The sequence below is a fragment of the Ambystoma mexicanum genome, chromosome 5p (assembly GCF_040938575.1).
Source record: "Ambystoma mexicanum isolate Mex_15411 chromosome 5p, UKY_AmexF1_1, whole genome shotgun sequence".
Lineage (NCBI taxonomy): Eukaryota > Metazoa > Chordata > Amphibia > Caudata > Ambystomatidae > Ambystoma > Ambystoma mexicanum.
Genome location: NC_090930.1, coordinates 1134581460 through 1134725638, shown reverse-complemented (window position 1 = coordinate 1134725638; position 144179 = coordinate 1134581460).

Here is a 144179-nt window from a genome sequence, read left to right as displayed (position 1 = left end):
TTGGGGGCCTGCTTGCAGGTGCCCCACAGTGCTGGGGGGTGGGGGTGGTGTGAGACATGGGTGGGGGCCTGGTGGAGGCTGCCCCTGCACTGCTGGGGGTTGGGGGTGGTGGGAGACATGGGTGGGGGCCTGGTGGTGGGTGCCCCTGGTGGCTGGGTGGTGGGGGTGGTGGGAGACATGGGTGGGGCCTGGTAGAGGCTGCCCCTGCACTGCTGGGGGGTGGGGGTGGTGGGAGACATGGGTGGGGGCCTGGTGGAGGCTGTCCCTGGTGGCTGGGGGGTGGGGGTGGTGGGAGACATGGGTGGGGCCTGGTGGAGGCTGCCCCTGGTGGCTGGGGGATGGGGTGGTGTGAGACATGGGTGGGGGCCTGGTGGAGGCTGCCCCTGGTGGCTGGGGGGTGGGGGTGGTGGGGAACATGAGTTGGACATGGGTTGGGGCCTGCTGGCAGGTGCCCCACAGTGCTGGGGGGTGGGGGTGCTGGGAGACATGGGTGGGGGCCTGGTGGAGGCTGCCCCTGCACTGCTGGGGGGTGGGGGTGCTGGGAGACATGGGTGGGGGCCTGGTGGAGGCTGCCCCTGCACTGCTGGGGGGTGGGGGTGCTGGGAGACATGGGTGGGGTCCTGGTGGAGGCTGCCCCTGGTGGCTGGGGGGTGGGGGTGGTGGGAGACATGGGTGGGGGGCCTGGTGGAGGCTGCCCCTGGTGACTTGGGGGTGGGGGTGGTGGGAGACAATGGTGGGGGCCTGGTGGAGGCTGCCCCTGGTGACCGGGGGTGTGGGTGATGGGAGACATGGGTGGGGGCCTGGTGGAGGCTGCCCCTGCACTGCTGGGGGGTGGGGGTGGTGGGAGACATGGGTGGGGGCCTGGTGGTGGGTGTCCCTGGTGGCTGGGGGGTGGGGGTGGTGGGAGACATGGGTGGGGGCCTGGTGGAGGCTGCCCCTGGTGACTGGGGGGTGGGGGTGGTGGGAGACATGGGTGGGGGCCTGGTGGAGGCTGCCCCTGGTGACTGGGGGGTGGGGGTGGTGGGAGACATGGGTGGGGGCCTGGTGGAGGCTGGCCCTTCACTGCTGGGGGGTGGGGGTGGTGGGAGACATGGGTGGGGGCCTGGTGGTGGCTGCCCCTGGTGGCCGGGGGGTGGGGGTGGTGGGAGACATGGGTGGGTGCCTGCTGGAGGCTGCCCCTGCACTGCTGGAGGGTGGGGGTGGTGGGAGACATGGGTGGGGGCCTGGTGGAGGGTGCCCCTGGTGGCTGGGGGTGCAGGGGGACATGCGTTGGTGGGCAGTAGTGCAAGTTGACATGTGGGTTGGCTGGTGGGCATGGCCATGGTGGATGGGGTGCCTGCATGACATGTGCTGGGTAGGCCCCTGTGGTGTGAACCACCTGCAGGGGCCGTGGAGGGTGTAGAGGGAACACCTGGGAGGACCCACACGTGCAATTCACGTGTGCTGCTCCCCGCGCACCCCTGTAATACACGTACCCTGATGATATCGTGTGTGGAACTTCCCGCGCACCCCTGTAATACACGTACCCTGATGGAATTGCGTGTGGAACTTCCCGCGCACCCCTGAAATACACGTACCCTGCTGATGTTGCGTGGGATACTTCCCCCGCACCCCGAAATACACGTACCCTGATGAGATTGCGTGTAACTTCCCGCGCACCCCCGAAATGCACGTACCCCGCTCAATCGCGTGTGTAACTTCCCGCGCACCCCCGAAATACACATACCCCGCTCAATCGCGTGTGTAACTTACCGCGCACCCTCGAAATACACGTACCCCGCTCAATCGCGTGTGTAACTTCTCGCGCACCCCCGAAATACACATACCTCGCTCAATCGCGTGTGTAACTTCCTGCGCACCTCCAAAATACACGTACCCCGCTCAATCGCGTATTTAACTTCCCGCGCACCCCCGATATACACGTACCCTGCTCAATCGCGTGTGTAACTTCCCGTGCACCCCCGAAATACACGTACCCCGCTCAATCGCGTGTGTAACTTCCCGCGCGCCCCCGAAATACACGTACCCCGCTCGATCGCGTGTGTTGCTTCCCGCGCACCCCCGCAATACACGTGCCCCACTCGCACAGGCCCAATTGCTGTATGTTGCCACTTTTGTGATGCGCTGGGACTCTACCGCCTGCCTTCGTGTGGCGGACGTGTTTCAGCTTGTGCGTGTCTTTGGCTGTGCGTGGCTTTGCCCTATTCGATTCCATGAATACGTGTGGTTCGAGTGCGTGTGGGCGTTCCGTCTGCTTCCCTGCAGTACATTCCCAGTTACGCCCTTATTTTCACGCGTTGTTCGCCATTCCGCGCGTTACGCCCCGTGTCCCGCCCACTTTCTGATGTATGCGCCGAGGTTGTGCGCTTTCACTGTGCGCGTCGCGCATGCCTTTCGGGATGTTGCAGTGACTTGTGCGCCATGCACGGGTTTGGCGCACATCCCGAGGTGAACACGCGCAGGGACTTCCATGAATCGCAAGCGTGCGCGTGCGCCTGTTTTTTTCCGCTTGCGCCTGCTTGCGCGAAGATTTTCGGCGCACGTTTGTTCCATGAATCGGACCCTTAACATCTTACCCTGCTATGAATATATGGGTGCATGGACTGGGGTAACCAGGGAAAAAAGAATGTGCAGGTTCTGTCAAATGGAGATTGAGACAATACGACATTTACTGACTGCCTGTGAACAATTGTCAGAATTGTATTATAAAGGTTATAAGGACCTGCTAAAAGATATATGAATGATTACATCAACCCAGTTTTGGTCCACCATCTATATGGCAGAGACTCTGGTTTACATAGGAGCTGCTTATTATATTTGGAAACGAAGTATAGGCAACAGGGAAAAACTGGATTTCAGAATTTAGGAGGTGAAGAAGCAGTCAGTTAGAAAAGGATGAAGGTAACATTTCTTTTTATGTGATCTAAGATGAATTGTTCTTATTCGATGTAAGATACATTCTATTAGGTATTGCATTGTAAATGGTTTTGCCTTTTAAATTAATTGTTTAATAATATGTGAGTGTCATGCATATTAATGGAGGGAATATTGTTGGAAAATAGTCTTTTAGAGAAGATGATAATAATGCTTATATTTTTATATGATTGTAACTGATTTTGTAAGATTATAATATTGAGAATTGTGATTGTAATATGTGTTGTCATTCTAATTTTGAAAAGTGTTTAAGGTTTTAATTAACCCATTACACTATAAATGCATTTAAAAAAATATGCAGCAAAGACGTACGACAAATTCAGGCACGCTGGATACATAGCGAGTCTCTAGCGCTCACACCATCTCCAGACTCCTCTCAGCACCCGTCCACATGCCTGACCTTATGGGTTGCTTTTTCTATCGGAGCCTGGCCGGCCTTGCTACAACTTATTTGGCCAAATTCACACATGCTTTCTAATCCTACTCCATGACCTCCAACACTCTGGACTTTGGTCTCCCTGAGAGCTCCCACCGCCTGTTTGCTCATTCAGAATATAATAATGTTAAAAGGCGCTATATAAATGACAACTACAATACAATACCATACAATGCAGAGGGGGACATTTCTAATCATGCACATTACTATTGCTATATTAGTGTTATCTAAGAGAATGGGTTGGCAGAACTACTACAGGAACTAAACAAAAACGAAACTAGGCACAGTTTTACACTTGAGCAGATCCAAAACCAATGCCATTAGACAGGATATTGTGGCAAATAGGGGAGCCATAAACACTTCTGCGACCTGATCAATAACGCACAGGCAAGAGTTGCTCCCATTAATCCAGGTAAAGATTCACAGCGTTTGGGGGTAGGAGTGTAGGGCAATGGGCTCCTTCGGCAGTGCCCATACAAATAGTGACTCCAACACCATTTGAGATATTTTGCTTTTGAGAACCAATGCACACAGCATTTCACTATTGACTGCAGCCTTTATGCTTTCCGACTTGGGAGGAAACAAGGAATCCTTGTCAATTTCATTACTACAAAAGATTCAAGGAATACATAGAAAACATTATTTGCCAAAAGCCTCATGGTAAGACTCTCAACAATGAGCTTTACGACTGAAGCAAGGGAGCCAGGACCTCCTAACTTATATCAGGACTTTCAACAGGTTAGTTGTGGCCAGATGAAAAGCTCACTTCCCTCTTTTATAAGGAATTACGACCTTAACTAAAGGATGTGCTAGAGCAGTTAACCCGCCCCATACTTGTAAGGAATTTAAACACTTAGTATTTCAGCTTGAACATCTTCTGTAGCGCAGTGCGGAACCATGAAGGTGAAACCCATCCTACCGCATTTCACCACAATTTACTAAGTCAAGCAATAGTGTCCAGGAAGTAGCCGCTGAAACCATGGAAATCAGTAGTGGCAGGGGGCCCTCTGATTCACAAACAAAAGGAGAAGAGAGATGATTGTGGCAACTGCATATCTACTATGGATGCCCAGGGCATTTCAATTAGGGCATGTCCAGCGTAACCAAAGGGACCCAGAAAGACCTTAGGAGCAACCAATGACCATACACACTTACCACAAACAGAAAGCTAGCCTACTCAGAGGTCTTGGAGGCCAACTCTACACAAGATGGTCCACAAGCCCCTCCTACTGAGAAATGCAATGTGCATATTCATTTGACCATGTTGCGTTTGATAACAGGATGTTGTGAAGGGGGGTCTGGCTTGCAAGTGTTTCAGAACAATGATGACCACACAGACAATGGTGACCACACAGCAAAAACAGCAGAACGAGTATGCAAACTGAAACCTACGCAATCAAGCTCTACTTAAACCCTTCTTTCGAAAGGCGTTAAAAATGACACCTTAAAGAGTGTAAATACTCGAGAGCCTCAGTAATAATTTCTGATCAAGCAAATGCCTATCAGAGAGTAGCACACCCTGCTAAATCTGCCTCCTTTAAATTGCATAGGATGAGGCCTCTTGGTGGACACAGATGGAGCAAATGCAGTGGGATCCTAGTTTGGCTTTTGTAGCTTTAAACTAAGCTGATTTATGTTTATGTAAGGAACCCCCACAGTCACTGGTGAAAGACTTTCTCCCAAATTGACAATATTTTACAAGATGGTCATGATCTCATACTTATTAATATTCCAAAACCAACAGCGTACGAAAATAGGGAAGTCTTACAACCAAATTATACCACTGGCTTTCCAAATGATTGCGCGAGGGTTTGGTGAGATGCTCTGACCTGAAGATAGTAAAAAGATTCCATTCTCCTATCAGCATAGACCGTCGACTTGGTATCATGATTGGTTGTGGCCAGTCCACCTTAATTCCTTTTTTACAGAAATATTACCCTTTGACAAGTCCATTTAATTTAGTGAGACTGATTCTTCCAAACAGGAGCAGTCTCAACAAATGGTCCCTTCTCGACCATCAAACATTCTTCTATCTTTCACAAATAAGGCTTGCTCATCCTGGCTTTGTCCCCTGCTCTGTCCCTTCTTTTGCTGCAGTACCTATTATTGATGGCAAGCTGTCTGCACTGCTGGTGAGCAAACTCATTTCCGATGGCTTCCTGGTAGATATTACCAACAAATCAATGCAGACCCAAGTTGCTGAGTATAAGAAGCATAGTCAACCCGTTATGGACACATTTTCACTAGACCAGGACATGTGGAGGAAAACATGCTATTAGTCCCCGTAGTGGGATCCTCAAAACATCTAAATTGGCCCATTGTTACACCAAGGATTACAACACATATATCTGCTTTATGACTACCAACGATAAATATTCAGCCTTGTGCGACAACAGAGAATGACAGATGGCTCCTGACACAAACGAAAATATTATCCAGGAATATTGTAAGTTTGACCAAAAAGAAAGGGGATCCAGACTTCATCATATGTTGTAATACTTTTGATTTGATTCTACTATAGGAAACATGGTGAAACTGACATATTTTCCAGGCTATATTAACTTTATTAAACCAGCCTTCAAAAACCCCAACGACAGGAATCTTGGGGGCATGCAAATCTTCTGCAGGTATGAGGTATGCCAAAAGGCCCATGAATGCTAAACGGCACTGGGCTCAGCAATGACTGTTGACATCTACCTTTTAAACAATTAGATTTTGAGAATTGTAAACATATATGCCAACCTCCAAAAGTGCAATGCCTTTTCTACATTTTTTAAAGCAATTAATTAAGATCTAATATCACCCCTGTTTAGCCACCGTAATCATTATTTTCTTATTTGCAGAAATGTTAATGCAAAAGTGGGTGAATGGGCATGTTGGAGGAAAAATACATAGTACCTCATTACGAGTATGATGGTGTGGGAAAAAATGCCCGCTATGTAGTGGTAACTCTGTTAACAGTGCATTGCCGCCACATTACTGCACCACTGTACTACAACTTTGGTGGGGAAGTGGAGGGAAAACCTTCAGCAAAATGCTAGAGATACTTCCTCCACCTTACTGCCCAAAAATTGCCAAATTGGCAGAATTATTGACAGTGGAATTACTGCCTGGGGTAATTCTGTGGAAATCACCATGGAGGTCTCCATAATTGGGGACCAACCATGCAATACCACCACTGGCAGTAAACCCGCCGGACCAAGTGGCATTAACAGTAATTGCATTTGGTGGCATTCCTGTGAAATGTCCACCAGTAATACCACCAAGATTGTAATGAGGCCCATAGTCAAGTAGCAGGAAATTAGATACCTATTTTGATGAGCACATTTCCAAAAAAAGATGGCAAAGTTCATGATTTGGCAAATTGTATTAATAACATGGACGTAGTGTCTGTGCAGACTAGCTTTTTACCAAACACCTGTCATTTAGCAACATATGAAGCAAGGGGGCTAATTCTATTATTGATTACATCCCCCATCCATATCTTGATTGGCACAAGTATGAAAACATTGACATCCTATCCTGGCTGCAGAGTGACCACAATGCATTGTGTATTGAGAGAAATGATAACTGTGAAAATGAATATGGTCAATAAACCGGTTTAGATTTACCATATGAACGTTCAAATAAACTAATGGTAAAATGGGGTCCCACCTTAGCAGATCATGCATCACGTTGGCTTTCTGATTCACAGACCCAGGACCATGCTTTTCAGATAATGGGATATGAAACATTTGATATCTTCACTACTTCCCATAGTCAGCAAAGAAATATGCAGCCCCAAATCAGGGATCGAAAAAACATAAGCACCCTATGCATTGGTTTGATCAGGACTGATCAATCATGAAAACTGCATTACACAATGCCATTAAATTGGGCGCCCTAAGGGAAAGTATTATATACCTACAGATGGGAAAAAAGAGTTCTGGAGGGGAATTGGGACTCAATTGAAAAAGCTGCTTATGAATTATGACTCTAAAGATATTTGGAGCTGCCAAAAACCTAAGTATCAGAGTATCTAGTTCATCAGTTCAAGCAAATTCAAGATTTGTTCAAGCGAACAAGATTGGGTGAATCATTAGTTAGGCATTTTTAAAGAAAAGGGGGCCTGTGAAAAACCGAATAAAGCAAAGAATGTGGAGTGTCGTTGGATCTGCTACACTTTCCAGATTCCCAAGCTCTTTATGTGCTTCTTGGTCAGTGGATTTATCATCAATTGAACTTGTATTCACTTTTAAATCAATAGAAGAATCAATCTTACACCAAATGAAAGTACATACTCCAAACGCAGATTTTTTGCTTGCAGGGATGTTTCAACATTCACTGACCTGGTGTGTTCCACTTTTAAGGACAGCCTTCTTATTCTTTGTGAATACTCCAAAATGCCCACGTTCCTGACTCAATATTGCTATTTTCCCCTTGACAAGAAGGGTTCTCCAAATATGGTCACGGCTTACAGGCCGATTTGCCTGTTTGACATTGACTGTAAAATCTTAAGTCATGTCATTGTCCAAGCAGTCAATCAATGGCTTAAAGAAAAATGTATTTTAAACCTACACAAGGTGTTTTTCAGGTATGGTAGATGACATCACAGACAATTATTGCAAAAACAATGTCATAAACGTTTTGGCTGAATGTCACTGAAAATATAGATGGTGGTTGGGTTTTGGTATTGATTAATGTGGGGGTGTAGGGGAGTGCGGTGGTCTCCCCTGCATCTATTTTCAGTGAAATGTGGTTAAAAAAATAAACATTCACTGAAATTGCAATCGCAGCAATGGATTCAATGAAATCACATAGATACAGGTTTAGACCCAGCCTATATACAAATGATGAAATTTGTATTCTGCATCATATCATCCACAAATATTCTACTGCTGCTAAAATGATGCCTTATATATATATATTTTTAGACTTTTCCTCAGCATTTGATCTTGTAGACAGAATAAAGCGTTGGGTCAAACTGAAAACCATTGGGTTAGACCATTGGGTTAGACCCAACATTTCTATGTATAGTCAATAGCCCGTATTCAGATACAACTCGGGTTAGATTCAGCTCTATTGGGAAAACCTCACCAAACTGTCCAACTACGTGGGAAGTTAAACAAGGCTGTCTTTTGGCCCCAATTCTATTCTGCCAGTAGACATGGCAGAAAGGGTCCTTTTGTCATCTAAAGGTAGCCCACAGGTGAAAGATGTACATGTACCATTACAACGTTATGCAGATGACTCTGTTTTCCTAGCATTAACACCTAAGGCCCTAAAGGCACAACTTGAGGCAACAGCGATCTGCTGTGAGGAAAACAAATTGGTGATCAACATCATCAAATCCAAAGTATGCATAAAACCATAAACTGTTTTCTGCATATCAAACATTTAGAGCAGGTGTCCAAATGTCCCTATTTAGACATAAGCCTGGCAAACAATTTAGCCTGGACGCCACACATTTCAAATGCTATATCTAAAGCAGAATTAGCTGTCCAAGCTATATCTAGTCTTGTCCTCAGGCATGACCACATAATCTTACCTCAAGTCAAAACTGCATTTTCTGCAAAATGTGGGGGTATTCTGTCATATGGTGCAGAGATTTGGGGAATGGACGCAGCATGCAAAATGGTTGTTCTGTTTGAAAGGACCTTTTGTTAAATCTACTACGATTACCATCAAGCTTTCCAAATATTAAATTGAAGGTCGATACAGGTACACGCACAGTCTCAGGCAGGGTACACGACAGACAGAGCACAATTGAAATACAGCAATTTGATCAATCTTGCTTGGAAGATATATCTTGTCAAGTCCACTGCTTCAAAATAGATGAGCACCCTGAAATCAGAACTGCAGACTTTAGGTCTAGAATTGCTGTAAAAACCATGTTGTTTGTCTGAAGAATCAGAGTTAATAAGTTGCCTCATCTCAAGCAGATACAGACACAGAAACAATTAAGAATTATGGCAATGACTTTGGAAACAATTTCACATCTTGCTTTGTCTGATGTTTTTAGTGTGGACTCCTTCCAACAGCCATGTCTAAGGATTTTAACTAAGCCCAAAAAAGATGCTTCTTTTTAATGGTTAGGTGTTCCAAACTGCCACTGCCCAGTAATCTGATAAAATTGAAACTGTCTGAGGATACAATCCTGCCCAGTTACCAGGAAGATCAGAAAGCTCTTTCCAATTTCATTTTGTCTTCCCCACAACATAGGAAACAGAGGCCATTGTCACTGGAACATCTTTTTTCTACTGAAGTACTGCTGGCAGACCCACACCCTCCGGCAGCCATCTCCTTTCTACTTGGCGATTGGGAAGCACATGGGACAAGGTTTTAGGGAAACTTTCAGCACCCCGTTGTTGAACAGAATGAATGCAGTAAAGAGTAGACAGTTTAACAGTCATTAGAAGTTTGGTGTATCGGAAAAGTGCCAGTAAAAGCAGTGGTAATTCTATTACCTCCAATTTACCTGGAACACTAAACAGTGTGGGTTGCCTGACTTTCCTCCAGCCATGAGCGTGAGGTAAATCGGACCCCCACCAGCAAGAAAAGCCGGTATTACCGGCACCAGTATCATCATGCCGGTATAACCGGTGCCAGTAATTCGGAAAATTCCCCACATGGAGTCCCAGAATGGGGAATAATAACTGCTGTTCCCTGCATCTGGAATATGCAGGTAATACCAGAATATCAGGGGCCAGTAATGGCATAGCTGTTTTCCGGTATCCCACCGGAATAACTGGTGGGATACCCGGCAAACCCAAAATGACCCCCTTTGTATTACTCTTGTAATGTATATTTTGTAGCTGATTCCTTATGGAAACCATTTCTCACATTTAGACCTCCTGTGCAAGAGTTTCTCATGGTTGTTTTAGTTATGTAACTTTTAGATTTTTAGATATTAAGCAATGCAATAGTCAGATTTGTTATTGCTGTGCATGACATTATGTGTTTTACCTCATTAGTTTTGTTTATGATGTAATTGAATTTTACTGTATATGTTATCTTATCTTTTTACATGCATGTATTCTCAATTGTACATTTTATACTGTTGAAAGTCTATTGAAGCAGAAAGTGCAAACTATATTTCAAACATCTTATGAAGTAAGGGTGGGTAATAGCCTGAATTCGTCAGAACATGACAGCCATATTCACAAGGTGTTTGTGGGTGATAGTGCAGGTGGTACCCCAAGAAATTTCCTTTGTGTGGAATTGTATGGCAGGAATGTGAATTTACCATGTTTACACATCCATCCCTGAAAAGTGTGCAACATAACTTCTTTTGTTGGTTTACTCATTTATATGATGGTTACAACATGAATTATATACTTGACAGTCCATAGGCTTGTGATTATGTTCAAAATGCTTGATAACAGACAGACTATCTTTGCTTCAGCAGTGGTCAGACATGTGTGACTTCAACAGTGTGATGGTGATCCTAGTCATAGTGAAACCATGCCCAACAATACACAGAGAGCAAACTCTTCCACTTCTGGGCCCTGAGCAGCCACGGACTGCCATTTTCTATCGCAGGAAAATCTCTATCGGCACATTTAACTGAGGGTAGGATGTTTACCACAGCTACCCTGGGACCCAAAGCATTTTTTTGTTTTTGTTAATTTGCATTTTTAGGGTGGGGTGGTTGCTAACTGCTGCCTAATGGATCCTTCAATCATCTTGAACATTAGACATTTAAAGTAAAATAACATATTGTAGCATCATATGACATGACCCGATAAGTTTGTAAAAAAGGAAACTCACACCAGCGACCCCTTCTAAAAATAGGGTGAAAAAATACTTAAACCTGAAAGTGGGAAAAATGCAAAAGTCAGGTTTATTCCAGTTAATTTGGATTTAGCTTTGTGAACAAGAACACATTGATCAAAATGGAAAAAGATCATTACAGAACAGGTTCTATCAGTTTCAAAACATGACGTGGTGTAGCATAACATAACACAGTGTAGCATACCAAACCTAAGCGATTTTGGTACTTCAAAGCAGGGACAAACATAGACAATGTAGTACAATGTAGACAGACAGAAAAACATGACATTGCTAGGCATCCCAAAGCATAATGATGCAACCGAAAAGAAACAGCACCACAAAGGTAGCCATTCCTTAGACATTAAAGATATTGGAGTGGTTGCATCCCCAAACACACAAACACAGACACACATGCACGCACACATGCCCACACACACGCTCCATCTGCTCCTGGTTCACCATTTCTAAATTTGAAGTCTGCAGCTTTTCCTAATAGGTGGACTGCTTTGAACATGTGAAGGAGATTCTCTTTTGTAGGACAAGGTGCTGGACTCCGCTCCTCATACCCTTCTTTCATTCTGCCCAGGACAAAATCAGAGTTTCCTTTCATTGGGAGGTGTGATTGCTCCTTTTATTAAGATGTGTTATCCATCCTGGCCAGAGGAAGGAGCATTTGGGTCTTTTGTGGTAAGAGATTCATGGTTTATTCTCTGGCACTCTGGTGGCTTTCATAAAAGGTGTTTATTTGTTTTCTTATATGTATAACAAGTATATGGCCCACTCTGAATTTTTTTGCCAAGTTTGGTGAGGTTTCCTCAAAGGTGTAAGGGGGGTCCCAAAAAAGATATTTTTTTTTCCATAGATATAATGGGAAAAAAGTTTGCTCACGCCTACAGCCCAAACCGCTGGACGGATTTTCACCAAATGTGAGGCAGGAGTGGCAGCTTGGTCCCGAAAGTGTGTTTTTGTTAATTTAGTGTAAATCCTTCCAGTAGTTGTTTTCTTATATGTATAACAAGTACATGGCCCACTCTGAATTATTTTGCCAAGTTTGGTGAGGTTTCCTCAAAGGTGTAAGGGGGGTCCAAAAAAGATATTTTTTTTCCATAGACATAATGGGAAAAAATTTTGCTCACGCCTACAGCCCAAACCGCTGGACGGATTTTCACCAAATGTGAGGCAGGAGTGGCAGCTTGGTCCCGAAAGTGTGTTTTTGTTAATTTAGTGTAATTTCCAGAAGTTTTTTTTTTTAAAAGTCCAACATGTTTGTCAAAAAAATGTGTGATATCTTTGTCCTGTCCGCGGACACATTTCTCTGTTCGGTCTAAGGCCAGGACTCTGATTGGCTTACAGAGCAATGTGGTGTCCGCGGACATTGGACACGCCCACTGATTGGATGGTGAAAAGCATGAAGTGCGTTAGATTTTTGTAAACACCCGCCATCTTGGATTTGCGAACAGTGGCCGGGGGTCCACGGACATCGCAGTAAAAACATATTAAAAAACACAACATGCACTGGTCTAACTTATCAAATAATCTCTGGGGAGGTGAGGGGTAATGAGGATGGGATGGGTTATGGCTGCAAAAAGCAAAAAGAAATTGTGTTTTTGCTACAAAAGTCCGTAAACAGTCCAGATGTGCGTGAACAGGCTTGTGAAGTTCGCAGACACATCTGTATTACAGGGTTGGTGAAAAGTAGTTATTGGATGGCTTCAAACTTTGGCACCATTTAATTAAACTGTATGACATTTTGCACTTATATTCGTGACCTGATTCCGGGGGCCCTATTCTCATGTACGTGTTAAATACCGAAAAGGACGTTAAAAGGCTTAACCACTTTTTCGGTACTTAAGACCTATTCTGAAGTTGGCGCATTCCTCCGAAGTCGGAAGGAATGCGCCAATTTCGGAATACATATGGCGGTTGCTGGGATGGGTTGGAAACCAAATTAGCAACCACCACATTCGGAAACTGGCTTTTTGGAAGCCTATTCTTGTGGCACTCCACCAGTTTAATATGTGTGCTAAACATGCACACAAATATGGTACTCTTTTGGTGCCGTTAAACTGGAGGAGTGCCACAAGAAGCCTTGTTTGGTGTAAATGAAAGTGTTCATATACACCTGTGTGTTGCATATAGACACTTTCATGTACACCAAAGCAAGCAGCTTCAACGTTACATTGAAGCTGCTTGCTTTGGTGTACATGAAAGTGTTCATATACAACTCACGGGTGTATTTGAACACTTCCATTTACACCAAACCTAGCAGCTTCAAGGTTGCACACTGCAACCTTGAAGCTGCTTGCTTTGGTGTAAATGAAAGTTTTCATATACACCGGACGGGTGTATATGAACACTTCAATTTACACCAAAGCGAGCAGCTTCAATATTGCAGCTTGCAACGTTGAAGCTTCTTGCTTTAAATGAAAGTTTTCATATACACCACATGGGTATATAAGAACACTTTCATTTAAAACAAAGAAAGCAGCTTCAACGTTGCATGCTGCAAAGTTGAAGCTGCTCGCTTTAAATGAAAGTGTTCATATATACCATAAAGGTGTATATGAACACTTTCCTATACACCACAGTAAGCAGCTTCAACGTCCTGCAATGTTGAAGCTGCTCACTTCGGTGCATAGGAACGTGTTAATCTGTGTTCTCTGTAGCATTTTCGTAAAATAACGAATCTGTCCTTATTTTACAAAAATGCTGCAGAGATTGGATTGCACCCGTAACAGCTTAAAACAGGTCAATCCTCACAGATCACTGTCGTGCTCTCTGAGGACGCCCAGGCCAACTTGAGAATAGCAGTGGAGCCTGGGCGTCCTCTTTTGGCGCAGTGAATCGTGCTGTTTAGCACCTTCACTGCGCCAAGATGAGAATATGGGCCTGAATGAGTCTGCAAAGTGGGTGGATTCTGCCAAAAGGGGGAGGAATTAGAGGGGTGTCCCACAATATTATAAAGGCTTATAAATGGGGTGCCATTTGACAAATCTATACCAAAATTGGGCAACTGATAATAGATCTAGGTATAAATGCTTTTACAAAATTTGGTGGGATTTTGTAAAGAGGGGGCAAAATTAGAGAGAGGGTCCCAAATTATTTTAAAGGCTTATTAATGGGGTGCCATTTGACGAAACTACACAAAGGTGTGCAAAAACATTATAGATCTAGGTATACATGTTTTTGCAATGTTTGGTGGGATTTTGTCAAGAGGTGGGCAAAATTAGAGGGGGGGTCCCAAAATATTGTAAAGGCTTATAAATGTGTTGCAATTTGACGAATCTACACAAAAGTTTGCAAAAAGATTTTAGATCTAGATATAAATGTTTTCGTAAAGTCTGAATGGATTTTGTCAAGCGGGGGCTAGGTTATATGACTATTGTATGTGCATACATTTGACACTTTTGAAAAAATAAAACATGGGTGGATTTCCAGCAAACCTGTGCAAGTGTCGCCAAGTGTGCTGTTTGGCGTTTGGACAGGACTCTGCAGCTACGACCGTCAACCTTCTGCTGTTAAAGGCTGTAAGGCTGTATGCGCAAGAGGAAGTTTCACCTTATCAAATGCGGCGAAACGCTGCCGGAATGGACACATAACGAAAGGACTTCAACTTCCACAGTAAACATTTGCATTTTTTTTTTTTTTTTTTTCTCTGTGTACTAAACGTGTCTATGGGCTGGGCTGGGCTGGGCTATTGAGTGCACCTGGGATTTGGGCTGGGTTGGGCTGGGTTGGGCTGGGCTAGTGTTGCCTCTTCCCTGACCGTACCTCCTTTCCCATTGGCTCTCTGGTCTTGGTGCCTGCCTCCTGACACGCCTGCCTCCTGACACGTTTCTATCCGTTTTGCTCTATAGATCCTCTGCAAGCCGTGCACACGCCCCCTCTTTGAACCCGCCCCGGATTCCTGGTTAAAAGCTTCACGCACGCGCATCCTGCGCGCGCATCCAAGTGTCGCCAAGTGTGCTGTTTGGCTGTTAGGCTGGGAGTATGGGGTAAGGCTACTTTCTAACCGCCAAAATCTATTTTCTAACTTATATGCTTAGGCTAAATGGTGGCAAGTTTGCGCAGTGGGCGGCAATTGGAATCAGGTTCCCTTAAAACAACGAAAAAAAATCATAAAATAAAAAAATGGCATTGCGAAATGAGAAGGTTAAGAGCAATGGTGCAGCGTCAGCTGCAAGCCCCGCTTTAGTTGCACATTGGGGGCCAGTCACTGATCAAGACTTAGTGAAACATGAAGTAGCGTTCGCATACGCGCGGGCTCAGGAACTTGAAAAAACATCACTCGGATCCTTGCCGGTAGAATCTAATATGCCCATTAGGAAACACTCTCCAAATGCATCTCGTAAAAGTTTCCTGAGTATGCGTATGGACACTGGTCCCACAGATCCTCGGAACCTGGGTGACGATATCTTTATTTCGCTCTCTGACAACTCGATTCTAGCGCCAGTAGTACTTGCTACACTGGAAAAACGGATAAGGTTGTCAGAAGGTCCCTCAACACCAGTCACGTTCCCTCATTTCAAACGGGCTGACGTACACATTCACTACAAAGAACCCACTCATATGGAGGACCTGAATGCCTCCCCAGTGCCCTCCATTAAGGTACCATCCTCCACCACTCATCCGGTGTCTAGTTCGTGGCCATCTTCCCCCAACCGGCCTTCTTATCCCCCAGTGCCTTTACCCAATATCAACCATCTGACAGCGGACCCTTACCACTCCCCTAACAAACAGTCTTCACAAAATCCGCTGGGTTTTGACATATTGGAACCAACTGGTGACATGCATTCTCTTGAAGCATCATATCCGGTGCTAACAAGAATATTAAACCTATTGGATCGTGGACATGAATATACACATTATGAACTGAGGGAATGCAAGACAGCACTCTCGGAAATCCTATTAAAAACTAACAAATTAGAAGGCTTTATCTTTGCCGATAGCCTTAGACAGGAACTGGGATGTCATAATTCTATACACAAAGAAATATTAGTAAGGAACACCATATCCACTCAAACAGATCCGGCTTATTTTCCAGAGAATGAACTTAAAACCATGATGCCCCCTCAGGTTACATATGCGTTTCCGCAATCTTTTGCACAAGCTGTAACCGCTCCGGCACCTGATACTACATGTTATATCCTTACGCATGCCCAATTATGTAAGACAGTTGCATCCCATGCTGAAAAACTAGAGCAGATCCTGTTTTTCCTACAACCCAATCAGGGGGACGAAAAAGCGGGGTTCTCCTCAACTAGTGTGGATAGGGGGCAGGAGCTTTATCCTGACAGCCCCTCGGCTCTAATCAAACTATTTGAGACCACAAACTCACTAGATGTTGCAGCTGCTAATGGTTCAGCTACACCTCCACGGAACCAACCTGTAGCTGGTAAAAACGCGCCTCCTCCAGTAGAGCGTTCATTCATATCACGGAAAGAAAAAAGGTTATTCTTTCGGGCTATGAAAAGAAAAGCGCAGTGTAAAAAGGTTGATAAAAATTACCAACAGGAACCGAACACCAAACCAAAACTAACTGGAGAAACAAATCCAAAAATTGAGATTAACACCGTAGCTAACGCAAAGAAAAAATCTGCTACGACGAAAATCTCCGGGAATGATATGGGTAGCCGAGATAAAATAATCAACAAAAAATGTAAGAATTCGTACTTCCAAATGCCAAAGACTACCACTGAAGAGGCTGCCCACTCTTCATCGCAGACGCAACTACCTAACTTCTTTAAACCTATTGAGAACAAAATATCAAATCCAGGAAAGGAAGTAGAAATTCATGCTGGCTCTGAGGACATAACGAACGACTTAGCGATTGCTGCTGGGCCTCGGGGGCCCAACGACATCCCTCTGCTGACACCACAGTCCGGTAACCCTGGTGAATTCGAAAAAAAAATCTTACCACACCAGAACATACCATGCATAGGGGGCAAGCATAATCCCCACGAGCCAATTTCGGAGGGACATATGCAGAATACTGAACCAGTGGGTGAATTAACCAAACATGCCTCTACTATCATAGGTTGGGAAATTATATCGTTTAGTAACGGCACCAAGCGACTTAATCGCTCAGCCCTAATGCAAGCCTTCAACCGCATCCCTGGCCTTCGTACCCTGCACACAAATGATATTGAATGGATAACATTGCCACCAATCCAAAACCATCGTATGGTGTGCAAGGTGCAATCATCCATCATAACTAATCTTCTTGTGCAATATATTAAAGAGTTACGTTCTATTGGATTAATGCTTTATCCGTTTGACTCAATCGATGATACGATTTCATTCAACGAAACGCCTCTTGCGCCCCCGCCATCTCACTTGCCAAATATGGCTTCTGGGGCTCTTTCGACTGGTGTAAATACTGATGTAATTGCACAACTAGTAAGTCTATCCAACTCCAGCAAAGACTGGTCATGGTTATCTGCCCTCCAAAACACTCAGAACTCAGCAATGAATAATATTCCTCATTAAGTAGCCTGCCGACCTATCTATTCTATCATGGAACTCATGTGGATTTAATAATCTGAAAAAATGGTTTGGTAATCCTCATGAAGGAATCAAATGTGATATTATGATATGTCAGGAGACTATGTGTATACACGAACTTTTGTTGCCCGGATTCACTGTTCTGCATACTAAGGCAAAACGGGGTACAAATGGGCGGCCGTATGGAGGATTGGCGATATGTATAAACACCAACTTGAATATATTAGTTTTGGATGTGTTTTATGCAACTGTAATGATGGCAGCTTTAATTATGTTCCGGGGCTTGCCACCAACACTAACCTTATTGATATCCTTATACCATAATCCAGTATCAACTAATCAATCTGAGGCCTTCCATGAACTTAGTACACTATTTGATGAGGTTTTGACACAACATCCCACATGCGAGATTATTCTGGGAGGAGACTTTAATGCCCACTGGATGGAAGCTAAATTACCACACACAAAGCCTGTGATATTTAGTCAAGCACACCACAGAGGCAGTTTATGGCAGGAATACCTGAACTCCTGGGGACTGGATATTCTCCCCTTCGATAACAGTGACTGTCGTAACACTTGGCGAAGAGGGCATAGAGCCACCTGTATAGACTATTTTGCCACCTCACGCGGTATTCAGGGAGGTGCCGACAACATCTCAATTTATGATCCAGGGGCGAGCGACCATCATATGATCCATCTAAAATTACACCTACACGTAGCTTGCCTCCCAATTGATCCGCAGCACGAGTTTTTAATGGGGGACCGCCCCGGATTGTCACTCCGATGGGACACCAAACTTTGTAATAGGGTAAATAATAGGATTGCCGCACGTTTACATTCATGCTACGGGCCTTGCTTCCTTCAGAACACATTGACTCAACAGGTTTACATTATAAATAATTTAATAACTGAGATAATGAAATCGCTGAAGACTATACCATCTTATCCACGTGGGTGCATGCCTGGGCAACAGTCAAGCTTTATTCTTGAAGCAAAAAGAGTTAAGAGGGTAGCTCTGCGGGAACTTCTTAAAACTTCTCCGACATGGGGGCAATATGTAATTGAGAAAAAAAATGTCTTGAACAATTATCGCAACAAATGCAGAGATCACAGGCATTTTCTCCATACTCAGGAGAACTTAAAGATGTTTAGTACATTATGTCATCGAGATAGACGTTCTACCTGGGGTCTGCTTAGAGCCGGAACCACTGTACTTTCCTCTATTCAGTCCTTGTCTATTTCGGCCCAGACCTGGCGGACCTACTTCGAACACAAATTTGCCCTCCCCATGAAATATAACGAAATCGAATTCAAATGGACCTGTCTGGCTCCCGCATCCTTCGCGCCTTGGGACGTTGCGCATATTGAGGCTACAATAGCTGCGCTTAAATTCTCGAAGGCAGCAGGCCCGGACGGGATTCCCCCGTGTGTTATCAAACAGCAGCCTTCTATGTGGGCTGGTTACTATGTAAAACTGTTTCATAACATGCTGACATCGTCATTTACTCCGCCGTCATGGTTAAACTCTATAGTTGTGCCAATATATAAAAAAGGATCAAGATCACACCCATGTAACTATCGTCCTATAGCATTAATTGATACCGCTGCCAAAGTGTTTGCCATCTTGTTGTTGGGAGAGTTACAAGAGTTAGTTAAAGAGCGGAACATTTTATCAAAATTTCAGATTGGGTTTCGTGCAAGGATGGGTACGCCACTAAATGCAACAATTATGGCGCATCTTATAGCAAAACACAAAATCAAGGACTCAGGACCGCTATACATGGCTTCTATAGATCTCACTTCTGCCTTCGATTCTGTTATTCGTGCATTATTGTGGAAAAAAATGATTGCAATGAATATTCCGCTGTATGTTATACAACTGTTAGCTAAGCTCCACACAAATACCACCTATCTAGTAAGAGTAAACAATGAAGGTGCAACGACCCACCCAATACAGATACATATTGGTGTTAAACAGGGATGTAATTTGGCTGCCACATTGTTTAATCTCTATCTATCGGGGATTAATGATATTTGGGAACAACAAATCTCTTATCCAGCAAGGCTCGGTCATCTCAAAATTCAATGGTTGGCATTTGCCGACGATATTGTAATATTTGACCGTACGCCAAAAGGCATGCAAATCAAATTAGACTTATTTTCAGCCTATTGTTACACTCATAATCTAAAATGTAACGTTGGTAAATCCAATATAGTAGTATTGAGAAATTTCAAGAGAAAGAATATCACTCGTAATTGGAGAATTGACAACTTCCCTCTAACTATAGTTCCCCAGATTCGCTATTTGGGCTACAATATAACAGACTCGCAGTCCTTAGCAATGTGGAGAGATGTACTTAAGGAAAAAGCTGCTCCACTTGCAACGCAAATGCGGATAGTCTACCTGAAGTTTTGCAAATTTTCTTTGCTTCCTTTGCTACAATTTTACATCCTGAAAGTAGAGTCGATCATTCTTTTTGCCTTAGATATGTGTTTAGTGAATATCAATTGCTACCTCGATCAACTCCAAGGGTGTATGTGGAAGGGGGCAATGAGGCTAGCCAAGTCCACACCTAATATTGTGATAAGACAGGAATTGGGTATCACTGCTTTGTCTGCACGTAGGAATTGGCGTATGCTGGCGAATTTTGCTAGGATGTTATATCCACCTGCTAATTGTCTTTATGAAGACTTGGGACAACTAATGATCATACCTGAAAGATCATCCCTTACAACGTACTATGCAAAAATGATTGCACTCCTCGCAGAAATTGCACTTGCACCAGCTGACTTAGAACATAGACCTAATTATGTGAAATATCGCATTATCGAGAATGATTGGTGTAAAACGGTAACTGGTATGGCGGAGCTTAAGGGCTACAAAGAGGCAGCTTGTTTTTGTTCACCTAGACGGCCGCACAAACCATACCTAATTCAATTCCCTTGTAGCAAGGCAAGGGACACCTACTTGCGCTTTAAAATGAATCAATTCCATACCTTAGAACGTACATATGCCTGGAGTCCGCTATGGAAAAAAATAGCAGCGCTAGGATGCAGATTGTGCAAGGATGGTTTGATCCAGGAAACCTTAAAACATATGGTTCTATTCTGTCCTTATTTTGAGGTAGAACGCATTTTAACAATCGCACCTTATTGTATGGAAACTGATACAACAAGGGAATGGTTATGGATGGCCTGCATGTGGGGGACTCGAACTAGTTTCATTTTAGCCCTTTGTCGTTTGTTAAACTCCATAAATACTGAATTAGAGAAACTGTTTAAATTGAAAAACGGATAGGCTACTCATTGATATGTCCCTAATACAATTACATAGCTCTTGAGCTCTGAAACCAAGCAATATGAAAAACTGTTGTAACACTTCTCGAATGTAAGCACCATGTAGGTCTTTATAATATAACAAACCTTGCAGTCTACAGAAGAGTTTATGTGGTCACATTACAATTGCTTATGATTTGACTTCCTGAAAGTATGAAGTTTGGAAACTGTTGTAATACTCCTCTAATGTAGGCACTGAATAGGGCTCTCTATGCATCAAAACTTAAAGCCTATGCATGAGTTGTTTTATTTTTCCATTTGTATTCCTGCTATGAATGATTGTATATCTGGGATTTTATGATATAATGATAACAGAAGGATGACAAACAAAATACAGTTTATGAATTGATGGTTACATGAGAAAGATATTAGACCAGGAATTAGGTTGATTAGTTTAGTTAAGTATTTTTAGATAAAATGAAATTTGGAATTCAGAAAATATTGTTTTTAAATATGCAAAAGGAAGAAAATGTATATATTATACAAGTTGTAAAAGTTTGTTGATCGAACTAATAAAACAACGGTTGGAAATAAAAAAAAACCTGTGCAAGGAGCATTGGAAAGGACCTGAAACCATGGTTTTGCAAATGTGCCGTGTTTTGTTTTTGAACAATTGTCATAATGTAGGTACAAAAAATAGGGATAGACCTTTTTGGGAACTGAGGTATAGCCGTTAGCCATGGGCAGTGGCCAGATTGTCCGGGTCATGGAATAAGGTCATGATCGAGACAATCTGGCTACTGGCCATGACCACGAGGGACAACACATAGGGCCTCATTACACGGAAGGCGGTAATCCAGGGTGCTATTAGCACCCTGGACCATGCCGGTAAATTACCGGCACCGCCTTGGTGGAAAGGGGAATTACCACCCTATTCCAAGGTTGGCGGGGCGGTAATTCCCCCTTCCACCATTGCCCTTCCCCATTCCCATTTTTTCCCCCATAGGGCATAATGGGAATGGGGAAGGAGCTAATTACGGCACCGCAATTTTGTGGTGCCGTAATTAGCACCAAGGTCCCTTAGCGGGTTGGTTTTTAATGCCTGCAAAAAGCAGGTGTTAAAGCACCAACCCGCTAAGGGACCTCGTAGTAAGGCGGTAATGGTTAACGGTCACCGTTACCATTAACGGTGGCCGTTAACCATTACCGCCTTCCGTGTAATGAGGCCCATAGTGTTTAAGTGGGCATGTCCACATGGGACCGGCTTTGTGGTAAAGTTGTTCAAAATTGGGATAGGCTTGAAAGGGAAGAAACATGTGCTCGTAGTAATATGGTCATGGGGTTCTCTCTTCGCCTTCTGCAGGCTGCCATGGAAAGCGAAGAAGGGCACTGTATGGAACCCCACCTTTGAAAAGGATTTTCCTTCCTACTGCGGGACGCCAGAGGCATTCTGGTATAGGAAGAAAAATCGTTTTTTAACACCCTGGGCTCCCAACAGTGGTAAAGAACTGCCACGCCCATGATTCTCTCAGGGTGCTGGAGGTAGGCACTTCCTCTACCGCATCTGCTTGGTCCTCTTCATTGTCTAGGAAGTACTGCACTTTTTTTTGTTTTGAAGGTCCTCCAGCTGATGGTGGTGGTGGCTCTTGGGGAGGAGGGATGGCATTAGCTGATGCCATTTTTAAGAAAAATAGCAGTTTTGTGAAACATTGTCCAAGTATGTACTGTGTACTAGAATGTTAATGGATAATGAGTAGGAATAGTTGCCGGAGCTATACAAGGGAAATTTTGAAGTTGAAAGTTCCTAGATCAGTAGAAAATGCAGTTCTGAACTGTCCACGAAGAACGGACCTTATCGCAAAGTGCAGACGGGTTCGCGGACACGTCATCAAGCCGCGCACCAGCGTATGGTCATGTGGCAATGTCCGGAAGGTCCGCAATGAAGTCAGATGTTCGTAGTCGTCTACGGATGGAAAATCAGTTGAAATAGTTACAAAAAGTATATAGAAGAGTTCAAAATGATGCTAGAAGGTAGCAAATTGAGTTTTAAGGTGACACTTTGAAAACTGAACACAAATATTGCTATATTGGGTAAGTATGATATTAATACGTTGTAGGAAAATAGCATGCACTGGTAAAAACCCATGAAATTCACTGGAAAAACATTGTTAAAGGGATGTTTTGGTTAAGTTGCACTAATAAAAACCCATGAAATTCAATGAAAAAACTTTGTTAAAGAGACGTTATAGTAAAGTTGCACTAATAAAAACCTATGAAATTCAATAAAAAAACTTTGTTAAGGGGACGTTATGGTTAAGTTGAACTAATAAAAACCTATGAAATTCAATGAAAAAACTTTGTTAAAGGGACGTTATGGTTACAAGTGAAGCAAAATACCCCAGAAGTGTGCCAGTTATGGTACGCTAAGCAACCAAAACTCACACCACCACCATGCACTGCTAAGACTAAAACCCAGGACATCAAAGATGACATCACAAATGTCATTGATGATATCACTGATGACATCACATGTGAAATTAATTTGATGAAATGTCCCTACAAGGGGTGTATTTTTATATTGTTGGTAACAAGATGTCAAGGGTGATCGGGAGAGCAATCATGAACTACTTAAACTATTAAAAATGTACTCATCTAAAATCATTGTAATGGAGTGTTGTTGTTAAAACAGAAACCTAATTATATAAAAATAGGCAATGACTGCAGCATGCACCATAGAAGTTCAATATTTATAATCTAGTAATTTCGGATATTACAATAATGAATGCTACATTATCAGAGCTTTGAGTAATGTTAAACATGTAATAACTAGATAACAATTCAAGACTTGCAACACTTATGCTAGTACACACAATACATCTAAAGAACCACAATGCATACTAATCAGCGGCACATACAGGGAAACTAAAGTACGGAAGAAAGAAACAGCATCATCAGAAAATGTTAACATAACATTTTATCTTCATGAATACAAATAAATTGTGTGTTTGAGGCTTTCTCATTTCCCCATGTATGCGCACCATGAGCTGAGACCAAACCCTAAGGAAAGTACTTTAAGAACATATGACAAGGTAAACGTCTAGATATATAGCACCTTTTCAGTTTTAATATTCTTACCTTTCAGTTAACAAAACCACCTGGCCTATATATGTTAGTGAACAAAAACAAGTGGCCCAGATATGTGATGTCATCAACTGGGTTAGTCTTAGCATTTCAAAGGTTTTTATTAGTTCAACTGAACCATAACGTCCCTTTAACAAAGTGTTTTCATTGATATATTACATGGCCACGTATGGTTAAGTTGCTGTTTCCATAGGAAGAACACTTTTTGGCAGCTTATAACTTCGCTCCCCCTGGACGAATCCTCACCAAACTTTGCAAAAAAAGTATATGGCCCACTCTGAATTTTGTTTGATGAGGTTTGGTCCGGGGGGGGCAAAGTTATAGGGGGGGTCCCAAAACATTTTTTTTTCCCATAGACATAATGGGAAAAAACTTTGCTCACACCTACAGCCCAAACCGCTGGACGGATTTACATCAAATTTGCAGCAGGAGCGGCGGCTTGGTCCCGAAAGCTTGCTTTTTTTCATTTGGTGTAAATCCGTCCAGTAGTATTTTGAAAAATGACAAAAATGTAAGTGAAAAAAAAAATGTGTGAAATCTGTGTCCGCTTCGCGGACACACTTCCCTGTTCGCTCCGCGGACAGGACGGGATTGGGCAAGCGGCTTGCGTGATGTCCGCGGACATCTGACGTGCTCTTCCATTGGCTGCGGTGAAGCGTGCAGTGCGTCTATTTTCAGAGACGCCCGCCATTTTAGTTTATCTTTGCATCAGGCCTGCAGAGGGCCGAAGAGCGGGATCTGCGGCCTGCACAGTAAGCCACCAGCAGCCTTGCATGTCTCCCTCCTGTCCCCCCACCCCCTGCTCATGCCCCGTTTGTGCTTGTGTCCCCCCCACCCCCGCTCATGCCCCGTGTTGTGCCCGTGTCCTCCCCCACCCCCGCTCATGCCCCGTTTTATGCTCCTGTCCCCCCCACCCCCGTTCATGCCCCTTGTTGTGCTCGTGTCCCCCCACCCACCGCTCATGCCCCGTGTTGTGCTTGTGTCCTCCCCCACCCTCCGCTCATGCCCCTTGTTGTGCTCGTGTCCTGCCCCACCCCCCGCTCATGCCCCGTTTTATGCTCGTGTCCCCCCACCCCCCGCTCATGCCCCGTGTTGTGCCAGTGTCCTCCCCTGCCCCCGCTCATGCCCCGTTTTATGCTCGTGTCCCCCCCACCCCCGCTCATGCCCCTTGTTGTGCTCGTGTCCCCCCACCCACCGCTCATGCCCCGTGTTGTGCTCGTGTCCTCCCCCACCCCCCGCTCATGCCCCGTTTTATGCTCGTGTCCCCCCACCCCGCGCTCATGCCCCGTGTTGTGCTTGTGTCCCTCAACCCCCCGTTCAAGCCCCTTGTTGTGCCCGTGTCCCCCCCACCCCCTGCTCTTGCCCCATGTTGTACTTGTGTCCCCCCACCCCCTGCTCATGCCCCTTGTTGTGCCTGTGTCCCCCCCACCCCCGCTCATGCCCCGTGTTGTGCTTGTGTCACCCGCACCCCCCACTCATGCCCCGTGTTGTGCTCATGTTGTCCCCCACCCCCCGCTCATGCCCCGTGTTGTGCCCGTGAACCCCCCACCCCCCTGCTCATGCCCCGTGTTGTGCCCATGTCCTCCCCCACCCCTGCTCATGCCCCTTGTTGTGCTCGTGTCCCCCCACCCCTCGCTCATGCCCCGTGTTGTGCCCGTGTCCTCCCCCACCCCCTGCTCTTGCCCCGTGTTGTGCTTGTGTCCCCCCACCCCCTGCTCATGCCCCTTGTTGTGCTTGTGTCCCCCCACACCCTGCTCATGCCCCGTGTTGTGCTTGTGTCCCCCGCACCCCCCGCTCATGCCCCGTGTTGTGCTTGTGTCCTCCCCCACCCCCGCTCATGCCCCTTGTTGTGCTCGTGACCCCCACAACCCTGCTCATGCCCCTTGTTGTGCCCATGTCACCCCAACCCCCGCTCATGCCCCGTGTTGTGCTTGTGTCCCCCGCACCCTCCGCTCATGCCCCGTGTTGTGCTCGTGTCCTCCCCCACCCCCGCTCATGCCCCTTGTTGTGCTCGTGACCCCACCACCCTGCTCATGCCCCTTTTTGTGCCTGTGTCCCCCCAACCCCCACTCATGCCCTGTGTTGTGCTTGTGTCCCCCGCACCCCCCCGCTGATGCCCCGTGTTGTGCTTGTGTCCTCCCCCACCCCCCGCTCATGCCCCGTGTTGTGCCCGTGTCCTCCCGCACCCCCGCTCATGCCCCTTGTTGTGCTTGTGTCCCCCCACCCCTCGCTCATGCCCCGTGTTGTGCCCGTGTCCTCCCCCACCCCCTGCTCTTGCCCCGTGTTGTGCTTGTGTCCCCCCACCCCCTGCTCATGTCCCTTGTTTTGCCCGTGTCCCCCCACACCCCGCTCATGCCCCGTGTTGTGCTTGTGTCCCCCGCACACCCCGCTCATGCCCCGTGTTGTGCTTGCATCCTCCCCCACCCCCGCTCATGCCCCTTGTTGTGACCCCCACCCCCCGCTCATGCCCCGTGTTGTGCCCGTTTCCTCCCCCACCCCCTACTCTTGCCCCGTGTTGTGCTTGTGTCCCCCCCACCCCCTGCTCATGCCCCTTGTTGTGCCCGTGTCCCCCAACCCCCGGTCATGCCCCGTGTTGTGCTTGTGTCCCCCGCACCCCCCGCTCATGCCCCGTGTTGTGCTCGTGTCCTCCCCCACCCCCCCGCTCATGCCCTGTGTTGTGCCTGTGTCCCCCTCCACCCCCCGCTCATGCCCCGTGTTGTGCCCGTGTCCTCCCCCACCCCCGCTCATGCCCCTTGTTGGCTCATGTCCTCACCCACCCCCCCGCTCATGCCCTGTGTTCTGCTTGTGTCCCCTTCACCCCCCTGCTCTTGACCCCTGTTGTGCTCATATCCTCCCCCACCCCCCGCTCATGCCCCGTGTTGTGCCTGTGTCCTCCCCCTCCCCCCGCTCATGCCCTATGTTGTGCCCATGTCCTCCCCCTCCCCCTGCTCTTGCCCCATTTTGTGCTCGTGTCCCCCCACCCCGCACTCATGCCCCTTGTTGTGCTCGTGTCCTCCCGCACCCCCCGCTCATGCCCTGTGTTCTGCTCGTGTCCCACTCACCCCCCTGCTCTTTCCCCGTGTTGTGCTCGTTTCCTCCCCCAGCCCCTGCTCATGCCCTGTGTTGTGCCCGTGTCCTCCCCCACCCCCCGCTCATGCCCCATGTTGTGTCTGTGTCCTCCCCCACCCCTGCTCTTGCCCCGTGTTGTGCTTGTGTCCCCACACCCCTCGCTCATGCCCCTTGTTGTGTCCGTGTCCTCCCCCACTCCCTGCTCTTGCCCCGTGTTGTGCTTGTGTCCCCTCACCCCCCGCTCATGCCCCTTGTTGTGCCTGTGTCCCCCCAACCCCTGCTCATGCTCTGTGTTGTGCTCGTGTCTCCCCCAACCCCTGCTCATGCCCCTTTTTGTGCCCCTGTCCTCCCCCATCCCCCGCTAAGGCCCTGTGTTGTGCACGTGTCCTCCCCCACCCCCAGCTCATGCCCCTTGTTGTGCTTGTGCCCCCCCACCCTCCGCTCATGCCCCGTGTTGTGGTCGTGTCCTCCCCCACCCCCCGCTTACGCCCCGTGTTGTGCCTGTGTCCCTCCCACCCCCCGCTCATGCCCCGTGTTTTGCTCATGTATCCCCCACCCCTCCTCATGCCCCGTGTTCTGCTCGTGTCCCCCCACTCTCCGCTCATGCCCCTTGTTGTGCTCGTGTCCCCCCACTCCCCGCTCATGCCCCGTGTTGTGCCTGTATCCTCCTCCACCCCCTGCTCTTGCCCCGTGTTGTACTTGTGTCCTCCCCACCCCCCGCACATGCCCCTTGTTGTGCCCGTGTCCCCCCACATCCCGCTCATGCCCCGTGTTGTGTTCGTGTCCGCCCACCCCCACTCATGCCCCTTCTTGTGCTCATGTCCTCCCCCACCCCCCGCTCATGCCCGGTGTTGTGCCCGTGTCCTCCCCACCCCCCTCTCATGCCACGTGTTGTGCTTGTGTCTCCCCCACCCCCTGCTCATGCCCCGTGTTGTGCTCGTGTCCCCCCCACCCCCGCTCATGCCCCTTGTTGTGCTCATGTCCTCCCCCAACCCCCGCTCATGCCCCGTGTTGTGCCCGTGTCTTCCCCACCCCCTCTCATGCCCCGTGATGTGCCTGTGTCCCCCTGTTCCCCGTTCATGCCCCGTGTCTTCCTGCCGTTCTCCCCCACCACCCGCTCATGCCCCGTGTCTCCCTCCTGTCCCTCCCACCCCCCGCTCATGCCATGTGTCTGCCTCCTGTCCCTCCCACCCCCGTTCATGCCCTGTGTATTTCTCCCATCCCTTCCACCCCCTGCTCATGCCCCGTGTCTCCCTCCTGTCCCTCCCAACCCCTGCTCATGCCCCGTGTCTTTCTTATGCCCCTCCCTACCCCCCGCTCATGCCCCGTGTCTCCCTCCTGTACCCCCCGCTCATGCCCTGTGTCTTCCTCCCGTCCCACACCCCGCTCATGCCCCGTGTCTTTCTCCCATCCCCCAACCCCAGCTCATGCCCCGTTTCTACCTCTTGTTCCCCCTACCCCCCGCTCATGCCCTGTGTTGTGCCCGTGTCCTCCCCCACCCCCCTCTCAGGCCCCGTGTTTTGCCCGTGTTCTCCCCTACCCCCCGCTCATTCCCCGTGTTGTGCCCATGTCCTCTGCCACCCCCGCTCATGCCCTGTTTGTGCTTGTGTCCCCCACCCCCGCTCATGCCCCTTGTTGTGCTTGTGCCCCCCCACCCTCTGCTCATGCCTTGTGTTGTGCTCGTGCCCTCCCCCACCCCCCGCTCACGCCCCGTGTTGTGTGTGTCTGTCCCTCCCACCCCCCGCTCATGCCCCTTGTTGTGTTGTGCTCATGCATCCCCCACCCACCCTCATGCCCCGTGTTCTGCTCGTGTCCCCCCCACTCCCTGCTCATGCCCCGTGTTGTGCCTGTGTCCTCCCCCACTCCCTGTCCTTGCCCCGTGTTGTGCTTGTGTCTCCCCCACCCCCCGCTCATGCCCCTTGTTGTGCCCGTGTCCCCCCACCCCCCGCTCATGCCCCATGTTGTGCTCGTGTCCCCTCCACCCCCGCTCATGCCCCTTTTTGTGCTCATGTCCTCCCCCACCCCCCACTCATGCCCCGTGTTGTGCCTGTGTCCTCCCTATCCCCCTCTCATGCCCGGTGTTGTGCCCGTGTCCCCCATTCCCCGCTCATGCCCCGTGTTGTGCCCTTGTCCCCCCCCGCTCATGCCCCGTGTTGTGTCTCCCCCACCCCCGCTCATGCCCCTTGTCTTCCTGCCATTCCCCCACCCCCCACCCCCCGCTCATGCCCCGTGTCTCCCTCCTGTCCCTCCCACCCCCCACACATGCCCCGTGTCTCCCTCCTGTCCCTCCCACCCCCGCTCATGCCCTGTGTATTTATCCCGTCTCCCCCACCCCCCACTCATGCCCCGTGTCTCCCTCCTGTCCCTCCCAACCCCTGCTCATTCCCCGTGTCTTTCTTACAGCCCCCCCACTGCCCGCTCATGTCCTGTGTCTCCCTCCTGTACACCCCGCTCATGCCCTGTGTCTTCCTCCCATCCTCCCCACCCCCCGCTCATGCCCCGTGTCTGCCTTCTGCTCTCCCCCAGCGCCCGCTCATGCCCTGTTTCTTTCTCCCATCCCCCCAACCCCTGCTCATGCCCTGTGTCTACCTCTTGTTCCCCCCACCCCCTGCTCATGCCCCGTGTCTCCCTCCTGTCGCCCCACCCCCGCATCTCCCTCCTGTTCCCCCCACCCCCCGCTCATGCCCCGTGTCTCCCTCCTGTCCCCCCACCCCCCGCTCATGCCCCGCGTTGTGCCTGTGTCCTCCCCCACCCCCCGCTCAGGCCCCGTGTTGTGCCCGTGTCCTCCCCTACCCCCCGCTCATGCCCCGTGTTGTGCCTGTGTACTCTGCCACCCCCACTCATGCCCTGTTTGTGCTCGTGTCCCCCATCCCCGCTCATGCCCCTTTTTGTGCTTGTGCCCCCCCACCCTCCGCTCATGCCCTGTGTTGTGCTTGTGTCCTCCCCCACCCCCGCTCACACCCCGTGTTGTGCCCGTGTCCCTCCCAACCCCGCTCATGCCCCATGTTGTGCTCATGTATCCCCCGCCCTCCCTCATGCCCCGTGTTCTGCTCGTGTCCCCCCACTCTCCGCTCATGCCCCTTGGTGTGCTCGTGTCCCCCCCACTCCCCGCTCATGCCCCGTGTTGTGCTGGTATTTTCCCCCACCCCCTGCCCTTGCCCCGTGTTGTGCTTGTGTCTCCCCCACCCCCCGCTCATGCCCCTTGTTGTGCCTGTGCCCCCCCACCCCCTGCTCATGCCCCGTGTTGTGCTTGTGTCCCCCAACCCCCGCTCATGCCCCGTGTTGTGCCCGTGTCCTCCCCACTCCCCTCTCATGTCCCGTGTTGTGCCCGTGTCCCCCATCCCCCGCTCATGCCCCGTGTTGTGCCCGTGTCCCCCCACCCCCGCTCATGCCCCGTGTTGTGCTTGTGTCTCCCCTACCCCCCGCTCATGCCCCGTGTCTTCCTGCCATTCCGCCCACCCCCCCGCTCATGCCCCGTGTCTCCCTCCTGTCCCTCCCACCCCCCGCTCATGCCCCGTGTCTCCCTCCTGTCCCTCCCAACCCCCGCTCATGCCCTGTGTATTTCTCCCATCTCCCCCACCTCCCGCTCATGCCCCGTGTCTCCCTCCCAACCCCTGCTCATTCCCTGTGTCTTTCTTACAGCCCCCCCACTGCCCGCTCATGCCCTGTGTCTCCCTCCTGTACCCCCGCTCATGCCCTGTGTCTTCCTCCCGTCCCCCCCACCCCCCGCTCATGCCCCGTGTCTGCCTCCTGCACTCCCCCACCCCCCGCTCATGCCATGAGTCTTTCTCCCATCCCCCCAACCCCTGCTCATGCCCCGTGTCTACCTCTTGTTCCCTCCACCCCCTACTCATGCCCTGTTTCTCCCTCCTGTCTCCACACCCCCGCATCTCCCTCCTGTCCCCCGCACCCCCCGCTCATGCCCCGTGTCTGCCTCCTGTCCCTGCACCCCCCGCTCATACCCTGTGTCTCCCTCCTGACCCCCACCCCTGCTCATGCCCCGTGTCTCCCTCCTGTCCCCCCACCCCCTTGCTCATGCCCTGTGTCTCCCTCCTGTCAATCCCACCCCCCGCTCATGCCCCGTGTCTCCCCTGTTCCCCCACCCCCCGCTAATGCCCTGTGTCTTTCTCCCGTCCCTCCAACCCCCACTCATGCCCCGTGTCTTCCTCCCGTTCCCCCCACCCCCTACTCATGCCCGGTGTCTCTCTCCTGTTGCCCCCACCCCCGCTCATGCCCCGTGTCTCTCTCCTGTGGCCCCACACCCCCTGCTCATGCCCTGTGTCTTTCTCCCATCCCACCACCCCCTGCTCATGCCCCGTGTCTTCCTCCCGTTCCCCCCGCTCATGCCTCGTGTCTTCCTCCCCTTCCCCCCAACCCCTGCTCATGCCCCGTGTTTCTCTCCTGTTCCCCCCAGCCCCCCGCTCATGCCCCGTGTCTCCCTCCTGTACCCCCCCACTCCCGCTTATGCCCTGTGTCTTCCTCGTGTTCCCCCCACCCCCTGCTCATGTCCCGTGTCTCTCTCCTGTTCCCCCCATCCCCCCGCTCATGCCCCATGTCTCTCCCCTGGTCACTCCCACCCCCCGCCGATGCCCAGCTGTGTTCTCTTTATACACCCCGCATTTCCTTTCCATGGTGTCCATCTTGGTAAAAGATTTTCCTTCCTACACCAGTACGCCACAGGCGTGTTGCCGTTTGGGAAGAAAAATCTTTTTTTACCACCCCAGGTTCCCACTTTGAGAACCTAGGATGCTAGTGGTCTTCATCCTTTGAAAAAGACGTTATGGTTATGTTGCACTAATAAAAGCCTATGAAATTCAGTAAAAAACAAATGTGTTAAGGGGACGTTATGGTTGTGTCCTGAGGACGTATGCCTGTCCGTTTTGTTCGCAGGCAAGTTGAAGCTGTTCTAAGAACACATCATGTGTCCTGGGAAGTTCGTCAATAAACAAAATGGGGGTGTCCTGAGGACGGTGGATGTTCGTCAATAAACTAAATGGGATTGTCCTGAGGACGGTATGCCTGTCCGTACTGTTCGCAGGCAAGTTGAAACTGTTCTAAGAACACACGCGGTGTCCTGAAATGTTCGAAAATAAACGAAATGGGGGTGTCCTGAGGATGGTATGCCTGTCCGTACTGTTCGCAAGCAAGTTGAAATTGTTCTAAGAACACATAAAGTGTCCGGGGATGTTTGTAAATAAACAAAATAGGGGTGTTCTGAGGACGCTAGACCTGTTCGAATTGTTCACAAGTAAGCTGAAACTGTCCTAAGAACACACGCAGTTTCCTGAAATGTTGGAAAATAAACTAAACGGGTGTGTCCTGAGGACGGTATGCCTGTCCGTTTTGTTCGCAGGTAAGTAGAAAGTGTTCTAAGAACACATCATGTGTTCTGGGATGCTTGTAAATAAACAAAATGGGGGTGTCCTGAGGACGCTATGCTTGTCCGTACTGTTCGTAAGTAAGTTGAAACTTTTCTAAGAACACTCAGCGGACATTAAAAGTGCTCATATGCTTAGTTAAAATGTTTGACTCTATGGGCGTGATATGCTGCGGTGGTTGTGGCCAGGGCATAGAGTCTTGGGAGCATGGCCATATACACCCATAGTGGCTTATAACTTTGGGATCCAAGAACAAATTTATAAGCAACAAAAAACTTTTTTAAGAAGACGTTATGGTTAAGTTGCACTAATAAAAACCTATGAAATTCAAAGAAAAAACTTTGTTAAAGGGACGTTATGGTTAAGTTGCACTAATAAAAACCTATGAAATTCAATGAAAAAACTTTGTTAAGGGGACGTTATGGTTAAGTTGCACTAATAAAAACCTATGAAATTCAATGAAAAAACTTTGTTAAAGGGACGTATGATTAAGTTGCGCTACTAAAAACCTATGAAATTCAGTGAAAAAACTTTGTTACAGGGACTTTATGGTTCCATTTGTGATTTCATCTTTGATGTCCTGGGTGTTAGTCTTAGCATTGCACCATGGTAGCGCGAGTTATGGTTACTAAGCTAACCATAACTGGCAAATTTCAGGGGTTTTTCAGTTTTACTTGGAACCATAACATCCCTTTAACAATGTTTTTTCACTGAATTTCATAGGTTTTTAGTAGCGCAACTTAACCATAACGTCCCTTAAACAAAGTTTTTTCATTGAATTTCATAGGTTTTTATTAGTGCAAATTAACCATAACGTCCCCATTGAAAAAGTTTTTTCATTGAATTTCATAGGTTTTTATTAGTGCAACTTAACCATAACGTCCCCTTAACAAAGTTTTTTCATTGAATTTCATAGGTTTTTATTAGTGCAACTTAACCATAACGTCCCTTTAACAAAGTTTTTTCTTTGACTATATAAGCCCGGAAGGGTGAAACGCGTAATTGTTTGTTCTCTCCTGAAACTGCTTGTCCACCGTGTTTTCTTGCAAAATAAAGGACGTGTGATGGAAATCCTTCTTTGCATCTGGTGCATTTTTACTTGGGAGAAGAGTGCCGCCTAAAAAGCTTTGATTAGCTTTTTACCCTGTTCTTCTTTTTTTCGATATATGTATATATATATATATTCAGTAAAAAAACTTTGTTAAAGGGACGTTATGGTTAAGTTGCGCTACTAAAAACCTATGAAATTCAGTAAAAAAACTTTGTTAAAGGGACGTTATGGTTCAAAGTAAAAACGAAAAACCCCTGAAATTCGGCAGTTATGGTAAGATAAGCAACCATAACTCGCACCACCGTGCACTGCTAACACTAACACCCAGGACATCAAAGATGACATCACAAATGTCATTGATGACATCACTGATGACATCACATGGCTGGCTCTTCCTTTTTTTCCTTTACTGACATATCTAAGCCACATAGTTTTCTTCAGTAACAGTCAGGAAGTAAAAATTGAAAAGGTACTATATTTGTAGACTTAGGGTCAAGTCAAATCATATGAAACATATACATAGCGGAAGACACAGGCTTGAAAGAGAACAATGCTTTCTGTGCATGAAGATAATCATTAGGGTTATCAGCACTTTCTCATAGTTTTATTTTTATTACTCTACCTTCCCTGTATATGCTCATATTTGTATACATTATACTCACTCTCCTTTCCTTTGGGTGCAGTCACATCATGTGATACACATACATATGGTAAGTAGCAGCTTTGAAACAGAGCAATAGTTTCTCTGCATAAAGACAATCAGTTAGGTTATGAACTCTTTCTGCTACTACTTCTGCTTTTTTGTTTACTTCACTGTCCCTGTATATACTCATATTTGTATGTGTTGTTGTCTCTGTGTTTTGTCTGTAATAATTATGTATTAAGTGGGTTTTATTATCTACTTATTACATGCTTCACAGTACGCAAAACTCTAATAAGAAAGCAGTTATCATTTCACTATTCAACATGGCAAGATTATGAATATGGCACCTTCATCATATATGCTGCACACACTGCCTATGTTTCTGCATGAGTAGCTTAGTATACTGGATAGAACTTCACAATAGAATGCTATTTATATCAATGCATTGCTTAATGCACTAATTAGCTCATGATATTTATCCCAATGATCCTTGACAGTTTTTGGTCAGCATTATAAGAATCCCTTGTACAGAGTTTTTATGAAAAGTAAATGCACATGTGATGTCATCAGTGATGTCATCAATGACATTTGTGATGTCATCTTTGATGTCCTGGGTGTTAGTGTTAGCAGTGCACGGTGGCGCGAGTTATGGTTGCTTATCTTACCATAACTGCCGAATTTCAGGGGTTTTTCATTTTTACTTTGAACCATAACGTCCCTTTAACAAAGTTTTTTTACTGAATTTCATAGGTTTTTAGTAGCGCAACTTAACCATAACGTCCCTTTAACAAAGTTTTTTTAATGAATTTCATAGGTTTTTAGTAGCGCAACTTATCCATAACGTCCCTTTAACAAAGTTTTTTTACTGAATTTCATAGGTTTTTAGTAGCGCAACTTAACCATAACGTCCCTTTAACAAAGTTTTTTTACTGAATTTCATAGGTTTTTAGTAGCGCAACTTAACCATAACGTCCCTTTAACAAAGTTTTTTTAATGAATTTCATAGGTTTTTAGTAGCGCAACTAATCCATAACGTCCCTTTAACAAAGTTTTTTTACTGAATTTCATAGTTTTTTAGTAGTGCATCGTAACCATAACGTCCTTTTCAATGGAGGAAGACCACTAGCATCCTAGGTTCTCAAAGTGGGAACCCGGGGTGGTAAAAAAAAGTTTTTTCTTCCCAAACCGGGACGCCGCAGGCAGGCGTCCCGGTGCAGGAAGGAAAATCTTTTACCAAGATGGACACCAGGGAAAGGGGAGGCAGGGTGTATAAAGAGAACACAACAGGCCATTGGCGGGGGATCGGGAAGACCAGGAGAGAGACACGGGGCAGGGGGTGGAAAGAAGGGAGACACTGGGCATGAGCGGGAAAGAAGGGAGACAGGGGGCATGAGCGGGGGGTGGAGGGGAAGTAGGGAGAGACGTGGCATGAGCGGGAAAGAAGGGAGACACGGGGCATGAGTGGGAGGTGGGGGGGAAGAAGGGAGACACGGGGCATGAGCGGGGGTGAACAGGGGAGACACGGGCCATGAGCGGGGGGAAAAGGAGGGAGACAGACACGGAGCATGAGTGGGGGTGGGGGTTAACAGGAGAGACACGGGGCATGAGCGGGGGTAGGGCAAGGTGGGGCCCCCACCCCTGCTCATGCCCCGTGACTGCCCTGTTCCAACAGTGCAGACACGGGGCATGAGCGGGGGTTGGGGGGAGAAAGAAGGGAGACACGGGGCATAAGCGGGGAGTGGGGGGGGGAAGGAAGACACGGGGCATGAGCGCGGGGTGGGTAGAACAAGAGGTCAACAAGGGGCATCTTAGGAGGGGGGTACAAGAGGAAGACACAGGGCATGAGCGAGGGGTGGGGGGCAACAAGAGAGAGACACGGGGCATGTGCGGGTGGGGGGCACAGGAGACAGACACAGGGCATGAGCAGGGGGTGGGGATGAACAGGGGAGACACGAGCCATGAGCGGGGGGAAAAGGAGGGAAACAGACACGGAACATGAGCGGGGGTGAACAGGAGAGACACGGGGCATGAGCGGGGGTAGGGCAAGGTAGGGCCCCCACCCCCGCTCATGCCCCGTGTCTGCCCTGTTCCAACAGTGCAGACACGGGGCATGAGCGGGGGGTGCGGGGGATAAGAGAGAAAGAAGGGATACACGGGGCACGAGCGGGGAAGGAAGACACGGGGCATGAGCGGGGGGTGGGGGGGAAGAAGGGAGACACGGGGCATGAGCGGGGGGTGGGGGGGAAGAAGGGAGACACGGGGCATGGGCAGGGGGTGGGTGGAACAAGAGGTCAACAAGGGGCATCATAGGAGGGGGGACAAGAGGAAGACACGGGGCATCAGCGAGGAGAGGGGGGACAAGAGGAAGACACGGGGCATGAGCGGTGGTGAGGGGGCAACAGGAGAGAGACACGGGGCATGAGCGGGGGTGGGGGGTACAGGAGACAGACATGGGGCATGAGCGGGGGGTGGGGGGCAACAGGAGAGAGACACGGGGCATGAGCGGGGGGGTGCGGCCAACAGGAGACAGACACGGGGCATGAGCGGGGGGGTGGGGAGAACAGGAGACAGACACGGGGCATGAGCGGGGGGATGGGGAGAACAGGAGACAGACACGGGGCATGAGCGGGGGGCAACAGGAGAGAGACACTGGGCATGAGCGGGTGGGGGGAACAGGAGACAGACACGGGGCATGAGCGGGGGGGCAACAGGAGAGAGACACGGGGCATGAGTGGGTGGGGGAACAGGAGACAGACACGGGGCATGAGCGGGGGTGGGGGGTACAGGAGACAGACACGGGGCATGAGCGGGGGGTGGGGGCAACAGGACAGAGACACAGGGGTGGGGGCAACAGGAGACATACACAGGGCATGAGCTGGGGGTGGGGAGAACAGGTGACAGACACGGGGCATGAGCAGGGGGTGAGGGGCAACAGGAAACAGACACGGGCATGAGCGGGGGGTGGGGAGCAACAGGAGACAGACACGGGGCATGAGCGGGGGCAGCAGGAGACAGACACGGGGCATGAGCGGGGGGTGGGGGGCAACAGGAGACAGACACGGGGCATGAGTGGGGGGTGGGGGGAACAGGAGACAGACACGGAGCATGGGCGGGGGGTGGGGAGAACAGGAGACAGACACGGGGCATGAGCGGGGGGTGGGGGGCAACAGGAGACAGACACGGGGCATGAGCGGGGGGGGTGGGGGCAACAGGAGAGACATGGGGCATGAGCCGGGGGTGGGGGGCAACAGGAGAGACACGGGGCATGAGCGGGGGGTGGGGGGAACAGGAGACAGACACGGGGCATGAGCGAAGGGTGGGGGAAACAGGAGACAGACATGGGGCATGAGCGGGGGGTGGGGGGTACAGGAGAGAGAGACGGGGCATGAGCGGGTGGGGGGAACAGGAGAGAGACACTGGGCATGAGCGGGTGGGGGGAACAGGAGAGAGACACGGGGCATGAGCTGGGGGTGGGGGGGTACAGGAGACAGACACGGGGCATGAGCGGGAGGTGGGGGGCAATAGGGGAGACACGGGACATGAGCGGGGGGTGGGGGGAACAGGAGACAGACACGGGGCATGAGCGGGGGTGGGGGTAACAGGAGACAGACACGGGGCATCAGCGAGGGGTGGGGAGAACAGGAGACAGACACGGGGCATGAGCGGGGGGTGGGGGGAACAACAGACACGGGCATGAGCGGGGGTGGGGAGAACAGACACAGGGCATGAGCGGGGCGGTGGGGGGCAACAGGAGACAGACACGGGGCATGAGCGGGGGTGGGAGGAACAGGAAAAAGACACGGGGCATGAGCAGAGGGTGGGGAGAACAGGAGACAAACACGGGGCATGAGCGGGGGTGGGGAGAACAGACACGGGGCATGAGCGGGGCGGTGGGGGGCAACAAGAGAGAGACACGGGGCATGAGCGTGTGGGGGGAACAGGAGACAGACACGGGGCATGAGCGGGTGGGGGAACAGGAGACAGACACGGGGCATGAGCGGGAGGGGTGGGGGGCAACAGGAGACAGACACGGGGCATGAGCGGGGGGTGGGGGGAACAGGACACAGACATGGGGCATGAGCCGGGTGTGGAGATAACAGGAGACAGACACGGGGCATGAGTGGGGGGAACAGAAGACAGACACGGGGCATGAGCGGGGGGTGGGGGGGAAGAAGGGAGACACGGGGCATGAGCAGGGGGTGGGTGGAACAAGAGGTCAACAAGGGGCATCATAGGAGGGGGGACAAGAGGAAGACACGGGGCATCAGCGAGGAGAGGGGGGACAAGAGGAAGACATGGGGCATGAGCGGTGGTGGGGGGCAACAGGAGAGAGACACGGGGCATGAGCGGGGGGTGGGGGGTACAGGAGACAGGCATGGGGCATGAGCGGGGGGTGGGGGGCAACAGGAGAGAGACACGGGGCATGAGCAGGGGGCAACAGGAGACAGACACGGGGCATGAGCGGGGGGGTGCGGCCAACAGGAGACAGACACGGGGCATGAGCGGGGGGGTGGGGAGAACAGGAGACAGACACGGGGCATGAGCGGGGGGGTGGGGAGAACAGGAGACAGACACGGGGCATGAGCGGGGGGCAACAGGAGAGAGACACTGGGCATGAGCGGGTGGGGGGAACAGGAGACAGACACGGGGCATGAGCGGGGGGCAACAGGAGAGAGACACGGGGCATGAGCGGGTGGGGGAACAGGAGACAGACACGGGGCATGAGCGGGGGTGGGGGGTACAGGAGACAGACACGGGGCATGAGCGGGGGGTGGGGGCAACAGGACAGAGACACAGGGGTGGGGGCAACAGGAGACAGACACAGGGCATGAGCTGGGGGTGGGGAGAACAGGTGACAGACACGGGGCATGAGCAGGGGGTGAGGGGCAACAGGAAACAGACATGGGCATGAGCGGGGGTGGGGAGCAACAGGAGACGGACACGGGACATGAGTGGGGGGCAGCAGGAGACAGACACGGGGCATGAGCGGGGGGTGGGGGGCAACAGGAGACAGACACGGGGCATGAGTGGGGGGTGGGGGGAACAGGAGACAGACACGGAGCATGGGCGGGGGGTGGGGAGAACAGGAGACAGACACGGGGCATGAGCGGGGGGTGGGGGGCAACAGGAGACAGACACGGGACATGAGTGGGGGTGGGGGCAACAGGAGAGACACGGGGCATGAGCGGGGGGTGAGGGGCAACAGGAGAGACACGGGGCATGAGCGGGGGGTGGGGGGAACAGGAGACAGACACGGGGCATGAGCGAAGGGTGGGGGAAACAGGAGACAGACATGGGGCATGAGCGGGGGTGGGGGGTACAGGAGAGAGACACGGGGCATGAGCGGGTGGGGGGAACAGGAGAGAGACACTGGGCATGAGCTGGTGGGGGGAACAGGAGAGAGACACGGGGCATGAGCTGGGGGTGGGGGGGTACAGGAGACAGACACGGGGCATGAGCGGGAGGTGGGGGGCAACAGGGGAGACACGGGACATGAGCGGGGGGTGGGGGGAACAGGAGACAGACACGGGGCATGAACGGGGGTGGGGGAACAGGAGACAGACATGGGCATGAGCGAGGGGTGGGGGGAACAGGAGACAGACACGGGGCATGAGTGGGGGGTGGGGGGAACAACAGACACGGGCATGAGCGGGGGTGGGGAGAACAGACACAGGGCATGAGCGGGGTGGTGGGGGGCAACAGGAGACAGACACGGGGCATGAGCGGGGGTGGGAGGAACAGGAAAAAGACACGGGGCATGAGCAGGGGGTGGGGAGAACAGGAGACAAACACGGGGCATGAGCGGGGGTGGGGAGAACAGACACGGGGCATGAGCGGGGCGGTGGGGGGCAACAAGAGAGAGACACGGGGCATGAGCGTGTGGGGGGAACAGGAGACAGACACGGGGCATGAGCGGGTAGGGGAACAGGAGACAGACAAGGGGCATGAGTGGGAGGGGTGGGGGGCAACAGGAGACAGACACGGGACATGAGCTGGAGGGGTGGGGGGCAACAGGAGACAGACACAGGGCATGAGCAGGGGGTGGGGGTGAACAGGGGAGACACGAGCCATGAGCGGGAGGAAAAGGAGGGAAACAGACACGGAACATGAGCGGGGGTGAACAGGAGAGACACGGGGCATGAGCGGGGGTAGGGCAAGGTAGGGCCCCCACCCCCGCTCATGCCCCGTGTCTGCCCTGTTCCAACAGTGAAGACACGGGGCATGAGCGGGGGGTGCGGGGGATAAGAGGGAAAGAAGGGATACACGGGGCACGAGCGGGGAAGGAAGACACGGGGCATGAGCGGGGGGTGGGGGGGAAGAAGGGAGACACAGGACATGAGTGGGGGGTGGGGGGGAAGAAGGGAGACACGGGGCATGGGCAGAGGGTGGGTGGAACAAGAGGTCAACAAGGGGCATCATAGGAGGGGGGACAAGAGGAAGACACGGGGCATCAGCGAGGAGAGGGGGGACAAGAGGAAGACACGGGGCATGAGCGGTGGTGGGGGGCAACAGGAGAGAGACACGGGGCATGAGCGGGGGTGGGGGGTACAGGAGACAGACATGGGGCATGAGCGGGGGGTGGGGGGCAACAGGAGAGAGACACGGGGCATGAGCGGGGGGCAACAGGAGACAGACACGGGGCATGAGCGGGGGGGTGCGGCCAACAGGAGACAGACACGGGGCATGAGCGGGGGGGTGGGGAGAACAGGAGACAGACACGGGGCATGAGCGGGGGGATGGGGAGAACAGGAGACAGACACGGGGCATGAGCGGGGGGCAACAGGAGAGAGACACTGGGCATGAGCGGGTGGGGGGAACAGGAGACAGACAAGGGGCATGAGCGGGGGGGCAACAGGAGAGAGACACGGGGCATGAGCGGGTGGGGGAACAGGAGACAGACACTGGGCATGAGCGGGGGTGGGGGGTACAGGAGACAGACACGGGGCATGAGCAGGGGGTGGGGGCAACAGGACAGAGACACAGGGGTGGGGGCAACAGGAGACAGACACAGGGCATGAGCTGGGGGTGGGGAGAACAGGTGACAGACACGGGGCATGAGCAGGGGGTGAGGGGCAACAGGAAACAGACACGGGCATGAGCGGGGGTTGGGGAGCAACAGGAGACAGACACGGGGCATGAGCGGGGGGCAGCAGGAGACAGACACGGGGCATGAGCGGGGGGTGGGGGGCAACAGGAGACAGACACGGGGCATGAGTGGGGGGTGGGGGGAACAGGAGACAGACACGGAGCATGGGCGGGGGGTGGGGAGAACAGGAGACAGACACGGGGCATGAGCGGGGGGTGGGGGGCAACAGGAGACAGACACGGGGCATGAGCGGGGGGTGGGGGCAACAGGAGAGACACGGGGCATGAGCGGGGGGTGGTGGCCAACAGGAGAGACACGGGGCATGAGCGGGGGGTGGGGGGAACAGGAGACGGGGCATGAGCGAAGGGTGGGGGAAACAGGAGACAGACATGGGGCATGAGCGGGGGGTGGGGGGTACAGGAGAGAGACACGGGGCATGAGCGGGTGGGGGGAACAGGAGAGAGACACTGGGCATGAGCGGGTGGGGGGAACAGGAGAGAGACACGGGGCATGTGCTGGGGGTTGGGGGGTACAGGAGACATACACGGGGCATGAGCGGGAGGTGGGCGGCAACAGGGGAGACACGGGACATGAGCGGGGGGTGGGGGGAACAGGAGACAGACACGGGGCATGAGTGGGGGTGGGGGGAACAGGAGACAGACACGGGGCATGAGCGAGGGGTGGGGGGAACAGGAGACAGACACGGGGCATGAGCGGGGGGTGGGGGGAACAACAGACACGGGCATGAGCGGGGGTGGGGAGAACAGACACAGGGCATGAGCGGGGCGGTGGGGGGCAACAGGAGACAGACACGGGTCATGAGCGGGGTGGGAGGAACAGGAAAAAGACACGGGGCATGAGCAGGGGATGGGGAGAACAGGAGACAAACACGGGGCATGAGCGGGGGTGGGGAGAACAGACACAGGGCATGAGCGGGGCGGTGGGGGGCAACAAGAGAGAGACACGGGGCATGAGCGTGTGGGGGGAACAGGAGACAGACACTGGGCATGAGCGGGTGGGGGAACAGGAGACAGACACGGGGCATGAGCGGGAGGGGTGGGGGGCAACAGGAGACAGACACGGGGCATGAGCGGGGGGTGGGGGGAACAGGACACAGACATGGGGCATGAGCCGGGTGTGGAGATAACAGGAGACAGACACAGGGCATGAGCGGGGGGAACAGAAGACAGACACGGGGCATGAGCGGGGGGTTGGGGGAAGAAGGGAGACACGGGGCATGAGCAGGGGGTGGGTGGAACAAGAGGTCAACAAGGGGCATCATAGGAGGGGGGACAAGAGGAAGACACGGGGCATCAGCGAGGAGAGGGGGGACAAGAGGAAGACACGGGGCATGAGCGGTGGTGGGGGGCAACAGGAGAGAGACACGGGGCATGAGCGGGGGGTGGGGGGTACAGGAGACAGACATGGGGCATGAGCGGGGGGTGGGGGCAACAGGAGAGAGACACGGGGCATGAGCGGGGGGCAACAGGAGAGAGACACTGGGCATGAGCGGGTGGGGGGAACAGGAGACAGACACGGGGCATGAGCGGGGGGGCAACAGGAAAGAGACACGGGGCATGAGCGGGTGGGGGAACAGGAGACAGACACGGGGCATGAGCGGGGGTGGGGGGTACAGGAGACAGACACGGGGCATGAGCGGGGGGTGGGGGCAACAGGACAGAGACACAGGGGTGGGGGCAACAGGAGACAGACACAGGGCATGAGCTGGGGGTGGGGAGAACAGGTGACAGACACGGGGCATGAGCAGGGGGTGAGGGGCAACAGGAAACAGACACGGGCATGAGCGGGGGGTGGGGAGCAACAGGAGACAGACACGGGGCATGAGCGGGGGGCAGCAGGAGACAGACACGGGGCATGAGCAGGGGGTGGGGGCAACAGGAGACAGACACGGGGCATGAGTGGGGGGTGGGGGGAACAGGAGACAGACACGGAGCATGGGCGGGGGGTGGGGAGAACAGGAGACAGACACGGGGCATGAGCGGTGGGTGGGGGGCAACAGGAGACAGACACGGGGCATGAGCGGGGGGTGGGGGCAACAGGAGAGACACGGGGCATGAGCGGGGGGTGAGGGACAACAGGAGAGACACGGGGCATGAGCGGAGGGTGGGGGGAACAGGAGACAGACACGGGGCATGAGCGAAGGGTGGGGGAAACAGGAGACAGACATGGGGCATGAGCGGGGGGTGGGGGGTACAGGAGAGAGACACGGGGTATGAGCGGGTGGGGGGAACAGGAGAGAGACACTGGGCATGAGCGGGTGGGGGGAACAGGAGAGAGACACGGGGCATGAGCTGGGGGTGGGGGGGTACAGGAGACAGACACGGGGCATGAGCGGGAGGTGGGGGGCAACAGGGGAGACACGGGACATGAGCGGGGGGTGGGGGGAACAACAGACACGGGCATGAGCGGGGGTGGGGAGAACAGACACAGGGCATGAGCGGGGCGGTGGGGGGCAACAGGAGACAGACACGGGGCAAGAGCGGGGGTGGGAGGAACAGGAAAAAGACACGGGGCATGAGCAGGGGGTGGGGAGAACAGGAGACAAACACGGGGCATGAGCGGGGGTGGGGAGAACAGACACGGGGCATGAGCGGGGCGGTGGGGGGCAACAAGAGAGAGACACGGGGCATGAGCGTTTGGGGGGAACAGGAGACAGACACGGGGCATGAGCCGGGTGTGGAGATAACAGGAGACAGACACGGGGCATGAGCGGGGGGAACAGAAGACAGACACGGGGCATGAGCGGGGGGTGGGGGAAGGGGAGAGAGAGACACACGGGGCATGAGCGGGGGTGGGGGGAGGGAGAGAGACACACGGGGCATGAGCGGGGGGTGGGCGGGAGGGAGAGAGACACATGGGGCATGGGCGGGGGGTGGGCGGGAGGGAGAGAGACACACGGCATGAGCGGGGGTGGGCGGGAGGGAGAGAGACACACGGGGCATGAGCGGGGGTGGGCGGGAGGGAGAGAGACACACGGGGCATGAGCGGGGTTGGAGGGAGGGAGAGAGACACACAGGGCATGAGCAGGGGGTGGGGGAGAGGGAGAGAGACGCACGGGGCATGATCGGGGGTGGGCGGGAGGGGGAGAGACACAAGGGGCATGAGCGGGGGTGGGCGGGAGGGTGATAGACACGGGGCAAGAGCGGGGGTGGGCGGGAGGGTGATAGACACGGGGCAAGAGCGGGGGTGGGCGGGAGGGTGAAAGACACGGGGCAAGAACGGGTGTGGGCGGGAGTTCGAAAGACACCGGGCAAGAGCAGGGGTGGGCGGGAGGGTGAAAGACACAGGGCAAGAGCAGGGGGGGGCGGGAGGGAGAAAGACACGGGGCAAGAGCGGGGGTGGGCGGGAGGGAGAAAGACACGGGGCAAGAGCGGGGGTGGGCGGGTGGGAGAAAGACACAGGGCAAGAGCGGGGGTGGGCGGGAGGGAGAAAGACACGGGGCAAGAGCGGGGGTGGGCAGGAGGGAGAAAGACACGGGGCAAGAGCGGGGGTGGGCGGCAGGGGGAAGATACGGGGCAAGAGCGGGGGTGGGCAGGAGGGAGAAAGACACGGGGCAAGAGCGGGGGTGGGTGGCAGGGGGAAGACACGGGGCAAGAGCGGGGGTGGGCGGGAGGGGGAAGACACGGGGCAAGAGCAGGGGTGGGCGGGAGGGGGAAAGAGACACGGGGCAAGAGCGGGGGTGGCCGGGAGGGGGAAAGAGACACGGGGCAAGAGCGGGGGTGGGCGGGAGGGGGAAAGAGACACAAGCAAGAGCGGGGGTGAGCGGGAGGGGGAAAGAGACACGGGGCAAGAGCGGGGGTGGGCGGGAGGGGGAAAGAGACACGGGGCAAGAGCGGGGGTGGGCGGGAGGGGGAAAGAGACACGGGGCAAGAGCGGGGGTGGGCGGGAGGGGGAAAGAGACACGGGGCAAGAGCGGGGGTGAGCGGGAGGGGGAAAGAGACACAGGGCAAGAGCGGGAGTGGGCGGGAGGGGGAAAGAGACACGGGGCAAGAGCGGGGGTGGGCGGGAGGGGGAATGAGACACGGGGAAAGAGAGGGGGTGGGCGGGAGGGGGAAAGAGACACGGGGCAAGAGCGGGGGTGGGCGGGAGGGGGAAAGAGACACGGGGCAAGAGCAGGGGTGGGCGGGAGGGGGAAAGAGACACAGGGCAAGAGCGGGTGTGGGCGGGTGGGGGAAAGAGACACGGGGCAAGAGCGGGGGTGGGCGGGATGGGGAAAGAGACACGGGGCAAGAATGGGGGTGGGCGGGAGGGGGAAAGAGACACGGGGCAAGAGCGGGGGTGGGCGGGAGGGGGAAAGAGACACGGGGCAAGAGCGGGGGTGGGCGGGAGGGAGAGAGACACACAGGGCATGAGCGGGAGTGGGCGGGAGGGAGAGAGACACACGGGGCATAAGCGGGGTTGGAGGGAGGGAGAGAGACACACAGGGCATGAGCGGGGGGAGGGGGTGAGGGAGAGAGACGCACAGGGCATGATCGGGGGTGAGACACGGGGCAAGAGACACGGGGCAAGAGCGGGGGTGGGCGGGAGGGGGAAAGAGACACGGGGCAAGAGCGGGGATGGGCGGGAGGGGGAAAGAGCACGGGGCAAGAGCGGGAGTGGGCGGGAGGGGGAAAGAGACACGGGCAAGAGCGGGGGTGGGCGGGAGGGGGAATGAGACACGGGGAAAGAGCGGGGGTGGGCGGGAGGGGGAAAGAGACATGGGGCAAGAGCGGGGTGGGCAGGAGGGGGAAAGAGACATGGGGCAAGAGAAGGGGTGGGCGGGAGGGGGAAAGAGACACAGGGTAAGAGCGGGGGTGGGCAGGAGGGGGAAAGAGACACGGGGCAAGAGCGGGGGTGGGCGGGAGTGGGAAAGAGACACGGAGCAAGAGCGGGGGTGGGCGGGAGGGGGAAAGAGACACAGGGTAAGAGCGGGGGTGGGCAGGAGGGGGAAAGAGACACGGGGCAAGAGCGGGGGTGGGCGGGAGTGGGAAAGAGACACGGAGCAAGAGCGGGGGTGGGCGGGAGGGGGAAAGAGACACGGGGCAAGAGCGGGGGTGGGCGGGAGGGGGAAAGAGACACGGGGCAAGAGCGGGGATGGGCGGGAGGGGGAAAGAGACACGGGGCAAGAGCGGGGGTGGGCGGGAGGGGGAAAGAGACACGGGGCAAGAGCGGGGGTGGGCGGGAGGGGGAAAGAGACACGGGGCAAGAGCGGGGGTGGGCAGGAGGGGGAAAGAGACACGGGGCAAGAGTGGGGGTGGGCGGGAGGGGGAAAGAGACACGGGCCAAGATCGGGGGTGGGCGGGAGGGGGAAGAGACACGGGGCAAGAGCAGAAGTGGGCAGGAGGGGGAAAGACACACGGGGCAAGAGCGGGGGTGGGGGGGAGGGAGACAGACACACGGGGCATGAGCGGGGGTGGGGGGTAGGGAGACAGACACACGAGGCATGAGCAGGGGGTGGGGGAAGGGGAGAGACACGCGGGGCATGAGCGGGGGGTGGGCGGGAGGGGGAGAGAAACGCGGGGCATGAGCGGGGATGTGCGGGAGGGGGAGAGACACACGGGGCATGAGCGGGGGATGGGCGGGAGGGGGAGAGACACACGGGGCAAGAGCAGGGGTGGGGGGTAGGGAGACAGACACACGAGGCATGAGCGGGGGGTGGGGGAAGCGGAGAGACACGCGGGGCATGAGCGGGGGTGAGCGGGAGGGGGAGAGACACACAGGGCATGAGCGGGGGGTGGGCGGAAGGGGGAGAGACACACGGGGCATGGGTGGGGGGGAGGGAGAGAGTCACACGGGGCATGAGTGGGGGGTGGGGGAAGGAGAGAGAGACACATGGGGCATGAGCAGAGGGTGGGCGGCAGGGGGAGAGACACACGGGGCATGAGCGGGGGTGGGGGGGAGGGAGAGAGACACACGGGACATGAGTGGGGGGTGGGCGGCGGATGGGGAGAGACACACGGACATGAGCGGGGGTGGGCGGGAGGGGGAGAGACATACGCGGCATGAGCGGGGGGTGGGCGGCGGGTGGGGGGAGACACACGGACATGAGCGGGGGGTGGGCGGCAGGTGGGGAGAGACACACGGACATGAGCGGGGGGTGGGCGGCAGGTGGTGAGAGACATATGGACATGAGCGGGGGTGGGTGGCAGGTGGGGAGAGACACACGGACATGAGCGGGGGGTGGGCGGCGGGTGGGGAGAGACACACGGACATGAGCGGGCGGCAGGTGGGGGAAACACACAGACATGAGCAGCAGGTGGTAGAGACACACGGGGGTGGGAGAGACACACGGGGCAAGAGCGGGGGGTGGGCGGTTGGGAGAGACGAGCGGGGCATGAGCGGGGGGTGGGCGGGAGGGAGAAAGACACACGGACATGAGCCGGCGGTGGGCGGGAGGGAGAAAGACACACGGACATGCGCGGGGGGGTGGGAGGAACAGGAGGCAGACAAGGGCATGAGCGGGGGTGGGGGACTTACTGTGCAGGCGGGATACAAAGCCTCTCATGCGAGGAACAAAGATGGCGGGCGTCTCTGAAGCCAGACGCACTGCACGCTTTCACGCATCCAATGAGAGAGCACGTCAGATGTCCGCGGACATCACTCAAGCTGCTTGCCCAATCACCGTCCTGTCCGTGGAGCGAACAGGGAAGTGTGTCCGCGAAGCGAACACAGATATCACTAATTTTTTTCACTTACATTTTTGTTATTTTTTTTAAAACTACTGGACGGATTTACACCAAATGAAGCAAAGCACGCTTTCGGGACCAAGTCGCCGCTCCTGCTGCTAATTTGGTGTAAATCCATCCAGCGGTTTGGGCTGTAGGCGTGAGCAAAGTTTTTTCCCATTATGTCTATGGGAAAAAAAAAAGTTTTGGGCCCCCTTCTATAACTTTGCCCCCCCTGGACGAATCCTCACCAAACTTTGCAAAACATTTCAGAGTAACCCAAATACTTTTTTTGCAAAGTTTGGTGAGGATCCGTCCAGGGAGAGCGAAGTTATAAGCCACCCAAAAAGTGCTCTTCCTATGGAAACAGCAACTTAACCATAACTACATGGCCACTACCGTGGCCATGTAATATATATATATATATATATATATATATATATATATATATTTAGTGAAAAAAATGTTGTTAAAGTTGTTAAAGCGACGTGATGGGTAAGTTGCACTACTAAAGCCTATCAAATTGAGTGAAAAAACATTGTTAAAGGGATGTTATGGTTTAGTTGCCCGACTAAAAAGCTATCAAATTCAGTGCAAAATCTTTTTTAACGGGACATTATACTTACTTTGAACTAATAACAACCTATTCATTTTATGGTTACTAGTAAAACCGAAAAACTCCAGAAATTCGATAGTTATGGTAAGCTAAGCAACCGTAACCGGCGCCACCACAGTGCACTGCAAGGACTAACACCAATGACATGACAAATGTCATTGATAACATCACTGATGACATCACATGTGCATTTACTTTGCATGAACAGTCTGTAGAATGGATTCTTATTATAATGTTGTCACAAAACTGTCAGGGGTCATTGGGAGAAATGATGAAGCTCATGTAGCAATCCATTGTTATACACAGCATTGTATTATGGAATGGGAATACAAAGAAAAGCAGGGGTTCTCTTACATAGTGTATCATTCAGCAAACACAAGGAACATGTACAAACAGCACCATGTACGTGAATTGCAAGGGAAAATAGAGTAGGTCTGCAAACTGTGTACTTATGAGCAAATAGAACAAAGGCATATGGAGTACACCACAATGGAATGCACCAACAAGAGAAGTGACGTCTGCCTTCAATAATCTTACCTCACTGTTGCTTTACATAGGAACAAAGAACAGTAAGTAAGTAAGTAAGTAAGTAAGAGTAAGGACTGGAAAGTGCTAAGACCAGAACGCCACGATAACGTAGTGAGCACACTAAAGTGTGTCTGATAATTGCATAGGTGGTGCAGTATACAATAGTAGATAAGCATAACGTTTCTTTTTTTATGCAGCAATGGCAAGCACCTGAGAGTGGCTGGAAGAGAATTTCCCTCATGACGAAATGACATACGATAGTAACCCCATTGGCATGCACTGCAGTCCGAAACGTAAAATATTTAATACCTATTGCTTCATGTATACCTAACAGATTTTCTTTTCTTTAAGAGAACATATTGGAAAGGAAAGCAATGTACCACAACAGCATACGGGCACAGGAAAGAAAATCTGTAAATAGCAAACTGCACAGCCTGGAAGCCAAAATGGAGGAATCAGTGAACAATGGTGCCACACAAGGACATATTATGGACAAAATGAAATACCACTGCCCAACCTGCACATGTACCCCTTCCCATTTCAAAGCCCACCATCCCCTCAAATTCTGTGTGATTAGAGAAGTTACGATTATACCTCAATCCCTTCCTCCCCTCATGACCAACTTGTACAAATCCGCAATTCCCCACTATATGTATCACTTCTGCTACCTTTTCCCTTTCCTAATAGTATCTATCAATGTGTGGAAATAAAGGTTGATATGTAAATTGTAACTAAGTGTATATTTGGCTTTTCCTTTGTTTTTTAAATCCTGTTATGACTCAGTGGCGCACAGTACTGGTGGGAATGACTGCAATTAAGCAAAAGGGAGGTGTCCTATGGACACCGCACCTGCCCAGCCTATCCGCAATCACAATGGAGCCATCTGTATGACACCAGTACGAACTGCATGTCTGCATCTTGTGAACCACCTATTATTTGTTGTGTGAGTGTACGTTTGTCCGTTGCAAAAGTACACGCATGTTTATCTCTTCCTCTGTCTCCTGGCAACACCGTCCCTGTTCAGCATATGCAAAGAAACTTGTGACAAACTTTAAGTAGGTTGGAAAGCTCACCCTCATCCTACAGATAGCTGTATACATAAACATCCCAGCTGCTATACCCTACAAACATCCAGCTTGTCCCAAAATGGTCGGCGCATGTGTGTCACACTATTAATCAGTCCAGAGATCCCAACGGTGTGAATAGGACTCCTATGAACATGCACACAAAGCATTCCGCCCAAAACGCATCCTGTGGACAGCCGTCCCAATCGAGAACATTCGCAATGTCACAATGCGACCTCACACATGCTGAGCATGGGCACTTATTTTGCCGATATAATCTGGACCATTGGACATAGGAAAAGGACAGTGTGCTGCAATCTACGGAGTGATATTGTGAACGTACATGCTTACAAACACCCCACAATGTGCCATTGCACATGTATGTTTTTGTTTGAATGATGTTGGCCTCTTTTACAGTTGCAAGGTCTCCACAGCAGCCCTACAAAAGGTCACACCCCACAGCTGCTCCACATTCTGTTTGTAGCTTTTCAGAACAGAGTAGCGGGCCACATTGCTTTGAGCTGTAATTGATTATGGACCAATTCTACATTTACATTTATTTTTTTTAAAGCGCTCACACAGCCCGCAGGCATCGAGGCACTGTTACAGGAATTGTTTTTTTTGTAGTTGAGTAATTGTTTTTCTCTTAGTTGCGTATTTATAATGTACTTAAACACCCAGAGGTTTCTAAGCGCGGACCCGGGGATCGAACCTGTCTTGCTTTGTGTCATCTTGCTTCCAAGGCACGCATGTTGCCACTGTGCTATCCTCCCGGGACAATTCTGCTATGCTACATTACCTTTGCAAATAATGGCAACCATGTGAGCCCGGCTGACTACGCGCAGTAATGGAAAAAGGGATTAACGCCCCTTCCTGTGAACCACACCCTCAGTAGCGATAATCATCACAGTCCCATTCCCATGGCCAGCATGCTGTAAATGGTAGTATGTGGCAAGTGTGCTTCCCCAAATACAGCCACCCCAATAAAGCAGGAACAGTCCTTCTTCCCTTTCTATTATCTTCTTTGCAGCATGCCCTTATTGGGTACTGTTAAATAGTCACACATACATCCACCAATCCCATTGAAGACCTCTACATGTAACACTATCAGTTCTGTGCAACACTCCTCTGCGTAGACACCACACCCAGAATCATTATTGTGCAATCCCTTAGCCTACACAGTCCCATTTCCATGCCCCCATACTCAAAAGCCCTGTATTTGTGGCTTCCGTGCTGGGTGCGGGAGTGGGGGAATAAATTGCAACCAGTGTAGGGGATTTTGTCTTTTGTGGTGGCTCTGAAGAGAGCCTTTTTTTGGTGCTTGTAGAGAAACACCTGAACACATCCTGTAGATTGGCAAACAAAATAGCATCACCAGTGGCCAAAAAGAAATTCCATTTACATTGAAAAACTCAGCATTTCAAGAATTAATTAGGTAATTGTTACAGAAGAACATCCCACCAGCGGACAAAAAAGTACACATGCTTCTTTTGATGAGACACCTTCTAACCACTGGCTGGGGACAACGTACATTAGGATAGTCCCATTCTGTTCTTGGTGGTATGGAAGAGAAAAGCATCTGGGAAGTGGGAAAAAACCTCTTCACTGCATTCATCAAACTCTTCAGTTGATGGCACAAACATGAACAAGCCATGTAACCCAAATGCATGCCGCCATACTGCACGACAACAACATGAACGGTGCCGAAACTGGCCACTTCTCTGCAAAATGCAAGCACAATGCCGAAACTGTGGACATCAACAGCGTACCACAATGCCTACCACTCCTTCCAAACCGAAATCACCATCAAAGTCTCCTTCCTGGGCATACCTGTGCAGATCTAGCAAAAAAATGGAATCACACAAAATCAACACAGTGCGTCTCCCCATGTCAGCCCGCTTCACTACACAGACTAATAAAAAACAGTATTACCACCCCTTCCTGGGAACTACACCCTCAGTACCTGATTGGATAATCCCCACAGTCCCATTCCCATTGCCCAGCATGTGACACGTGCGCTTCCCCAAGAACCGCGAGGTCCGCACCCCAGTAAAGCAGGAGCAGTCCTTCTGCCCTTTCCAAAAGTTTCTTTGCAGCACTCCCTCATTGGTTACTGTTAAATAGTCACACGTGCATCCACCAACTACATTGAAGACCTCTCCATGTAACACTATTAGTTCTGTACAACACTCCATGTATGGCATTACCCATTCAGAGGCCAAGTCTTGGGCAATCCCAATACACAGTTCTGTGAAACTGTTCAATATTTGTGCATCCAGAATCATCCACATCGGCAGCCAGAAATGGTGCATTGTAAATGGCACTAAGTGTTTAAAGCATGTATTGAAACGGCTCACAACAGTTGTGTTTACAAATAATAGGGTGTTAGGGAGAGTTCTCAAAATGTGCTTATTTCCCTTACCTTTTGAGACCCCCAGCAACTTTGCTGGATTTCTAGGATTTGATATTTCTACCTGGGAATTGTGAAAGCCTTTTTTCCCACTCTACCATGTATTTTGATGTGTGTTTTACTTTTGTGTTCTTTAGTTATGGAGTTTTAAAACAACTCCATAGGCATCATCTTTTTCTGTATGGCACACAGCACCTTCAGTGCAGTGATACAGGGATGTCTTTTAGACTTCCCCAGGTTTAAATACCTTCTCTGGGACTGACTACCGTCTCCCAGAGCATGTAAAGTTACATTGACTTTACCAGTCTTTTTAAATGTACTGACCCAGCACCCACTATTTTACTATCGAGTGTTGGAGGGGTTGGATAGCTTCCCCTGAGTCAAAACAATCATTTGACAGTCAAATGTTACCCTTTACTACTTTAAATGGCTGCTGGCAGTGGTTTAGATCAACTACCGTTATTTTTCCCGACCGCTAACAACGGTAGCTAAAAACCAGGTCAGCCATGTTTTTCAATATAGTGCCCCAGTCCTATCTGTAAAAATAGACTCTGATCACCTTTTTCACCATTTCTTTTAGGAAAGATCCTTCTTGTGTTTGTCTCTGCGCGACAAACCAGGTTTGGTCCCTTTGTTTATTGGCCTTTGGCGGGCTTCAGTGCTGAAGCCCTCCTCTGGTGCCTGAGTGTCTGGGGTGGACAGGATGTGATGAAGTGCCAAAACTCCCTGTGCTTAGTCTCCTAGGAGACCTGAATGCTCTCTGGCATGATTGGCCGGCTGGCTGTCCAGCAAGGACAGCCAACCTGCTGTGTGAGTGACAGCCAGGCTGGAATGAATGGGGCAAACTATTTAAAAGCAGGTCTCTGGGACTTGGAAAGCAGAGTCGACCACTGGAACGAAAGAGCCGAAGATGAGCTAAAGGAAGAGGACTGCTGCAACTCCTGGATGACCGGTGAAGCCCTGCTGTAGGTCCGAATTGCCTGAAACTCCATCGACAGAGAAGCCCTTCAAGGTTAACTTCTTCCCTTGAGTTTGGTGGAACAACCAACTTGCAAGCCACCTGGACACTGTCCCCATCTGGTCGAATTTTCGGCAGACTGCTGTTAAAAACCGGATAGCCAGAGGGAAGGAAACCAGTTTATGGACTTTAAGGACTCACACCTTAAACCAATGTCCTGCTAAGCTTTTGTCCTCATCCCTGTGCAGTGCAGGCACCTCCAGACGTCCTCCTTCTTGTCCCCACGACTGAAGCTCAGGAACAGCGATATGTCCTCGAACTGTCAGGAATAACTGCCTCAGTTACAACTCTTCTTCATTAACAAGGTACTGTGCAAACGCGGTCCGGAAATCTTTTCAGCCATCGAGAAAGGACGTGAATCTTTCCTCAACTTTGAGGGCTTGTCCTTCCCTAAACATTCGTCAAACTTTTTGCCTAGCCAAATTCTTCTAAACTCTGTGGCAAAGATTTTACAGTTACTACCAGAACTGTGCTATCCAATACAAAGACTCTGATCCATGGACTTTGGCCCAGGCTTATGTGATGTGTTGGGTATTTTGTGGATATTTGGGGCTTTGCAGTATTTTCTTACCGCTAAAATACTTTTAGCAATAATCACTCTCTGTATTCATATTGGGTCACACATAACAATAATACATTGCATTATTTCAGAATTCAGACCTATTTAGATGATGTGCGCGGTAATTTGCGTGGTTGGTTTATTTGTGGCCCCAATATCCAACATCCCTTGTTTTTTATCTAAATTGTTCTTGATCACTAGAGAGACCTCAGGCCTACATTTTAGGGATGCCACATTTTCAGTGTTAGTGTTGTGTGCCAACATGGGCTATTGTGGTATTTTTGTGGTAATTTCCACTACCTTATATACGGTATGGAACTATGTCCAGAGAGTCTCTCTTCCCGTTGGCTCATGTACCTCCAACAAGCTATGCTACAAACAGTCACTCACAACTGTCCATACTGAATATAATCATGCACACATCTGTTTTAAAATGACAATTGCACTGTTTAAAAATCTACCCACGTTTAAACCTTTTCCCATGCAAAATGAAAGAGAGAAATAATACACACTAGCTATCTGTTTTCAGATATTTTTGTATTATAGAAATTTCTTTTAAACACATTTTAACTTTTTTTTACAGAAATAAATGAAATGGTACAACATTATTTGTGATAAAATGAACAGAGAGCTGCGAGAATATATTCAATTGGTAACATTAAATATGCTGATAAGGGACTGGGACTCCCTCGAATACACTGACTGAACAGTTTTGCACACTTTCGCACAGCTCCCACACGCTTCTGTAATTACCTTATCTGTTCAGCATGAGTTTACTCAGGCTATTCTCTTTTGAATTTGGCTCCCTTGAAGATTAACCCCAGTGAAAACAAGCGTCTGCCGTTCTCAAACCGGGGTTATTGCCTGGAATTCTCAGCTTTTGCAGCAGGAATGCCTCAGCCAGGAAACAGGTCCTTCTCCCAGCTCTGCAAGATCTCGATTGATTTCCCCCTCTCCTCAAGCTTCCCCAGCAAAACTATAATCACAGCCTCTAGCATGATACTTGCTATGACGCTGCTCCAATCAGAATCAATCATGTCATCTCCTCCCTCACTACACAATGGCTCATTTCTACAGTAAAAATGGTAACAAACTGATTTCCTGTTACTTCAAGCTCTTTGCTTCCTGTAGTTATGTGGACAGGGCAGCAGAGAAAAAAAAATGAATGTGCGTTTAAAAGTTCACTTTCAGAGTAGGCCTAATTCTGCAGTGGAGACACATTTTTATTAGTGGGTTATGTTAAATGAAGTTGTATTAGTCAGGTTAGTTATTAATAAGGTTAGTTATTAATTTTCAAATGTGTCTCTTGCAACATAGGCATTTCAGGTGAAAAATAGTGTGCATTTTGAATGTGCACATGTGTGCTTTTAACTGTAAAAATAGATTTGCATCTCATATGTAAAAATTGTTTTTGACTGAATAGCCTGTCTTTACTTATATGTCCATGTTACTCTGGCAACACATATAGCAATGCACCACACCCATGTGGTGGTGCTGCATCAAAATAAAATGCTACCTGTGCAGTAGTGCTGTACTCTGTGCTGTAACACGCCAAATATCCTTACAGATGAATTGCTGGTTGTAGTTACTGAAACCCTTTGCTCTGCCTATGAATGCATTTGTGCTGTTGATTCTTATAACCTTGTCTTTTTACCCCTTTATTAAGTATATGAAGTGTCATTTTCCTCCCACTTCAGGAGAGCTAAACTTGTTCATTTACTTACTGGTTGTGTATTTGTGGTGTATTAGTGTGTGATATTGAGCTGCTCTTGCTAGAGTAATGTTTTCAAACTGACTGAGTACATAAATGTATATTCTTTTACCAAGAAACCTTGAGTAAGTGTTTTTTTTAATCACTGTATTGGTTGGTCCTTTATGTAACTTGTTCTACTGCTCACTTAAACTCTTGAGATTAGTCTGGCTGCTCAGCCATCGCTACCACTTTACTGTGTATTACAGGCTTGAACCAAAGGTGAAACTGTGCTTACACGTGTTGTCCTAATTGGATGTAGTGTTCCCAAAGGGTACTGCATGTGATTCTGCCTAACATAGGGCTGGACAAAAATGTTACAGGGGCTCAGAAATAAGGTCGGAATTGGAGTACTGTGCTGCAGTAGAAAATGCATGTTACATAGACAAGTAAATCCACAGGAAGTGGTAATGTACTTACTGCAGGTATTGGAAAGCAAAAACATACCCATAAATGAAATCTTTCCAATTTCCTACATGTGGAAACATACATGCACTCTCTGCAATCATGTCATTACGGAAGAAGTCCCTAACTGTGATTCCATTCCATTTGAACAGCTGGTACAAAATGCAAACCAGAGAATAGTGTACAGGCCTTCCAATTCCGATAATCATTCCACCTTAAATATGAAATATCATAGGCAACACATAACATGAATGCTTTCAACGTACAATGCGGAAGCGAAAAAAAAGTAACTGCAACCTTACTACCTTCACACACATACATGTGTCGTATGGCAACAAAATGTTCACACCAATAGCCGTAATGTACCACACAGGCGACACAGCCAGGTCCGGTCAGTACACTTCACACATTAGAAAGCACATACAATCTTTGAAACCATTCTAAAGAAATGTGTTTCCTTTCATGAAGCACAGGCCCAAAAATCTCCTTACCCAAAGGCACTTAAGTCTATAAAATGGCCCTGACACCCACATACGCGCACCCATTGCACACAAAATCTGCCAACATAACCGTTGCTTCATAACTCACTGCACATATAAATTGTAGATAGGGACCATAAATGTACATGTATATATTGTGCCAGCTGTACATGCAGTGCCCCATGTACATTGTACCAATAGGTATCCATGTATGTAAAGAGTAGTTCTACATAAGTGGAGTACTTAGCATTGGAAATGCACAATCAAATAGTAACACATTGCCGCCTTAATTTTGTCTTTATAACTGCATGGTGGCGGGAAATGGAAACCTGTCATACATCTCTATCAACAGGGGAAAAGCACAGTGTAAAATAGGGTACAGTGCTAAGCATGAATTGTGCCAAATGTACAGGGGCTATACAATTCAAAAACAAAATCCATATACCAGTGTCAAACTGTTGGCATGCATAGCTGCATAATGTTGCGGTGGAAGTGGCCAAGGCCTACCATCTTCAGTGCCTGACCTACAGATTTTGCCCATGCACCGAAGAGCCTAGGCCTTGGGCACACCCACCGCAATGTTATGCAGCCATGCACGTTAACATGTGGCCAGGTACCAGCACCCACAAACGTTATACAGCCACCAGCACTGCTAGGGCCTACAGCCTTTGGCCATGCACCCAAGTGCCTACGCCTTGGCCACACCCACGGCAACGTTATGCATCCAGTATGTGAACATGTGACCAGGTACCACAACCCACAAGCCTAACACAGCCACCGGCACTGCTACCCAACCCCCGCATCATAATACTGCCATACATTGAAACATGTAGGTAGTTAGCTAAATCCACACACCTAACAAAGCCTCCAGCACCTCTACCCACTTCCACTCAGATAGTATTTTGTATTCTACTGCCAACGAAACCACACAATTTTCAGAACATTGCCCCTGCTCCAAGCAGTCTATTAAGTACACAGAACCAATACATCATAGCATAATACAGTAATCAGTAATATGCGCAATGGCCACAATATCGAAATGCACAATAACATGTCCAGGCAAACATCGCAGGTGCTAGGGGCTTACCACACACAAGCCTAGTATACCTGATGCCAAAATGCTCATGTCAATTATAATCCACTCTGCATCTTCAATTGAGCCTGTCAGCACTGACCAGACAAACAGGTTGCCTCAAAACATATGGTGCCATAAGGAAGGCTGCCTGTAGTCACCATACAAGCTAATTGCCTGCGGAGGCCCCCACAAATTGGCACAGTATGCATGGATACACTCCCCCTCCCTTTTCATCCCCTCTTCCCACCACCATATCCCAGAACACATGTTTTCTTAGCCACTTTAAATCCTCTGCTACAACACGGTGGCATTACCCAAACTTATGACGCACATCACGCTTCCCTCTAGCCAACCACTGAGTGCATCCAATGTCTGCCAACATCACACCACACTCCAGCCCAATCAGATTTTTGACCGCTGAGCACACAGGGAAATGGTACTGCGGCGTAGAGACAGATATCACTATTTACATGCCCATTTTACCTGCTTTTCAAAGAAGTACAGGACTAATTATCACCAAATTCACAAAAGAACACTTTCTGGACAAAGGCACCGCTCCTGTCGCAAATTTGGTGAAAATCCGTCCAGCTGTTTGGGCTATAGGCCAGCACAACATTTTTCTCCATTCAGTGTATGGAGAAAAAAAATATTTGGGACCCTCCCCTATAACTTTTACCCCCTCTCCACGAAACGTAACTCAACTTCCCCCAAAAATTCAGAGTGTGCCATGTAGTTTTTTTGCTAAATTTTATACAAATTCATCCAGGGAGACCGAAGTTATTAGCCACCCAAAAAGTGGTCTTCCTATGAGATGAGCAACTTAACCATAACTACACGGCCCCTACTGCATGCCGTGTAATGTGGAGAAAATCAATAAAAACATATACAATTAATCTGCTGGGCCCTTGTCCGCTTTCAACCCAGAAAGTAGTTCAGCCCTAAATAGCTGTTCCGAGCTCTAATGGAACCTCAAAGCGCCCAAAATTTGACAGTTCCACTACTGACACAATGCACTGCTCTACCAAAGCACCTCACCTAGCTGCTTCTGATCTGCAAAACCCCCTGCTAGGTGAGCATCACATTTGAACTGGTCCATAAAATTGTCTCAGGAACCAATGAAAAAGTGGCCCACAGTTGCAATGGCTCTTCCATATTTTGTGTGCCAGACCTTTTCAATATTACACAAGTGCCAGTTGTTGATAAATTGTGATGCAACTTGTGCAGTTTGCACAGTATTTACTCAGAAACAATGGGAAACTACTGGCTACATGACTACCAAAAAATCGAGCTACTTTTTTGTATGGGTTTGCAAACGAATTGAAAAAATAGTACGTTTCCAAAGCAATGGCAGAAAGTATGTACATTTGTCGGTAGCCGCTTTTACAGTGCAAAGTCGCTAGGGGGCCGTAATGTCTCCTAAATGAAGGGAGAACGTCCCCAAGTTTGCAACACTGCCCACCACACCCATATACCTGACTGACCAATCCGTTAGCCTCCACAGTCCCATTGCCATGCCTACCATCCTGAAAAACCCCGGCTGAGCCATGTGAGTTCCTGCAAATACAGCGCTATCCACAGACATATCGTTCTGTATACGAGCGTGGGGGAACACATTTCAACCAGTGCAGATTTCATCTGTAGTGGTGTCTCTGAAAAGAGCTTTTTTTTAATATATAAGTTACTTGAAAGCAAACACCTTCTTTTTTTGTTTTTTTGGGGGATTTTCCTTTTCTTCTCCTCAGTACATTCACATTCTTACAGGAACCTCTTCAAAGATTCCTGTAGATTGTAAAACAAAATTCAATTTCCAATGTTGGTGAAAAAAATGCCATTAGCATGGAAAAAGTACACATTTCTAGGATTAAGAAAGTCATTGTCACAGTAGAACATCCCAGCTGCACACAAAAATTCAAACATGCTTCTGTTAATTAGACACCTTCCAAAATCTGGCTGCGGGCAAATTACATTCGGATAATTCCATACTCTTCTTGGTGGTATACATGAAAAAATGAACGTGTCAGTGGGGAAAATCTGCTACAATGCTTTGAGCAATGTCTTGAGTTGACACAGCAACCGTGCACAAGGTATGTAACCCAAATGCAATGGCCCATAGTGCACGATGACAATGTGAACAGTAACAAAAGTGGGTATATGTTTGCAGACACCACACCACAAAGCACCCAACTCCTTCCATTTTGACATTTTCAGCAATGCCTCTTTCCAAGGCATACCTGTGCTAATCTTGCACAAAGGCATCACCCACGAGCAACACAGTGCATCTTGCGATCTCTGCCATCCTCACTACACAGAGCAATAAAAAAAAGTGTTACTGCCCTTCCAGTGACGCACACCCTCACCACCTGAATGGATACTCCCCACATTCCCATTTGCACGCCCAGCATGCTGACAAATGCAGGCTGTGGCATGTGCGCTTCCCCAACTATTGCGAGGGCCATGCCTTAGTGAAGCAGGGGCAATGCTTCTTCTCTTTCCACTACTACTACTCTACTCTACTCTACTTTCCACTACTCTATTGCCAGCAATCCCTCATAGGGTACTGTTAAATAGTTACACACGCATCCACCATTCACATCCAAGACCTCGGCAGCTAACAATATCATATCTATGCAACACGCCATATGTACCGTAAACCACTCACAGAACAAGTCTAGTGTAATCGTAAAGCACCTGCAGTAGAAACTTCTGTAAAAGTATGCAAAATGGATGTATCCAGATTAATGACCATCACCACCAATCAGCAGAAAGGACAGGTATCAATATAGTGTATACAGTACCTTTGCACATCTGGTATAAGAGCCAGCTACTCAGGAAACAGACGCTAATTTCTCCCATCACCTACCATCAAATACCACTTGCAATGGTATGGCCTTTCAAATGTTTAATTTACCCATATCAACCATTGCAATCTACAAATAGTTCATCTCTTCTTTTCTTCTGGCAATTTTACAAGTGTTGTCCGCACTAATTTATCTTGTTTAACATTCGTAAAATAGTTGCAGCAAAGAAGCACCTAATGCACCCTACCGATACAAACCAACTACATATATTGCATGCATGAAAACAGGGTGCCTGCCACTTAGCCTGCGCACTGCACAGAGTATGACATTACATATAAAAGCAGAAAAAATGATCTGTGCATTCACAACAATAGCAATCCTAAATGTGGATAAATGAAACCAACAAGTGAAATAATTGCTCTAATCATGTGGAAAGCATATATACGCAGAAAAGGTAATGAGAGTTCACACACAAAAACATTTTCCTTTCCAACCTGAATACCTTTCCAAAACTTTTTCTCACCCTTCTACAAGTACAAGTAACCTATTTTCAAAGTAAATACTCGTACAGCAATGCACACATATGCTAAACTGCACATCGTACAACACACTCACAAGTGAAGCTTTTGCCCCCTCACTAACAGTACTAATGCTGCCAAGTTCCTTTTCATATACAAAGCCATCCTATAACACATTCATACGGCATCACACGATGTGACCGCTCCACCGCCTCTTCCAAAGGCGGCGGTGTGGCCTTCATCCATAAAAATACTCTTGACCTAAGAGTGTTACCTGATTCCAAACTCACATCAGCCGAATTGCTGTCTGTCAAACTAGCACTCACACCTAACCAAACAGCCACCATGCACCTAATCTATAGACCTCCAGGACCCGCACCTACCTTTGTCAGTGAAATCTCCACTCTCCTCCTCAACAATACAAAGAACAATTCGCAAACAATCATCCTAGGCGACCTTAACTTAGGTCTTGGTGACTTAAAAGACCCTGTGGCCTCTGACCTGGAGATCGCACTATCTGACCTCGGCCTTACCTTATACATCCAAGAGCCTACCCATATTAAAGGTAGAACACTTGACTGGGTAGCTGGCTCCAATTGCAATATCAAGGTCCTTAACAATACCCCCTGTCTATGGTCCGACCATCACATTATAACTTTCAACATTGAAGCCACACCACGAATCCCGTCAACATTAGCCCCAGCACTCCCAACTAGAAGCAAAAAAGATATAACCAAGGAGAAACTCCTCCCATTGTTACTCCCGTCCCTTAACACAGCCACCAACTCTTACTCTGATCCAACCTCACTAGCACACACCTACAACCAAACAATGCGAACTGCCATTGATTGTATAGCACCTCTCAAACTTAGAAAGGCTAAACCTCAAGCTTATCTTAATTCATGGTTCACACCACAGTTAAGATTGCTCCGCAAAGCTAAACGCTGTGCCGAAAATCGATGGAAAAGCCACCCCTCAGACGAGCATAAAGACAGTTTCCTTCTAGCCTCACTCTCCTACAAAGATGCCATCATCACGGCAAAAAAGGAATCTTTCAACAACCGCATTATTCAAGCCGACTCGAACACCAAGGAACTCTTTAAAATCCTAAGAGAGCTTGAAACTCCAGTCGCCCCCCCTAACACATGCGTGAAAGATAGTAAATGGTGTGCCAACATCCAAGCAGCCTTACTAAATAAAATCTCCACACTACAAGACAAAATCAAAGATAAACAGGACAGCCTGAAGCGCGACAACCACGCTCCTTCCCTCACTAAGGCCCCCTTGCCAGACTCTACCAACATCACACCATTCGCATTCTCTCCGCTTACCGTGGCAGAGGTAGAAAATATAATTCTTAGAATTAAGCCAACTAACTGCCAAGGTGACCCGTGCCCAGCCCCTACTATCAAGGACTCAGCGCATGAGTTGGCCCCATTCATCACGGCCTTCATCAACTCTTCCTTTCAAACAGGTATTGTCCCGGACAATCTGAAGGACGCTTGGGTTATCCCACTGCTTAAAAAACCTTCCCTAGACCCTAACATTCCCACTAACTTCCGACCTATCACCACTGTACCATTTCTGCTCAAGATCCTAGTCCGTGCCGCATACTTTCAGATCCAAAATTACTTGGAAACTAATAACTTGCTAGGTCTACGACAATCTGGTTTCCGCCCCAGACACGGGACAGAGACCGCATTATTAGACCTTAAAACTCAAATCGAGGATCTTAAGGATCAAGGCAAACTAGCAATGCTACTACTTCTCGACCTTTCAGCCGCATTCGATCTGGTCAACCATCAGATCCTGTGCGAGCACCTCCATTCAGCTGCCAACTTCTCTTCCTCGGCTGCGGCTTGGATCAAATCTTTCCTGAGCAACAGATCCATGAGAGTCTTTGCCCCATCCGCAGCCGCGGACCCTTCCCCGATTCACTGTGGCGTTCCTCAGGGATCTTGTGTGTCACCTACACTCTATAACATTTTCACGAAACCACTCTTTGATGTGCTTGACTATCTGGGTGTCTCCTATACTAACTATGCGGACGACACCCAGATACTCATCCCCATCACTGGTGATTATCTAGGCGACACCAAGGCCCTTAACGACGTCTACTTGGTCATCCAAGCCTGGATGGCCCAACATCAGTTGTGCTTGAATGATGACAAGACGGAGCTCCTGATCTTGGGCACTGCACAACGCCTGAGCAGACTAGAGCCGTCCTATCAGTCATTCAACATAGATGGTAATATCATTCGTGTCTCAAAAGATACCAAAACGTTAGGTTTCTTCCTTGATGCCACGCTCTCATTAACCCGACAAACTAATGCTGTCAGATCTGCGTCTGCATACACATGCAAACTTATCGCAGCTTGCAGACCATTCCTCACTACGTCTAACAGCGTTACGCTAGCGAGAACCCTTATTATGGCTAAAATTGATTATTGCAGTGCTCTTTATCTTGGCACCAGCCAAGAGAACCTGAACAGACTTCAAATGACACAAAACAACGCCATTCGTGCCGCTTTAAACATTCCCCGACACCACCACATCACAGAAACCAGAAGTAAGTTAAATTGGCTACCTGTCAAACAGAGAATTTCACTCAAAACACTCGCCCTTACGCACAAATGCCTAGCCAACAAAGCCCCGATCTATCTTGGTAGTCGACTGTCGCGCCACTCTACCTCCCGACCTCTAAGAACAGCCCAATCCCACTGTCTAGCGATCCCCAGATTTAAATTGCAAAAAGCAGGGGGCTCAAGTTTCCCCGTCTTAGCTTCCAAGTTATGGAACTCCCTCCCTGTTTCAATTAGAGCGGAAGACTCTTTCAATACCTTCAAAGCCAATACTAGATCTTGGCTTTTCAACCAGCTTTAAGGCCGGCTTCGCGTTTCTTCCTGACCTACCCTGACTTGCCGACCGCTACTATCACCTATCGGCACTGAAACTACTGTACATATGTATATAAGATCCTCTTGTAAATGTATATAATGATTCTTTGTTATACCTGCATATCGGATCCCATGTGTAAATGTTTATGATTCTCTGTTATACCTGCATATCTGTAACCTTTTACAAATTGCGCCCTGATGCCTCCGGGCCTGCTGGTTTGCGCGTTATAAATAAATAAATACAAATACAAATACAAATACTAAGTCCTCCTGCCAACACCCCCCCAACTCTTTTAAGTACTGTAGTCTCCAAATGCACTCAGTATGCCATTAACAAACATATGTTCCTACTATATTCTTTATTCTTTCACAGTTGCCGTAAGCACCTCTGTTCTGAAAGGCAGTGGCGTTTCACCATGAAAATGCAACCCAGAGTAAACATCAATGTGTAACAGGCGGCAAATATCTATCAAGTAACTGCAGCAGTTCCTCAACCACCATATGAAAGGGAACGAGAAACAACAAATTAATATACTACAAACTCTTAACTCCTATCCAGAGAAGAAATACACAGGAGTACCAGTACACTTGGTAAGATACATTTCTGAACCAGCTTGCAAAAGTACCTTCCGCCATGTGAAATTGTTAGCAATACACCATTGTAAAGTCTACTAAGGAAACAGTACTCAAACACAAAACTACCTGGTCCATTCAAATTTTGCAATACAAGTGGTGTACATTACTATGCAAATGTAGCAATCAATGATGTATTACACATGCAAGCCATGTTTGAAAACAGTTCTGTAAACGGCTCTCACCACTTGTGCTTACAAATGGTACTCCTGCACAGAAGTGCTGCAAACAATCCTACAAACAGTTGTAGAATCTCAGGATTAAGACAGGAATTAGACTACTGTGCTAGAATGGTAAGGCCACGTTAAACAGAGAAGGAGATGCACAGAACGTTCTCATTTATTTAGTACAAATATCGGGAAACAAAAACATACCCATACATGAAATCTTTGAGACTTCCTACATGTGGCAACATACGCTTTCTATATATCTATGCCTAACTGAGATTCCATGACATTTTAGCAAGTGGCATAACATGCAAATCAACCATATTGTGTAGGCCTTGCAATTCTGGTATTCGTTCCACGTATATACAATAACATAGGCAATACATAATAAAAATGCTTTCTACATGTAATGGAGATGGAAACAAAAATAACTGCACGATTACAACATTCACACACTGACAGGTACTACTTGCCAGCAAAACCTTCTCACCAATGGCCATAATCTACCACACAGGCAACACAATCACTTTAGTTCACTGTAAAGAAGACATTGGAAATCAAGTACAATCAGTAAAGGAGTTGTAAAGTAATGTGTTTCCTTTCGTGAACAAGAGGGCGTGAAATGTCCTTGCCTGAAAGGCACTACAGTGTTAAGATGGCCATACCACCCACGTATCCAACCAACACCGTTCAGTCGTAAGACTCTACACATAGAGATAGCAGATAGGGCTCATAAATGTACATTCATATACTGTAGCAGCTGTAAATTCATTGCATCATGTGGAAGGTAGTAGCTTCTCTCCTCGTAGGTAAAAGTAAGTTCTACATAACTGCATCTATATGTGGGTGGATGTGTACATTTTGCATATTTTAAATGTGTGATGCAGAGCAACTCCTTACATGTCGAAATAGCTTACTGCACTGCCTAACTAAGGGTCTCTTCTGGGGCTAACCACAGCAAACGCAAGTAGTGGCATATTGCTCCCTAATGTGGAACATGTACTGTAACCTAAACCATATAGAAGTGTACGCTTAACAGCTCACTTCTACTGCTTTGGTAGGTCTAAAATGTCCTTCACAACCATTCTGTAAAGGTGACCCCCCCCCTCGGAGAGATGCACAGTTGTAACTGTGTACGAAGCAGCAAAGTATCGTTATAACAAGTTACCCAAAGGAGCGAAGGTGAAAAATTAGGTTGTGGTGGGTGTGGCCAAGGACTACCATCTTCCTGCATGACCTACAGCCTACAGCCTTTGGCCATGCACCCAAGAGCCTAGGCCCTGACCACACCCACCGCAGCATAATGCAGCTATGCATGCCAGCATATGATTTGATATGATATGATATGATATGATATGGCATTTATAATGTGCCTATACACAAGTGTTTCAAGGCGTGACAAGGCAAGGTAGGGGAAACAGAAGGGAAGACAGACAATGATCTTACTAGGCCAGGTGTCATTCAAATTGTGCAAGTGCAGGGGAAGGGGGGAAAAGGAAAGTGCAGGGGGAAAGTGCAGCACATGGGAAAATAAAGTAACAAGATAAATAAAAGAACGGCAAGCTGGTGGCAAGTGTAGGGTGAGTGTGTACATAAGTGCTGGTGGGGGGACTGTAGGGATACAGAAAACAGTCCCCAGGTGTAGGGGTTGCCAGGGAGGCAGTGCAGGTGTGCAACTGGCAGGGCTGGGGCCCGAGATCAGATGGGTAGCCAGGTAGCCAGTGCAGTCTCAGTATCAGCCAGGACTTCAACAGGGAAGAGGGGGAGAGAAAGCAGGAGCAAAGAGGAATGTTTTAAGGTGCTTCCGGTTCCGAAGATGGTTCTCCACAAGTTTAAGGGAGGCAGGGAGGTTGTTCCAGAGGGAGGCCCAAGCCGAAGAGAGAGATCTACCGCCAACTTGTTGCTTAGAGAAGCGACTCACCCTGAAGGAGTAGGAAGCGGATGAGGGAAGAGCTCAGGAGGGAAGATATTTAGGAAGAGAATTGAAGGTATTGAGGCCCCAGGCCCCAGAAGGCCTTGTGGACGATGCATAGGGTGTTGAACTTAATCCTTGCAGCCACTGGCAGTCAGTGCAGAGATTTCAGTCCTGTCGAGATACGATCCCTGGGCTTGAGGCCAAGGACAAGTCTCACGGTCCTGTTCTTGATCAGTTGCGCAGGGCGGAGAGTAGAACAGGCAGATTTAGAAACAGGCTGTTGCAGTAGTCCAGCCTAGAGAGAACCAGAGCTTTGGAGACAGTGGGCTTCTGGGGGAAGGAGAGGAAATGAAGAATACCTCTGAGGAGGTGCAGCTTGTAGTGTGACTTCTTAGAGATGTCAGAGATGTGAGGAGAGAAGGAGAGTGTGGAGTCAAAGATGACCCAGAGGTTTTTAGCCTTGCAGGTGGGAGCAGAAAGAGGGCTAAGGGAGGCCGGCCAGAGAGCTGCAGGAAAGGAAGGAGTGGGTGTGCCAATGAGGAGAATCTCAGTCTTACTGGCATTAAGGCAGAGATCATTGGTGGCACACCACTCCTGGATAGCAGACAGACAGTCAGAGATGAGGGACAGAGAAGAGGTGGCTGAAGGTAGCCTGAAAATGAGCTGAGTGTCATCTGCATAGCACTGAACGTTGGGGCAGAGAGCGGCAATGCGGTGGGCAAGGAGTGCCAGGTATTGGTTGAACAGCCAGGGAGAGAGGATAGACCCCTGGGGAACTCCAAAGGTAGAGTAAAAGATAGCAGAGACGAAGGACCCAAGTTGGACCTGGGAGGGTCAGTCAGAGAGCAAGTAAGTCAGCCACACCAGGGCCTGACCGGTGATACCTAGGTTATCACAGAGACAATTAAGCAGGATGGCATGGTTGACAATGTCAAAGGCAGAAGAGAGATCAAGCAAGATGAGGACACAGGGTGTTAGAGTCAGGGTTGGAGAGCAGGTCTTCACGGATGTTCAGGAGAGCAGTTTCTGTGCTTCTGGCAGCTCTGAAGCCAGACTGATGGTCATGAAGACAACCAACAGATTTAGAGTGAAGATTAAGCTGGGAGATGGGCAGTTTCTCCAGGAGCTTGCTCAGGAAGGGAGTGATGGAGATTGGGCGATAGTTAGCCAGGCAGGCGGGATCGGCAGAGGGTTTCTTAAGTAGAGGGTGCACAAGGGAGTGCATCAGGGGGGATGGGAAGACTCCAGTGGCAAAGGAGTGGTTGCAGAAGTCTTCCAGGGCAGGAGCCAGAGTGTCAATGTGGTGATTCATGGTTTTGGAGGAACAGGAGTGAGCCAGTTTTGACAAGACTTTCATAGATCAGACTTGTCTGGAAACCTTGTCAGCGGAGAACAGGGGAAAGGCAGAGAAAGAGGGGGGAGAGATGGCTGCAGAAGGTTCAGTGGAAGAGCAGGGAGTATAGGGAGGGAGGGGAGTGGAGGAGAGTGAGGACAGGATGTCCTGGGTTTCAGAGATGAAGTGAGAAGCCAGTGCCGTGCAGAGGGCCTGGGAAGGGACAGGAGAGGTAGAGACTGTGGCAGGATTGGCCAGTTCCTTGCAGTTCAGCCAAGTTTTTAGATGTCGCTGAGACGCAGGCTTGGATATGAGCTCTCTTCTTGGTGATGACATAGAGCCAGTATTGCCTTTAGAGCAGGCAGCAGGCCAGTTTGCCAGAGGATGTACAGGAAGCATGCCATTTCCTCTTGGCTAACCGGCACTTGCGTTTTAGAGTGACGGAGTCTGAGTCGTACCAGGACTTGCACTTTGCTTTGGGCTTCAGGCAGATCCTCATGACAGGGGCAAGGACATCAAGAGTATCAGATATAGCAGAGTGGAGTACGGAGAGGGCTGTGTCAGGGTGAGAGTCAGCCAAAGGGGGAAGAGGGGGTGAGAAAGTGGCAGCAAAAGCCTCAACTGATACGCGCTTCATGGGTCGGATGACCGAGAAGGTGGTTGGCAGTGATGGAATTGGCTTAGCCTGAGGGGTAGACAGGGTGACCTGGGAGGAAAGGAGAAAGTGATTACTCCAGGAGAGAGGAGTGATGAGAGGGACAGAAAGGGGAATTTCTGAGGAGATCAAAAAATCAAGAGTGTACCCTGCAGAGTAAGTTGGACCAGAGGGGTGAATAGTGAGTGAGAGAGAGATGCAGAGGTTGCGAAAGAGTCCAGAGGGAGGACAGGAAGCATCCAGGTGGATGTTGAAGTCTCCAAGGAGGAGGAGTTGAGTGGTTGAAGCCAGGAGTGAGGAGGAGAGGTCCGCCCATTCAGAGAGACAGGAGGAAATCTGAGCAGGTGGCCAATAGATATGACCAGGTACCACAACCCAAAAACATAACACAAACACTGGCAGTCCTACTCAACCCGCACAACATAATGCAGCAATGCATGCCAACATGCAACCAGGTACCAGAACCCACAAACATAACACAGCCTCTGGCACCCCTGCCGACTTCCATTCACATAGCATTTTACTACTTCCAACCAAACCACAAAATCTTCACAACATTGCCCCCGGCCTCAACACTCTATTGACTACAAACAAACACTACAGCATTGTACAGTTCAGTACTGAGTAATCTGCACAATGGTGACAACACAACCACACACCATCCACTGGAACCCTATACACTTCTATACACAGTATTTCAACACTTTGCCCAGTGGACACACTGCAGGACTGTTCACTCCACCATCTCCAGTCATGTACCCAAAACTGGAGATTGTGCTAACAATCACCACAACCATGCAACCAACAATGACAAACCACACGCCCAAGGCAACAATGTGAAACGTACTTGCAACCAATGGACATACTTTTCGGTGCAAGGCCTGCAGCCATGCATCCAAGGCCTGCCGCGATGCATCCAAGGCACTAGGAGCTTAGCACACACAACAAAGCATACTACACCCTATGTTAAAATGCTCATGCCATGTGCTATGCAATCGCCATCTGCAATTGAGCCTGCCAGTACCAACCAACAATGTGTACAATGCTGCCAAACCACACACCCAAGGCAACAATGTGAAACATACTTGCTACCAATGGACAAACTTTTTGCTTCAAGGCCTGCAGCCATGCATCCAAAGGCTTCCGCCATGCATCCATGGCACTATAGGAGCTTATCACACACAACAAAGCATACTACACCCTATGTAAAAATGCTCATCTCATGTGCTATGCACTCGCCATCTGCAATGGAGCCTGCCAGTAGTAACAACAGAAAAAGGTTTCCTCAGCACCTATGCAGCCATATCAAAGGCTACCCCCATTCACCACACAAGATACTCATCTAAGGACGTACATGTGAATTGCCGCAGTACGCACTGACACCGTTGCCACACCATCATCTTCTTACACCTAATGAAATACATCAGAAGATTCACTTCTCACTCCCCCACCCTTTCCATCCCTTCTTCCCACCACCACATGCTGCAAAGCATCTATTGCAGCCCCGTTCAGCGATGCACTGTCCTCAGATACAACATGACAGCGTAACCGAAAATTATGACGTACATCACGCTTCTCTCCAGCCAACCACCGGGCGCGTCCAATGTCTGCAGACATCACGCCACTTTCAAGCCCAATGAGACTTGTGACCAGGGAGCGAACAGGGAAACGGGGCCGAGGAGCGGAGCCAGATATCACAAATTTTTTCAGAGGTACATTTGTCGAAATGTTTTTGTAAAGTACAGGACTGATTATCACAACATTTTAAAAGGTACGCTTTTACGACTAAGGTGCCGCTCCTGCCGCAAATTTCATGAAAATCCGTCCAACGGTTTGACCTGTACGCATGCGCAAAGTTTTTTTCCATTCAGTCTATGGAAAAAAAAATCATTTGGTACACCCCCCTATATCTCTGGCCCCTTGGACAAAATCTCACCAAACTTCCCAAAATTCAGAGCAACCCATATACTTTTTCTACAAAGTTTGGTAAGATTTCGTCCATAGGGAGCAGAGTTATAGACCGCCCATAAAGTGCTCTTCCTATGAGTTGAGCAACTTAACCATAACTACACGCCCGCTACCGCGGGCCGTGTAATATTTATATATAGATATATTGACCATGGGGTGGTAGAAGGCAACTTTTCTATCTGATTTAATTTTGTTGAGTTTTCCTATGCAGATTATTTCTTGGTGGCGGTATATTGATGACATTTTATAATTTTAAAGGGTACCGAAATTGAGTGGTTGTTCTTTATTGAAAGCATCAATATCAATACTATGAACTTGAGATTCATTGAATGTCACAGCTATACAGAAATAGTATATTTGGATGTTGCTGTGTAGCTTGACACTCTGGGTGTCCACACGTCATTATACAAAAAAATGTCTAATACAGGCCTTCCCTTGCATGCTACGAGTTGCCATCCGCTCTCTTGCAAGAACAGCATTTCGTATGGCAAATGTATTCGCTTTTGTCATAACGGCGCAGACATTGTTGAGTATGATCGGTGTTGCATTGTGGCTGCTGCCGATTCCTTGCAACAAGGCTACGCTAAAAGAACTATTGAAATGGCTTTTTTAAAGGCACATGCATTTTCAAGGGAAACACTCTTGCATGGGATGAGGAGGAAGAAAAATATCAACCTTGACAATCCTCGATTGATTGTTACATTTGATAATGCCTCACATGATGTTCAGAAAATCATTTTGAGACAATGGCGTATTTTTACGCTTGATAAAGTTCTTGACCCAGTCCAGCCTAAACATCCTATCCTAACTTACAAGCAACCACCTTCATTAAGGGATAAACTGGTTTCTATTTACTTGCCTCCCATAGAGAAGAGCTCTTCTATGACCAATTGGCTATCAGGCTCAGTGATTGGCTTTACCAAGTGTCTAAAATGTAAGGCCTGTCCTCATGCTATGGTACAGAAATCATTTATACATCCAATCACGGGTCTTAAATTTGAGATCAGACAATCCATGAATTGTGACACTGCATTTGTTGTGTATGTCCTCTCATGTCCTTTTCATGAAGTTGTACGTTGGTTGTGGTACATGTAAATTAAAGCTCAGAATTCTTCAGCATCTGAGAGCCATTAAAAATTCCACGTACCCGATGGCCAAACATTTCAAGCAAGAACATGAAAATGATTTCCATTTGCTAACATTTTTTGCTGTGGCTCATGTCCCGATTCATCAAAGAGGAGGAGATCGAACCTTGAGATTGAGACAATTGAAAACAAGGTTTATTTTAGACTTCAATACCAAACATCCCAGTGGTCACAATGTTGATGAGGAGTTGTACACGTTTATGGGAATATTGTTGTCTCCTCCCCATTGTTATTTTCCTGCATCTAAACACGCATTTGTTTCTGCCTGTATGTGGCATCTTTCTTCGGCCTGGTAATGCCTTTTAACTTTTGTTGACTTTTAGAATAGATCCCATTTGTTGGTTCTATGGGTATCTCTTTGTTTTTTTAACATCTGGGGAATGCCATTTCATGACTTTTCCAGGGCATCTTTTAATTTGGTTTGTCCTGCATAGTCCCTTAACCTTTATTGCCGATTTTCCAGTTTTTTAACATTTGGGCCCTTTCTGTCAATAGTGTCTGTCTTGTTGCAACTGTCACTGTATTTTAAAAGGAAAAATGGTTATGCTATTGTATGTACATTATTGGTTGCAGATTATTGTATACATATGCACTTGCACTTTATTCCAAAGGCCTATACACTGTAGATTGGAAGATATTTGTCTATGAATACACCCACACTCCATTATGTATAATGGTTGTGTGTGTATCTATATCGCTGTTATATTAACATGTTTGCATTTGCACTTTATATTTATGTGCCTACATTCATATTATGACTGCATTGATTCATTTGCACTAGCACTTTATGCTTAATACCATTGTATGTCTCCATTTTTTTGCCGATTGGGAGATATTTGTTTATGAATGCATTTGCACTTTATTTTCAATGATGGCTGTATGTGTATCTGTATTGAAGCTATATTAACATGTTTGCATTTGCACTTCATGCCAATTTGCCTATATTTATATTATGATTGCACTGATATATCTGCACCAGCACTTTATGTTCAGTGACATTGAAAGTCTTTATCTCCTTGTATGCTGCAGCTACATTTGTATTTTACTCAATTTCTGCTTTAGCGCTGGATTTTAGCGTTTTGTGTTTGCATTAACCGTACCATCCTTTTTGTTTCCTTATGTTTTTGTTTATGAATTGACCCAGTGCTATCAATGGATTACATTGTGGGTCCTTTATTTCATTAAGGGTCTTTTGATCAATAACATTCTTATTTGTTTTTTCCTGTGATTAGCCGTGGCAGGAGATAGTTGATAGAATTTCAAGTAATATTTATCCTGGTTTTGTTTACGTTCCCACTTTGGGTTCATTACATCTTTTATGTGTATATATTTATATATACATATCTCGCCGTATTTCGTTATTTATTTATTTTTTATCTATGACCAGTGTGATATCTAGTGATAGTATCAGTGCTTGATTCATTCAAATATGGCTGCCACAGTCACCACATATGGAACAACCTTCTGGAAATAGGTGAAATAGCAAAGGGACTATACCTGTTTACTTATTGGGACTGCAGTCTGTGTTCTCCTTACGTGACCAAGCGATCAGGGAAGTGCAAAACGCAACGTGTTACAGGATATCCCTATGGCGTCCTGCCACTGTCTGCTTTTTGTCTGCTGATATGTCATAATTGAATACATTTGTGTCTATTTGTGGACACAAGTTTTTGATTTTTGTCTTGGGAGCATGGGAGATGTTGTATGCCTCAATCAGAGTGCAGTTCCTATATATATATATATATATATATATATATATATATAAAACTTTGCCCAACCCTTGGTGAATCCTTAGCAAACTTTGCAAAATATGAATATGGTCCCATCAGAATTTATCTGGGAAGTTTGGTGAGGATTTGTCAAGGGGGTAGCAAGTTGTATGGTGGGGCGAAAACATCTTTTTTTTCCATAGATGCAATGGAAAAATATTGCTCATGTCTACAGCCCAAACCGCTGGATGGATTTTCACCAGATTTGCAGCAGGAGCGGCGGCTTGGTCCCAAACGCATGCGTTTGTACATTTGGTGTAAATCCGTCCAGCAGTTCTTTTTAAAATGGCCAAAAAGTAGGTTAACCTTTTTTGTGATATCTGGGTTCAGTCCGCGGACTCACTTCCCTGTTTGGTCCGATTGGCCTAGAGGGAGACGTGATGTCCACCGATATGGCACACACCCACTGATTGGATGGTGAAAAGCGTGAAGTGCGGCCGATTTTTGGAAACACTGCCAAGTTGGATTTGAAGACATCCGCTGGTGTCCACGAACATTGCAGTAAAAACATATTAAAAACACAACATTGCACTTGTCAAACTTATCAAACAATCTCTGGGGAGGTGAGGGGTGATGAGGATTGGGTGGGATATGGCCATAAGAAGCCAAAAAACAGGTGGTTTCATCACAGTCCGCAAACAGTCCGGTTGTTCGTGTACAGTTTGTGTACAGTCCTGTGATGTTTGCGAACACTTCAAATGTTCGGGGACATCTATGCCTATTTCTGCATTACAGGGTTGGTGAAAAACAGTTTTTGCTTGGCTTATAAGTTTGGCCCCACTCAATGAAATTGTATGAAATTCTGGAATACTATTGTAGACCTGATTCTGAATGGGTTTGGAAAAGAGGGAACACAATTAGAAGAGGGTCCCAAAACATTGTAAAGGCTTATACATGTAGTTGCCATTTCACAAATCTACACAAAGGTTTTCAAAACGATTTTAAATCTAGATATAAAAGTTTTGTCATGTTTGGTGGCATTCTGTCTAGACAGGGCAACATTAGAGGGGGGGTCCCAAAATATTGTAAAGGCTTATACATGTGGTGCCATTTGTCAAATCTACACAAAAGTTTGCGAAATCATTTTGGATCTAGATATACATGATTTTTGAAATGTTTGGCTGGGTTTTGTCAAGAGGGGATTAAATTAGAGGCGGGTCTTAACATTTTTAGATGTCGTATAACTTTGTTGCCATTTGACGAATGTGGACCAATGTTTTCAGAACGATTATAGACAAAGCTCGAATGTTTGTGGAAAGTCTGAATGGATTTTGTTAAATGGGGGCTAAGTTATATGACTTGTGTATGTACATACATTTTGAAAGTTTTGAAAAAATAAAACATGGGCGGATTTCCAGAAAACTTGTGTAAGGAGCATTGGCAAAGACCCTAAAGCATGGTTTTGCAAATGTGTTGTGTTTTATTTTTTGACAAGTGTCATAATGTAGGTACAAATAATAGTGATATATCTTTGGTGACTGAGGTATAGCCTGTGGCCATGGGCAGTGTCCAAATTGTCCGGGTCTTGGCATAAGGTCTAGACCGGGACAATAGTGCTACTGGCCATGACCACGACCACGAGGGATGACAAATGGGGTTAAAGTGGCCATGTCCACCTGGCACTGGCTTTGTGGTAAAGTTATTAAGTGGGATAGGTTTGAAAGTTCAAAATAAATGTGCTTGTGGTAATATGGTCATAGGGTTCTCTCTTCACCTTCTGCAGGCTGCCATGGAAAGGGAATAGGGGCTCTGTATTGAGCCCCGCCTTCCCTTTCCATGGTGGCCATCTTGGAAAAGGATTTTCCTTCCTACAGCGGCAGGCGTCCCGGTGTAGGAAGAAAAATCCTTTTTTTTTTAGCATCCTGCTTTGGGAACCCGGGGTGCTAATGAACTTAATCCCCCATTGCATGGGCTGGAACGGGGATAACGGTCCCGAGCCTTCGTTATCCAACCTTGCTTCGCTTGGGCTGATAACTTGGGCTGCCAGGCCATTATTCCCTGTTCCAGTACCTGGAATGGGGGATGAACGTCACATTATTTCCATTAGCGTAACACAAAATGCTAATGCAAATGTTGGAAAATTTTACTGATTCTATGCACTTTACTGATAAATGTAAAGTATATGGAGTCTATAAGATTATTTGTTTTAGTTCTGTTTTTGAACTGTGAAAGGTGGTTCCTAAAGGAACCTTTCTTTTGTTGTTTTTTGATGTATTTTTAGTTTTTGCAGGAGAGATTAGAACGTAAGGTGGGGAGGGAAATGAGGGAAGAGGCACCAAGCACTAATATGGAGGGGCAAGTGGACAAGGGAAGATGATGCACGTGTGTTACTTTTAAGGTAGGGAGCATTGATTCTCTTGCTCTTTGATTACAGCTTCAAAATCACTTTGAAATTGCTTCCCCCTGCAGAGGGGTGTGTTGCACTATATACAGAGGACTGTTGTCTTTGAAAGGTATGGATCGACAGCCTCTTTTATTGCTTGCAAAGTAGCTAAGTGCACTTTGGTAGCTTTAGCCTTTGGTACATTCCCCACAGTGGTAAAGAACTGCCACACCCAGGATTCTCTCTGGGTGCTTAGGCACTTCCTCTACCTCATCTTCTTGGTCTTCTTCATTGTCTCTGGAAGTACTCTACTTTTTTTGTTCTGTAGGTCCTCCAGCGGCTGATGGTGGTGGTTGCTCTTTGGGAGAAGGGATGGCAATAGCTGATGCTATTTTTAAGATAAAAAGATAAATAGCAGTTTTGCTAATATTCTTCCAAGTATGTGCTTTGTACTAGATTTTTAATGGATAATGAGTAAGAATAGATGAAGGAACTGTGCAAGGGTACATTTTGAGCTTGAAAAATCCTAGATCAGTAGAAAATGCAGTTCCGAACTGTCCTCAAAGCGAGGACCCGATTGCAAAGTGCGGACGCGTTCATGGCCACATCATCATGCTGCGTGCAAGCGCATGATCACGTGACACTGTCTGGAAGGTCTGTCTGGAACGTCTGCAATGATGTCAGACGTTCGTGGACGGACACAAAAACAGTGGAAAAAGTGGAAAAAGTGCAAATAGTGTATAGAAGTTTTAAACATGATGCTAGAAGGTTGGAAATGGCAGGATATTAAGGTGACACTTTGTAAATTGAACACAAATGTTTCTATATTGGGGTAAGTATGATATATTAAGTTGTAGGAAAAGAGCATGCGCTGGTAAAAACCCATGAAATTCACTGAAACACTTTGTTAAAGGGAAGTTATGGTTAAGGTTCACTAATAAAAAACGATGAAATTTAATGAAAACATGTTGTTAAAGGGACTTTATGGTTTCAAGTAATATGTTTTCCCCTTCTTCAGGAGCTAAACTGTGGATATAAACATAAAAAGACAGAATGTCATCATCCTGCTTTACATGTTACTAATGTTTCAAATCATGTTATGAAGTTCAACATACAGTTAACTCTAGTGATCTTCCTGCCATACATATAAATACTAGTTTTTCACTATAAAGTGATCCAGGACTCCAATGCAAAGTGCGTCTCAAAGTGTACAAGAATCAAAAACACTGCCTATCTATTGTGTTATGAGACTCCAAAGGGACAGTCCACCGCCTATACCGAGTGCCTAGAATGCCGGAATCGATGAGAGCCAACATGTGTGGACCACATGAACCAGCTCTAAAAGCCTTATAGCATAAACCGTAAAACTCATACTTATATACCTGACCCTATTTCCTTAGTGACAACCAAATATTCCCTATGGTGTAAGGTCTGTTGACATACTGCTTGCAGCCAGTATAGGACTCTGCTGTTAAGAATGAACAATAAACAGCTGAAATTGAAGCTTTCAAAACAACCTCATTTAATAATAAATTAAACGAAACATGGACGTTGTGGTCTGCCCCACAGCTTCAGCAAGATTCCCATATTATATAGGGATAACTCTTCATATTCGAAGCGCACACCTTGTTGCCTTCAATCAACATGTGTCATTGAAAGCCAGAATGAGGAATCTGCAAAAAGCAGAAATCGCCCTCATTATTAAAGGAACTTTTTTATTGTGGCTATCTGACTATTAGGAGTATATGTCCACGGGAGCAAAGCTCCATTTCAACTGATAACTAGCATACCAAACCACTAATGTCCTTACTTCATCTCTGGTCTATCCACTAGAGTGCCAGAGTCCCTGATACTGATACTTCTGGACGCACTTGTCACGTGGATTCCATGTGATGTCCAGCTGTATCAACTCACGTACATCTAACTCTGCAATGCCCATGGCAGCCATCTTATAATAATGTTCTTCTACTCCAAAGACAATGCTGAATTTAGCCAGCCCTTCTAGTGTGTGTAATAGCCAACTGACGGTGTGCCGACATAATAGAGTAAATACACACAAACCAACTTATATATAGGTAACACAGAAAAAAGAACCATGATAGCAGGATTGTGAAACAATGCATACTAGATGCAGCAGACCGGCATAGTTATGGAATGGCCAGCTAGCAATATGGCTAGTTAGCAAATAGCCAACAGCCTGTGTGCAAAAATAAAGGATACATAAACACAAACTAACATATATACTAGTAACACAAATCATAACCATGATAAGGCCATTGTGTAAAATGAATATAAGATGCACCAGACCTGCTTAATATACGTAATGGCAAACAAATAATATGACGGCATTGCAAATCAAATTATGGAGATTGTCTCACATGTTCGTTGCACCAAACATATTTCCATTATAAAGACATAATGCGGTGATAGCACACTAAAGATTCTACCACTCGTCAGTGTCGTGATGTGCCTAGCTGATGTAAAAACATATTATACAGAGAACAATTCCAAATGACACCACGTGTAAAAATCGAGTTCTCCTCACATTGTAGCATATTTTAACTAAGGTTACTTATTGTAACCCAGTGGTTTATTAAAATTGCATACTCTTCCACCTCTCCCACATGCAGTATCTAGTTATGACCAAAGGAATGGTATATAAATATGCTCCATATGCACACAATTATATCACATATACCGTGAGGTAGGTAGTAGTTCATATTGGTATAACAAAGGTATACCTCAACCATGTGTTTAGTAATGAAACAATTAAATTCCAACAATTGTATCCAGAACGTTTCCCTCTGTAGAAGGTGTAGAAGGTGTGTGTTAATGTTGCCTCCTCTACTTAGGGGTTTCACCACCTCCAGTACCATGAACTGAATGTGTTCTTGTTCTTTTATGATTTATGCATATACTATGATTGTTATGTCTTATGTCTTCTCTTTTTTCAACTTTGTTATTGAATTCATGAATTTAAAAAGATTTGTAATCTCAAAGAATTCAAACAAAAACACATTTTTCTTGTATTAAATTAAACTTGCACTTTACAGACGTCCTTGCTTGGTTGTATGTCTCTCTTGAAGCACATTTTTATTTCCCTTCGAAAATAATCAAAATGAATGGCAAGAGTAAGGTTTGTCACTAACGTGGGTACTTTTCTGTTTAGAAGATGTATTAAGGGGCAATTTGAAACTGCCCTGGGCATTTTGAAACTGTCAGTAGACGAGCTTCATAAACTGATATGCTGAATTATAAAATGGTTGTGCATTCACTGTTTTTCCACGAGACCCATAAACTCTGCCTTCTGACCTCGAAAGTACCAAAGACTGTTCTCTTCCTACCGTACGATACTGGGAATGTGTAATTTGCAATGTTTTGCCAGTTTCTGTGGCTACTAAACAAGTTAATAAAATGCGAACATGTTTCTAAAAAGCATGCTTTGAGGCCTGTTCACAGCGTCTCAGTCTCAAGTTAAACCTTGTATACGTACCTGTGACTCAACTTTGTTGTTATTAGTTTAAAACAATTATTAAGGGCATTCTCCAGCCTAGGGCATATAACAGTGTGGTTGTCAATGCAGCCTGCTCCCCTTTTAGTGGTCTAATCCTGCAGCTGGTAAGTGTGTGCCCTTTTACTGTGCTGAACTTGCATTTTTACCACAATTCCATGATTTTTTTTTTATTGTTATTTTTGATGAAGACATCTTTACAACATTTACTTTACAAAATTAGCAAAAGTTCTTAAAATCTCATTTCTTAAAATATCAATTCATCTTTAAAAGAAAAGGACAGTCCATTTGCCAATAACAACACTCAATTATCAGTTGATTCTAAACAAACAAATTCAAGGCAACAACCACAATATCAAACAGTACAATACAACTGAGCTCCCATTGCCTGCCTCAAGTGGCTGGGGTATTTACACTTCCTTAGGGCTTGGATCTTTATTGCTACATCCTAATCATGATTATTTTCACATTCTCCGGTAATGTCACAAACAAGCTGAATTCTATAAAACCATACTAGGAATTCATATAGTGCATATCCTCATACCGTCTGGTAATTACATGCGTTGACTGATGCCAAACAACAACACCCCCCAATCATCATTTTCACGCGTTTTACAATTATCAAACACGTGGCTTCATTCCTCTAATCAGAGCATTCAAGAACTTCATTTTTTCCCAAATTCAAATCTATAATTAACACAAGGTTGTACAATGCGATAATCAAAGGTTGCCTATACCCCACATGCATTGTATCCATAACAATTCTAGCTCATGGTCAACAGCAAGATTCACGTACATTCCCATGTTTTTTAGCCTATCCTTTGCAAAGAAGGCGCAGTGTAGCACAAGGTGTTTCAGGGTTTCATTTACAGATTCTTTACAAAATCTACAACTGTCCTCTATTGTCACTGATGGTTTTTGCCAATGTTTCGCATGGGCTAAGGTTGCCAGGAGATTAAATTGTAAGCGCATATATATTGTGCGCACCTTCTGGCATGGAACCTGCCTGATGTATGGCAGAAGAGGTTTCTGTTTATGACGAAACTTTGCATATTCAGTGTATGCTGAATAGTTCCCAATCGTATCTGCCTTGTTTGCCCAATCAAGTTGAAATAATTTCAGTTTCACAATTTGGGGCCGCTTGCTCAAATCATCTGTCTCCATTACAATCATTCCAAGACTCCGTTTACACAATTGTCCGGCAGAAACCAGAGATTTTGGGCAGCCATTCTTTAACATGATGGCCAGATCTTCATATAAAGAATTGGGAATTGGATTTATCATTTTTGCATAACTGGCCAATCTATGCCATAAACATTTTGAAGCGAGTGAAAAAATCCCTAATTCATGAATGATGACAGAGTTCAACAAAGAGGATGGTAGATGCAGAACCTTTTTCAATATTTTACCTTGGATTCTATTCAAAACTGAACCAAACCCCATTGTACATAAATCTAGGCCATAGAGAATGGTTGCTTCCACCTTGAGAATATAGAACTCAATAAGTGGGATTCATGAGAATTGACAGACCTTCAAATGTATTAACTTCATTTGGGTGATCAATGGAGTAGCTTTGATGGACATTTCTGAGTGCCATTTTGCTACTGAATCAGTGTTAATCAAATTGTTTCCTAGGTATAACAGACCCAATGCACGAGGACTAGCCAACCCCTTAATGTGCCATTGACAAGGGATGAACTTTCTTTGATTAGTGAACACCAAAATATTCGATTTTGTTGGATTTAACTTCAGATTATGTTTGTCACAAAATTCAACAAGGCATTCCAATTTGTTTTGGAGTCCAAACTGAGTCCGGTCAAATAGGATCAAATCATCCACAAACGCTAACCAATTGATGGGTGAGACTCCTAATTTGACCAGAAAGGAATTACAATTGGGCCATAAGGTGTCAATCTCAGTCAAATACAGATTAAATAAAATGGCCGCTAGCTTGCATCCTTGTTTGACTCCTATATTTGTGGCAATGGGAGGTGTTAATAGTCTATTTTTGTCTATTCTTACCCTGTAGTTTGTGTTAGTATGCAGCAGGGTTATCATGGCTATGAGATGAGCTGGTATACAAAGAGATTGCATTTTACGCCATAGAATTTCTCTTAATAACTCTGTCAAAGGCACCAGAGATATCTAAGAGGGCCATGTAAATTGGCCCATGCTCCTTCTGCCGCGAAAGTTTTAAAAGATGTGCTAGAATGGTGGCATTCAGTTGAGTGCCCATTCCTTTCCGGAATCCTGTTTGGAACTGTGAAAGGATGTGCTGTACTGCAATAAATTCATTTAATTTTCTTAAAATAAAAAGCAGCAAAGAGCTTTACAGACACATCTATTAGTGCAATGGGTCTAAAGTTACCTGGATCACTAAGTGAGCCTTTTTTATGCAAGGGAATCACAATTGCAGATAGCCAGGAAGGTGGTAACATTTTTGTTTGAAACACGCACTCAAAACGACCCAACAGACAGACTGCCCATAACTTTGGATCATCTTTTATGACGCAGGGGGGAATGCCATCTGGCCCGGCAGCTTTCGGGGCTTTCAAGTTCCTTATTATCAGTTCAATGTCCTCCACTCCCCAGGGGTAACAAGGTGGAAGATATGTCATTGTAACTTGGGTTTGATCGAACGTGAATTTCTGTGGTAATGCATATTTATTGCGGTAGACTTCTACCCAGACATCCCCACTCACTGCAGAGCACATTGGCGGGGGTGCTTTCATTAAGGGATGTCTTAATGTTAACCAGACTTCCCGTGTGTTTTTGTAAAGTAAGTCAGTGATCATTTTTTGGTTGGTTTTGATATAATTACCAAACTTCAAAGTTTTAATGTCGTTTTTGTACTTCGTCAATATTGCCTTTGACATTTGCACTTCTATCTTTAGAGGACTTTAACATGTTGCAAATTGCAATGTTTTTCTGCTTTTTTCTAGTTGCAATTGCAGCATTGTATATTCCATGATAGTGAATGTATTTCTCATAAATCTTTTGGGCTGCAAGCAGTTCAATATACCTATGTATCATAATATAATTCTTCAGGTCACATATCTTGCATTCACTTATTGACATCAGAGAAGAATTAATTTGAACAATATCTCTATTAACTAAAAAGTTCAATTGTCTACAGAAGCCTGGGTTCTACCTGATAGATAAAACATGCCGATCCATTTCCAATAAAGTCAAAGTAGTTATAGAATTGTACACAGGGCAAATGATCTCAATTCGACACTCCAATATGCAATGATCACTCAGGTTGGAATTCGAGATACTACACTAAGATGTCATATTAGCAAAATTCCCTGATAGTACAATGTAATCAATCGTCGAGGCTTTAGAGCCATGGGACCAAGTAAACAATGGAGCTTTGGCAACAAATGGTACTGTATACATATCCCATTGTTCAAAAAAATTGGCCCATAATTGACCTTTTTCGTAAGAGGAAGATTACGTGCCATTAGATAGTAGTTAAAATCCCCACCTAGGATGATTTGCACATTTGGACTTTCGACAACAGCCTTCATCAACAAGTTGTTTAGTTTGTCAATTATACCATCAATGTGAATCGCAGCAGGATTCCAATATAAGGAAATGAGAAAATGTGAGAGCTCACAAGTGTACCTGGCGCCATTTCAATCGCAAGCATTTTGGGTGATGAAAAAACTTGCCGTACTTTAACACAATATAAGTTCTTTACAAAAATGGCAAGACCCCCCAAAGGACGCCCAAGTACACCTCTCACAGCATGTGAACAAAAGGAACAATACCCTTCAAAGTGAATATTCTGTGTTGACATGGTTTCTTGTACCAAGATTATCGTGGGCTTCTTATCAAAGTGCAGCTTCTCAAATCATACACCAAGATTTTTAAACCCACAGCAATTCCATGAGTTTACCACTAATACATTGTTTTATAAGTTTTCCTTGACCGGTAACTCACTAATTAGAGATTTCATCAAAGGTTCAAGCCATGCAAGACTTGTTACAATTTGTGCTACTGACTCCGACTGAACTCTTATTTTTTTACTCATACTTGCAATCTGGAAGTCTCTTGAGTCAACATGCAAATCATTTGACAGCACTGGGGCCTGATATTCAACACATCTTGTGGCATCTTCCATTGAGTAACACACAGCCAAGCTATAACCTAACATCTCGAAAATCTTTCTGGTGATTCCAGATTAGTGAGGCAATCTTTGTGGTTTGATATTTACAAATCATCCGAAAATTGGGTACATGGGGGAGTCTGATCCAATCAATGTCATCAGACAGCCATCCGCCCCATCACCAATTTCATCTCAGGTGGCACTTCCTTCTGAGTTATTGGTAAATCTACACCATGCACCTCATATTCAGATCTATCATTAGAGGGTTGTTCATTCTTTAGAGGGACAGGGCAAGGTGGAACCATCTTTGTGTTTAAACCCAAAAGCACCTGGGGAAGCCCATTTACTTTGCCCGCCATTATTTCTTGGTTTGATTTGTTATGCATGACTGGGTACATCAAGTTAGGGTCACCACCATTAGATTCAATAGCATTGTTGGCAATTCCCTCAGCATTGGCTACAACGCTTGGGGTGGGTTGAGTCACAGATGTTATTTTCTTGTCCATTTTCTCAAAGAATCGTTGGAGCTGTGTTTGAATTAAATATGGCGCTGTTAGGGCAACTGCCTCCTTCACGGGATCCAGAGCCACGACCGCCCCCTCTAGTGCTTGCATGTTTGTCAACTTATTAGGTGACAGTAAAAGTAAGCCTTCCTTATGCTGACTCTTGTTGACCCCCAAATGTACCTGACTTTCTATGTTGAGTTGTGTAACATCAATGATTGTTTCGTCCTTAGGTCTTAAAACTTTATCTTGTCACTCAAATTCGTATCAGGTACTTTCTCAGGCTGAGGTGCATTTTTTTTTATCATTTTTTTAATGTTTTTTGTAGAGACACCCAATTGTGTGCTCGCATTTTTTGCACCTGTCTGAGCCTGTCTTTTCATTGCTCTAGCATGGAGTTTTTTGGCTTTGCGTGACCTGAAAAACGTGGAATGTTTTAACTCACAATTTTCCACCATATCTTCGTTGACGGGATGAACACCCATAGTCGGATCCCCCATTCAGGTCAATCAAGTCGGTGAGAGGAGTGGGGCTGTCCGGCATGCCGTTAGATGAGAGCAACTTTGATTCGCCGCTCCCAGACTGTTCACTACACAATACTTTGGTGGGCACTAGATTGGCGGCCTACAGAATCTTTTCAAGTACTAAAATTCTCTCATATTGCAGTTTAGCAATTTCTGCATGGGGGGTTCTGGTTTATGCTCTGTACTTCAATTGACTGGCCCTGTAGCTGCAAGGGATACGCACCTGTATTTAGTGCTAAGCTCTCTGGTACACAGGTTGGAGCAGTTTGTGTGGCTTGTGCCCTTGTCATACCTACAGGGGCCGACTGTTGACTCTGTGTATTGAGTTTCCCGATAAGTACTTGGTCTGCCCAAAATGTGTGGCATTTCTCTTGAGCCATCAAGAATCCTTCAATTCTGCATAGTCAAGATGAAATTTCCGAAGTTGCAGAACTTAGAGCACCAATAGCACCATGGGTGAATGTGTGCCCTTTATCCAGCAAATTCAATATCCTTGTCAGTACAGGGAAATTTTGGAGCTTTTGTTGGTTAAGATCCACTAATTTATCCTCAAGGGGATAAAGTGGTAGAGATGAATTAGGCAAATGAGGATGTTCAGCGATACCTTTGGTTTGGAGTGCTTCAACTCCTAAAACAGGAGAATGTGGATATGTTATATTGCTCAGATTACCCACAAGCTTGTGTGCTGGGGAGCTAGCTTTTTGTTTTATTTCTTTTGCTGCCCAATTCATATAAATTTTCCTTATTTCTTTCAACTGGTTCAGGTTATCTGCAATTGCAGCGTGGAAATGGACCTGATCCCTATACCCGCAAGAACTTCCTGCATGGGTAGAGGGGATATTTGAGAGTCGTGTTCTACTGTGTAGTGCAGCTAACACAACCGGAGCCACTAATGATGTATCAGAGGGCAGAAGGATAGAAACATCACCTACAGCACCCAGGAGGGAGTTGTCGGTAATGGGTATATTACAGATAGGGTGCGACGAATAAAGAAGACCATCCTTACCCTCTATGTTGTTAATCTTTAGGTTGCCTGTTAAGGTCCTGTTTATGTCTTCATCCTGAGTCTCCGCCAAGGCAGTGGTTAAAGGCACCGCCATGACTGGAGTCATGGAAACAGGGTCCAGGGGTTCAATGCCGCCTGTTGGCTTGCGCGCACACCTCCCCTTTTTTTTCGTCTGATGTATAGATTCTTGATATATGTCATATTCTGACATGTTCCCCTCACTCATAGCGGAGGGTGACCCTTTCAGGCACCTTTACCCACTCCTCAAGTTCTTAACCATACTGTAATATGCAATTAACTTTCCCCCTCACACTATAGATTGCTCACAGGCCAAGCAAACAGAGCTTCAATAGCAGTTACCTGGGCAAGTCTAGAGAGCCAGTGCCTAACACGCCCAGCCGAACAGCCAAACAGCCACACTTGTGAGCACTTTGGATGCGCGCGCGAGTTGCGCGTGCACCGGGGCTAATATGGCGTTGGGCTGGTGATGGCAGGAATGGGCGGCAACGTGGGAGGAGCTGAAAACAAAAAAGTAGGTATTTTAGGCAATGAAGTGAGTCCAACACAATAGCAGCTAACGCGGGAAACCCGCGAACTCTGAGCTCAGAGCACAGCTCAGAGCTCAGTGCTTAATGAACTAAGGAGTTCACAATGAAAATAGTCATTAATCACTTGGGAGAGCACGTTCTTCTGTGCGATCCAGGTCGCTGCACGGATGCGGCAAGCACAAACTTCAGCTCGCCGCCGGCGATGGCACAGCACAAGAGGGCAGGATTGCAGCATTTCTTCCTTACAGCCGGACAGCCACACTTGCGAGCACTTTGGATGCGCCACAATGCAATGCAAATTAACACAATGCAGAAAATTAATGCCTGGAAGAGGTAAATTGACCAATTGACCAATAGGCTAATACGTCACCTCTGCTAGAGTTCTTTGCTCACTTTGTCAGGCTGGATAGCAAGGTGATAAATCCTAAATCCCAAATATATCTTATGTAGTAGCATATTGAATTGACTGAAGGTTGTTTTTTCTCACTCAAATAAATAACATAGATGCCCTTGGAGTTATGAACAACAGCATAGTTTATTTAAGCCTATATACAAAGATAGTATGACTCCTTGAATATGGACCCAACACCTTTATCTAACTGTCTACTCCACTTGGCATTGCTTCCTGTGACCTAATGACCGATGATGACATGGCACCATGAACCGTTGCACCTAGGATCCTCTTGTGAAGAAATTATTTAGGCACTGGCCTCCTAGCTTTAGGCTTCATGGAGCAGCCATTATACCCCCATCCCAACCCTGAGTTCAAAGTACACGACAAAAGGTGGCTCATGAACAGTGAGTTAGAAAAAGTGGCCCCTTGCAGTGAGTAATGCGTTAGTAAATTTGGACTTGCTATTGAAGTTATCCAATTGATCTTGCCTAAGGTTTGTTGCCAATACAATTCTACACCAGTTTGACCATAACTTCCTATCCACAGGCAATGCAGTTTGGATGAAAAGCTAGTGGGATATAAAAAGAATACACAGAGGTCACAATATTCTTGGCTGGAATTAGCATTGTCCTGTCAGTGTCCTTCCATTTCATGGGTCTAAAGGCATGGGCTTTTTTCCCCGGGTGGGGGTATTAATGCATGCCAGAGACTGCACCTCAAAATGATGGGTGGTAGTTGCAATCAATGAGGTTCTGGATACCTTCTTCCACAAACCTAGGTCCCCAAGTAACCTTGGCCTAAGTTCACTGCATTGTCACAAAGAAATCAAAATACATGTGTGCCTTATTTTAGGTTATGCGTTGCTGGGATAAAAACTGGGGTGAACGCTAACACCAATGTAGAGGGCTTAATAGTAGAGTGCTTAGTCTGTCTTAACTCATATAACCTCCCTGCTTTGCCAAGATGGCACTGCAAATCACTACTTCACACCCCCGGTTGCATAAGGCATCTTTTGGACTGGCTTATGCTAGAAACAGGTGCTTGATTTTAAGGCATCATTATATTTAGTAATATATTTATACCCTCTCTTCCTTTGTTAGCTGTATAGTGAACGTTTTCTGCAGTTGTCCGAAAAGCCTACCGTATGTGTGGTCCAAACTTGGCATTCCTTGAATGCTTTTGGAAGTGTATTCTGGTTATTCACTGAGGTGTTTTGATTAGTAAACATTATCACTGCCTGCCAGAAGGCAATTGTGAGGTAGACATGACAAGGACCAAGATGTCGAGATGTTCATCAAGCTTCTTTATCGCAGGTCCAACATTAGGAACCCCCTCTTTCCCCCCCAACCACACCACAGCACCTTCCTCTAAAAAGTAAGCTCTGCAACTACCTTAACATCCACAGACTTCCCATGTACTCAGGGCTGAGAGGCTTGGCAGATGGAACACCAGCTCGCTCCAACAACTATGTACATAAACACACATGGAATGGATAACCTGCCTGTGCACACGCACGCCAGGATAAAGATAGAAATACGTAGATACCTCTAAAGTATAACTGCAATCCTTATTAAGACCATTTATCAAAGGTCTAATGGAAATTTGGTGAGAACACAAACCTGCTGTGTGTTGGGTACTGCCCTTGCACCTGTCTTGAGTTTATGTTGTTGAAATGAAGTGTTCCTCAAAGCAAGCACTCATAGTATGTATAGGAAATGCCATACAAAATAATAATAATTGTACATTGATCAGTTACATGGAGGGAGAAGGTTGTCAATGTAAAAATTATATTTTTTCGTATTTACTTTGTCATGCTTATTTTTTGTATGCAAAACAGCATGTCATGATAAAAGAGAAATAAAGAACTTCATATCTAATAGAGTACCCCAAAACGCCAAGAGGCAATTCAATTCTCAATGCGTGTTAAACGGCCTCACTCACTCACTCACTCACTCAATCACTCACAATACCAAACAACTTCTATACATTATCTGGTTCATACAACAATATAAAATATCAACAGATATATGCATGATCTAACTGAACATAGCATAGACCTTTTATTTGAATTCGGCTTGGACAAACACCAAATCTTCAACACCATTCTTATTATGTGAGTTAGTCGTGTTCTACATCACTGGCCAGGAATGCATGCTGAAAGAATTTTGGTATATGTATGATAGACAGCTCAGGAGAACGTTGAGCGGGTGTGTGTGTGTGAATGTTCCATGAATGTCAGTGAGGTGCCTGAGCTGGATGTGAGAGGATGGCCAATGGGTGTCTATTGTGCCACTTCATATATACTTGTATCTATGATATGATATGATATGATATGGCATTTGTAACGCGCCTATACACAAGTGTTTCAAGGAACGACGAGGCAGGGGGGGGGTGGACAAGGGGAGACAGACAACGATCCTACTAGGCCAGGAGTCAGTTCAGATTGCGCAAGTGCAAGGGTAAGGGGACTGGGAAAAGTGCAGGGGGAAGGGGAGAGGGGGGAAAGGTGCTGTACATCTATCTGTCCACACATTATGTAATATGCCTGCTAGTAACTGGATCTGTACAAATGTGCCTATGTATACTAAAGAACCCTGGATATGCTGCTTTGGCTCCAGAGCCGGTCTGTGTGTGGACATTGAGCCTTTATGCTTTGTATTTATAATATGAAATTGGACTTCCAATCTCAACACACGATTGAGACATTCATGCTATCAGTTGTCTCAAGTGGAAATGCCCTATTAGTTCCACACTCTTGATCATCAGATTCACCTCTTTGACTTGCTTACCTTGACTCACACCTCTCCTGTCTCCTTCTGCTGGTTTAGTTGTGATAGAAAAGACCTATTCTCAGCTAAGCCATCTGTCCCCACCTGAGGAGATCCTGACATATTCAGTCTGTACCCCAACATTCTTGTTTGTCATAAATGTTAACTCGTTGTGCGACCTCCTTAAGTCGTCAGAAGTTGGATTTCATATTTACACTGATGTAATGTTTACATCAAAAACATTTTTTAAATGCATGAATGGTATTAAATCCAATGGCCCATTATATTTCTGCAGCAAATATCCAGCCTGAAGTTTAATTTCTCAGAATTGTGAAACCCTTTTGTGGCATGATTAGTCAGTATAACAAGAGGGCTCCATTGTCCATTTTCCATAACTGGTCATCTGGCTGTCTTTATTGCCTTAACTGATTAAAAAAGGTGACACTGAGCTATTTTATGTTGGGTATGGCTTCCACAGCCCAGATTTTTATCAACTCAGGACACTGTGAATTCAGCCTTTAAAAATGTATTTATTAAGAATAGCCTCTTAAAATGAGCTTACAAGGGTGGTGGCCTTTTTTATGTGTAGATTCCGATAATATGCATTGTTTAGTGCAGCAAAGGCAGAGTTTTTCATGAGTGCAAAAACTTCCATCCTCCTCAGCCCCATATTCCATTAACAGGAATGTCATCAACATTTCTGTGTGACTAACAAACTCACTAGGCTTTACAAAGATTCTTGGTCAAAGATGGCAGGATCCAGATGCCTGAACATGTCCACACCCTTCACAGGTATGGAGGAATGAAGCCACCCATGAGCCAGGACAGCTGATAGGAATGTCCTGGATCCGGGAGGGGCGGAAGGGGCTTCATTACCCAAATGTCATTCATCTGGAAGAATGAGTATGCTAGGGGATGAGTTTTTTAGTGGGGCTATGAATATAAGAAGTAAGCAATGTTTACATGTGTCCAGTAAAATGCCAATTTCTCACTCCATCACATGCCCCTGGGAGTTTCAGTTACCTAGTGGGGAGATCTGTCAGGCAACAATACGTATTCACTAAGGACAGTAGGATGAAAGACAGGCTAATAGAGTCACATAGGAGACGGCTGGATTTAAAAGAGTCAGCGATAGAAAAATGGCCAGTATGTAATTGTGGAAAGTGGGAACACAAAGGAATGGGAAGAAGGAACAAAGAGATTGGTTGCTATGTCAAGGATGCCATGCTCTGCATATTCATTCACATACATACATACACACACACACACACACGCACACCTGGCATAGAAATGTATTACTTGGAAGATATTTTTCAAGAGGGACCACAACTATGCAGACACAGCAGAAAAAGAAAACAGGCAGGAGGAAAAGGAGGACTTGCAAGCAATGGCCCCCGTATGCCAGGAGAGGGTCACCAAAAGAAGTGGTAACTGTTGGTGTGTTGGTGTGAGGAACTGAAAGAGGTTTCCAATAGGGATGGACATGGTGGGAAACAAGGCTGTCTCGAGGCTCAGAGAAGATAAAATTGGTTTGGAACTAAAATGAATTTGCTCTGAATTGGATGTTCATGCAAGAGAAATGGTGATCTGTGCAGCTGATGCTTGCACACCTTTTAAAAAAATACAGACAGGATAACACATGGCACAACAGACATTCATTTTCTCCAATAAAGGTCTCTCAGGCTGTCACTTTGCCAGCATTATGACAAATTGGGATTTGACTACTAGAGAGGTGTGATAATCCTTCGGGAACCTTAAGAAAAGACAGGCAGGAATGCGCGAAAATCCCTGGAAATGCATGTTAACTTGCACGCCCACTGACCGTGTTCCAGCAGCAGGAGAAAAGTATTTTAGTTATGCAAAATATGTTCAAATACCTTTTGTCATTAAGACCCTATGACTCGGAGGTTAGTGCATGAGTTTCCCAATGGCAGTTGACAGGTTCAAGTCCCCTCATTGGCGTGACAATCCTCAAATCGGTAGGTTGAGCTGTGAATTGATAATGCCTTTTTCTAATCAGTGGTTTCCAGCGAGAAACATGGAAAGGCTGCAGAAGTATGAATATTTGTTGTTTACAAAGTTTATGGTTTATGGTTTATGGATCAAACTAGCTAGAGCCTAGGCAAACCATTAGCACTGTTTGCTTTGAATAGAGGTGAACAAATACAAATCTGAAAACATGCAAACTATATAAAGGCAAATAAAACAAAACAAAAGCACAATGTCATTGAAAGGAACATTCAAAAACACACATTCCGATGGAAATTTATGCTGAGTTAAGCCAATACGTACTCTCATTAGTTCTCGTATCAGGGTTTTACTGTTTCAAATCAGTTAGAGTTCCAGCACACACTAGATGAAAGATGATTCACCGATCCATACTAGAGAAGAGACACATAAACGACAGGGACATATAGAAAGAAACATACCCAGGGACATGCAATGGAAAATGTTTCCCTAATGTGCGGGCATCTAGTCGATTGGTTTGTCAATGTTTGCAAACTATTTCAGGTTTCCATGGACTGCAATAGTACTCTGCATTGAGAATTTCTGTCACAGTTGGGAATATGTTGATGTTTCTACTGACCATTTCCCTTACATTACTTCATTATAATGTGCAGCAGTTGCATGGATCATTTCAAAATGGCGGTGTAATTGAATGCCTGGGAAAATTAGTGCCTTTCTGAAAACGATGTTAACACCAGAAAACTAACACGCATTTGTTGTTGCTGTTTTACTTGTTGTAAGTCATGCAAAACATTCTGTCAAAATGCTTTAGTCTAATAATTTCAGCCAATCTGGCACTGTCAGTATATTGGTAGATCTCGCCCTTTGAAGTCAAACCGCCCTTAGATAATATATGCATTTCACAATTTAAGTTTATTTTCCATTTATACGCCCAATTCATACATAAGAATTGAATCGTTGCATTTAAATATCCCACAGTACGCCTCCTACCCTTGACTAATTAACTGCCTTTTCTTTTGAACAGCTGAAAGTGTGATATTTGCTTCTTTTCACAAGCAAACAATTACTGGAAACACAAGTTTTATGTTAGCATATTTTAAAATATGTGTGAAAAACAGCACTATTAACAAACACTGAGCTGTAGTATATTTAATATATCTCTTTATCAACAAGTTCTAGCAACACTTCCATGAAGTACTGCAACAAAAAAGGATTATGGGTTTAACCAAGACACAGCAAAAAAAAAAAAAAAAAGTATATTTTTCGTAACAAGAAATGCGTACATTGTTATGCGTTTACTGTCTTGGTGGTAAGGATCGTGTAGCGGCTTATTTGTCTCCATAGACATTAAGCTTAAAAAATCTATATCATGTTTTTATACTAAAACGTTTCAGGGAGCATATTGAAAGAAAGTTTTGTTCTATGTGTTGGCCGATGGCGGAGTAGTCGGTACCTATTCATTTACATATTTAGATACATTTTTTTACATCTTCAACACCCATCTCACCTTCGACTAGTTTGTACAACCAATCTTTTTTATGAAAGTACTCAGGGGCAAATCCACGAATGTGTTCTCATGCAGCACACAGGGCCTCATTCTGAGGTGTGGTAAAAAGTGACAGTAACGTAGTGGTAATTCCGCCAGCACCATTTCACTGCCAATTTACCTCACGGCTGTACTACGAGTTTCGACACTGACGTGGAGCATGTAGCTTCAGCAACAAGTGGGATTTAAATCATCCACCTAACTTCTAAAAAACGTTGAAACTCCAAGAGTCGAATTACCTACCGTTCAAGGTAACTCAGAAGAATTCCCATGAAGTCCAATGGACTTAAAGTATGGGGACTAACACCAGTGTGCCACCTATCCTAATTTCCTGCTAAATGCACACGACCAAGTGGCAGTAATAGTACATTCATTTTGTTGCTGATATAGTTCTGATTTACTGCCAAACTTGTACTGAGACCTATAATAATTAAATGATACTCTATGGTGCACTAAAAGCTATGTAAACGTTGCCTAAGAGCAGAAATTGGTTTTGTGTTTCTAATGCTGAAAACTAAGGCAACTGCCACGCTTCTACGCGGTCACCGCCTATCACAAACATTCAGAAGAATTTCAAGTTACTACTTTCCATCTCAACTTCTCTTCACACAGGGCACAGCGGTTTCAGTGTCAATGAACAGTTAATTACTAGTTAAACATTTCAGTCTCTAAAGTGTGACACGCTGTAGGATGAATGCCTGCTCATGAGCTTAAACTGAAAGTAGGTGCTGAAATTATGCCACTATGCAATCTTATGCCATCACGATGACTCTGCAACGAACAAGCGTCTACAAAGACAAATCATAGAAGCCTCTGTTATCAGAGTATTTAACTTAGAAACCGTATATACCTTTCATTCCATGTGATACAAATATGCCTTTCAAATTCAAAAGAAGGCTGTTTCCTATACATTTAACATTTTCAATGACCATTAATAAGTCACAGGGACCTGTGCTCCTCCCTGGAAGCAATCAGTGGAAATTCTGATATTTAAGAAGGGGAGCCAAAGTGATCCTATGAATTTCCAACCGATATTGACATTTAAGATAAGCTAGAACAGCGTTTGTTATGCCGGGAACAGATGGTAAACATAGAATTTGCATAGTTCCGTCTAGAGATATCAAAGCTCCTTCTGCATTTTCATGTTCTCATTTGTACAAAAAAGGAGGTTGTAGTAGATTTAGGAGAGCATAAAAAAGAGCTGTATATCACTCCTTCAGTTTGTGCCTTTAACTCCAAATATGCTTGGCAATAAAGACCCATGGTTTACATTGTATATCAGATAGCATGGGTGGAACTGGTGGCTCTTCGCATTATCATACCTATCAACCGGTCGTAATAACATGACCTCTATTTTGAGGATTTAGGCTTGAAGCATCCTCAAGCCCATATCATCCAAACATGTGCACACTGTTTATAATCATCATTGTGGCCTCTAACCACGAGAATAGACTTTAGTAACATCCTTGTAAGAATGAAACATAGGGTTACGCTTGATAAATCCATCAAAGGGTAGGCATAGATGTTAAGCACAAGAGGTGAAAGTCGGGAATCCTTTGGAACCCCACAATATGCACAAATTGCAGAAAAAAAGAAAAGAGACCTGAACTAACACTAGCAGATCTTCCTTACGTAACAGAATGGATCCAAGAGGCAATCTGATAGGTTCAGTCCCCGGCAGGTGAGGTAGTTAGGTGTTGTGCTCAGTGGTGTCTAATGCCAGAGAGAGATCGATCAAACATCACCAAAAGGGTCAGGTTTCCCTTATTGGCATTTGACAGAATGTCATACTAAACCATTCCAAACGAAAATTCAGTCCATGTGCTGGTGTGAATACAGATTGAGAAATATCCTGAATTTCTCAAATGTCCATAAATTGCTGCAATTCGGTAGAGGCAATAGGGTGATAACGTGTTCATGTTCATGTTTCAGGTTTCGGATGCTTCTTGTTTAATGGACGATCACTGAGGCTTTACAGAATGGAGGAACCTCCTTATGGAAGTTGAGATTTATTGAACAAATCAACAGTCAGTTCAGAGTTGGTGTCCATAGGTTTGTGTGCTGGTAGTGGAGGGAGGACAGCTTCGGGTCTACAGGTAGGATAGAACAGTTTCAGATGAGCAACAATATACATAGGAGTCCTACATCCGATTTTGCTAGCGCGAAAGGGGTACGTGTATTCGGAGGGGTGCGCAGGGAGTCTTACACGTGATTTTGCTAGCGCGAGAGGGGTACGTGTATTCTGATGGGTGTGTGGGGAGTTTTACACGCGATTTGGCATTGTGTGCCCTCCCGGGTGTGCGGTTTCCCCCCTCCCCATGCCCTGCAGACAGCCCACACCATAGGGGACTACCCTACAACCCCCACCATGCCCTGCAGTCAGCCCACATGGCACCATGCACTTGTGAGCACACTTGTGAGCCCCGACTCATGTCCCCCACCCATCCACCCACCCCCAGTGACGGGCACCTGGCAGCAGGCCCCAACTCATGTCCCCCTGCACCCCCACCCACCCAGCATTGACGGGCACCTGCCAGCAGGCCCCGACTCATGTCCCCCTGCACCCCCACCCACCCAGCATTGACGGCACCTGGCAGCAGGCCCCGACTCATGTCCCCCTGCACCCCCACCCACCCAGCATTGACGGGCACCTGCCAGCAGGCCCCGACTCATGTCCCCCTGCACCCCCACCCACCCAGCATTGATGGGCACCTGGCAGCAGGCCCGACTCATGTCCCCCTGCAACCCCACCCACCCAGCATTGATGGGCACCTGGCAGCAGGCCCCGACTCATGTCCCCCTGCACCCCCATCCACCCAGCATTGACGAGCACCTGGCAGCAGGCCCCGACTCATGTCCCCCTGCACCCCCACCCACCCAGCATTGACGGGCACCTGCCAGCAAGCCCCGAGTCATGTCCCCCTGCACCCCCACCCACCCAGCATTGACGGGCACCAGCCAGCAGGCCCCGACTCATGTCCCCCTGCACCTCACACCCACCCAGCATTGACAGGCACCTGCCAGCAGGCCCCGCCTCATGTCCCCCTACACCCCCACCCACCCAGCATTGACGGGCACCTGACAGCAGGCCCCGACTCATGTGTCCCCCCAACACATCATCACAATCCACACAAATGGCCCTTATGGCCACCCATATCCCACCCCCACGCCACCCCAGTCGAAACACCCAACCAAGTATTCCATCCACCCCACATTGAAATCCCCATTACATGATACATCCCAAATGGCAAGTATGCACATCAATACATGTCCGTCACACACACACACAATGGGTGCAAGTGAATGAGAAAACCCACATCGTGACTTGCATGAAACCAATGAGAGAATACCATACAAATGAAGTATGAAACCAAAATGTATTAACAATAAATCCAAGGGAATGAAAGAAAATCACACAATAATAGAAATAATAAACAAAAGGCTGCAAGTCCAAAATAAATGAAATAAAATATATGAATGCTGCATCAAAATAAATCCAAATGAAAATGTCTCCAAAGGGTTCGTCCATCAAACAAAATCCAAATGAAAAAATAAATCCATTGCTCCATGGTAAAAAATGAAAAAAATGAAGTCCAATCCAGTTTTCAACTATATACAATTTAATTTCCAAATCCAGGGTCCATGAGCCCAACAATCCAAATGAAACCTACAAAAAACCCTACCTAATAAACAACTACATACAAAAAGGTGGGGCATAGTCCATGCACCCTAAATGAAATGAAAATATAAAGGAAACCTAACACTAATTAACTATATACAATGGCGGCGGGTAAGTCCTACGGCTCACTTGTTGATTTCCCGCACCAGGGCATCATCGAACTCCTGTTCTACGTCCTAGAGGTGGGCCTGTTCCATGGCCCCGAGGTTTCGCAGGGATAACGCCATGTCTACCTCCAACACCCTGCAAATTTCCTCGAGGCACTCAGCCCGCCTCAGTGCCCTGCGCATTGAGTTCTCCGCCCTGACCATAGTGAGCCGTGCCTCTTCTGCCCGCAGGTGCTCCGCATCTATTTGCTGGCCCAACCGCTGCCACACAGAAGACACTCCCAATCCAGGGTCCTCCTGCCCTCCGGCCGATGCCTGTCCCTCTGATGTTGATGGCCCAGAGCCATCATCGCTCCCACTTTGAGCCTGATGCTGCCGTGCATGTGCCCTGCCTCTTGATGCCTGCACGTTCTCCTCCTGCTGGGGTCCATTTGTTGGGGTGGCCACCCCTGCTGGACCTCCGACTTCCGACTGTGGCAGGGATGTGTCCTCCACCAGCCTGGCTGCTGGGTCAGAGGCAGCTCCACAGGGTACCCAGGTGATACTTGGGCCGGAAGATGGCACAGAGGATGACTGGCGCACAGGGGGTTCAGTTGAGGAGGGAGTCTGTACAAGGTCCAGCAGACGGAGGAACCCAGCACTGGTGACCCGTCCTAGTAGGTTGACGCCGTCAATGAGGCATCCCAAATAACATCCTCACGAAAACCCTGCACGTCATTCCGGATGCCCCGTTGACACAACACCACCCCAGCCTTGACAGGCTCAACACGGTCCTGGATTGCCACATCCGCAGGGAGAGGAAGGCCAGTTGTTGTTCGCGCATCCACTCCCTGTGAACGGGTCTGGAAAAAGGCATCCCTGCTGGTGTGGGATGATGCAGTCACAGGACCGGGGACAGGATTACACACAGGCACCTCTGTGGCAGCCTGTGCTTCCTCCTGTCCGTGCCCCTGGACTGCACCACTAGCACCAGTGGAATCCCCCCATCCAGACCCTGTGTGTGGCCCTTCCACGGCCTCCTCCTCAACCAAACCCACCAACAACCTTGATGACTCCGTGCCATCTTCCTCCATCGGACCCTGTGGGGTTTCAGCTGACCCTTCTGCTGCTGAGGAGACCACCTCCAACCGCATCCTCTTGGACCTACCCTCGGCAGCTGAGGCCACGGACGCGGCACCAGACTCCTCACTCCCCAACGAGATGACAACCCGGGAGGGGAGCTGGGCCTTGTGTCTCCGGCTGGCGGTGTGATCCCTGCCGCTGTGCTCCACAGCACCGTCTCTGCCCTCTTCATCAGTTGATGCTGCAGACAGGGAGAGATAGAACACAGGCATCAGGGCACTGTACAATGGTGTGATACACACATGACAGTTGCAAATGAGTGGCAGTGTCAAACTTCCCACATGGCATGACACTCCCTAACACACATATCATTTGAACTCACACACATGCGCAAATCAACAGGAATGTTGCAGCAGGCAGCACCATCCATACACATACAACAGCATGAGCATCCCAAGGTTAGCCTGACGTCACATGCAACACGGGGAGTGCAGAACACATGCACACATGCCACCAGACATACATGCATCTGTACATCTCCACCACCTGTTGCAGTGATTTCATCGCCATCCATGTCACATCTGCCAATCAGCCTCCTACATGTCAGTGTCACATGCATCCATGGTGTATCACAGTCACACACTTGTAAAATACACACACATGCACATGTACACTGTGCAGATACATGAAGGTGGAACCAGCATCCATGTGTGACACCACAATCATGCCACAGTACATACAAAGAAATTTAAACATGTGTGCACACACACATGCATTTGGCCACCATGCATTTGAACACATACACCATTGATGTGCCTCACACATGACAGGACTCACATGCGGCAAGCTCATGTCCCTGTACATGCACATCCATACATGGGCCTACCAAGACATATGTCCAACCTGCACACTCCTGGCACACCTCAACATGCACAGTGTCCAATCAGTACGCATGTACACTTACCGCTCGACTCTGGACGGGTCTGCCTCTCAAGGACCTGGAGGTGGAGCGCTGGGCGTATACGTTCCAGGACCCTCATCTGGTTGGTGGTGAGGCAGACCCGGCAGCCCTCAGCATCCGCTGCCTTCAAGACGCGCCAGGCCTTGTTGCGGGTCCTGGACCTGAAGTCCTCCCAGCACTTCCAGACGTGTTGAATGTCGCAGGCTTCCACCCCCTCCATGTAGATGGTAGCCACAATATCCATCTAGATCCTTTTCCATCCTTCATTGTTGGCGTGTGAACTTCCAAAGACTGCCAGAGGACTTGCTCCATCAGGATGCCAACTTCATAGGCACTGAAGCTGGCAGCCCTCTGCCTCTCTGCTGGGGGTTGCCACTGGTGCCAGATGGTGTTGTGTCGGACATGGCAACCCCTGTGGCAGGTTTGGGTGGGCAACTGGGTCCTGTGGCTGGGCTGTGGAGCGATGGAATACCAGTCGGGAGTCTTCTGTTCCAGCAGGGGTGGTCACAGCAACTAGACCCCTGCAGATGGCTGACGTGCAGGCACCAAACAGCAGGGCATGTGGCCAGCAGGCAGGCAGGCAGCAGCAGATGGCAGGTGGGAGCGTGCTCGGGGCTCTGGGGGACAGGAAAATGGCCTTCTAGGCAAGAGCGTGGTCTTCCGTGTGTTGTTGCGTGGCCAGCTTGATACGGAGTGATTTTGCACGTGAAAAAACTGCACATCAGCGTGTAATTCGAGGAAAGGCCCTTAGAGCATAAGCGTGTCTGTGACGTTATGCACACAGGTGTTTCCCTCGTGACGGGTGCATAGTGATTCAGCATTTAAAAAAACAGCACGTCCGCGTGTTAATGCATGTAATCCGAGGAAAGGGCCTAAGCACGTAAGTGACGTGACGCGCTCAGGCGTTTCCCTCAGCATGGGTTAAAGGTGAGCGGGGCCAGCAATTTGCTGTACGTGCCTTTCATGGAGACCGACGTGTGTGTTGCTACTTTGTGTTGTTTCGCATGCCATCACAACTTCACAGCGGATTAAGGACATATCTCTTCTTTTGGCGGGGTATTGGCTTCGCGTGTTTTTCATTATCACGCTAGTCTGACGGTGAGTCGCGCATGCTATTTTTCCCACTGTGGGTGCCCCTGTGTATCGCTGCCCGTTTTCAAGGTCATAGTAGCCTGCGTATCCCACGCGTATGTGTTTTTCGTGTCCCTGGGTTACAACACGTACTACGGGAGGTTAATTCCACACATGTGGGCTACCGGGAGTTGCGTGCACAGTTTTACTGCAGTTTTGGGGTGCCTGAGCATTGCGTGACCCGTCACTTTATCACCGGGGTCACATACAGTCTTGCAGGTGCAGGGGTGCTGTTAACATCTTGTAACCCACCCCCTTCACCCCAATTGCCCAGGACAATTGTCATGTACACCTCCCATTGGCACTACTACATCTGTGCCGGCACTACTCCATCGGTGCCATGGCTGGGAGGCCATGAAAGGTGAGGGGCGCCTCAGCTGGGCGTACTCCAAGTGGCGGGCGTGGTCAGGGACGTGGCCGGGCTGACCAGGGAGTAGGGGGACTCCAGGGTGTCCAGGGTGACTGCAGAGGGGGAAGAGGCAGGGGTGTGCCAGCTCAGCACAATGTTGTGCCACGTGTTGGTGCAGTCATGCCACCACCCCCTGTGGCTCCAGGAGATGCAGTTCTTGCATCTGGCACTGGCGCCCATGTGACCCGGCAGTCCGTTTCATCGACTGCCACGGGCCCAAGGGTAGTGGTAGCTGCAGGTTCAGCTGTGTACACCACCACCCAGGCTCAGGGTCTGCCAGCGCAGGCACCGTTGGCACTTGAAGAGTCCATGGAAGACTTCCAGGAGGTCAGGAGGCACACCGTAGGTGCACGCAGGGCTGCCCTGACTGAGGAACATGTCCCTGGGGCAGTAATGTCATCTGCTGCCCCAACCAGGAGGGTGCTGGCAAGTGCATGGGCAGATGCAGCCGACACCCCCCTGGTTGTGAGTCTACCAACCAGGACAGTCCCGGTCAATGACCCTGGCACAGCTGATGTTGCTGCGCAGGGTCCATTCCAGTGCACCCAGCAGCCACTGACGCAAGTCAGGGCTTCCGTCCATGTTCCACCTGCCACTCCCTCAGCTCATTCCACCAGCGCCACTGCCCATACTGATCAGGGCGGCATTTGCCAGCAAGGGTCCGGACCAGCATCCAAGAGGAGGAAGGTTGCACCTGCAGTACAGGCTGGGACCCCAGACACAGCTACGGTCTCCGGCACATCGAGGAAGAAGCCTTTCTGCATGCAGGAACTGAACTTCCTTGTGGACTATGTGCGGGAACACAACCGTGACATGCTAGTGGGGCCGAATTGTCAAACTACGGCTGCCCGTCGTAATACCCACTGAAAGCAAGTTGCGGATCATGTGAGTGCATTCAGCCATGAGGTGTGCACAGCTCAAGAGTGCGAAAAGCATTGGGATGACCTCAAACGCAGCACTAAGGCGAAGCATGCCTCTAATTACATGACTCTGGTGACTGGCAGTGGGCCACCACCTGAGGAGGAAGACCTCACTCCACACGAGTCCGTCGTTGCGGAGTTCATACCAACAGGAATGTTCGAAGGAGTGGGAGAGATGCTGGACTTTGATGCCTCAACCAGTGAGTGTTGTCGCGTGTTTGTCGAGGCCATGCGTGTTTTGCTTGTGTGATGTGTTGTGCTTGAATGTCATGTGTACATGGTTCTCATGTGAAAGTCGTGCAATGCTTCACTGATGTGTGCCTGCTGTGCAGGATAGTGGACATGTAGAGCAGACGGGGACTGTCCTCATCACCACACTTGCACCCTACTCACATGCTAGTCACCCGGCTGCCCCTCCGGTCCATGTTCCAGCTCACTGGCCCTTCTGCATGTAGGCTGGGGTGTCTTTCCTCTCAGCACTGGGACTATGTCATTGCATGACTGACGTGCATGTGTGTTCGGCCTGCATGCATGTACTCCACATATGCATGCTCCCTTGCCCCTCCCCCCCTGCACCGCCATTTCACCATGGCACTGGTGTGCATCATGTTGGCATACTGCAATGGCCTGTTCAAGGCTCCGGTGTACATGCAAACTTCCACCAGCCAACCTGCCCGACACATGCAGTGGGGTACATTCTCTGTCCTTGATGCAGGGTGTCTCACTTGGACTGTGCAGATGGCAGATGCTCTGCAGGGACATGAGTGCCCATCCAGGCTCCATGTGCATTCCATGCATGCCCCTATGTGTCCTTGACTGGATTATCATAGTAGTATGTGTCCAGGCTGACCTACATTTCATGGCATTTGATCAACAATTCCATGCCCACTCTGGCTCAGGCCAGCATCACACACAGGTTCAGGGTGTCACAGTCTGTGTGGGGCACAGGCTTCACCCTGTTTCTGACCCACTGACTCTGTTTAACTGGTGTAGTGGCTTCTGCACACATGGGTGTACTACTGAGGGTTCAACATGTGTCCTGCTTACTGTCCTATCATCATCTGCTGTGTTGTCAGTTGACTCTGATGATGCAATTGACGCTAGTCAACACTGTCTGGCAATACAGAGTTCTCTGGCCACCCTTTCACTGCCATGCAATGCCTCCCTGCATTTTCACTTAGGTGGGTGGGGGGGTTGCCTGTAACCATGCAACCAATTGCATGCACATTGCACGTGATGCCTGAACTTGCCCTTGCACTGCCTACACGTGTATTGGTAGACTTCATAATGTACTTGTTCATGTAGGTAGTGGGGCACGTACACATGTTCTGCACTGCATCAACCCACTTCTGAGCCAAGTTACACCCTTCTATATGCCTACTCACTGATGCTATGTCAATGTCACCTGGCATGTATGGACTGTTTTTCATCCCTTCTCTGTCATGTATGCGACAGGCACAGGTGCATCCTGTGACACATGTACTCAGTGTTAGGACTACCTAGTGGTTGTTTAGATTAGTTTACTGGTCAATTGTGCCTAAACCAACTGGAATAGGGCACTGATTGGATGTAGCCTGCCAATTAGGTTGTGATGACTGTGGAGCATCCTTCACGTGTGTATGTGTGCACTTCCACATTCATCTAAGCAAGCAGCGTTATAGCTGCTTGCTTTGGTGTATTGGATGCTGGTCATGTTCACAATACAGGTGTATGGGGAAATGTGTGTTTTTGAACGCTTTCACATGTACATATGCAAGCAGCTTCAACGTTGTGTGGTGCAACATTGCGAGTACTCACTTATGTGTTTGTGAAAGTGTCCATTTACACATGTGTCTTCCGCAGCTTTATTTTTGACTGACTAATATGTAGTTGATAGACGTGCTGGTGAGATTTCGGCATTGCGCATGTTAAGTGGAACTGGCATGATCCCGAAGGTTCACTGTTGTGCAGTATGTGTATGTCCAGGCCCACTTAGCTACTACTTAGCTACTATGGTGGGTCCTGGGTGTGTGCATTTCCACCAGGAATGATATAATAGGGCACATTCTTAGCCCAACGTGGACAATCAGCCCCTGAGGGGTGTTGTGGAGGCCTCATGTCCTGCAGCTCGGACGGTACAGGCCATTATGGTCCCTCATGCCTGGTTGCAGGCCCTTGCTTTGCTTGTGACATTCACTATTTCTACATGGCCCATGCCACCCGGAGCTGCAGATGGATGTAGCTATTTTGATGATGATGCTTCATTGATGCATGGCTACATGCATGTTACCTGTGTCATTGTGTGTTTGGATTCACGTGCAGCACTGGTCAATTTGCAGTTCAGGCATGCTTATGGTGTGTTGCATCTCTTAATTGCCATCTGTCTTTTCTGCCTGTGACATGTGCCTGACAGAAGTGGCGTCTGATGGAGTTCATATAGTATATTGTAATAGTGTAGGCTTCGCTATTTACACACATCCATTTCTGCTTTTGGGATGTGTTTGCAGATCAAGGCCACTGGATGCATGCCAGGTTCTCATTTGTGTGTGACATGTCTGCTTCATGTGTTGGCTGTGTATGTGATGTCTATGTGTGTGTGTTTTATATGCTTCTGACATGTGTACTAATGTTCATCTTTTCTCCCCTTTCCAGATGATGACGCAATGGAGCCAGAGGATGGTGTTGTCATGCCAGACACAAGGTTGCTATCACGCCAGCCACCCAGCACAAGTGGGGGTCGTGGGGAGGTAGGCCACGAGAACCCACTTGTGTTCCCGACCTTCTTGTCTAGGGCTGGTAATGAGTCTAGCTCGGATGATCTCTCTGATGACAATGTCGAGTTGGATGTGCATCAGGTCAATTCGTCAGGGGTGAGTGATTCTGATGTGGACACTCCTCTGCCCATGACTCCTGCACTGAGGAACCAGACATTGGTGGGACCTCTGCCTGTGGTGGATCGGGCGGCACAGTCCACGGCCCGCTCGCTCAGGCTGGGTATGGCGGCCTCAGACAGGGCACGCTGGGCTGAAATGGTGTCTCTTTGCGTCAAGCAATTGCTGCTCATGCGCAGGCACACATGGATGCCATGAGGGTTGAGTATGATTCCCTCAGATCTACTCTGGGTGTGCTCTTGATGTCCCAGAGTAAGCAGTCAGAGGAGAGGTTGGAGCAGCTAGAGAGTACCATCTCGGTGAGCTACGTGCTTGCCAGGAGGTATACCAGTTGTCCAGCCAGGCCATGCAGGAAGAACTCTGTGTTACATGTGCTACCTTGCAAGAGGAAGCACACATATCATGCAAGGTTCTACATGCTGACCTATGTGTAATCTCCGCACAGAACCAGGCTCACCCATCCCGCAGACTTGCTGCCCACGAGGGGCAAGCTGCACCTGGGCATGGTCAGGGTACTGTGCCACATCAACCTTTTCAGCCAGAGGGTGACTCGGACGATGAGATATCTCCCACACAGGTCGAGCTGTGCAGGCGTTGAGCACATGGAGGATTTTTTTTTTGTCTCAACATCATCGCATGTAGGTGTTGAGGTGTACCCTGTACTTCCCCCCTCCTGGGTGCCCCCCCTCTGGGTCGTATGTGGCCATTTTTGATTTTTCTTCTTAGTTTAGTTAGTTAATATGGTTTTTTATAGTTAGTTTAATTAGTTAATTTCATTTAAAATTGCTTGTCTATTGTGCATTCATGTGACGGCGTGCTGGTTTGTGGCTTTTGAAAGCATCCACTGTCTCTTCCAGCTGGGCCCTTCAAGCTTGTCTCGTGTATGTGTTTGCAGCTTGGGGTCCTGACTCACATAGGCCACTCCTGCTTCCCTTATCCATGGCCTCACAAGGATGTTTCGGTGTAACAAACATTTACACAAGGGCCCTCATTACGACCCTGGCGGAGTGGGTTTACGCCAGCGTTATTCGCGGCGGACCCGTCCGCCCTACTACGAGTTCCCGTAGCGCCATGGAGCGTTTTCCGCCTGGTTTTTCCGGGCGGAGAAATCCATGGCGCTACGGGACCTTGTAGTTAATTACGCCACTGTATTTTACGGTGGCGTAATTAACGCCTTCCCCACTCCCATTATACCCTATGGGGCAAAAATGGGAATGGGGAAGGGTAAAATGGGGGATGGCGATTTACCGCCCCGCCAAGGTCGGAATGGGGCGGAAAATCCGCCAACCCCCATGGCGCTATCGGCAGCTTTCCGCCGTGCTCCATGGTGCATTTTGCACCGCGATTTCCGCCAGGGTCGTAATGAGGCCCAAGGTCTTTAGACTGTCATATCTGTGGCCTGTCTGCTGCTGTACTACTTGTGTTAACACCCCTAGCGGGGATTGTGGGGATTTTATCCACGGCATGTCTGTGATCAATTTGGGTGGGTTCATGATTGATGTGTCCATTAATTGATCTAGATTGTGATGTATGTTATTTTCTTTCCTGTATATGTGCTTGATGCACTTCATGCTGTAGACAGTAGCCTGCACCCTTTGCCTGTCAAAGTCACACTGATGATGGGAGGAGTTCTGTTGTAGGTCTCTAACATGGCCCAGTGACAACCAGCATGAAGGCACACACACAGGGAACTTTCAAGCGTTATTTATATGTTTTATGCCCTTTCTGCAGGACAATGAGCCTCCAGACCACCTTTGCCAGCAGACACAGGGTGAAGTACTACAGAAACCTGGCTACGTTCGGTGGTGCAGACATGTGCATGTGTGCGCACGCAGTAGCACAGGTCTTGTGCTCAAACGTCCAACAGACGCAGACGTGTTTCCAGGAGCTCAAAGCAAGGTGAGAAGCACAAGGGGGCCACACCGCAGCCAACCTTTCACCAGGCCACTTGCACATGCATGCTAAGAAGCGCCACTGATGGGGAGCTTGGCCAGATATTGCTGAAGAAGCACACAGTACAGCGAAGATGCGTTGAGGGACAAATGCCAAGTAGCTTTACAAGTTGTCTGGGGCACATGCAGGGGTCATCGCACATATCCTCCAGTCCCCCCTGCTCCATAGAAGATGAGTTATTAGCGCAGTAGCGTTCCGAGCCAGAAACTTATACAGTGCACAGGGACACCCAGCGAGGCACAGACTTGTGTGCAGTGCATATCATTTGCATGTGCAAATTGCCACTTGCACTACCTATTGTAATCCACGGCTGCCAGAACACGATTTGTACTGAAGTCGCACCTCACTATACGCGTCTAGCAGGTCACCCAGGGACCATTCTATAATGTGTGATTCTTGACACATTGGTCTTCCATTTACTGCGCGCCCACGTGCGCCTGCCTTACTGCATTGACAGTGTATGAACCATCACAGGGGCAAGCTAACATATACGTACATAGCAGCAGACAAGGGTGTTTGTTTGTGGTGAAGTCACTTACTTTGGAGCAGCAATGTTATTGTGTGTGTGTTGTAAACACAAACAGATTAGTAACTCACGCTCTCTTTGCAGCATTGAACTGATCCTGTAACCGGACATGAGAGTGCGCAGGCAGGAGGCCAGCACTCACCCCAGAGATAAGTCTCTCTTTGTCTTGCATTTCACTCATTTTGTACTATGTGCATGTAGAACATGGTTTCTCTGATTGAGTATGTGTTATTGTCAATAGTTGTATTTTGCCTATTTTCCCTTGCAAATCCAACTCCCCTCTCCTGCCCCTCTTTACGGTTATCCTGAATACTAATGCCTGTCCAACCAACAGATCCCTGACCCTCTTTCCCCACCGCGGTCTCGGAGGACTGTGTAAATTTTACCTTGCAGGCGCTCAGACCACGGAGGGGGTGGTTGGTTCGTGCCACTCCTGCACCTGGAGGCCGGAGCTGTAACACTGCCCATCAGTTGTTGCATCCTCATTGTATGTTGTTTCCGGAAAAAGGTACCCTTCCTGTTGAACCATTATTTAACTGTGCTACCTCGGTAGTTCGATCATTCTGCTTGTACATGTGCCAGGACTTTTTTTTCCACTTCGAGTAATCTACTGGAGACTCTTCCAGGTTTTTTTTTGTACCGAGAGGCTTTTTACCTGGTTTGGGGGTTTGGCTCCTTGGAGTTCTCTGTGATTTCGTATTTTTAGCAGTCAAGGAGGCCTCTGAGGGGGCTGGACCTTATTTACACGCAAGGTGGAACATGAAGAGCAAGGGGTAGGGGGATCCTGTAGCCAGGTAGACTAAAAGGGAGAAGGCTACATACCCCAGACACAGTTGTTCAGAAGGTCATGGTGATGTGTAAATGAGGGAGGGCCTTTTGTTGTTGGACAGTAAGCCTGGGCTACAGTGTTTGGGCGCTCTCTGATGTACGTGATGTGTTCTGCTGGTCAATGGCTGTTCCTGTGTTGTATTTACTTTTCAGGTGTCAGGGGATTTTTTTGTGGTTTGACATGCTATGGTGTACACATGGGCAATGTTCACATGTGATGTGTATAGGACACTGAGGGTCACTTGATTTGACATGCATATATAGAGTGCATGTCCCTACTGACACACACAGTTGCACAATGCCCCACATGTACAACCACCCTTCCATGCCCACAGGTGCACATATATTGCCTTCTCGGGCACGCTGTGTCCCTGCAGCGCATGATCAATTACCATTTGGGTATCCTGGACATGCGTCAATGGGAAAATGTATTAATTTGTCCTTTTGATGTGATGCTCAAGGTGTATCCCCAACGCAATGGCTGCTCACTGCGCTCTGTGCTGAGCAGTGTGTAGCAGGAGACACACACAGAACATGGGTTTGGGAGCAGCGATTTTGCCTTGCCCAATGTGCATGTGAATAGGCATTCAGTGCGGTGTTGAAGCTACCAATGGTGTACAGCATTTGTGTATGACTTGGTATGTGTGGGTGGTTGTTGTCACTCATTTCATCTGAATCCATGGCGGGCATCATTGTCTCGGTCCACTTTCCATTCATCAGATGTCACTTCATATATTATTGGTCATGGGTTGGCCTTTTGCTGTTGCATGCCATGTCATGGTGTGGCAGACAAGGGTGATGTGGTTTGGGAGGGTTTGGGTGACATACCAGGGATTGTCATGGCCTGTTTTGCAGGGGAGGTGATACACACCTTGCATGTGTTCCTATTGTTCACACGGGATTGGTTATGTTTAAGTAGCTAGGGATGCACACAATGTACCACTCCCATGGATACATCCTCAGGGTGGTAAGGTTGTGACAGTTGACTGTCTCTTTGTCATCATCGATTGTCACCTGGTATGTGCCGCAGTGGTGGGAGTTTAGGTGAAAAATGTGGCCACAAGCATGGTCCGGGCAGCCTCGCCACTTGCCCTTTCCCCTCACATGAGCAGCGCCTGTGCCTGTGGTTGGGGATGTGGGGCACCACCATGTCCACCGGTACGACCTGCCGTGTTGCAACATTGTGCAGGACACATGCTGCCATAATGATCCTGCATACTACTGGGGGTCATATAGTAGCTGGCCGCCAGAGCGGTCAAGGGAGCGGAAGCGTGACTTGAGCACTCAGAATGTGTGCACAACAATGGCCCTGGTTGCAATATGGGCAGCGTTGTATCTTACCTGGGGTGGTGTGGTGGGGTTCCGGATTGGCGTCATCATGTGGTTGCTCAGAGGGTAGGCACTGCCCCCTGTGGAGGTTGTAATGGCTGTGATTAGTTGGGTTTGTGTATTTGTCTGTGTGTGACATGCATGCATGTGCACAGGCATTTGTACTCACCTAGGAGCCATGTGGCGCCATGCTTCCCAGCTTTCCAGGGTCTGGCTCAGGGCGGACATTCTGTATATGAAACTGTCAGGGGTTGATCGAGGGTAGTTTGCATACAACCTGCACGTTGATGGAATGCCAGTGCTTGCATTTTCGATAGATGTGCTCAGTGGCCCTAGGTGGACGTAGGGCCACATGGGTGCAATCTATGGCACCGAGCACTTTGGGGAAGTGTGCCACCCTGTAGAATTCCTGGACCATGGCCTGTCTTTCTGCGGGTGTTCTGGGCATGTATATGTGCCTGCGGACTGAGGGGCACGCAGTCCTGATTGCCAACACCTGGTGTAGGCAGCGTGACTGCATGGCCTGTGAGACCCCCACCCCGCTATGGCAGTTGTCCACTGAAATGACCGAGTGGCCAAAAAATGCCAGACATTGAGCCCCTTATCCAAGGGGCTCAATGCTTGGGAGCACAGGGTGGGGGATGTAAGGTCATCTTCCCACTCCCTGACCAGGTCTAGTTTGATATGAGGTGGAAACCTATACCTGCCATAGACCTGGTCATCAGGCATCCCAAAAAGGCTGGTCCGGGGCAAAAAAATGCAAGGCCTGGCTATTCTCCTCCTACTGCGGTGTCCCACGATCAGTGCTGCGACAAATGGGGCATTTATTGTAGCTGTATATACTTGTTTGTTGTTGCACGCACTTTAATTATGTGCGCGGGGACGCTTCCGCCTGCCTTTGTGTGGCAGACGTGTTGATGACTGTGCGCGTCTTTTGGCGTCCGTGGGTTTCCCGTATTCGATTCCATGAATACATGTTGTTCGCGTGCATGTGGGAGATCCGTGTATTTCCCTGCAGTACATCCCCAGTTACGCCTTCTTTTTCATGCATTGTTCAACATTCCACGTGTTACACCCCGTGTCCCACCCCCTTTTTGGTATGTGAGCCGACGTTGTGCGCTATCGTTGTGTGCGTCGCGCACGGTGTTCGGGATGTTGGAATGACGTGTGCGCCAATGTGTACCACGCATGGATTTGGCGCACATCCCGCTAAACACGCACAGGCACTTCCATGAATCGCACGCGTGCGCTTGCTTTTTCACACTTGCGCCTAGATTTTCGGCACACATTTGTTCCATGAATCGGCCCCTTAGTATTTTCGTGGAACAGGAAGTTCACATGGATACATTCTTGCACACTTGATTTTTAATTTGTATATTAATAATTTACCCGTTTTTCTTGCAAGTTTGTACACAGATGTACCACAGTGTGATGCCAGGAGGTTGTCTATCCTAAGTTACGCTGATGATGCGTCACTGCTAGCCAGAAATCCCAAGTCTCTCCAAAATCTTGTGGATGGGTATGCTAAATTCATGAACCAGAGGAGACAAAAGTTAAGTAATGAAATATGTTATGTAATGTGCTTCACTACTAAACAGCAGCATGACCAACAGATCCTTCTGGATGGCCAGAAATCGAAGGTTTGCAAACATTTTGAATACCTTGGCATAACCTTTGACTGCTGGCTAAACTGGAAGGAGAATCTAAAGGTCAGAAGGTGGAAAATGAAGCAGGTCTAAGGATGTGTTTTTAGATTTGCTAAAATCATGAGGCTATTCTCACCTAGACACATAGGGGTAAGAGTGTGGCAACGGTTGTTAATGGAGCTGAACTATGGGGTATAAGTAAGCTAGGAGGAGATCAAGATGAGAAGAACTCTTTTATCTCACGTCTTCTGGGAGTGCCACCAACCACAGCATATTATATCACACACCTGAAAACAGGTCATGCATATATCTCTGACAACTTGAAGCTCAAACCAATTTTATTCTGGCAATCCTTGTGGTCGAATGAAGAGGTGAATTTAGCAACATTTCTGATCAAACATCTTCTGATCCTTGGCAACTACCATAAATAACATTGAATGGCTTTTTTATATTAAGAGAATCTGCATACTGTGGGTCTAGAAGACAGCTTTGTTAATCTGTCATCAATTTAAGAACTGGTTGCATTTTTATAAAAGTGACATCAGGAACTCCAACCTTATTTTGTTGAAAAATAAAACACATTCACCATTCCAAACCATAGTTCAACAATTCACTCCTCTTCATGAATCAGGAAACTTAACGTCTTGAAAAAGCCTGGCAAAAGAGCCCATGAGCAGTCACCAGGACACACACAAACCACAATGATGTGGTGGCCATACTCAATGCAAACGAGAAAGGTGATGGCTTGAAGGTTTTGAATTAATCATAACCACGGGCAAAGCTCTGGGCAACCCTCCAGACCATCGTTTTTCAGCCTGCCAAGCCATTACAGACGGGGAAAAAGAATATGCAAATCAGGCTTGGTCCTACCCCAAAAGGGGCAGTCCAGCCCGAACTGCTAGGTCACATTCCTTCTGCACGAGACCACAAGCATCCCCAGACATGTTTCAGCCTTGTTGGGCGTCATCAGCGAGGAGTAGCTTGGGTCTCTAGGCCCGGCAGACTCGGGACCCACGTCTGGGCATACCCGTCCCACTTGGGTGATTTTAGCAAAACAGAAAGGTGATGGCTGGACGGTTTTGAATTACTCATAACCACAGGCAAAGCTCTGGGCAACCCTTCAGACCATTGTTTTTCAGCTTGCCAAGCCATTACAGAAGGGGAAAAACCATATGCAAATGAGGCTTAGTCCTACCACAAAAGGGGCAGTCCAGCCCGAACTGCTAGGTCACATCCCTTCTGCACGAGACCACAAGCATCCCCAGACATGTTTCAGCCTTGTTGGGCATCATCAGTGAGGAGTAGCTTTGGTCTCTAGGCCCAGCAGACTCGGGACCCACGTCTGGGCATACCCGTCTCAAATTTAGGGTGACTTTAGCAAAACAGAACAGTGATGGCTGGAAGGTTTTCAATTAATCATAACCACAGGCAAAGCTCTGGGCAACCCTTCAGGCCATTGTTTTTCAGCTTGCCAAGCCATTACAGAAGGGGAAAAACCATATGCAAATGAGGCTTAGTCCTACCACAAAAGGGGCAGTCCAGCCCGAACTGCTCGGTCACATCCCTTCTGCACGAGACCACAAGCATCCCCAGGCATGTTTCAGCCTTGTTGGGCGTCATCAGTGAGGAGTAGCTTGGGTCTCTAGGCCCAGCAGACTCGGGACCCAGGTCTGGACATACCCGACCGACTCGGGGTGACTTTAGCAAAACAGAAAGGTGATGGCTGGAAGGTTTTGAATTAATCATGACTATAGGCAAACCTCTGGGCAACCCTCCAAACCATCGTTTTTCAGCCTGCCAAGCCATTACAGAAGGGGAAAAACCATATGCAAATCAGGATTGGTCCTACCCCAAAAGGGGCAGCCCAGCCCGAACTGCTCGGTCACATCCCTTCTGCACGAGTCCACAAGCATCCCCAGACATGTTTCAGCCTTGTTGGGTGTCATCAGTGAGGAGTAGCTTGGGTCTCTAGGCCCGGCAGACTCGGGACCCACGTCTGGGCATACCCGTCCTACTCGGGGTGACTCTAGCAAAACAGAAAGGCGATGGCTGGAAGGTTTTGAATTAATCATAACCACGGGCAAAACTCTGGGCAACCCTCCAGACCATCGTTTTTCAGCCTGCCAAGCCATTACAGAAGGGGAAAAACTATTTGCAAATCAGGCTTGGTCCTACCCCAAAAGGGGCAGTCCAGCCCGAACTGCTAGGTCACATCCCTTCTGCACGAGACTACAAGCATCCCCAGACATGTTTCAGCCTTGTTGGGTGTCATCAGTGAGGAGTAGCTTGGGTCTCTAGGCTCGGCAGACGCGGGACCCATGTCTGGGCATACCCGTCCCACTTGGGTGATTTTAGCAAAACAGAAAGGTGATGGCTGGACGGTTTTGAATTACTCATAACCACAGGCAAAGCTCTGGGCAACCCTTCAGACCATTGTTTTTCAGCTTGCCAAGCCATTACAGAAGGGGAAAAACCATATGCAAATGAGGCTTAGTCCTACCACAAAAGGGGCAGTCCAGCCCGAACTGCTAGGTCACATCCCTTCTGCACGAGACCACAAGCATCCCCAGACATGTTTCAGCCTTGTTGGGCATCATCAGTGAGGAGTAGCTTTGGTCTCTAGGCCCGGCAGACTCGGGACCTACGTCTGGGCATACCCGTCTCAAATTTAGGGTGACTTTAGCAAAACAGAACAGTGATGGCTGGAAGGTTTTGAATTAATCATAACCACAGGCAAAGCTCTGGGCAACCCTTCAGACCATTGTTTTTCAGCTTGCCAAGCCATTACAGAAGGGGAAAAACCATATGCAAATGAGGCTTAGTCCTACCACAAAAGGGGCAGTCCAGCCCGAACTGCTCGGTCACATCCCTTCTGCACGAGACCACAAGCATCCCCAGGCATGTTTCAGCCTTGTTGGGCGTCATCAGTGAGGAGTAGCTTGGGTCTCTAGGCCCAGCAGATTCGGGACCCAGGTCTGGACATACCCGACCGACTTGGGGTGACTTTAGCAAAACAGAAAGGTGATGGCTGGAAGGTTTTGAATTAATCATAACCATAGGCAAACCTCTGGGCAACCCTCCAAACCATCGTTTTTCAGCCTGCCAAGCCATTACAGAAGGGGAAAACCATTTGCAAATCAGGCTTGGTCCTACCCCAAAAGGGGCAGCCCAGCCCGAACTGCTCGTTCACATCCCTTCTGCACGAGACCCCAAGCATCCCCAGACATGTTTCAGCCTTGTTGGGTGTCATCAGTGAGGAGTAGCTTGGGTCTCTAGGCCCGGCAGACTCGGGACCCACGTCTGGGCATACCCGTCCTACTCGGGGTGACTCTAGCAAAACAGAAAGGCGATGGCTGGAAGGTTTTGAATTAATCATAACCACGGGCAAAACTCTGGGCAACCCTCCAGAACATCGTTTTTCAGCCTGCCAAGCCATTACAGAAGGGGAAAAACCATTTGCAAATCAGGCTTGGTCCTACCCCAAAAGGGGCAGTCCAGCCCAAACTGCTAGGTCACATCCCTTCTGCACGAGACTACAAGCATCCCCAGACATGTTTCAACCTTGTTGGGTGTCATCAGTGAGGAGTAGCTTGGGTCTCTAGGCTCGGCAGACGCGGGACCCATGTCTGGGCATACCCGTCCTACTCGGGGTGACTCTAGCAAAACAGAAAGGCGATGGCTGGAAGGTTTTGAATTAATCATAACCACGGGCAAAACTCTGGGCAACCCTCCAGACCATCGTTTTTCAGCCTGCCAAGCCATTACAGAAGGGGAAAAACTATTTGCAAATCAGGCTTGGTCCTACCCCAAAAGGGGCAGTCCAGCCCGAACTGCTAGGTCACATCCCTTCTGCACGAGACTACAAGCATCCCCAGACATGTTTCAGCCTTGTTGGGTGTCATCAGTGAGGAGTAGCTTGGGTCTCTAGGCTCGGCAGACGCGGGACCCATGTCTGGGCATACCCGTCCCACTTGGGTGATTTTAGCAAAACAGAAAGGTGATGGCTGGACGGTTTTGAATTACTCATAACCACAGGCAAAGCTCTGGGCAACCCTTCAGACCATTGTTTTTCAGCTTGCCAAGCCATTACAGAAGGGGAAAAACCATATGCAAATGAGGCTTAGTCCTACCACAAAAGGGGCAGTCCAGCCCGAACTGCTAGGTCACATCCCTTCTGCACGAGACCACAAGCATCCCCAGACATGTTTCAGCCTTGTTGGGCATCATCAGTGAGGAGTAGCTTTGGTCTCTAGGCCCGGCAGACTCAGGACCTACGTCTGGGCATACCCGTCTCAAATTTAGGGTGACTTTAGCAAAACAGAACAGTGATGGCTGGAAGGTTTTGAATTAATCATAACCACAGGCAAAGCTCTGGGCAACCCTTCAGACCATTGTTTTTCAGCTTGCCAAGCCATTACAGAAGGGGAAAAACCATATGCAAATGAGGCTTAGTCCTACCACAAAAGGGGCAGTCCAGCCCGAACTGCTCGGTCACATCCCTTCTGCACGAGACCACAAGCATCCCCAGGCATGTTTCAGCCTTGTTGGGCGTCATCAGTGAGGAGTAGCTTGGGTCTCTAGGCCCAGCAGATTCGGGACCCAGGTCTGGACATACCCGACCGACTCGGGGTGACTTTAGCAAAACAGAAAGGTGATGGCTGGAAGGTTTTGAATTAATCATAACCATAGGCAAACCTCTGGGCAACCCTCCAAACCATCGTTTTTCAGCCTGCCAAGCCATTACAGAAGGGGAAAAACCATTTGCAAATCAGGCTTGGTCCTACCCCAAAAGGGGCAGCCCAGCCCGAACTGCTCGTTCACATCCCTTCTGCACGAGACCACAAGCATCCCCAGACATGTTTCAGCCTTGTTGGGTGTCATCAGTGAGGAGTAGCTTGGGTCTCTAGGCCCGGCAGACTCGGGACCCACGTCTGGGCATACCCGTCCTACTCGGGGTGACTCTAGCAAAACAGAAAGGCGATGGCTGGAAGGTTTTGAATTAATCATAACCACGGGCAAAACTCTGGGCAACCCTCCAGACCATCGTTTTTCAGCCTGCCAAGCCATTACAGAAGGGGAAAAACCATTTGCAAATCAGGCTTGGTCCTACCCCAAAAGGGGCAGTCCAGCCCAAACTGCTAGGTCACATCCCTTCTGCACGAGACTACAAGCATCCCCAGACATGTTTCAGCCTTGTTGGGTGTCATCAGTGAGGAGTAGCTTGGGTCTCTAGGCTCGGCAGACGCGGGACCCATGTCTGGGCATACCCGTCCCACTAGGGCTGACTTTAGCAAAACAGAAAGGTGATGGCTGGAAGGTTTTGAATTAATCATAACCACGGGCAAAACTCTGGGCAACCCTCCAGACCATCGTTTTTCAGCCTGCCAAGCCATTACAGAAGGGGAAAAACTATTTGCAAATCAGGCTTGGTCCTACCCCAAAAGGGGCAGTCCAGCCCGAACTGCTAGGTCACATCCCTTCTGCACGAGACTACAAGCATCCCCAGACATGTTTCAGCCTTGTTGGGTGTCATCAGTGAGGAGTAGCTTGGGTCTCTAGGCTCGGCAGACGCGGGACCCATGTCTGGGCATACCCGTCCCACTTGGGTGATTTTAGCAAAACAGAAAGGTGATGGCTGGACGGTTTTGAATTACTCATAACCACAGGCAAAGCTCTGGGCAACCCTTCAGACCATTGTTTTTCAGCTTGCCAAGCCATTACAGAAGGGGAAAAACCATATGCAAATGAGGCTTAGTCCTACCACAAAAGGGGCAGTCCAGCCCGAACTGCTAGGTCACATCCCTTCTGCACGAGACCACAAGCATCCCCAGACATGTTTCAGCCTTGTTGGGCATCATCAGTGAGGAGTAGCTTTGGTCTCTAGGCCCGGCAGACTCAGGACCTACGTCTGGGCATACCCGTCTCAAATTTAGGGTGACTTTAGCAAAACAGAACAGTGATGGCTGGAAGGTTTTGAATTAATCATAACCACAGGCAAAGCTCTGGGCAACCCTTCAGACCATTGTTTTTCAGCTTGCCAAGCCATTACAGAAGGGGAAAAACCATATGCAAATGAGGCTTAGTCCTACCACAAAAGGGGCAGTCCAGCCCGAACTGCTCGGTCACATCCCTTCTGCACGAGACCACAAGCATCCCCAGGCATGTTTCAGCCTTGTTGGGCGTCATCAGTGAGGAGTAGCTTGGGTCTCTAGGCCCAGCAGATTCGGGACCCAGGTCTGGACATACCCGACCGACTCGGGGTGACTTTAGCAAAACAGAAAGGTGATGGCTGGAAGGTTTTGAATTAATCATAACCATAGGCAAACCTCTGGGCAACCCTCCAAACCATCGTTTTTCAGCCTGCCAAGCCATTACAGAAGGGGAAAAACCATTTGCAAATCAGGCTTGGTCCTACCCCAAAAGGGGCAGCCCAGCCCGAACTGCTCGTTCACATCCCTTCTGCACGAGACCACAAGCATCCCCAGACATGTTTCAGCCTTGTTGGGTGTCATCAGTGATGAGTAGCTTGGGTCTCTAGGCCCGGCAGACTCGGGACCCACGTCTGGGCATACCCGTCCTACTCGGGGTGACTCTAGCAAAACAGAAAGGCGATGGCTGGAAGGTTTTGAATTAATCATAACCACGGGCAAAACTCTGGGCAACCCTCCAGACCATCGTTTTTCAGCCTGCCAAGCCATTACAGAAGGGGAAAAACCATTTGCAAATCAGGCTTGGTCCTACCCCAAAAGGGGCAGTCCAGCCCAAACTGCTAGGTCACATCCCTTCTGCACGAGACTACAAGCATCCCCAGACATGTTTCAGCCTTGTTGGGTGTCATCAGTGAGGAGTAGCTTGGGTCTCTAGGCTCGGCAGACGCGGGACCCATGTCTGGGCATACCCGTCCCACTAGGGCTGACTTTAGCAAAACAGAAAGGTGATGGCTGGAAGGTTTTGAATTAATCATAACCACGGGCAAAGCTCTGGAAAACCCTCCAGACCATCGTTTTTCAGCCTGCCAAGCCATTACAGAAGTGGAAAAACCATATGCGAATCAGGCTTGGTCCTACCCCAAAAGGGGCAGTCCAGCCCCAACTGCCAGATCACATCCTGTCTGCATGAGACCACAAGAATCCCCAGACATGTTTCAGCCTTGTTGGGCATCATCAGTGAGGAGTAGCTTGGGTCTCTAGTCCCGGCAGACTCGGGACCAACGTGTGGGCATACCCGTCCCACTCGGGGTGACTTTAGCAAAACAGAAAGGTGATGGCTGGAAAGTTTTGAATTAATCATAACCATGGGCAAAGCTCTGGGCAACCCTCCAGACCATCGTTTTTCAGCCTGCCAAGGTTGCCCAGAGCAATGCCAGTGGTTCAGATTCATTCAGAACGTTCCACCCATCACTTTTGTGCTTACAGGCCTTACTCAATGCCAAAGCCACCCACTACCTCCAAAAACTCCAATCTACCACCAATTGAACATAGAAATGTTTTAACATTGTCAAGTCACTCTCCAAACCGGTATTCACACCTTTCACATGCCCATTCACCTCAGTATGCAACTTCCTCATGACAGCACTGCCTGAACTACAAGCAACAGAGAACTCAGTGGCAAATCGTATCCTGCACCTACCAAAACACTCACATACCACCCCAGCTCACTCCCCGCTCCACTTCCTCCCTACATGCCAGATAGCCTTCAAAGGATTCGTTCACAAATCTATCCACATAAAAATCCTATCCTACCTTCACAACAAACTGTAACACATCACCCACACAAAAGGTAGACAAGCTAGCCAAAATCTCCTAAGCATTCTACCCTGAAAACTAAGAGACACACACAAATAAGCATTAAGACAGTCGGTACCCAGAGTCTGGATCATCCTAACACTTCACATCAGCACCACAGCCCCCATCACCACATTACCAAAAAGCCTCAAAATGTACCTCTTTCCCTACATCTAACCCAGTCACGCTGCAATGCCTGCCATTACTGGTCTATCCTTATCTGTCTAACCTGTCCTGAAAAAGATGTGTAACAAGACTTCCACCTTTTGAGCTTTTGAAACTTGTATGGCATTCAAAACTGTAAGGAACTCATGGTGGCAACAGTAAAGACAGACACAAGTGATAACAGTTCAAGGGTGTTAATTAAACTGTATATGTGGGTTGGAATAACACCTAATATAAACCTAAATATAAGATGGCAGCAAGTTACGACCATCAAATAATAATAAGGCAGTCATACTGGTGTCTTGTCAGAATAAAAAGGGCCTATACTAAGAAAAACCTATTGTCAATCCTTACAACTAAATACAAAGGGTGTGGGATAATGATCACAAGAAAGTCAGGATGTGGAAGCCGGGGGGTCTCCCTTCCACACATTTTAAGCACTGTAAATGGTGATACTCCTGAACAATGCATGCGCGCAAGCATTCCCAGCACGAGATGACAGTTCCGTTTGCAGCTTATCAGGACCTTCGGTGGTTAAGTCTCTTTTCTACAAAAAGTCTCTCTCCTCTGTGGACCTGATATGCTCAAAATAACAAACAAAAAGTTCCTTTCCAAAGGGACGTTCAGTGAAGACTTTTCACTGCTTGATCCCCCTCTTCCGAGCTCAGACCAACAAAAAGTTTGTAGTGATATCAGGGACCTTTGGTAGTTCAGTTTCTTGTTTCCGAGGGCCTGATAGGTTCAAAATAATAAAAAAAAGTTCCTTTCTGTATACACGATAGGTGCAACTTCTTCACCCTTTGGTCCCCTTCTTCCAGGCTCAGACCCCTCTCGAATATCAGCCTCCCTCCATCTTGTTCACTCTGGTTTATATTCAAAAGATTATTCTGGTGCATGCACGTGTCAGCGGGGTGATGCTTTTTTACTCCTGGATCCCCCTCTTCCAGGCTCAGACCCTTTTCTACTGTTTGCCTCCCTCCGTCAGGTTCACTATGGCTTTTCACAAATGCTTTCCCCTGCTACGTTCAAGAGTTTTAATGTCATTTTAAACCATGCTTCACAAATCTTAATGTCCTTTTAAACAGTTCACTGTGGACATCCTTCTGTTGGATTCACTCTTTGTCAACACTCTGTTCGAACACTTTGTTCATTGGGACTTTCAGCTTCACCCTTTCCCATCGGTATCCATCCGTCGGGTTCACTCTTGGCAACTTTTGCTAATCGCACAATTTCTTCTACTTTCGTATGATGCAGGATTCACTTTTCTTAGCTATATAATCTTATGTCGGTCAAAGACTTGTCGAGGATTTTGCTAGACCCATGTATGACCACTTTGATCCCATTCTTGCCCCGTTCCCAAGGCCTTCTGGTAACGGTAGTTTTAACAATAGGGTTATTGCCCCCAGTTTCTCGAGTGAGTACCCACACGGTGCCAGACTCCTTTGCAGCTGGTTTTCCCCTTTCGTAATCACAGTTCTTTGTACTTTTCTTCGATTAGCCGTTGCCTATTTTTCTTCAGCACAGTTTGGCTTCTTATTGGCTCTCCCTACGACTCATCGGCTGCGAGGAACTGCTTGGCTATTCTGATATCTGGAGTCAAGGACGGTACCATGGTTGCATCGATCTCTCTCTTTCCTGCTTATCAGCATAAGCATGCTCTGTGTACCATAGACATCTGCTGCAATACACTCTAGCTATTGTTTGTGGTCTTACGATTCATTTCATGGAGAACTCACAGGTCTTGGTCTGAAAGGGCATGGTCGCTTCTCTCCTTGTCACCCTTTCGGTTCTCGCCACCTTTCTCTACTCTTGAACTCCCGTGCTGGGATAGCTGTCTCATTGTGAGGCCTGCCTTGCTTGTATTGTGCTCTCATGTTCCACATTTAATCCCTGTGGGGAAGGAAAAGGGCTGACAGGTGTGTGTTGTTCTGCTCAATTGCCTGACTCTGCCTGACCGTTGTGTTGGGACATGTCAGGTAAATGGCTTTAGTGTTAGTTTGTTGTGGCATTGAAAGTGTTTGTATCGGAAAAGAGTGGGGGAGGGGTAGAGTGTATGTGTATCCTATGTGGTAGGCTGGGGAAAAGGTGTTACAAGAAGGGTGATGCCGCGTCTCACCGGTTGGTATCCCACATCCAATCCCCACAGGACCCCCCCCTCCAGGTTATCCTCCCTCACTTGTCCACCCCCAGGAACTGGGTCCAATAGCGATGGGTGTGTCCTGGCCACCTGGATGGCAGATCACCGGGGACTAGCAAGTGAGACACCTTCAGATTTCTCACAAAACCTACTGGACAAAGATTCAAATGAAATGAAAATATAATAAATGACTCAACATGCATTTGAAGCCCTTATTAAAGTGGAAAATTGAAGGGAATGGGCCTTATCACAAGTTGGGCGGTAGCCCTTAAATGCCGCGGTAAAGCTATTGCCGCCACATTTAAGAGTCTACCCAGTCACGATTCTGGCAGCATTTACCCTGCTGTAAGCTGGGGGTAAAAGCACCTACTTAACGCTCATTTGCGGGTGCAATTAGTGCAGGACTATTATCATGTGCTAATTGCGCCTAAAATGCCCTATTGGGTGCAATGGACCCAATGGGGAATGGGAAGTACCCATTACCGCCCAACCCTTGATCTGGCCCTAATAGCACCAGACCGGGTGGTGGTAACGCTATTAGCCCTGGCAGTATCACCGCCCAAATCGTGATGAGGCCAAATATCTTTACACATTCAGCATACCACCATTATTTTAAAAATTAAACTTGACAAATTTTACTTGATTATGGGAACATTGGCATTCACTCACTCTAAGAATTAGATTCACACAAAGCAGTCTATTCGGCCCTATACAGGACAATTTTCATCTACCACAAATCTTTAGTGAAGCACACTATTGTTAAAAATCCCAAATTAAATAACTACTCTGTCAATCACAGCTACTGATAAATAATACTTGTACTCTATGAACAAATTAAGACATTGCACATTACTATTTTTCAATACTTACAATTACAAACAAACTGGTTTCCAGCCTGAAATCGGATGTCCCTTGAATAATTTAGAATTTAGAAGCTATAATATACCAACAACTTGTGAATCAATTTCATATTTTGCAATCCAATCAAGTACTCTACGCAAAGTCTGCACAAAATGCTATTTAATAGGGCACGATTCATGGAACTTTTAGCACAGTGCAAAGTGACTTTGCACTGCCAACAAATATCCTGATTCACAGAGCAGTGCAAAGTGTATTTTTGAAGTGCAAAGTATGTGCAAAGTCAATTTGCACTGCAAAAATAAACTGTACACAGCTCTGCGAAACAAGGGGCCTCATTACGACCCAGGCGTTAACCATGGCGCTATTAACGCCATGGTTGACGCCGGTAATTTACCGATTCCGCCATGGTGAATGGCGGAATTACCGCCCCATTCCAAGGTTGGTGGGGCGGTAATTCCCCGTTCACCATTGGCCCTTCCCCATTCCCATTTTTGCCCCCATAGGGCTCAATGGAAATGGGGAAGGTGGTAGTTACAGTACCGCAAATTGCGGTACCATAATTACCTCTGAGGTCCCTTTGCGGGTCCAATCCTTAACGGCTGGTAAAACTAGCCGTTAAGGTAGGGAACCGCAAAGGGACCTCGTAATTAGGCGCTAAGGGGTTAACGGCACCGCCACCATTTATGGCGCCATTAACCCTTACCGCCTAGGTCGTAATGAGGCCCAAGGTGTTGGTTAGCATTTCAGTCACTTTGCGCCAGTGCAAAGACACTTTGCACCGTGCTAAGAATTCCAAAATCAAGCACTAAATCTGCTTTTGAGGAGTCAATTTAACAGTATGGAATGGGACAGAACTGTTAGATATACTCATCAGACATTACAATCTACGCTTCCAATGCATAACTCTTAGTACAGACCGTACATACTACATACATTATAAAATGAATCAATTTAACCTGGTAATTTTATAGGAACTTTAACACATATGCTTTTCTCCTGTCCAAAATGTAATACGTATTGGCATGATGTGAAAAATAAAATTGATCCATTCCTATTATACATTGATGCCTAATTCGATTTGTTAGGGACTTCTCCATAAACCATCCACACATATAGAAGAGGAAGGTCAATTAAGCTTTGTGTCTATCTTAATTGTGGGAACAAAATCCAGAACCATGAAAGCAACCCAATTACTAAGAAAAGTTCTATAGACAATGGCCCTCATTACGACCCTGGCGGAAATTGAAAAACGATGGCGGAAATGTAATACCGCCATCGAATACCGCTCGGTGCGATTATGACCCGTCACCGTAAAGTACGATGCCATCAGCGACACCGCAGTGAACGCCAACGCTAACTGCACCAAGTACGCGCACGCGCGCCATGCAAAACCGTAATTACCACCATGGCGCAACGGTACGCGAATGCTGACCCTAGCGGACATTTACTTAACGCCATCAAGCATGGCGGAAAGTACCATTCCGCCATGGTGAGAATTACGGCATCGTGAACCAACCGTAAATGGCCCTACTGAGTGCCTGTACACCACTCCCTGCCCACATTGCACAACTCCTCGTAGGTGCAATGAAGTTACACAATGCAACCAGTGAAATGTACAAGTCACCCATGCATGCCAACGAACAAATGAATGTAGGGGCTCCAAGTGCCTTGTGAGTGGCCATCCATATTTGGCATGGCACCATTGCCGTACTGATGCAGCACAGGCATGTGAAGGTTCAAGTACAGCAATATGAACTGAAACATGAGACAAAACAACAACAGGCCCCCATCGCTTGACACCAGTGTAAGGCAACATTCAAAGCAGTATCCTGAGGGAGACTGCACCAGCCCTGTACCCTTGCCAGTAAACAAACCAACCATCAGCATAAGCATGTACCACACAAGTTGGCAGAGTGACTGAGCAGCCAGGCTCATCTCAAGAGGGGCCAATGGGAGCTGCAGGGCACAGATGGCACGAATACAGAAGCTATTCCAATGGACATGACCTCAGTCTCCCTCCAAGAAACGCACGCAAACACAGGCACCTGTGACCAGCCATTTTCTGATAATCACATCATTCCACCAATCCACCTGGCTGACCGGCATCTGTTACACAAAAGCTAATCCCCCGCCCCTGAGCATGACATCATTAAAACAGTCATAATGGCAGCCCCCATCCCTGACCTTACTGGGCTTCGTAGGCAAACGCGGCCAGTACAGTACCACGCAACTATACTCAGAAGCCGGAACCCAATGCAGATCTTCTCACAATACATCGCTCCACAAATAGGAATATGCTACATTACTTGCAAAGAATAACGCTACACGGTTGATATCAGAATCAAATTTTAATGCACATCAAATACACCAAGCCCATACAGCTATTAGGTCATAAACTCCAAAATATTATTCATTACTGTGGGCTGCATCCGCAATAAATGACCAGCTTCTTCTTGTGTGACGCCCTGTTCCTTCATGGTACACAGGGGCTACATTCACGTTCAAAAAGGCAACATGGAAGCGCCTAGAACCGCAGGGCCGTCCCATTAGGTAGGCACTAGTCCAGCTGAAAGGTTGATATGTAGCTCCTAGCCACTAGTACTGCGTAAGGGCATGTGGCCCATTGGCGATCGTCCCATAAGATCGTAATGGTGCTCCACTGATTAACTCGAAGCAGCAGGTGTCGGGAGTAAAAGCCATCTGCAGGAGTGGCATACAGATGGCAGCGGCAAAAGGGGAGGAGATACCTGTCACCCAAATGAAATGAAAAAGAATAGTATCCGCATCAGAACTTCATTTGTATTACTCACTTCAATGATCACACTAAATCTACAGCCATATGCATGCTAGCCCACTCAAAAGGATTATTTCCACCCAAAAATCACTTGCGAATCATAACTATATAAATCGAGGTGAAAACACTATTACAAACGAGTGTTTGTGTGCATGCGTCTGTTAAGACAGAATCCATTAGATGGGATTAGTAACGTGCATAGACACAAGTGTTTGAAGGCGCATCGAGACAGGGAGGGTTCAACAAGGGCAGATCGACGATGGTCCCACTATGGCAGCTCTGCATCACATAGCGCAGGGGAAGGGGATAGATTCCGAAAAGCCATGTACATGGCAAACTCTCAATTAAATCATCTGTCCATGCATCCATACATCATTCCCTCATCCCGGTATAAAAACGCCTGATTATTTACTCACATCACATTAGAAATTTCCATTGAGTCTGTGCGTAATGCAGTCTGCAAAATCCACTGTGTTCCAGCCCGGAATTCTAGTGTTGTGAAGTAACATGTATTTGGAACGTCCTGCCTTATCGTCCACTACGCTATTGCGCATCCCATACTATTCATATCAATCATTGCATTCTCGCCATGGCCCCTGTCCCAAGGACATTAAACAATAGAACGTTATATTTGCAGTCAGACCTGTGGGCGTCTCCTCGCCGCTAGCTGAAAACCGAAAGCGCTGTCCTTCGAATTCCTCATTTGCAACATCACGTCGAAAAGGCATCTGTGACCGCTTAAAATCACAAATTCATCCATGTAGTGCGGCAGTGTGTGAAAATGGCAACTGGCTTCACTCACAAATGGGACGCCCCGCCCGTCGGTGAACCTCGGTACAGTGCTGCATGAGGGTCCACCGTTAATCGAGTACTACATTCCACTGACCCTTCACAAGTTTGTTCGCGACTGCAAAGATAGTATGTGAAACAATGGGACCATAGCAGAATGAACATATAAACCAATATTTCACTGCCATCGGGATTAAATACATGATTGTAATAGCAAGATGCCATGCGTCACATTGCAGCGTTGTGTGCGGGACGTGCTCGCCCAAAGGGGATTGCAGCTGGCACAGGTGGAATGAATCACCACAGGTGGAGGCTATACAGCCTGAAAACACATAAATTGCACACCCAACCCCCTCCCACAACCACACCCACTCCAAAATGCTACCGGCAGGACTAGCGATGTTGGCCCTGGGGGACCTGATAGCACTGCAAGTACTACAACTTCAAGAAGAAGACGAACACCAACTACTACAACAACCGGCCGCACAGAGGAGACGCAGGAGGAGGAGGAGGGCAAGGCAGGGCCAGCAAGGGCCACCAGCACAGCCACTACCACCACGCAGGCAGCCCGCAATCCCACGCCTCCGAGCTCATCCGTTCAACCTCACTGCTGAGCAGATCCACACCCTCTACCGTTTGGACGGGGACACCATAACCGCCATTGTGAACATGACACACGCTGACCTTGTCAGCATGATAGATAGCCCAACCGCCATCCCACCCCTACTGAAGGGGGTGTCTGTACTCCACTTCCTGGCCACAGGCACCTACCAGCACACAGTCGGACAGTTGCATGGCATTTCACAGCCACTGTTGTCACGGACACTATCGCAAGTGCTCGATGCCCTCCTGAAGCACGCAGACGACTACATCTCTTTACCACGCTCGGAGCAGGAGATTACAAACACAAAAGTGGGATTCCATGCACTGGCCGGCATACCGGGTTGCATTGGTGCCATCGACTGCACCCATGTGGAATTGGTTGTCCCACATTCCATGGAGGCCCAGTACCGCAACCGGAAACAATATCATTCTCTTAATGTACAGATGGTGTGTGACTCCAACAGGATCTTTACACATTGTTGTGCCCGATTTCCTGGATCAACCCATGATTCTATGGTCTTGAGGAACTCTACAATACCACGCTACATGGAGCGACACGCAGGGAACAGATCCTGGCTACTCGGTGAGTCTCATTTCATGCATGATAATGTGGGGTATGTGATGCGGCAATGACCTGGCAGGAAGGGGGGGGGGGGATGCGTACGTAGCAATGTCATTCCACAAACATCCTTTATTGTCCAGATACAGGTGATGCCGGGTATCCACTGAAGAGATGGCTCCTTACACCACTCCGGAACCCACAGAACCAGCATGAGGAGGACTACAACCATGCCCACTCACGTACCCGTGTAGTCATTGAACAGGCATTCGGCCTACTGAAGGCTCGTTTCCGCTGCCTCAGCAGGTCTGGCGGGGCACTCCTGTACCGCCATGAGAAGGTTGCAAAGATGGTCATGGCATGTGTCATGCTACACAACATGTGCGTACGTAGAAATGTGCCCATGCCCCCTGACGCAGAACTGCAAGCACCTGAAGATGGTCATGATGAGGGTGGGGATGTGGCAGCACCTCAAGGAGTCCGCGAGGCACAGGAGGCCCGTGAAATTCATCAGAATATCATAGATTCATGCTTCTAGCACTCACGCCTGGTGGCTGATACATGGACACGGGACTTGTGGCTTTGTGTGTGTCTGGAACATGCACAATGTGGACTGTACGCCAATAAAGGCCTCGTACACACAGATCAATGTCCACACATCTCATTGGATGATTATGTAATGTTTATAGCATATGTGAAATTATATTACACACCCCATCGACCCGCCACCCAAGAAAGCCCAACACCCCCCCTCCACCCTCCTACCTCCCCCCGAACACCAGTGTCCAAAGATGCTCATTGTCAGTGGGCAGACGCTATTGCAAGCCCCCTCTCCGGGTATCAGGGGCACCCCTGCCTGTGGAGCGCAGGTTCCTCCCAGATCTACGTTGGGGGCTGCCCTGGACGGAACTTGCAACGGATGATGTCTCTGCCTGCTCACGTCCATGCATGTCCCTAAGGGTTTGTGAGAGCTCAGTGAGCACACGGCGCACAGCGGCAAGTTCACCAAATACGTCTTTGGACGTCGCATGCAGTTCCCCCCTCAGGCTCTCGGTGCTTCTCTCCATTTGTACCCTTAGTGTCTCTGTACTTCTCTCCATTTGTACCCTTAGTGTCTCTGTACTTCTCTCCATTTGTGCCCTAAGTGTCTCAGTAGATGTTTCTATGACTGCCTTAGAACCCCCACATTCATCAGCATGCTCCTTGAGGAGCGTGGCCAGTTGCTGCTGTTGCACGATCACCTGGTCGAGGGACTGTTGCCTCTGTAGGGCCATGGCCATTTGCGGTGGTGTCACAGAGGGGCTGATCACCTCATGTTGCCTTGCCACAGGGCTTGTGGGGGATGGCCAGTCGTCGTCTTGTGGGTGCCCCTGCGTGGTATCCTCATGGTGTACGGATGAAACAAACAGGGGGATTGAGACAGGTCATGGATGGGTCCTACATCGACAGCACCGTTTTCTGTGTCGGAGCATGCTGCCATTAATGCAGTGTCACCTATGGTGCTGCTGCCACCAGAAGCAGTGCCTTCTGTGGCATCCATTGGGGGGACCTGTGGTGCTGCTGTTGTGGGCATGCTGGCTGCTGGGGTGCCTGTTGAAGTCCCCTCCTGTGTGCTGCCACTTGATTTGTGCTGCTGCCGTGTCTTGATCCGTGCAGCTGAGGTGGAGGGTCTTTGGCCGTTGGTCTTGGCCCTCTTTGCAGGTGTGCTGGTAGGGGTGTCCTGGAGCTCGTCGTTTGAATCGGACCCTGTGGTGGAGTAAAGGAGGGCGAGCGTTATTTATGGGTCTGTGGAAATTGGAATGGCAATGTATCACATGCATTGGGGTGGTACCTGAGGGTGATTTGGGTCAGGGCCTTGGAGGTGGTTTCATTTTTGTGTGGATTGAGGATGCAGTTGTTTTGCAGCCTGCAGTTAGGGTGTGCATGCTGCACGTGTAGAGGGTGTTTTTAGGATTTTTGATTATTCATGTATTTAATGTGAGTTTTAAAGTGCGCTATCAGGCCAATGTATGTGGACGTTCTCCTGGACATGTGTTTCTGTTGCACTATGTGGACACATGGTACTTCACATGATTGGACATTGTGGATTTAGCATTGTTTTATTTGGCCCACCTACCTGATTCTTCGGATGTCTGCACTCCTTTCTCCATCCCTCCGACTCCCTCTATACTCTCCATTCCAATGGTGGAGGCACAGATTTCTTCCCAGGGGGTCAACTTGATGGGTGATTCCGATCCTCCCCCGGTAGCTGTGGCAATGTTACGGTTGGCTGACAGTATGCTCCGTACGCGTATCCGCAAGTCGTCCCATCGCTTTCTGCATTGCTGTGGGTTGCGGGGTGCGGTCCCCACCGCACTTACCCGCTGTGCCACCAGGGCCCATATGGCCTTCTTGTTCGCAAGTGCCGTCCTGGTCATTTGCGTCGAGAAGACGATGGCAGCATTCTCCTGGAGGGTCTCTGTGAGCACGGTGAGTTCCTCATGGGAGAAGTGGACCTGCCGCTTGCGGTCGCACGCTTTTTTAGCAACTTTTCCCATTTTGATTGTTTTAACTAGGGTGGCTTACGGGTTGGGATGTGTCTCAGGGTCGGATTTGTAATGGTTGTGTTGTGATTCTGATTTTGTAGGTGTACGGCGTGCTGTTTCCCGTTCCGGCCCCATGTTTTTACTTCCGTTTCCGTATATTTACAGTCACCGTATTTTGCGATTACCGCTCATTACGGTGACCGCTATGATGGGTGGCGGAATTGCACCTAGGGCGCCGTACGACGGCGGTGAGGGGCGTTTTGGGGACATTTCCGCCATCGCGGACTTTGCACTTCCGCCATGGCGTAATGCTCGTGCCCGAAGGGTCAGAATTAGCCGCACTTTACTCCATCGTGCAATGGCGGAAACGCTATTTACGCTATGGCGGTCAGGTCAGTTACTTTCCGCCAGGGTCGTAATGAGGGCCAATATGATTTGAGAGATGTATTTGATTATTCAACTTGAAATAAAAACAAATGACTGTCCATCTGGCAACCAATATTAATCTAATAGTAGTTTTAGTTTGTAATTCCAGAGAACATACTTTAACTCTCTTACAAAATCTGTTAAGAATTATAAGGAACAAGAAATAATAACTTAATAAACAAACAATTCTAAGTCAAATTACAAAAATAACAAATGTAAACAGTACCTGAGAAAAAAGAAAAAAAGCCAGTTTAAAAACCTTGCAGTGGTAGTCTCCTTTATGACACAGGCATGGCTATAGCTCCTGTCACGGTATTCCACGTTGGAGTGTAAATAATCTGTTGAGAAATGAGATATCCAGAAATGTTTACGTTTTCTACCATTGTAATGAAGCGACCTTTACTTCCTTATATGACTGTGACAAATTTTACAATCAGAAGAAAGATATAGAAATATAACTTCCTTGCAACCACATGGACTGTTGATTGAAAGTGTAAGGCCCTCTTTCATACTATCATGTTGGTCTTCCCATACATATCTTTAGAAATCATGGAACACTTGGCCTCAAAATCTGTAACCAACTCATTAAATTTTATAATATCACACTCAATTAGGACTAATAGTCTAAATTGATACACACTCGGAATCACTATATTAACATTATACACTCTCATTTCATCATTGTGTCAGTAATTGGTGAAATGTCCTTTACTATTACTCTTAGGGGGTTAAGTGCTAGGAGTTCCAAAGAGGAGAAGTGCTAGGGAGACAGTTGCAGCAAACAGACAAGGGCCTGGCAGAGACCATTTGGTAAGTGTGGTGACCTGCCAACAAAATAAGTGCAGGCTTGTGAGACAGCACAGGCCAGTAGGTGCCCAAAGGCAAGTGCTGGGATTAGGCGGGGGATGAAGGTGATTGTGGGGGAAGGCCAGGGTCACGAAGGACACATAAGAGCCCGGGTCACCGTTCTCAGTGACTGAGGGGTTTAGCACAGGAGTAAGAGGGGGAAGGAGGAGGTGAAGAGGAAAGTCTTGAGGAGATTGCGGAATTTGAGGAGATCTGGCTCAAGATGGAGAGAAAGCGGAAGGCTGTTCCATAGGAGTGAGCCAGCTGAGGAAAGAGATCAGCCACCAGTTTGCTGTTTAGCGAAGCACTTGACACTCAGAGAGTTGGAGCCAGAGGAGCGTAAAGATCTGGAGTATTTGGTGAGAGCAAATTGTAGATAGCATGGTCCACAGCCGAAGACAGCCTTATGGTTGATGCAGAGGGATTTGAATTATTTTAGGGCTGGAGAGATACAGTCCCTGCGCCTGAGGCCAAGGATAAGTCTCACAGCCCTTTTCTGGATAAACTGGAGGGGGCAGAGAGAGGAAGAGGGTAAATTAAGCAAGAGGCTGTTGCAGTAGTCCAGCCTAGAGAGTACCAGAGCTCTAGAGATATTAAACTTCTGGGGAAAAATGAGGAAAGGAAGGAAGGATACCTCTGAGGAGGTGGAGTTGAAAATGAGCCTTCTTGGCAACGTCCATGATGCGAGGGAGAAAGGAAAGACAGAAGTCAAAGATGACTCTGACGTTTCTGGCTTCAGATGAAGGAGATGGGGAAGAGTCCATAGAGAATGGCCAGAGTAAAGGGAAAAAAAGAAGGAGCAGGAGTCCCAATAGAAAGCATCTCAGTCTTGCTGGCATTGAGGTAGAGATCATTAGAGGCACACCAGGACTGGATGGCAGATAGGCAGTCAGGAATGATAGAGGAAGTAAGGAGAGGATCACAGTGAAGTTTGAAGAAGAGTTGTGTGTCATCTGCATAGCACTGCTAGTGAGGGGAGAAAGTGGATATCAGGTGAGCAAGCAGAGCGAGATAGATGTTAAAGACCCAGGGTGAAAGGTAGGAGCCTTGGGGAATGCTACAGGTGGAGATAGAGGTGGGAGACGAGAAAGAACCCAGGATAACCTGGGAGGGATGGTAAGAAAGGAGGAGGTCAGCCAGTCTAGTGCCCGCTGCGTGATAACAAGGGTATCGTGGAGTCATTTTATGAGGATGGAGTGGTTAACCATATCAAATGCAGAGGAGAGATCAAGTAGAATGAGAACAGCAGAAGATTAGAGTTAAGAGGTGCAATCAGTTCTTCACAGGTGTTCAGTAGTGCAGTTTCCATGCCTCTTGATGCTCGGTATACAGATTGGTGGTAGTGTAGTCAACCAATGAGCTCAGTATGCTGGGTCAGTTGTGGGAAGACCAGCCTCTCCAAGAGTTTCCCAAGGAATGCAGTGATAGAGTTCAGGCATTAGTTAGCCAGACACAAGGGGTTGGTGAAAGTTTTTTTTTTAGGAGGGGGCGTACAAGAGAGTGCTTGAGGGAAGAGGGGAAAGACCCAGTAACAAGAGAGTGATTGCAGAATCAGCAAGTGTATGTGCAAGGAAGCCGATATTGTCCTTAATAGTTCTGGATAAACAGGGGCAGACCTGTTTGGGGGAGACCTTCATAGAGCAGACAACCATAGTTACCTCATCAGATGTGATAGTGGAGAAGGAGGAGAAAAGGGCTGAGGGAGGATGGGAGGACATAGGTGGCAGAGAGGAGGAGGGGAGGGAGAAAGGGAGGAAGAGAGAGTGCTCAGGATGTCTTAATATGCAGTACATTCAAACGAGGGAAGTCTCTGGTATTAGATCAATGTCTCAAAATTCTGCACCTTAAACAAGTGTCCCTGTATGCACCAGGATTTCATGTAAAACATTCTCTTTCAGCACTTCATCACTGAATTAATGCAAACATGTGAATGGAAGTTACTCTAATCTTGGGTTCTGCAACCCATGTCAATCTAGAAGCATTGGACTATGACTGCACAGATGTCTTCCATGGACTATGCTGGTTTGAGTTGACAGGAGGTGTAGTACAAATATCTGCAGAAGCAAAGGTTGCAGACACCTGCCCAACATATTGTATTGGAAGGGATCTTTATTTCTAAAATATATAGTGCTCCAAACATTTCCATACCAGAGCTGATGAACTGAAATTACCATCACTACCCTTGACCTTGACGATGCTTGGTTATGTCAAAATAGCATTGGACCTACAGAATATTTTACATCATTCTACCTAATAATGATGTAGCCTCGGGACTAAGAATGTCAAGTAGTTATAAAATACTGCTAGACAGAAAGAGAGAAAGGGCTAGGATTATCAATAAAACACAACTATTAAAATAAAGTCCAGGTGGTTTGGTGTTACTTTTCAAGAACATAAAACCTCTGTCATCAAAAACCTGTTAAATGAGCTCCAGTCAAACAGTGCCTAGCTCACCTGACACTGGTGGATGTACCACATATAAAGCAGCACATGTGGGCCCTGAAAATGGAAGGGCAACACTTCCTGATGGAGCCCATCTTTCAGGGAGCTTATCTGGACATACGCTGGTCATTCCTCTCACTGATGTTGTTCTGCGTGGACTAAGGCCCACACTTATTTGAAAGAACTTCAGGGTAAGGAAGTCCGATAAATCTCCACTCTAAGCACTCATTGATCTGATACCAGTATTGGTTGGCCAAGAGATCTCATCAGTAAAAATTCCCCATTAAATAACACATTCTGTATACTTTTTATGACTACTTGTTCATGTTCCTTTAAAAAGACCTGTTTGTAATGAAACAAAGGGTAGAACCACATAATGACTGTAGTGGACCTCCTTGGGATGGTGATTTCTATCAGGGGACTTGTTATGGCTAACTTTCAGAATGTGTGGAACATGACATTGTACATTTGTTATCCATTTATTTTAGCAAAGCATGTGATGTGTTTCATGTTATGTGTCTCATGCTTTTTCTGGGAAGATGTAGCAGTAATGGAAGGGGCTGGCACGCTGAACGCACAGGATGTATGCTAAGGACACATTCTACAGAGTCATTGATAATGCTGGAAATATTCTGTGTGTGATGTCATTGCTTTCTGCTGGTCCATGGGAGCTGCAACCATATGACAGGCAAGCATCCTATCTCTCAGAGCGTGACAAATAGATGCCTATTTTCTTCTTTTTTTTTTTACTTGAGTTTTAATCAAAACGTTTTTTTTCGATTTTTACAAGGGACTTCTACTCTGAGGATCAGTTTATCGCTGTGTGAGTGGCACTTAATGTATATTCTTTTGTCTAGTCTCTTCTACTAGCATTTTGATGTCAGAGTTAAGTCCGACCTTGGATCTATCTTTGAGTGTTCGAGTCTCCCCCCTCTTGGATATTTGGTAGTTCCACCACCTCTATCGTTGAGTGGGTAATAGTTTTAAAGGCTAATTCTATTAGCTTCACCGTTGTTAGTGTCCATCTCGTTGTCTCTCCTAAAATTAGCCTGTTCCACACCGCCTCTTCATCTAGCATTACTGCCCCTTGCAAGTATGATTGAAGATATTTATCTCTGTTTTGATTTGTCTTTGGACATCTCAACACTAGATGTTTCAGTGTTTTCACTTGCTCTTTGTCTTTACATAAGTGGCAACTGTCGTCCATCGTCGGGGCGCGAATTGCCAGGATTTCGTGCGTCGTCAGCAAATTTAGTCTAGCTTTCAGAAACGTTCCTCACATGTTTTTGTTTGGAAATTCCATGCAGTATTTCAAGGACGTTTTTACTTTATTGAAAGTCGGTGGCAGATGGGTCAGTAGCTTGTTTGCGCTAGCTGTGTCGCTCGTTGTGATCCAATCCATAAGTTCCATTTTTCTTTTTACTCGGTCTGGGTTGGTTTTCAGATATTCTTCCGAGCATGATATTTCTCTGAGAGTTTCTCGCAGTCTTAACGCCCAATTGTTGAGTGCCTTGCACGTGCCACTCTTAAGCTCTTCTGCAATAATGGTGTAAATTGGCAGGGAATCCGAAATCAGGATTTTCCTGTAAAGTCTCATCTTGTTCTGCTTTACCGAAGATGCCAGTGATACCAGGCCCAGTTCTCGTCTGATCGCAGGCATGGATGTCGACTTCGGTAGGCCCATTACCGATATCCATACATGGCCTTCCAGCTTCTGCCATATCTTACTTGGGATGTTCAGCGAAGCTTCCATGCCATTGATGATAGACGGTACGACTTTTGCTTTATAGAAGTTGATCGCTGGCACGAGCGATAATTTCATGAATTTTTTGTCTACCGATCTAGTTTGAGCTGTTAAACTTTTCACCTTGTCCCATAGCTGTTCTTGCATCGCTTTGTCGGTGGCCGACCCATCAATGTTCACCCCTAGGTATTTAAACTGATTGATAACTTTGAGTTTGGTTTCCTCGAGAAACCATTTGGGAGGCCTTAATGACTTCTTCGTTGTTTTGTCTAGGACCAGTACTTAAGGTGTTTATAGCCGTGCTTCCGTTTTTTTGGAAACCTGTTTGGAAGGTGTCAGAGCAGGGCGCATTTTTTGGCCAAGTTCTGAAATGGTCCAACAGCTGAGTAGCGAAGATTTTTCCCACTATGTGCAGGAGCGCTATGGGCCTATAGCTTTCCGAGTCTTCTCTTCCACCTTTTTTTCTATATTGGAACGATTATGGCATTTAGCCAAGTTTCAGGAACCATTTTTGTTTGACAACAGTGGGTGAAGATTTTACTGATTACCCCTCGCCATGCTTTCGGCGACTGTTTCAAATCTGAATTGGTCAGGCTATCCGGGTCAGAGGCTCTCGATGTTTTAAGTTTGTTGATGGCGATTTCAATGTCGACTGCATTTGATACATCAACCCATGGTGCGATAGTATCTGGTTCTTCTTTAGACGGTTTTGACTTTGGAAGGTTGAATTGGGTCGCTAAAATGTTTCCCATTTTTCCTCTGGAACAGTGTTCAAGATTTCTATGGATAAGGGCGGGTTCGCTGTTTTAATTAGTGCCCAGAAGTCGCTCGATTTTTTTGTGCTTAGACTTCTCAACATCTATTCAGCATCGTGTTGGTAAAGGAGCAGTCTATGATGTTTTAACCACTAGTTATACGCCTTTGCTTCCATTTGCCATTTGTCCCAAGCTTCTTGGGTGTTTGTTTTTTTTGCTGTTCTCTTCCATTTCTGTACTACTTTCCTTTTTTCGACCACCAATTTGTCGTAGACATGTTTCGGTCACACTGCCTTGTTTGGCTGGCTGGAAACAGGTCTTCTGTATGGAATTAGTAGAGGAAGATAGTTTGGTCGTTCAACGAGTTCTTGTGTCTGGGTAGCACCCGGAAGCTCATATTTCGCAGTTAGCGTTTGGACGTCAGCTTCCTGAAAGGCGTAACCTTGATTGCTGGTTGTTTAGCTCAACATTGAACTTATAGGACTGTTTATGTGGCTGTTGCCCTTGCCATGGGCAGATCAGAAGGTTGTGGTGACTGTGCATAGTTCTTTGGACTTTGTACTCCAGAATCTTAGGCAGAAGTCTGTGAGTCACGTAGATGTAGTCAAAGGTGTCTTTAGAATTCAAATGTTCCCATGTCGGAATGTTAACTTGTTTAGGGACCAATGCTGTGATGGTGTGCAGATTCCTTGGTTTGGCAACCACCCACCAGGCCTTTCCTCGTTTTGCTGTAGCTCCTTGTGACGCACAATCTTTTTTGTCCTCATATATTTTGTTGCAGTTTGCGTTCAGGTCTCCGCACACAATGATATCAATATTGTCGTACTCTGCATAAATCCAATCTATTATTTCCCCCATTTTTCTACAGTAGGCTTTTGTTGTTGTGCATTGGGGGTTCCAGTATGTGTTTATTATGAAAAGTTGGTTAGTGTGTTCCGTCTTCGGCGTTGCAGTTTGATGGGTCCATGATGTCAAAATGACCAGCATCTCATACGAATCCTTTAACTTTGTTGGTGCTGTCAGGCCTGATCCCATTTTTATTGCTGTCAAGAGTCCCGAAGATGGACGCCCCAAAAGGCCCTTACATGCCGGAGATATTTCTACTACAAACCGGTCTAAGGTCGGTTTGTCTTGCAGCCATGTCTCTTGGAGACATATGATGTCGAATAGGCCTAGGTCGACACTCCCAAAATGGTCAGGTGTACGTGACCCCTCGTGTTCCACGATCCCAAGGTGTATCTTTTAGTGCTTGTGTCAGCCAGGAAGTTGGTAGGTCCTTTGCTCGTGGTTTCCGGGGTCAGTTTTAGTTGCTATTCCTCTGCTTTTGGGTTCAACGTTGCTTTCAGCCATGCCCATGGCCCTTGAACTGATGTCACAACTTTTGTTTTTGCAGGGTTTGCATTACAACTCCTGTCAGATGGCTGCCAGCGTGTTGTTGACTTTGGATTGTTCAGGAGATACCTGTGGGGATCATCTGGACTTGACCACGAAGTATGGCTGTGACTTGTTCCTTTTATTCTTACAGCTTGACCGTCAATAGCAGGGATTTTGATAGTCTCGACGGGTGTACAAATTCATGCGGTCATGTCTCTTTTCCCCCTGTGGCTCGGTAGCACTCTTCCGTTCTAGATGTATATCGGTACTTCTGTTCTTCCGTGCCTTTTGGGTAGTGTGCTTTGTCCTCCCTTGAAGTTTCAAGTTTTATTTCTGTCAATAAAAAGCCAAGTTGCTCCATTTCTCTAACTGCGTTAGCGTCTATTTGCTGGATTCCGACGGCCTTGACATGCAAGTATGCTTTTGCAGTATTTCCTCTATGATAAGGTTCAACTAACTTGATGTCTTCTGTTTTGATACTTTTCAATGAGTTTGTTTTACTCGTTATTTTTAGAATTGTTTTCCTATTCAGAATCATGTAGCGTGCTATTTTTTTCATTTGTTCAACTTTGAATATGCGTTCCTCCTTTTCTGATTTTGTGTTTATACTTTGGTGCCTGAGTGCTCTTTTTAGGTCGGTTTTCCGCTGTGGCGTTGCATGAGTACTTGATCTTTGCTCATCTTCTTTGGTGTCTAAGTCGCTCTTCTGTCGCTTCTTTTTTTGTTGGATGGGCGAGGTTGGCTCTTGGATCTCCATTACTGCCAGTTGTTCCATTACTCTTTGGGCTTTGTCAATTTCTTTAGTGCTAGTTCCCAAGTCTTGTGGTTTGGTTACTTTTTTTTGTGGTTCTGTGATAAACACCTCCTGATCTAGGTTATTGGGCATGGTGTCCCATTGTTGCGAGAGATTCATCAAGTTTGTATCTTTCATAAAGTCTTCTATGGATCTTGGAGAGCTACTCGTATCCTCCACTTTTTAACTTCGCATCGTGGTTCCTTGAAGTGCATTTTCTTTATGTCATTTTTTTTTTCATTTGTTTTATTTGGTTCCTGGTGACTTCCCTTATCACCTCGCATCGCCGTGGACACCGGATCCTTATTTGTTCATTTTAGTACCATTGAGGTTCTTACAGATGGTTGATTTGACGGTCCAGATTTAATTAAGTACAGGGGGTTCCGTCTGGATGATTCGCCAATCTTTTCCTTTATCTCTCGCTGTTCATCTGATTCTTCAACGATTTCGCTGTCCTGACTCCGAACCTGATTCAGTTTAGCTGTTGACGTTTGTTTTCCCTTCTCTGCTTGTAGACCCTCTACCAGCTTTTTCAGGTCATCTACTTTTTTTTCCCAGCCTTTTTGCTGGTGGCTGTTTCTTTCCTCTAATGCAGTGATATAGCCTTCTATATAGGTCATTTTTGTAGACAAAGTTGCCAGAATCGAAGTATTATCTTGAACTCCGTCTTTTATAGCCTCATACAGTTTGCAAAATGGGGCTAAAGCAATCGTAATGGCTGAAATGATGGTTAACATATCAGGTTTTTTTCTTGGTGAGTCTTTTTGCACTGTTGTGGATATTTCGCTTAACCGTCTGTTCTTGGGTGATTGTATCGTGGTCCCCGATCTCCGCGGCGTACGTGTTGCTTCGATGATTGAATTATCGCTAGGCTGGATTCCATGTTGCTCCAACTCTGTCTTGATCCATGTATATTGACCTTTGGTGGCTTCACTGTGTTGCTTCATAGAGTTCTGATCTTTCATTTTTGCTGGGGTGCATGGTTTGTAACCCAAGCCGAGGTGAATTTTTGTCCAGTCGAGGCGAGAATCGCTAACTTGTGAGTCATTTGCTTGGCCCATTTGTTATGGTTGTGCGATTCTGTCTTTTAATATCTGATCTTGAGTGTTTAGTACCTCGTCCCGCAGCTTTGGGAGCCCCTCTTCCTATTCCTGACCATGTATTTGTCGAAAATCTTTGTTTGGTGATATGCTCCCTGGCCCTTGTTTGGCCATATCTCATTGAATCTTCATAGAGGTGCACAGCAGGTTATTATCTCTTTGCACTTGAATTGCTTTTGCAGCGTTTCTTTTTGCCGATAAAATCTGTGGAGGTCGAACTTCTACTGGGCGATGGTTTCCATCTTGGTTCTGTTCCATGTCAGTTTTCTGATGTTTGTTGGCTGGGGTACTTTCCTGGACCGCTTCTAAAATTTCTGCATCAGAAAGTTTGTTATCTGAGTCTAGTTTTCGTTTTTGGTGGTTAATGAAGAATGCTTTTAGGGTCCCTGACATCAGGGGGGTTGGGCGCCATTTCGGCTTTGCAGGGTTTCTTTTATGTGGTTTCTGGTGCCCATTTGCTGCTACAGCTTTACCTTTTGCCAGATTTGTGTCACCATTTTCTTGTTTATTCTTATTCGTTTTTGAAATTATGATATTCTGTTGGTTTTTCCTTTGATTCGTGGGTTTATTGGCATTTTTTCATTTTTTCGTTTTAGCAGAGGACTTCCTCATCTCAGGGTCTGAGACTGAGTCTGCCTTTGAGTTTTCTCCCTCCTTAATTCCTTTCTTCCTTCTCACTCTCCTGGTTGTCTTGAATAGTGACAGTGCCGTCAATAGTATAGTCTCGATTGTTACTTTTGGAGTTTTTTGCCTCCTGTATGGTTCTTTCTTTTGTACAGGGAACTGGTTTATGTGCAGGTCCGGGCTCCACGTGTACTATTGCCGTAGTGCAACTTATCTTTTTATTTAATTGGTCATCTAAAATGAGATGCTGCATGCCATTTCTTGGATTGATTTACCCCTAACCACTTCTTCACTTTGTGGACCTCGTTCCAATCTCTCGGCCGCATTAGCAGCATTAGCAGCGTTATCTGCTTTGCACGTTAGTCCGGGACTCCTCGGCATTCTCCAGCTCTCATCGGGGGCTGCCCCCTCCCCTCTCCGCGGCGTACTCACCTGATCCCGCACAAGTGCAGGTAGGCTGTGGGGGGCTCCATTGCCGGCCCTCTGGCACCCCTGCTTTCGATTTCAATTACCTCTTCATTGCGGCGCTCCCGCTGAGGGTCCGTCAGAGGCTGCCCTTCAGTGGCCTCCACCGGAGTCCCGCTCGCCGTGCCGGCGTTTAGCGAGGTGCTGCATACGTCGCGGTTGGGTGAGTGACTCTTCTCCCAGCTGGGATCGTCTTGTGCTTCTTGTGCTCCAAGCAATTGTGATTGTAATTGTAATTGTTGATGTAATTCTCGGGCTTCCTCCATCTCCTCCATATCCTGGGGGCGTGTGGCATGAGCCCTTCAGTCTCCACACTGGTTGCCTGGTTTATGTCGTCATTGTGGGTATCCTTTGGATCAGGCATCTTTAATGGTATTTTGGTGCTTCTCAGGCGGCGGCGTCTCTGGTCCACATCCACATCTGTTTCAAAAACTGAATCTTCAGAGCGCTCCTTTCTAGCGCATTTCCGCTCTGGGTGGGTTAGGAGCCGTGAAGATTTCCCAATGGGATCCATTACTCCCTCGCATCCTGCGGACTCCTGCACCCAACTCTCCCCACCAACTCCGCTCACCGCTCCGCTCTGGGGGGCGGGGGGTTTATGAGTCCTCCAAAACACTGGTACTGTTAGTATATCCTATCCTTTTTTTCAAATCTTACTAAACATTGCATACCAATTCGGGATCGTGTAATGTTCATAGAGAGATGGGGAGAAGTCTGCTCTAAATGCTGAGTGTTCATATGCGGGCAAACATGTGGACATTGTTAAAAAATGCTGCTTGGGCTCAGGATGTTTTACCAGCCTTGGCCTAGTAAAGCAAGAACATGGTTCACTAAGCGAGAGCAGCCAGAGTTGCATAAGTCTTCTGGGGAGAGATGGAGAAAGGCAGGGCGAGAGAGGGGGAGAGCGAGATAGGCATAAAGAGAAGCAGAGAGAGAGGAGATACAGAGAAAGTCAGGAGGGAGATTAGAAAAAGAGAAGACAGAGAGAAAAAGGCAGAGGGAGACACAGTGAAGGAGACAGAGTAAGTAAAAATTTGGAACCATTCATAAAGTGTACCAAAATTAGGCTAATCAGGGATTCCTTTACCTTTGGTGAATTGGGGTAAAGAAGAGGCTGAGGTAATGGTGGAGCAACAGGGCCACAATCAGTCACTATGACACTCAAGGTTCCTGTCATGAAATTAGGCAAAGGAACTCCGAAGGAGAAGGTTGTTTGTGGCTAGAATGGTCCTGCAGGCAAACTCAAAAAGACACACACACACACACACACACACACACACACACACACATTAACCTTTCTCAGTGGAGAGGATATTGCCCCATTACCATATTGAGCCATGTGCATCAGGAAAGAAGGAGTACAGAACATTACCCATCTGAAAAAAAGAAGATCTCAGTGTGTTTGTGGATGTTTTTGGAAAAGCCTTTCGGAAAGGCAAGTCGTTGGTGAGGGTGTAAGGTGGTCTAAGATGTCTGGTCAAACTATTGTCAGTTAATGGCTAAGAAAGTCGGAAGGCCCATGTCAGGAGCGGTACATCTCAGGGGTAGACATATAGCTCTTAGTACATGTTTCATTCTTTTTGAGAGGCCCTGTATGGCCTCACAGAGAAAGCGCTCATGTATTGGGAGTGCTTCGGCCTACTAAATCCAACAGGCACAGTCCTCAATCGTGTGGATGCTGTAAACCTAAATGCATTCCTTTCAGTGATGTTCACTTGACACCAGGGCATTCATAGGAGACAGGTTGCACTGTGACTTCCCATCTTCTCACTCCCTAAATGTCGAGGTCACCTTTATGACTATGTTGGAAGAGACATTTAGTAAAATTCGGTATCCCTGAAAGGTACTTAGTTATCACCTTGTCCAGGTGACCAACCATAACCCGTGGCTCTCCAGATGTTTTGAAGTATAACTCCCATGCTCCCTCACACCTGGCCCTGCTGGCAAGGACTGATGGGTGTTGTAGTCTCGAACACTTGGAGAACCAAAGGTTTCAGACCTCTGCCTTCCTGAATGTGGGTCCTTAGGTTACCTTGGTTACACCTAATTTGAAGGGTATAGCATGTACTCAAGTTCTGTGTAAACATGCAGAGATTTGTTTAGTGACTAATCAGTGCAAACGATGTCCATATGCTTTCTTGGTAACTGTGTTTACTCGGATTGTTCTCGCTTAACTTTGCAAGTTCACTCGGCTCCAATAATGCCTTTCGCTTTAGCGTGAGTGGCAAATTAAAGGGGTCTGTACTTTTTAATCCATGGCTTCAGAAGATAAAAGGAGGCAGTTCTAATGTAATTCCTTACCCGATTGCTCTAATTAGCAGTACCTCTTTAGCCAGTCCGAGTCCCACTCCCTGCAATGGCCTTCTTGTTGAAAACGTGTATTTCCAGTCAGTTGTATTATTTAATCCGGTACCATCTATCAGTACACAAAAGCGTCTTAAAAATGAATGGGTGTTTTTTTCTTTTTTTTTTCTTTGCTAGTCACACGTGTCCCCGTTTCAAGCACAGGCACTGCAGACGTCAGATCACACCTGCAGTGACAAATGAGTGTATTCTTGCAGTGTCTTTTGCATTCTCTCCGAGGAAGGGAAGTGGCATGAATGTTAAGAGGCCTTGAAAAAAAGGTGAAAACTGGTGTTACCACAACATCAGCTGAGAAATGGGTTTTATTGTGCTTGCTTTGGAAGATGGTCTAGGGTGCAATGTACATTGTCACCTGAGCAGACAGCAAAACTGTCGATGTGTTAGAACAACTGTAAATGTTAAGTAAGAACACATAGAAGTAATCCAATTGTACTTTGTGTTTTTTGGCATTTTACTGGTCAAACGTAATGCTCAGATTGCCAACAATGTATACATTCTAAAATGATGTCACTTGTGTTTTCTATTCGTGGATAAGTGAACACAGACAATCACAAATCCAACACTACACTTGATTGTTGCAGTTTGAAAATGGGTAGATTTCTTGGTGTAGAGAGAACAACGAGTGGGAAGACTGTCACACACCATACTACAAACATTGGGCCTCACTACGAGTATGGAGGTATCCATGGTGCTATTAACGCCATGGCTACCCCATACCGCATACTGGGTCTGGGTTCCCTGCATGGGGATTTATCGGGTCATTCCAACCCTGGAGGACCCGGTATTTCCCCATTCAGGGAACCCATCCCCATTCCCATTCGTGCCCCCATGTGGCTCAATGGGAATGGGGAGGGAGCAAACAACGGTCCCGTTAATAACAGGCCCATTGTTAGCTCCCTGGTCCTTTAGTGGCTCCCGCTAAGGGACCTTGTAATGCAGCGGTAAGGGGTTAACGGCACCGGCATTCTTACCGGCGCTGTTAACCCCTTACCGCCGACCTCATAATGAGGCCCACTGTCAGCTATTTGGCAAATTTAGAGAAGGCCTCTTAAATGTGTGAGTAAAAAGGGCAGTTGAGTACCTGGGCATATGGTCGTTATTGATTTCAATGTTTTCATCTTTGTAATCATGTTCCTGTTTTGTAATGTTATAATGTGAAGAAAGGCAGATCCTACACTTTGAAAATTGAAATAAACCAATGATGGTCAAAATGGTTAAAACTGCCTGCCATAGCGAGTACCAGTCTCAGGAGGTTCTACACCATGTTCGAGCACACTGCACCCTTGCCAGAGGAGAAGTATCCATTTTCATATTAGTCTGGGCCCACCCACCAGGGCAGTCCAGCACCGAAATGCCAGGCATTTCTCCTGTGAACAAGAGTACCATCAGCAACCCCAGACATGTGTGTCTGCCTTGTTGGGCTTCCTCAGTGAGGTGAAGCTGAGCGTCACTAAGCAAAGTGAGCAAGGGGTCCACATCTGGATGTTGGAAATTACCCCCTTTTATATGCAAAGTGATTTTTCACCTCTTTGACGGGTGCAGTGAGCCTAAACGTGGCTGTAGACCTTCCTGAGTGGGTAACGCCCAATAGAAAACGTTATTTGAACCATAGTCATCCCGATTTGTGGGGCTCCTACCCCTCTGTAAATCTTGATTACTGGTTGTATATGATTTGGCTGTCTTTGTATGCTGTGTATGATCTTTTAAGATTAAACTGTAGATTGTGAAAGGTTTGTTATAAACCATATACACTTAATAAAAAAATAAAAATAAAAATTCTTGTTACAGATTAACCATTTCCCTGACACTACAAAATATTCTTCCACCACATATCACTTCTTAGTTCATATATTCCACACATTTGCATACATATGCAATACATTTTACATCTAAGACTTAAATGTGACACATTGGACTGTGTGTCTTAAAAGAAGCATCTAAGGTATCTTTGAACTTTTGAAGTCATGGACCTCAGGGGTGTTGACTTTCAGTACTTGACGGCCAAATATAGCCCAGATGTTCACGATAAATAGAAAAGGAAACTTGCGTATAATGAATCCTAATGGAATTATGTCACATGGGGCCTCATCACGAGTTGGGCCATATTCCGACCATAATAGCGCTGGATCACAAGTTGCAGTGGCGGGTTATTTGTGTAATTGTACCAAAAATGGGCAGAAGCTGGAGGTGAATGCTCCGAGGTTTGCCCAAACTCTGTATTGGGTTGTGCGGCAATGCAGCAGTAATAACGTAATTGACTGTGTCCTCAAAGACCAGAGCTCACCATACGCATTTATGACACCTACTTAACACAACCATGACCTAGGAAGTCACCCCTGGGAAAATTCCCTTTTTCTGGTCTTAAAGTAAGCCAATGAAAATTTGACATTTTTTTGTGAATCCCGAATAACTTGCTCATTAGTGCTATAATACTTTTTACAAGATTAGGTCAAACTGACGCCTGGAAAAATCTTTATGGAACATCTCCTCCCTTGTTACAGATATTTGATGTCCCTTGATTTGTCGCCTTCTCTACGAACAGACAGAATAAGCTGATAAGCCCATTGGAGCATATCTAACAAAAGCAGGTATATGGTTTGCGCTGAGCGTAGCAAAGACACAATTATTAAAACACCTTACAGAAGAGAAAATGACAGATCATTCATAAGGAGAAATACGAGAACACAGACCGGGGTAATTAGGAGCAACCAAAATGTCAAGGTTAGCAATAGTTTTCAAAATGCGGCCGCCGTGGGAGACGCCGTAAT